This window comes from Peromyscus californicus, unplaced genomic scaffold (assembly GCF_007827085.1).
Source record: "Peromyscus californicus insignis strain IS unplaced genomic scaffold, ASM782708v3 Scaffold_23__1_contigs__length_62951481, whole genome shotgun sequence".
Lineage (NCBI taxonomy): Eukaryota > Metazoa > Chordata > Mammalia > Rodentia > Cricetidae > Peromyscus > Peromyscus californicus.
In genome coordinates this window covers 5,848,163-5,957,488 of record NW_026294534.1, presented here as the reverse complement: position 1 = coordinate 5,957,488, position 109,326 = coordinate 5,848,163, and the positions used below count along the sequence as shown (strand labels likewise).

Genomic DNA, 109,326 nt, shown 5'->3' with positions numbered 1-109,326 from the left:
ACCTTGCCTGCTGCCCAATTAATAGAGTCACTGGGTTTTTTTTTTTTCTAATTAAGGATTCTGATAAATAGAGGAATGCCTTAAAGTGTTTAATTTAAGAAAGATTACTACTTCACATACAAACAAAACCAAATTTCTGACAATTCTCATTTGATCCTCAGAAGACTCAATTTAAACATACCAGTGAACTTTCATACTTCCACGGGGGCCCTGAGGCACGCTGATCATAAAGAGATAGAGTCACCTTTTTTTTTCAAAGTTTGATCTAAAAACAGCTCAGGCCCTGTGGCCTTGGGGTTGTGGGAGGAGGACTCTGAACTGAGGCTCCCCCTCCTCCTCTGAGTCCCCTGGAGCTCACGGGGACGCTGTAGCTGGTGCTGATCTTCCCTCTGAGGACCTCTAAAGCCAAGAGCAGTCAGTCACTCATGTCTGGACAGAGGTTTCCAGGTGTGTGATGCTGAAACCTCACAGAGGATTACGGTGTTCAGTCTTCAGTCACATCAGGACCATTTCCCTAACATCAAAGTACGCAGACCTGCACACAGTAGGACGTCCCCATCAGTCTGCACCAAATGTCATATGTGTTGTATACATATACAGGTGCACACAGCTGCAGCATCAAGACCTCTGCTATATGAATGTGTGATGGAATAGCCACCCCCAAATTAAAAAAGTCTTAGCACCCAAGCGTAAGAAATGAAACTCACGCCTTCCGTGCAGTCTTAAGACACCATCATGTATTTGGTGCTGAGCCAATTATACACTCGACACCATACACATACATTTACAAGTTTAACTTCTTAAGGGATGGAGAGACGAACGACAGTCTGATAGGTCACTAACTTGTTCAAGGTCACAGAGTTAGGAAATGTGGGCACACGGCACTCTTGAGGATCGTTGCAATCCTTAAACCCCACAGGCACCGACCACAGGTCAGACCCTGCCGGAACTGCCTGTACTGGGCTTCCTCACTGCACTACAATGCCTGACGTTGAACAAAGCCCTCCTCACCAAGCACGCACATCATCAGATGCAAAGAACGCACCCCGCTTCATTTACCTCATGAGCACGTGTTTACTCAGTTACTTACAGAGCTTGCTTTGAATACGTGCAAGCAAACAACGTCCTGGGTAGGTGAGTGTGCTGGTTGATAATGACCTTCTGTTCTGATTTGATAGGACTTGCAGAATGTTCCTACAAGAAGATAAGAAGTACTGAGACAGTTGCTCAGTGGGTGAAATGCTCGAAGCGCAGGCCTGAGCACCTGAGTTCAGTCCCCAGCACCCACATAAGCAGCTGGGTGCAGTGGGCCGCACCTGTAATTCCAGGCCTGGAAGGTGGAGACAGGGAGATCGTGAGAGCTTATTTGCTAAATAGTCTAGCCGATCAGTGAGCTCTCGATTCAGTGGGAGATACTGTCTCAAAAATAAATAAAACATGAATAAGTGGGGGACAATCAGGGAAGACACTCAATGTTTAATCTCTGGAACATTCATCTATGTGCACACACGTGATCATACAGGCGTGTGCACGTTTGTGTGCGTGGCAGTTCATTTTTGGAGAAGTTGGCCTCAGGTAAGCAAAAAAAAAAAAAAAATGATGACTTTAAGTTGCTTTTGCTAGACACACTGTATGATTTGCCAAACTGTATGAACAGCTATCATATAGGAGCCTTCCAAGATGAACAATGATTGAGTCTGGCTGTGAGCACAAATATTCAACAAGGAATTTCCCATTGGATTCTAAGTCCCATCTACACTGTCCATCCATGTCCCTGGGAAAGCACTGTTAATATAATTTACCATCTCAATGTAAGTTTTAACATCTGTGACGGAAGAATCTTCTTGCCATGATAAACACTGCACAACCAGCCGTAAGGAGCTGTGCCTACGCGTTGAGCCAGTCTGCCGAGGGAGTCACAAATGCAGCCTGTCCCACACATTCAGGTCATCTATTTTTTATGCAGGTTTGTGCCAGGCAGCTGGCTGCACCTCAGGAAATCTGTTCCATCTGACCCCAGAGTTCAGGGTTGGGCTGGGCACCCAATAACGGACAGCGCAAGCCAGTCAAATACACACCTTTCTCATTGTAGTCTCAAGTGACATTTTGCCTATACGCGATGCATTTGCAAAGCTGTATCTACAAAAATGCAAGAATAGGACAGCACACTCCTGCACGTGTCAGGATCCTGGTAACTGAAAGTGACATCATCTCCAATGCAGCCCTTCAATGCATTCATATAAAACCTGTTATTAGCGTGTCTCCCACATAGAATGGGGCTGAAAGAAGGGACTAGTCCTAATATTTTAAACCACATCCTTTCTTCAGCCGAATCCATTTACTTCAAATAGTCTACAAGAGATAAAAATTTCCCTGCAGGAACCCACATATTCTGGCAACACTTTAGTGGGATGTGACTTTGCAAATGCTCAGTGCTATCTATTTTCCATGTTCTGCTTCCTGTTGGAATTTGTACCCATCGTATTTGCCTGAAATGTGTATAGTTACAGAGCTGCAGGGATATTCCGAACGGTGTTTTTGCTGAGCTTAAAAAATAACCAGTGCTCCAAGAGAGTCTGCTATGAAGCGTGGCTATCTGACTTGTCCCTAGTAAGTACTGCGACACACACACCACACTGATTTCAAAGCAAACAACAGCCTCTTAACAATAATTATTAATTAATTAATAGACAACAACCTTTGAAAGGGTGACAAGTAAACTTTTCATCAGCAATTTCCACATTAAAAAAAATCTATAAACCTTTTATTTTGACAAAAATAACATACTCCAGCTTGACCTCATGACATTTGTTTTAGTTTATTATTTTTTTAACTCGAGTGTTTTGTTGCTAAATCCCATGTATGGCTGAGTACCTCATTTTGAAGAAAAAATAGAGGTTCGTGTTCTTTTAAGGGGGCATATCCTCCAAAACAGTTGACAGATTCAGAAAATGTGTTAGGAAGGCATGGAAAAACAAGCATCAACCAACCACCACATGGCCACAGAGGCTTATGCTGTAAGTGTGTCTGTGAACGCGCCCTCATGGGCCGATGTTCACACTGTGGGAAAGACACTTTGAAGAGAAGACACTGCAGATGAATGTGTCACGCTGCAAACTCCAAGTGGCCGATGCTGTGAGCAATAAAAGAGCAGGAAAGGCAAAAGGGGGTGGACTAGGGTGACCTGTGAGCAAAGCCTGGAAGGGGACGGGAGGCAGGGGACACTTGGAGAAGTGTGCCTGGGTGGCGAGAGAGGCAGAGAGCTGGGAAAGAGGAACAAAGAGGTGACACCAGGAGCTATTGGTCCTTGGAGGCACTGGAAAGCCCCAGGCTTGTCCACAGGGGTCCAGGAGAAGGTATCCTGGGCAAAGGGAACAGAGAGCCACAGTCCTGCCTTTAGTGGGACAGACTGCTCCACACAAACATGTTCAAGTACTAGTCTACCATGACTGAGACGTGCTTTGCAGAAGTGACTGGGTCCAGATTAGGTCATTAGAAAGGGTCTTACTCACCTATGACTAATTCGCTACAAGGAGAAAGACATGCAGGTCCCACCATGGGGACTTGGAGACAGACTGGTTCTGTGCCCTACATGCTGACCTTGGAGCTGCTGTTTCAAAGACTTTTCTAGGTCTGTGAAGAGACACCATGACCAAGGCAACTTATAAAAGATGGAGTTAATTGGGGCTCATGGTTTCAGAGGGCTACAGTCTATGACCACCATGTCGTGGAGCGTGGAAACAAGCAGGCTGGCATGGTGCTGGAGCAGTAGCTGAGAGCTCACATTCTGATCCACAGACATGAGGCAGAGAGAGAGAGAGAGAGAGAGAGAGAGAGAGAGAGAGAGAGAGAGAGAGAGAGCGCTGATTGGGACTGGCATGGTTTTTTTGAAAACTTAAGCTTACCCCAAGTGACAGGCCTTCTTCAACAAGACCACACCTTCTCATCCTTCCCAAACAGTTCCACTAACTGGGGCCCAAGTATTCAAATACATGAAACTATGGGGCCATTCTCATTCAAACCATCACAGCCACTATAGGCTGAAGTGAGAATAGATGGTCCCTTAGAATCTTCCATGGCAGCACAGATCTGAAGATACCTCAGTTTCAGACTTATAGCTACCAGAATGATGGAGAATAATGTAGTGTGGCCCTTTTGGGGCAGGGGGAGTGAGACAAGTGTGAGGAACTGTATGCCTTAGGCTGATACTTGTTTCAAAGTGTTTATTTGTCCACAATGCAGGAGACATGATCTGACAATGCTAATGCATGCTGGGGTGCCGGCTCTTCCTAGTGCATGCCGGGGTGTAGGCTCTTCCCGGTGCATGCTGGGGTGCTGCTCCATCCTGGCCATCTCCTTGGTGCTTTTCATCTCCTTCCCTGGTCTCTTCTTCAGTCTCTTGTACTCACAATGTGTGTATGACTTCTGCCATGTGAGAAAACAAACATCCAGCTAGAAGGCTCTGCCACAAGGCAGGTGCCTTGTAAACCAGCTGCCCGGCAGTCCCTGCAGGAGGGACATCAAGGTGTGCAGGTGGTGCTCACAGCACAGCATCCTCCACTAGGGCCGCATACCTTCTCATCTACAACTGTGTCGTTTACATGTGATGCACACATGTGTGAGGTGTGGCTCTTTAAATGTACCCATCAGCAAATCTACCAACAAGGACTCGGGCCAGCTGCTTCATGGGACTCTTTTAAAGAAGAACATATTAGAAAAAAAATAACCATGCCATAATGTCTATATTCTCTTTAAATCGACTCTGCTTCATCACTCAAACGTGCCAAAAAAGAAACAAACCCTGTTTTTCACGTCTGAGTAATTTAGCTGAGGCAGAGTCTGTGGACACCTGCTAGAGGCTGAGTGTAAGGAAGGGTGAGTGTGGAGGGGAGGAGTTTGAGGGAAGGGTGTGAGGAGGAGTATGAGGGATGAGGGTGATGAGGAGTGTGAGGATGAGTGTGAGGGAGGAGTGTGAGAGATGAGTGTGAGGATGAATGTGAGGGAGGAGGGTGAGGAGTGTGAGGAGTATGAGGAGGAGTGTGAGGATGAATGTGAGGGAGGAGGGTGAGGAGTGTGAGGAGTATGAGGAGGAGTGTGAGGGAGGAGTGTGAGGATGAGTGTGAGGGAGGAGTGTGAGGGAGGAGTGTGAGGAGGTTTGTGAGGATGAATGTGAGGGGAAGGAGCATGAGGATGAGTGTGAGGAGAGTGAAGGATGAGTGTGAGGGATGAGTGTGAGAAGGAGTGTGAGGAATATGAGGAGGAGTGTGAGGGAGTAGTGTGAGGATGAGTGTGAGGGAGGAGGGTGAGGGAGGAGTGTGAGGATGAATGTGAGGGGAAGGAGCATGAGGATGAGTGTGAGGAGAGTGAAGGATGAGTGTGAGGGATGAGTGTGAGTGAATAAGAAGGCAGGTCTCTCGGTCTCTGGGATTTCAGCTGAGGTGAAGACCTTCCCTTGCTCAGCACAGACACCCTGGCTTCCTTCAAAATCAAATCTCCTGGTCTTGCTGGGATCTTCTAGTCAGGAAGCCCCTGAAATTTCCGCCCTTGCCTTCCTGATGTGGCTGGTCCCGCCACCCTGGGTCTCCAGAGACCGGGGTCCTCTCGCTACTCTCGTGAATACTTTGTACTTTTATCAAAGTGACCATGGAGCTCCCTGGTGGATGCCCCAGGCTTGTGCCTGCCTCCCTGCGTCTGCCCTGGGAAAAGGCAGTGGGCTACTCCAGCCCCTGAAGTGGCAGCCACCCTGCCTGTGGGAAACCAGACCTCCTGGTTCCCTGCCCAGCTCAGGAAGGACACGCCTCTCTCACAGACGTCCTGACTTCGTCACGGTGCTGGGCTCTCTACCTCTGTTTAGCTCTGTCCACCAGTTCTGGGGGGCCCTACCCCTTAGCAGCTCCAGGCTGCACACTGGTTCATGCAGGTCTTGTAGGACTTACAGCTCAGGAGGTCTACTCTCATAAAGACAGTTGCCCCTCTGTATCCGTGAGCTCTGCCTCTGTGGATTCAATTCAGTGAGTTCAATTCAAGTCAGACTGAAAACATTTGATTTTTCTCTTGTATTCCATACAGCAAATGGCTTTTGTTTTCTAAAAAGCCACAGATAGGACATGCTTATGATTTATGAACACACTGATATGATTTTGTAGTTAACGCAGAAATCTGTGGTGCCCTAATAAGAACCATCCCTGTGCAAGGAATGTCTGTGGCTTGGGCTGGTGTGTGAACGCACAGGCAATTGCAGCTGTGATATGTGTGATGTTATTGTCTGTGAGCACTGCAATCTCACCCGCAGATGAATCTTGGATTCTTACCGCTTGTCCTCTTAGGTTTTTTTCCTTATGATTTATTTTTAGTACATAATTAAATATCGTTTTATATATATATATACAGACATACTTAAAAAGAAATCTGCCTCTGTTCTGAGTACATGGTCACTTTCCCATGCCATAGCTTCCTAAAGACACAGGATGGCAATTGTGCTCAGTGCTTACATCATAATACGTGTGTCAGTAACTTACAGATAGTTGTTGGTATAATGTGCAGAGGTTACATACAAGTCTGTGCCATTTCATGTACCCACTTGAGTGCCCATGTGTTTAGACAGCTGCAGGGTCTGGAAGGGCCATGAACCTGGCCCCTGTGGATCCTGAGGGATGGCTTCTCAGTACCACTCATCAGCATCCACTAGATCTACACCAGACACTCTACCCAGGCTCCTGAATGCCCCTCTTCCAATACCTGCTGACAAATGACAGGTCAAGGATGTTGGATGCGGCTCTGGCCACATTCCTGTTTGCAGGGCAGGCAGCTCCGCCCCTTGGCTTTGAGGCCTTAGTGAAGCTCAAGGCAACATCGAGTAGCCACAGTTTGGACTTACCCACATGCTTTGCAAGTAAAGGAGTCCTAGCACACACACCTCCTGCTGCTCACTCAGTCCTGAGGGTCTGTTTTGTACGGAAGCTTGCTTTTCTCTTGGAAGGCCCTATAAAGGCCAGGTTTATTAATGGTACATCCCAATCCCCTGCCATCCATTTGGCATCCCCCAGGAATTCCCCTCTGCCCACACAGAGGCCTGAACATTCTCTTGGCCTGCTCCTAGCAACCGATGCCCATGAGTTTGTGGAAAAGCAAGTCGATACAGGAATGGATGTACTGTCTTCTCCAAAGGTGCTCAGGCTGGTGATTTTCCATGTGGAAGTTCATGATCGATTTTCACTCTGACCAGAAATGAAAGCATTCCCCACCTCCACAGAAAAGTGTGTGTCTGTCTCCATTGACACACAGCACGAGAGGTGAGCTCTCTTCTTTGGTGGGCCCAGAACAAGAACTTTGGAGAGAGAGGAAGTGAAATACCCTCCAGTTTGGAAACAGGAACACAGGAGTGTTTGTGGGTAGATGTGTTTGTGAGCACACTTGCCTGTAGAGGCCAGACAACCACCACAAGTGTCGTTTCTCAGGTGCGCTTTTATGAGACGGAGTCTCTCATTGGCCTGGAACTCACCAGGCAGGCTGGGCTGGGTGGCAATAGAGCCACAGGCACCTGCCAGTCTCTGTCTCCCCAGTGCTGGGGTTACTAACACTTGCTAGCATGCCCGACTTTTTTAAAATGTGGGTTCTGGAGATCGAACTCAGGACTTCATTCTTGCAAGGCAAGTGCCTTACCAACTGAGTCCTCAGCCCCCAGGAGCATGCTTCATGACGTAAGAAATCTGTAGTGGATTGATCCAAAGCCAATGCATTGGCTAAGTGGCCAATACTAAACCAGACTCCCAGAAGACCCTAGATGGTCTTCTATGCAGCCACAAGCCCCTCCTTTCCGGTTAAGCACCCCCTAACTTTGTGTCAGCCACTCCCATTCAGTCCTATGCACCTTCCCACTCCGTTCTTACTCCTATGGCCCATCTGTTTACAGCATGGCCATTCCCAAGAGCACATGAGGCTGAGTCATGATGGCACATGGCAGCAACCCCATCTTCTCTATACGGCTGGATGCAGAGGTCTGACTGGATTCAGGTCCAGTTCCCCCAGCAAGGTTACCCGTGCCACTGTGCACACACAAAGCGGTTTGTCGTCTTTTGTTATGGCAACTTTTATTAAATGTGCTCTTTGACAGCTTCACACATGCGTACAGGGTGTCCTAGCTGCCCTCACCTCACCCTCGCTTATCCATTTATTATTATTATCTATTATTAAATATCTTATCTATTTACCTCTCCTGTTTCTCACATTCATGTCTTTTTTTTTTTTTTTTTTTTTTTTTTTGCTTTGCTTTGTGATCCATTCAGTTTCATATTGGCCTGTGTGATCACCTGTGTGATTGACTGCAACTCTGGGCATGCAATTGAAGACATGATGATCCCCCTTCCCAGTATCCATCAGTAGCCAGTGTCTAACGCCTTCATCCGAAGGTTCCTCTGGAATTGGAAAGTTCTTTCTAACTAATTTACTAGCTAGGATCTTTGGAGAGTGACTCTTCTCCTCATCAAATATTCTGGCACTTGCCATGGCGTGTTGAGATTGAACAAAGAGAAAGTGTACGCTACTCCTTCCTCTTACTGCCTATCCAGAATGGTGGACTCATTTCTCACAGGTGCCCCCTCAAGCCACCAATGCTAAGGCTACGGTAAAGATCCTGCCAAATTGCCAAGGTCAATATATACATCAGCTGTCTGGAGGCAGGGTTACAAAGAACAGCTTCAGAAGCGGTGTCTGGGACGCTTTCTCTGTAAACACGAACTTCACATTTCCAGGGACCTGCCCAGCCAGCTGTGTGGAGTAGCATTACACTGGCCCAAGGCTGGCTGGGCCACTAAAGGAAGGTGGTCTTTCTGGGCCTGCTTATAGCAAGGAGACACTTCACAGGCCTCCCCCTGGGAGAGAGCAGCTCACCCAGGCCCAACCTAGCACATTCATGCCATCGCCCTCCATTTGTGCACCGGGGGATCTGGAGGTGGTTGGACTCTAGGCACCCCTCTAGGATGCAGCTGCTGCTGTGTTGGCAGCAATAGAAGCCACCCTCCAACATGAAGGACACCGTGAGGACCTTCAAGAAGCACAGGGCTGAGAATGTCCTCAGGTTCATGACTTCCTTCTGTGTCTCCGTGGGGTGGGGAGAAGGGAAGGGACGTTACTATAGCCCCAGTGACCCGTGTGTGGCTGTCACTATGGTGTCTGCTTCCCATCCAGCTTCCTAAGGCAGAAACTGAGGACCAACATTGCCTCCCCCATGCCCAACGTGTGGCTCTGTGCATGGCACACAGACGGTGGCACATGGCCCAGCTTCCATCTCTGGGTCAGCAAATTACAGCATGCAGAAAAGCAAGCCACTGGCAACTCTTCCCACCTGGCCGGTTTGGGGCTTCATGAGTTCCGTGCTTCCCCCATGCCGTGTGTGACATGGGGCTTCCAGAGGACACCCAGAATGGGACCCAAAGGGCCACTTGTATGGCAACAATCACCTCCACATGCTTTAGCTAATGACTCTGAGTGAAGAGGCCAGATCTTGGGTCTCTTAGTAGCCAAGATTCCTATGGGTAGTTCATGTTTAACAAATGCAGAGGGAAGAGAAGAGCTGTACTCCTCGATCCAGGGGTCGGCCTGCATCTTCCAGCACCTGCTGGATCCACAGTGTGGACACACTGACTTCCACAACTGCAGGCTGACATTTAGCTTGCTTGCCCCTCCTTTCTTCCAGTTGGGAGAAGGCGACATCTCCCTGTACATGAAACATCCTGGCCACCAGCCTTCTAGTAGAAGTGATGTACTCAGTACCAATGCAGCTCTAGTGGGCTCCTGTGCCACCTGCTGACTAGGGAACAAAGAGGCAGAGCTCCCACTAGTCTATTGGACAGGAGGTGGACTGGGGAGGTCAGACCCCTTTGATCTGGGTCCCCATTCTTGTTGTTAAAAGAATTTATGTATTGATACAACAGGTCAGCAAGTGAAGCATCCATCGAGAAGAGGAAATTTTGAGAAAACCAACACCTATCCGTTAGGGGACAATTTGGAGTGCTTCACCTGGAGGACCATACTGAGGCGCTTGGGATAATGATGTAGGGTGTTTAGTGAGCAGCCCACAGCAAAAGATGTTTTATAACTGTATCTCAATGCTGGAGCTGGAACTACATGTGACTCAGGGCTTAGATCAGAGTCAGTGTGGCACAGAACCAGGCTGACAGCCTCTGAGGGGAGCTGGGTGAGAGAGGAGGGCTCTTCACCGTCCAAAGGGAGGATGCATAGGAGAGGGGAGAGGACCGGGAGGGCCAGACACACAGCCTCTGGTCCGACACTCCTGTCTCACTCCAGCTGTGGTTTATGGAGTACTCATGGTTCTGTCTGACTCCATTAAGCACTTCCATTTCCCTAAAAGACAAATTAATCTATTTTACTAGGTTGATAATTGGAGAGTATTAAACCTAAACACCACTTTAAAAGTCACTGAGAGACTTCAGCTGCTTTTCTCAGGAAGTGCAGCTTACTGGCTATCCTGGAGTCCCAGAAGCCAGCCGAGGACACTGCACTGCCCAGGCTGGGGCTCATCAGCCTCGTCCCAATGGCCAACTCTAACTCTTTGTGGATGAGATAGAAAATAGAGCTTGTGGCCACAAGCAGAAAGGCCCAGCAGTGAACTTGATGCCCGAGGCACCTGACAAGGGTCTTGTCTCTCATGGTGTCTTCCTTGTGTCCTTGGCTCTACTGTTCCCTCTCCCATTTACCTCCAGAGGCTCTGGTTACTCTCTACCTGCAAAACATTGCACCGAGCCTAGGAGATGCCATTAATTCCCTTCCATATCTCCCTCAGGAGCCCCACCTTCCTGGGGAGTCCCCCCTCCCTCTCTGTCTCTGGCCAGGCCACAGATCATTTATCCATTACTCAGGTCTACAGAGTAGGGTGTTCAAACTGGCTGAGGTAACAAACCGTAGCTGGTGCTTATGTGGATCCTTCCTCTCTAGAACACTGCAGAGGCCATCCTGAGTCCTCGTCACCAAGTGTGACATCGAGTTGATTAGTTACTTCTCCTCTTTGGTGTAACAAAATGTCTGATTAAAGTAACTTAAAGAAAACGGTTAATCCTGGCATACAGTTTGAAGAGATACAGTCCATCATGGAGGGGATGGCCGGCAGAAGGAATCCGAGGCAGCTGGTTACATTGTGTCCACAGTTAGGAAGGAGAGATGGGGGAAAGTTGGTCCTCAGTCCATTTCCCACTGTTTTTCCTTATTTATTCCCTTCAAGGGATGTGCTCATGTCTGCTGGTGTACAATGATCCACTCTACAAAGTTTCCTAATTATCACCCATCTTGTTTGGAGACAGACTGAGCTCAATTCCAGTCTCTGCTACTATTAAAATACCTGTTAGCCCTGTGCACATGTGGACAGCACTATATGAACTCAGTGGGTATTTGTTTTTAAAGAGAAAACAGGAAGTTGGGAGGGGAAAGTGTGTGGTGGGGGGAGGGGGATAAGGTAAGAATGGGAAGGGAAGAGCTCTAAACACATTATATCCATGTGTGAATATTAAATAAAAGAGGTTTTTAAATAGCCACAAGCAACATTCCAGAACATAACAACTTCCTTCACTTTTTTCCTTTTATTGAAAATAGATTCTTTTCTTATACAATATATCCTGATTACAGTTTCTCCTTCCTCTATTCCTACCAGTTCCTCCCCAAATCCCCTCCAGATCCATTCCCTTTCTATCTCTCATTAGAAAAGAAAAGGCTTCTTTTTAAATTTTATTTGTTTTTATTTCATGTGCATTGGTGTTTTGCCTACTGCCATATGGGTGCTGGGAATTGAACCCTGGTCCTCCAAAAGAGCAGCCAATACTCTTAATCACTAAGCCATCCCTCCAGCCCCAAGAACAGGCTTCTAAGATATAACAATCAAACATGACATAATAAAATAAAATAAAATGAAGCAAAAACTATCATATTGAAGTTGGACATGGCAACCCAACAGGAGAGAGAGTCCCAAGAACAGGACCAAGAGTCAGAGACACACTTACTGAACATAACTTTTAAGTGAGTAAAATATAACCACCTGTGTGGGGCTGGAGAGATGGCTCAGTGGCTAAGAGCACTGACCGTTCTTCCAGAGGAACCAGGTTCAATTCCCAGCACTCACATGGCAGCTAACAACTGTCCATGATCTAACTCCAAGATCTAACACCCTCACTTAGAAATACATGCAGGCAAAACACCAATACAAATAAAATAAAAATAAATAAATTTATATATATAATATATATAAAATTATATATATTATATATATATATATGTTTTTCGAGACAGGGTTTCTCTGTGTAGCTTTGCGTCTTTCCTGGAACTCGCTTTGTAGACCAGGCTGGCCTTGAACTTACAGAGATTCACTTGCCTCTGCCTCCCGAGTGCTAGGATTAAAGGTGTTCACCACCACCACCCGGCAATAAATTATATTTAAAAGGCAAAGAAAAAAAGAAAGAAAGAAAGAAAGAAAGAAAGGAAGAAAGAAAGAAGACACCTGCTGATGCTGGTTACTTCCCCAGGTACACAGGAAAATGTCAATAACAACACCTTCATGTGAAAAGTTCATTGTTGCACTTGAAAGCAACAGAAATAATATGGCCAGTAGGGAAAAATATAGATTATTAAATATTAGGTGTGGTGATATTGTGTTCCCCAAAATATTGTTCACCCTAATAAAATTATATGGGGTCAGAGAACAGAACAGCCACTAGATATAGAGGCCAGAAAATGGTGGCACACCCCCCTTTAATCCTAGCATTCCAGAGGCAGAGATCCGTCTGGATCTCTGTGAGTTCAAAGCCACACTGGAAACAGCCAGGCGTGGTAACAAGAGCCTTTAATCCCAGGATGTGATGGTAGGAAGCAGAAGGTATTTAAGGCATGAGGACGAGGAACTTAACTAGGCCTGTTAAGCTTTTAGGCTTTGAGCAGCACAGTTCAGCTGAGATCCATTTGGATGAGGACACAGAGACTTCCAGTCTGAGGAAACAGGATCAGCTGAGGAATTGGCAAGGTGAGGTGGCTGTGGCTTGTTCTCTGATCTTCCAGAATACATCCCAATACCTGGCTCCAGGTTTGTTTTTATTAATAAGACCTTCTAACAATTCATGCTACAATTAGGTACTGACATTTAGTATTAGTATAATGAGAATAGACAGCTTAGATTTTTATATCAATTACCAAAATAAGAGAATTAAAGAATAAAAACAGTAAGTTATAGGAAAATATGTGATTCTGATGTCTGACTATATAAGAAATCTCAAAGTATGCAGGACCACTGAATAAATGTTAATGTAAAATAGAGAACAATTTTCACATTCACTAGGAAATTTTTACTTTCTTAGGTTAAGACATGAAAGGAACAAATTACAATTCACCTAAATTCAGAAAACACCTAGAGTAGATGCATCATGAAGTGATATGGTAATAAAGGTATGGTAATAAACATGTGTGAAAAGCTTGGGCAACCCAAGAAAAGTCTGTAAAACTGCAGGAATTGGACCGAAGGGATTTCCCAGTGGTTAAAGGCATAGGCTGTTCTTGCAGAGGACCCAAATTTGATGCTTGGTACCCACATTGAGACGCACAACTGTTTAACTCCAGTTCCAGTGCACTCAGCGCCCTCTTATGGCCTCCATGGGCACCTGCATACACACAATGCACATAAATTCACGCAGGCACACACATGTACACAAAAATAAACCTTTTTTTTTTTTAAAAAAAAAAAACCTAATGGGATAGGTAGAGAATAAAGGATATACAGGTGCTCCTCTGCTGAGAACACTTGACTTTGTCATCAACCAGAGAAAAGTATACGCTATGTCACAAGGTACGACTGTGACTATTCGAGCCTTGCAGTGAAGAGGAGTGAAGGGAGGGGCATTCTCACACACAATTGGGACGGATCTTTTTGGAAGCCATTCAGCAGTGTATGGGACACTCTCTGCTGTTCAGTACCTCATCACTCCTGTGGGTAGAAATCTGTGTGGGAATGATGTAAAATATAAGCAAAAAGTGTGTAGAACACATCCACTCAGATGCTGTATGTGACTTCAAAATAAATCCTAAAAGCAGTGATACCTAACTGCAGGAAAATGAAGACGCGCAAGTGTCCTGTGCACCTGCAGAACAGGGCACAGCCATTAGATGAGGTCCCTATGGTGGCTGGAAGCGCATCCCTCACAGGCAGATCCAGGATGGCAGGTGGCCAGCAGAACCCCAAATCTGCCTGCCTTGCTCAGGAAGCTCCCACAGTTAAGTGGGTGCAAGTGTGGGTACAGATATTCAATTCCTGGAGAGCGTCCGATCCTTGAACTATGATCCTTAAACTCCAAGACTGGAGAAGCGCTTCTGGGTTCAGGACCTTGGAGAACTCCGCTGTGGTGTCGAGAGGGCTGAGGGCCGCAGGCTCCAGCAGGAGGCCATCACCTCCCAGCGAGAGAGCTTGCTGTGGGGTCACTGTTGCTGAGTCAGGCAGGTGGTAGGTAGCTGGAGAAAACCATGACTGAAGCCTCTAGAGAGGGCAGGGCCATATCCATGGATGTACCTATACACAAGACCTGGGCCTTCTTCCCGAGCAGGTGGGAGAGGCTGAAGTGGGATGGAGCATTTACTGATCCTGTCTTGAACCTGGTGTGGTACAGAGTTCAGGCAACGTTACAGCTCCCTGAGAAGAGAAGGAAAGATGAAACGAAATGATGTCACCTCACTCAGGGGGTAGGCTAAAGGGGCAGCAGTGGGAAACCAGAGTGAGCATGCCACTTTGTGGCTGTCCTTGGCTTTGGGCAGTGTGTTTTGTTGACTCTGTCATGCAATCTAAGTTTATAAGGATTTGAGGGAGTTCTAAGAGTCAACAAAGCTGTAACAACCCCCAGACACTCAATGCCATGTCCTGTGCTGATGCCATTCCTGTGCTGATGCCATTCCTGTGCTGATGCCATTCCTGCGCTGACCCCATGCCCTGCACTGACCCCATGCCCGCGCTGACCCCATGCCTGCGCTGACCCCATGCCTGTGCTGACCTCATGCCTGTGCTGACCCCATGCCCTGCGCTGACCCCATGCCTGTGCTGACCCCATGCCCTGCGCTGACCTCATGCCCTGCGCTGACCCCATGCCCTGCGCTGACCTCATGCCCTGTGCTGACCCCATGCCTGTGCTGACCCCATGCCTGTGCTGACCTCATGCCTGTGCTGACCCCATTCACGCAGTAACTTCCTGCACGTCGTTCTGTTTGTCTGTCTTGTGAAACCTCATCTTGATTCCATGTAGTGAGTCACTGAGTGTGACTTCTGGGGTGATGGCAGCCTCACAGAGGGATCTGGGGTACGCATCCCAGTGCAACAACTGTTGGGGTACCTTGTGGTTGGTGTGGATTCCTGCGGCAGTCTTGACCACACAGAAGTGAGTAGCACAAGGAAGCCCTCAACATCAGGCTCTGCCATCTCCCTTCAGGAAGTCACATGACTTTCATCTGAATGTAAAGGAAGGATGATTTACATGGAATTTGTTTTGCAAAAAACCATCCATTCATATACAATGCGTTGAGAAAGTGATTTGCCCTTTTAGGATTCTTTCTTTCTTTTTTAAAAGTAACTTTGTTAAATACATTTTATTTAATGTTGCTACCTATTAGTGTGGCTTAGCACTATATCAAATTCTATTTGAAGGACATACATAAAGTATTATGTCCTTCCTAAGTAAAAGGGAATAGCTAATAAACACTTGCCTAGATTGAAAGACTGAATTCTAATACTTAAAGGGTAGGGTGATAATTTGGTTGGAGAAGTGATTGCCTTGCAACCATGAGGCCCTGAATCTTGCTGGGAAGCTAGTCTACTCTAATCAGTGAATCCTAAGCCAACTGGAGATATCTTAAAACAAAACAAAACAAACAAAAAAAAACTACAACATGAGGGCACCTGAGAACTGACCCGAGGCTGGCCTCTGGCCTCCATACATACCTGCACACACAAAGATTTGAAAGCCTCTGATTTTTTTTCTCTTCTGGAAAATGCCTCTGCTATGTTCTATGAAATACTGGCTATCACATGCCATAAGGTATAAAAGAAGGTGACAAGGTCATATTTTCAGTTTCATAATGACTGGAACTTTTATGTAGTCAGAAACTCTAGGAGCCAGGCTCAGAGAAAAGAGTACATTAGACCCATCTGCCTTTCTGAGAGTGAGAAAGGCTACTTGCAGATCAAGACATACAGACTTACAGCAGGCAGACAGATGCTGACCCCCTCCCCTAACCCCCTCCCTGCCTCTTCCTCCCCTGTCCACCCCACTCCACCACAGATACGGAGTAGATTCCAGAAATCCCAGATGAGGGGTCCTTACCTTGCCACGGTGTCTGACTTTTGAACTATGGACCCCAAAATTAAAGAAGGGCCAAATTAGATTTATTCTAAAATGTAAATTTCAGTGAATATTTTTAAAAAATCAGTTAATGTAATTCACTATAGTTTGTTTGATTTTTTTTGTTTGTTTGTTTTTTGTTTTTTGAGACAGGGTTTCTCTGTGTAGCTTTGCGTCTTTCCTGGAACTCACTCTGTAGCCCAGGCTGGCCTCGAATTACAGAGATCTGCCTAGCTCTGCCTCCCGAGTGCCAGAATTAAAGGCGTGCACCACCACCGCCTGGCCATAATTCACTATAGTTTTAAATTAAACCAGAAAGCCAAAGATTGTCTCACTAGTGTGAAAAAAATGTCGATATAAACTTTTATATCCTTTTATATCCTAGACAAATTAGTCTATTTGGATGGAAGAATTTTTATTTAAACCGAACCTAAAAGAAAATCTTAAAACAAATATTTTACCAAATCACAGAGTCTAAACATCTCCTTTACAAGGGAACAAAGGGGCAGTGGAATGGTGGCTGAGCCAGGATGTGCCACAGAAGATGAGGACTTGAAGTCAGGTTCCCAAAACCTGTGTAAAAGCCAGGAGCAGCAAAACGTTCCTGTCCTCCCAACACGGGAGAAGTGGACAGGAGGATCGCTCCAGGTCACCGGAGAGCCAGGCTGGCTGACTCTGGGAGCTCCAGGTTCAGTGGGGGACTCTGTCTCAGAGAGTAAGGTAGAAAGAGATTGATGATGACACCCAACATGGACCCCTTGCCTGTGTTCACACACACACACACACACACACACACACACACACACACACCCCTCATATACCTGTGTGCACACACATAGGAATATACATACAAGAGTAGATTAAAGGAAGACTGTACAATGTTAGTAGCTCTAGCCTGGGAGTAAGATGAGGTTTGCTGAAGAACATAAAGGAATTTGAAAAAGAAGACATAAGAATAATGGTATCCCCCACAGTATCTCCAAAGAAATCTCCTCATATGTTCAAAATATGAGGACTGGTAAGAGTGCTGAACAAAATCACTGAGTGTTTTATTTCTTTACCCAAGCAACAACAATTTAAGAAAAAATAAAGTTTTGTATACACATAGTATTGACAAAAGGAACAAAGGATGCAGAGTGCTCAGAAGAAATCTAACCAAATCTGCTCGAGACCTCTACAGGCAACATTACAAGATTTTGTATGAAGAAAGCTGAAACTCTCCTAAGCAGATGGGGAAACGTGCCATGTCTGTGGGCAGGGAACTCGGTGTCTTTGAAGATGTCCAACATTTCTAAACTCATGGCAATCCTCACAAGGTGGCTCATTAAACTTGTCAAACTAGTTCCAATTGTACCAGAAACAGAGTTACCTGGTTATCTAAGAGTCTCTTGTAGAATGAGCTGATGGGGTTTGCCAGTGAGGGTTCCTTTAAATGCCTAGTAGTTAAGACCTCGACGTATGGGCCTCTGGTAAACAAGGACATCATCATAGGGAAGGAAAGAGAACACAGAGGTTGACAGGGCAACCGTGCAGACCTGACATGCCAGGGAGGCTCAAAGTCACACAAGGCAAAGCCACATGTTCAAAACCACCTTCCAGAAGTGGGGAGAGAAAAGTGAATTTGTATCATCATGCTGCAGACACAAAGATTTGATACAGGTGCAGTAAGCCCCAAATAGAGAAAGGGTACGTGGGACTAACTACTTGAGAATTCAGGTAGGGAGAGGGAAACAAATGTTTAAACAAAACAAAAACCCAAAATCCAAAGGAAAGTTGAGAAATTTAAGTAAAATTAGGAACTGCCACTCCTTCAAAAGACAGCTTAAAGAAAATGGAGACACACATAGCCCACCGGGGAGCATGCATGTCACAAAGCGTCAGTTCTTGGCCTACATGAGCAACGCCCACAGGCTAGGGAGAGGACATTGAAGTCTGTGCTGCTGGAGGGGTTTGCAACTTGCTTGCTCACTTGAAATAATTTTCATTATGTGCAAAAAATTGAAGATGCAGAATTAATATCAGAAACCCAATTCCTCTATATAAAACAGTGTGTGAGAGAATATACGTGTACGTTCAAGTGACGTTGAGTAAGAACTTTGATTGTTAAAAAGTCTATGATGAAGATGTGGAGATTCATTGCAGGGCACCCTCTGGAACTCCTTCATGGTTTTTGGCAAAGCAAGTCCCCTGGATCCTGAGATGTCTACACTTTGCTGCCGTGTGGAGAGGCTCCTTCTGTAAGTGGCTTACAGTCAGAGGATGAGACAAAATGACAGCAGCGACCGACTGTGTGAATGTGGCCCCTTTCTTTTTTAAAAGATTCATTTTATTTGTTTGTTTTGTGTATGTGTGTAGTGTGTATGCACACGAGCATGCAGATGCCCAAAAGGTCAGAAGAGGGCGTCTGACTCCCTTGAGTTACAGGTGGTTGTGAGCTACAGAACATGGGTTCTGGGAGCCTAATTCTCACCTTCTGGAAAAGTAGCAAGTGTGTTCTTAGTTGCTGAGCTGTTTCTACAATCTCCCCTCCCCCGCAAAAAAAAAAAAAAACCCTACTTTTTAATTTAATAAAAGTGCAAAATTTAATCCGAAAACATAGAACAATTGTGCTAGAGTGCATGGGGCATCCTGGGAGGCCCTTTAAGAATGGGCTTCAAGAGCGGGGCACGAACAAAAGGTGCAGGCTGTTTTCCCGTAGGCAACTCTCCAGCTCCTGCTACCACTGTCGGGATCTTGGATGTTTTTGATGTCATTATTATTTTAAGACAATCGTAAGGAACTAAATACTCATGAAATCAGCACTTCGTCCTAGACAGCAGCGGCCGCCATTTCTTTCCCCTTTCAGTTTTCACTCTTTCCCTCATGGGATTCTATTTTACAAGATCAAATCATGGTATTTCTTTGTCTTTTCCCCCTAAGTTTCATGGTTGCATGTTTTAACACTTGGTTCACTCTGTTCATCTGTCACCTCAGTGAAGGAAGACTTTGGGGGGGGGCACCTTCAAAGCATCTTCAGTATGTCTTTAATGATGCTGACCACACCTGCGGAAGGTCCTGTGTTAATCCTCAACGCAGTGAAATGCCAGTTTTCCAACCCAGCACTTTGCCCTGTACGGCAGGGTTGATTTCAGACTTACACTTGTCTCTCGGTCCTGCAGGCGTGCTCTACGCCACCCTCCAGATTCTGCACTTCCTAGGGGCACTAGTGGCATCTGAAATGCCATCCCACTCTCTTTATAGGGAACTGAGTGGCCTGTTCCTGGGACTTCCATGATGTCAGGGAACACCTGCTTCTTGGACCAGAAAGCTCAGAGACAAAAAGCAGCTTGACCTGCCTGGGCTGCTGTTGCTCCAGGCAAGGTGAAGCAATATGCAGGGGCCGATGGTTGCTACCCATGCGGGGAGGTACCTCAGGCGATAGCCTGTGCTGGATGGGAAATGAGCAAGATGGGTCTTCACCTGAGAAGGACTTCATCTGGCAGTGTGGTTTGTTGTCCACACTACCCTTGGCAATGACTGAAGGAGGGGGTGTCAGTATCTAGTATGCCTCTGCTTTATCCAGGAGACAAGTAAGCACTAAGAGACCCAGGAGGACCAGGAGACCTGGGGGACCAAAAGGCCTGGAAGACCAAGAATCTTGGGTTGATCAACACACATCACGGAACCAAGAGACCTGGGAGGGGACTGAGACACCTGGGAGACCTAGAGAACCCGGAGAATGTAAATCCCTGGAATTTGGGGATAGTCCCCACAGTGCCTGTGGGACCACTGAGCACACCTGTGGCTGATGAGCCTGAAATGATTCATTGTGTCCTTCGGTCTGTACAACTTCACCGCCAGGCCTCATAACTCATAAGCATGTCAAGTGTGACCGTGAGTTACGCAGGCAGTTCCTGGTACTGTCGTCCAGGGGAATCAACCAGACACAAAGCACAACAGTGATCACTTTTGATTGAGTGACATTTACAGACTTTCCTGCAGTGTCCCACTCCTGTGAGATGGTCCGCTCCTAACCTGAGAAGCAGGCGTTGTCTTAAAGGACCTGGGTTTCATTTAAATAGCTGCACTCTCTGTGACATGGGCACTCTCAGCTCTCATATTAAATGTGTTAACTCTCACAATTATGTTTGAAACTGTAATCCACCAGGGCTTAAGAGAAAGGGGTTCCCTTCCTGTGGTAGTGACTCGGGACAGCAGACATCATTTTTGTCGGAAAGAGTAAACTTGTTTCAAACTTAAAGATGGAAATGACCACAGAGGCAGGTGGCCAGTGAATGAGTTACATTTGAGAAGCACCTGGACAGGAAGGGCAGGGAACGTCGTGCCATGTGTAACTGTAAGAGTTACACATGGAGCTGATCCTTACATTTTACCAGTCCCCTGCCGTTCGTTCACTCCTGGAAGGTTCCCACAACACGGGCTGATGGTTACAGGCACCTCTTTGAAGCTGCGGTGCCTGAGACAGATCCAGCCGGCTTCCAAACCAATTTAAACATGATGTGCTCAAAGTCAGACACTGATGCCGTAAAATAAAAGATGAGTGAGAACAAGATTTGTCTTAAAAGTTGCCACAATTCTCTTCCCGCTTGGCTACATTTATTCCTCTTCCTGTGCACACATAATTTTCTTCAAAAGGCAAATCTATTTAACTAGGAAAGAGGTTAACCTCCCTCCCTTCCTCCCTTCCTCCCTCTCTCTTCCCCTCCCTCTCTCTCCCCCTCCTTCCCCCTCTCTCACCCCTCCCTCCCTCTCCCCCTCCCTCTCTCTCCCCCTCCCTCCCTCTCTCTCCCCCTCCCTCCCTCTCTCTCCCTTCCTCCCTCTCTCTCCCCTCCCTCCCTCTCCCCCTCCCTCCCTCTCTCTCCCCCTCCCTCCCTCTCTCTCCCTTCCTCCCTCTCTCTTCCCCTCCCTCTCTCTCCCCCTCCTTCCCCCTCTCTCACCCCTCCCTCCCTCTCCCCCTCCCTCTCTCTCCCCCTCCCTCCCTCTCTCTCTCCCCTCCCTCCCTCTCCCTCTCCCTCCCTCTCTCTCCCCCCTTTTTCTCTTTCATTTTGTTTTGTGTCTTTGTGTTCTGAAACTGCATCACTCTGCGTAGCCCAGGATAGTCTCAAACTTTTGCAGATTCTCCCGCCTCTGCTGGCCGAGGGCTGGACCTCAAGCTTACTTACCCCATCACACCACAAACTTGTTTCCTTGTTCTAACTTTGTGTCATCGTTTCCTGGAATCTTCCCAGAGGTGGACCTTAATGTGACATTTGACAATGAAACTCCTAAGGTTCAAAGATTAAAACCATATCAAACCATTCTATTACCATGTTTTTAGTAGGTATACATAAAGTATGGTCTTAAGAGGAAAATGGAGGGGGGGGGATAGAAACCACTTTCCCTACAAGTTGATAAGGATGGGCTAAAACAGCAACACCAGGAATTAAAACTGCAGTTAAGAAAAATAACAGATGATGTCGTAATAACATGTGACAATTCTGTTTTCCAATTCTATGTCACAACCATAGATGCTTATGAAGACCAGAGTCCTAACCACATAAAGAAGTGAGCCCTTATGGAGGCAGAAGGGTACAGAAGCAGAGATCTGCACTCTGGATCATTGCACAGGATGAGGCTCCCAAAGTATCCACAGCACATTCAGTCACTTGGTGTTTGCTGGGTTTTATGATCTGAGCTGAAGATACACTAATGGCCGGTACACCGGTCCATTCTAACACACACAGTGCAGGGTGTGAATGTCACCCTGGACCCTCTACGGTGCTGTGAAGTCTTAAAATGCAGCTTGTATTCACCCAGATGAAGGTCAAATATTGGTACATCTCAGTTTTTGTTTTGTTTTGAATTACACCGCCTAACGGGGTTTTCAAACACTCAAACTCAGAACCTAGAAGGTGGGCACTATTCCACTCTATAGGGAGTAACATTTTAAAATAGGAATAACATGTCACTTTCTTTCAGCCTGGCAGCAGTGGTGTGGTCTCTGAAACACTGAGAAGCAGCAGCCAATGATGGAAGGCCTGCTGCTATCGATCTCCCAGTAGTAATTCTTAGGATGTGTTTGTCCATAGGGCAGTCTCCAGTCTTCAGTTCTTCCTTTTCAGGGTTTCAGGAGTTGTGGCTGCAAGGTTCTGCCTGCACGTCACAAGCTGATTGGGTCACTTTGCGTTTGGGAAATTGGGAATGCTCACACTTCTCAGTTACTTCACTATAATTATGTTGTTTGTGTTAGACGTGTGTGAAATAAGGCCAAAGTGTAAGACATGTGTGAAGAGGCAAAGGGCTCTGACTTCTGGTTGCAGCCTGGAATCTAACCCAGGGTTCCACTCATGCTGGGTCAGTGATCCATCACTGAGCTACATTCCCAGCCCTAATTCTTCCGTTTTAACCTTTTATGAATCTGCAGACTCATAGGACAGGTGGTGGAAATTCCCTGTTCAGGAATTAAAAAACTTCAGCTCAGCACCCCTGACTAAGAATCAATACTTAAGACACCTGCACTTGAGAGGGTGAAGTTTTAAATGTCCCCACATCCTGCTAAGACCGTCGTGTCATCGTGTGTGGACACAGCAATGAAACACTCTTACCAGTTCACTGTTGCTGAGACTTTTTTTTGAGATTTATTTTTATATGTATGTGTGAATATCTACACATATGTCTGTGTACCACATGCCTAAATGGTGCCCATGGAGACCAGAAGAAGGTGCTGGATCCCCAGGAACTAGTTACAGGTAGTTGTTGGCCTCCACGTAGGTGCAAGGAATTGAACTCAAGTCATTTGCAAGCATAGGAAGTGCTCTTAACCACTGAACAGTCTCTCCAGCCCTGGTAATTAATTTTTTTAATATTTATTTTATTTGTGTATATGTATGTCTGAGTGAATGTCACGTATATTTGGGTGCCCTCAGAGGTCAGAAAAAGGCACTGGATTCCCTAGGGCTTTGTAGACAGCTGTGAACCATCTGTCACGGTCTTTTGGAAGGCAGTAAGTACTCTTAACCACTGACCTATCTCTCCAGCCCCAATTGCTGTTATTGATACTGTATGCCAGCTTTTGTTTTACATGTAGAATCCCAAGGATGTGATTGGCAGTGCACACGGCAATCAAGGAGGAGCCTTTGGGTTCCTCCCCTCCAGGTAAAGAACCACTCTCTCTGAATGCACCACTAACTTTCCTACTGCCATCATCTAGCAGCACAAAGTAGAACACAGCATCACCTAAACTGAGACTAAGCAATTCAAAAAAGAAAAAGAAATGATTGCACATGAGAATGAACTAAGGAGTTGTTAGCACACAGTTCTAATTATTTTGCTCAGAAACATAGCCATGGTGAAGACATGTGGACTGACACTTGTCATTCAGAGTTTTGAGGGTAGGTTTTCTTTTCCCCTCATTATTTTTCAAAAATTTCATTTCGATATCTTTCTATGTGACTTCGGCTTATTCTAAAAAGAATCCAAGGTTGAATGACCAATGTAGGGGAAAATGTGTTTTGCTGTTAACTCAGGTGTGATCTAGTAAGCATAGAATAACCCTGAGCTACATTCTTGATTTATTGTGTTGCTTTGTTTTCTGAAACTTTAAATCGTCATTGATAAACATTTTCCATCTGACTGTGCTGAAACGTGCACGGATTAGTTCTAAAGTTACTGGTCTGTTTCCTAGAAGTCTGTTATATCTCAAATCACTTCTACTACCTTCCTCCAGGATTCCAGCAAAGTGAATATGTCAGGTGGTAAGCAATTTCACATAAAACCCTCCAGCCACCAGTGGAGGTATAGAGCTGTGCTCACTGGATGTCTTGGGGAGAGACATCGCCAGTGGGTGGCAGTATGGGTAAGAGGCAGCCACATTTCCTGTGTTATCCTTAGGCTGGTTTAAACACCTTAAATACAGACTCTAGAAGCAGCCTGCTAATGGCTGAAGGGACATGGCAGGTTTCAGAGGCGGGCATAGTTCCACCAAACATCAGGGTACCTGGCAGGAGGCGGCTGGCTGTGTCTGTTACTTTGGAAGCAACCTGCAAACCAAGGCCAACTGCTTGCTCCTGATCCACACACAGCACCCATCGAGGAGCACAGGTCGACTTTGCTCTCCTGAGGCGCCGGACTGACAGAAGGTCACTCCCAGCTGTCTCTACTCTGCATCCAGAAAATATAGCTATGTCATTTTGGAGACACTCTTAATGTCACCGGCATCCGCTCTGTGGACTCAGGAACACAGTTCTTACTTCAAAAGTTAAGGTGATTTTAGCATCCAATAAGCTTTTATTTTAGGAAACCCCTCACTGAATGAACACCTATGACTATCAGAACTGTTGAATCAATATTTTTAATGAGCAGAATGAATACTAAAGTGGAAAGACATTACACTGTCCAAGGAATTAATATAATCAATTTATACAAACTTCTTCCTTCCTTCCCTTTGTTTGTTTTTCTTCATGTTTGAGACAAGTTTCACTGAGCAGTCCTGACTGGGCTGGAGTTCACTATGAGTAGACCTAGGCTGGCCTTGAACTACATTCACCTGTTTCTGCCTGCCTGTCTTTACAAATCCTGATTGTTGAACTGTTTGCACTGCCAGGCACAGATACTAGGTGGAGTAAACAACAGTTAACATTCTTGCAGGGAAGTTATCCTGTTGCAAACACAGAGTTCACATGTTACAAAATTCTTGTGCAATTTCAGTTGAAACACACGAGCAAAGAGATGGGAGGGGGCATATAATGCCGGAAGTCCTCTTATTAATCCTAGATGGGCAAAAGTCTGTGCAAGGTTCATTCACCAGAAATGCAAATGCTTTGAATAAACTTGTGAACCAAGTAACCGAGCCCAGCAAAACGACGCCATCCTTTCTAAAGAGTAAACAGACCTGCCAACATAAACTGGTGTTAGGCTTCCTGGAACACGTTTTAAGGGAGGGCTGTCCACACTGGCCATGTAGCTTTCCACTTAGTCAGTTTTGAGAGTTGACCTAGACCGAAAAGCCTGTCAGAAGAACTGAAGAAAAACTATGTACTTCTATACTAGCCTCTCTACATGAAGAAAAAAAAAATCTATGATCCTTTTTGGTAATAGTATTTATATCATGGGTTTTTTTTTTTTTTTTTTTTTTGGTTTTTCGAGACAGGGTTTCTCTGTGTAGCTTTGCGCCTTTCCTGGAACTCACTTGGTAGCCCAGGCTGGCCTCGAACTCACAGAGATCCGCCGGCCTCTGCATCCCGAGTGCTGGGATTAAAGGCGTGCGCCACCACCGCCCGGCATATCATGGGTTTTTAACACATTTTACCCACTTATACAATTAATAACTTAATGAAAATACTTAAATTATTCCAGGAAGAATTTTTTATTTTAATAAAAGAAGCATAGTTGCATGAATCTATGTTAAGAAAATCCCAAATCTTCCTTGATAGCAAGCTATGGACTCTGGGTGTGGTGGCATGTGCCTTTAGTCCTAGCGCTCAGGAGACAGAGACTGGCAGATCTCTGATTTAGAGGCTAGCCTGGTCTACAGGGTGAGTTCCAGGACAGCCAGGGCTACACAGAGAAACCCTGTCTCTAAACACCAAAAAAAACCCAACCAAGCCAGACCTTATGGCTATTTGTCAGCTGTGAAAGGGAAAAGCGGAAAGATCCTAAACCAGGGAGAAAACCTGTAGGCAGACTGTTCACTGGCAACTGTCCAGGTAAGTGCCACCCAGTCCTGTGAGCCCAGCACGCTGACAGATGTGAGGAGAACAGTTGGAAAATCACAAGCTACACAACCAGCTTCCAGCAAATACACAGCTGATCTGGCAGCGGGAAGGAGAGGGCAAGGTGTGCTCAGGGGACCTCTCATTTTTGCACTTGGAGCTTCAGAATGACAAACACCGCGCTGTAAAGAGCCCTGCCGCCTCTGTGAGCAGAAACGTCCTAAGTCGTGGTGCCTCTCCCTGGCCCCTCCTGTGTGTCTGTCAGCCTGGCCACTGAGGCGGCACACAGAACGGGCCACTGGCCAGTGAGGAGCTTCTGACTTGTGGTACTTCACATTAACACAGCCCCAAGGTAAACAAAGTTGGTGCTAGCCACGCTCCAGTGGGCACAGCACGTCATCACTGAACGCATTCCTAAAAATCTAATTTTGTATGAAGAGTCAAAATAAAAAAGGAAACAACACGGTTACCAAAGATACTTTCTCAAAGGGAAGCACAGGACGCTGACAGAGCGGCCTCCTTGTCCTTTGCTACTGCAGGTTACAGAACGCACAGGCCCACTGATGTGTCTCATAAAGTGGGATGTAAATTATCACAATCAATAAAATCGAGCCACATTTTCTTCAAGTGCTAAGACAAAAAACCCTGTCATGTTGTCATGTTTCTTCTGGGTAGAGATAACACTTGGCGATAGAAGAGGAAGAGCCAGCACCCACAAGACAGGGTGCTGGGCACACACATGGGTGTGCAGTCACACGTGTTTGCACAACGCAGGAGCACACATTTGCAGCGGCCTTCGCTGCTCTTACTCTTAAAGGGTATAGTTTAAAATGGAAGACTGAATCCAACGCACCCTTGTAAAGGTAATTTTATGATGATATTTACTACATTGATGATTTTTCGCAAACTATTGCTGCTCATCAATAATCCTAATCATAACCATATTATACACGCTATAAACAGAAGAGGTCCAATATTAGCTTGGGTTATTTTGGCACATAAAACTCACTATCAGAGTGTTTAGGGCACATTTTATACAAAGGTTAAAGCAACCATGGTCTTCAAAAATCACAATACACAACTGTTTTTCTTAAACATGTCATTGTATTTGCAATGATTTTTGTTAATGACGCAGGGCATTCCAAGGCGAACCTCCAGGACTCAGCACAAAATAACCAAGGTTACTCTTGTCGCGATTTGTTTCATTTAGATACTTTCCCCCGGATGGGCAAGGGTTTGTTTTGTTTACCCACCTCGATCAGGATTCCTAGCCTGCCCTCTGTGAACTCGGATCCCTGCCCTTTCTAGCGGCCCTCACTGTCAGTTAGGAGACGTGACGGGCGGGTGCTTATTTGCCCTCGACTTTGAAAGTCACAAAGGCCACGTAGATAGAGAAATTCAAAGCAGTAGTTCAAGGGCATCTTTGGCTTGGCTCTGTGCCCGCGGCCGCGCTCTTAGGTACGGCCACGCCCGCCAGCAACCCGGGTGCGAGGTGAGCAGGGCATGGGGTGCGGGCCGGGAGCCGTAAGGGCGCGGGGCGCGAGGAGGACGCCCGCCAGCACCCGCTCCCAGCTCCCCGCTCCCGCCCAGGCCCGCCCTTTCCCGGCACTATGGAAACCGCATTTTCCTACGCCAACACGCCCTCCTCCTCTCTCCTATTACATCCAGAACAGGCGACTTCCACTTCCCGGGAACCTGACAAGTGAATGGCTCTGATGACGCCCCGGAAAGAGCCCACGGCCGGGGGCGGGGGCGGGCGCCCGCGGAGGGTGGGGCGGTTCCGGGGCGCCCCTCGAGCGGCGGCGAGCGGCCGGGGAAAAAGCACGGAGCTGCCATCGACCCAGGGCTCGGGGCAGCGATGCTCGTAAACAAGCCGGGCCGCGCGCCTGCCACCCACTGCGGGCACCGCCCTGCGCCGCGCGCCCACCCCGGCTGCTGGGGTCCGACCCGTCGCCCCGCACCGGCTCCGACCTCCCGCCCCCGGTCCCCCCCTCCGCGGCGGAAGCCTGGGACCAGTTAGTAGGGCTCGAGGCAGGAGCACAAACCCCGCACGCGCCTCCTCCGTGGCTAGCTTCCCGCCCTGGGTGGCATCGCCCCCGCCCGCATCCACAACGAGCCCCTGATTAATGAGCCCGGCCCGGCCCCCGCCGAGCCCCGGCCGAGCCTCGGCGGGAGGGGGAGGGGACGGCGGGAAACGCGGCCCCGGTGTCGGCCCGCCCCCCCCCGCGCCTCACGCCCATTGGTCGGGCTCGCCGTCCGTCGGGGGACGCGGCGCCAATGCGGGGCGGAGGGGCGGGGCGTCCGCGCGAGTGTGCCTGCGTAACGCAGAGTCACGTGTTGTTTTGCTCTTAGTTCAGTCACTCGGTGCGCGATGTGTTACTCACTGTGCGGCGGGGACCGCGACAAGCCCGGGTCGTCGTTGGCGGCGGCAGCAGCAGCAGCAGCAGCAGAAGCAGCAGCAGCGGCCCGAGTGGCGGCGGCGTGGGCCCCGAGTGTCCGGACGCAGCCCGGCGTCGCGCAGCGCGGAACGGCAGCAGCAGGCCGGCCGCGCGCGTCCTAAGCTCGGCCCCGCGGCTCGGGGACCCCGACTCTCGGCCCAGCCAGCCAGTCCCCGGGCGCCGCCCGAGAGCCCGGGAGGCAGCGGCCGCGGACAGTCGGAGCGGGGGGCGGCCACCGCCCGCGCCGAGCATCCTTCCGAGCGGCGGAGGGCCCTGCGCCAGCGAGCCGCGCGCGCCTCCTAGCCCACCGCTTGGGCCCGGGGGACGCGCGCGCGCGTGGCCGGGCGGCCGGGCGACGGGTGGCGGGGAGCCGCCCCCGCCCGCGCCCCTCGGCCCTCACCATCCCCTGCGCGCCCAGCCGGGCGGTGCGGCCTGAACTAGCGGCGATGGCTAGCGCGCCCCTGCCTGGGCCCCCCGCGCCAGCGGGCGGGGACGGCCCGAACCTCAACAACAACAACAACAACAACAACCACAGCGTGCGCAAGTGCGGCTACCTGCGCAAGCAGAAGCACGGCCACAAGCGCTTCTTCGTGCTGCGCGGCCCCGGCACGGGCGGCGACGAGGCAGCCGCGGCCGGGGGATCGCCACCGCAGCCGCCGCGGCTGGAGTACTACGAGAGCGAGAAGAAGTGGAGGAGCAAGGCGGGCGCGCCGAAGCGAGTGATCGCTCTCGACTGCTGCCTGAACATCAACAAGCGCGCGGACGCCAAGCACAAGTACCTGATCGCCCTCTACACCAAGGACGAGTACTTCGCCGTGGCGGCGGAAAACGAGCAGGAGCAGGAGGGCTGGTACCGCGCACTCACCGACTTGGTCAGCGAGGGTCGCTCTGGCGATGGGGGCTCGGGCATCGCGGCCACCGGCGGGTCCTGCAGCGCCTCTCTCCCAGGCGTCCTGGGCGGCTCGGCGGGCGCCGCTGGCTCCGATGACTACGGGCTCATAACGCCCGCCACGGCAGTCTACCGCGAGGTGTGGCAGGTGAACCTGAAGCCCAAGGGTCTGGGCCAGAGCAAAAACCTGACGGGTGTATACCGCCTATGCCTGTCTGCGCGCACCATCGGCTTCGTGAAGCTCAATTGCGAGCAGCCGTCGGTGACGCTGCAGCTTATGAACATCCGCCGCTGCGGCCACTCGGACAGCTTCTTCTTCATCGAGGTGGGCCGCTCGGCGGTCACCGGCCCCGGCGAGCTGTGGATGCAAGCCGACGACTCGGTGGTGGCGCAGAACATCCATGAGACCATCCTGGAGGCCATGAAGGCGCTCAAGGAGCTCTTTGAGTTCCGGCCTCGCAGCAAGAGCCAGTCGTCCGGGTCGTCGGCCACGCACCCCATCAGCGTGCCGGGCGCGCGCCGCCACCACCACCTGGTCAACCTGCCCCCTAGCCAGACCGGCCTGGTGCGCCGCTCGCGCACCGACAGCCTGGCGGCCACCCCGCCAGCAGCCAAGTGCACCTCGTGTCGGGTCCGTACGGCCAGTGAGGGCGACGGCGGAGGCGCGGCAGCCGGGGCCGGGACGGCGGGAGGTAGACCGATGTCGGTGGCCGGCAGCCCCCTGAGTCCCGGGCCGGTGCGCGCGCCCCTGAGCCGTTCGCACACCCTGAGCGCCGGCTGCGGAGGCCGGCCAAGCAAAGTCACGCTGGCGCCGGCAGGGGGCGCCCTGCAACACAGCCGCTCCATGTCCATGCCCGTGGCGCACTCGCCGCCTGCAGCCACCAGCCCCGGCAGCCTGTCCTCCAGCAGTGGGCACGGCTCGGGCTCCTACCCGCTCCCTCCCGGCCCCCACCCGCATCTGCCTCATCCGCTGCACCACCCCCAAGGCCAGCGTCCGTCCAGCGGCAGTGCCTCCGCGTCCGGCTCCCCCAGTGACCCGGGTTTCATGTCCCTTGACGAGTATGGCTCCAGCCCTGGCGACCTGAGAGCCTTCAGTAGCCACAGGAGCAACACGCCCGAATCAATCGCGGAGACCCCGCCAGCTAGGGATGGCAGTGGGGGCGAGTTCTATGGGTACATGAGCATGGATAGACCCCTGAGCCACTGTGGCCGCCCCTACCGTAGGGTCTCTGGGGATGGGGCCCAGGACCTGGACAGAGGGCTGAGGAAGAGGACTTACTCCCTGACCACGCCTGCCCGGCAGAGGCCAGTACCCCAGCCTTCCTCTGCCTCCCTGGATGAGTATACTCTCATGCGGGCCACCTTCTCTGGGAGTTCAGGTCGCCTCTGCCCATCTTTCCCGGCATCCTCTCCCAAACTGACCTACCACCCTTATCCAGAGGACTATGGGGACATTGAGATTGGCTCTCACAAGAGTTCCAGCAGTAACCTGGGGGCAGATGATGGCTACATGCCCATGACCCCTGGGGCGGCCCTCAGGAGTGGTGGCCCCAGTAGCCGAAAGACTGATGATTACATGCCCATGAGCCCCACCAGTGTATCTGCCCCCAAGCAGATCCTGCAGCCCAGGTCGGCGGCAGCAGCCTTGCCGCCCCCGGGAGCAGCAGTGCCAGCGCCCCCTTCAGGGCCAGGGAGGACCTTCCCAGTGAACGGGGGCAACAACTACAAAGCCAACTCCCCAGCGGAGAGCTCCCCAGAAGATAGCGGCTACATGCGAATGTGGTGTGGCTCCAAGCTGTCCATGGAGAACGCAGACCCAAAGCTGCTCCCCAACGGGGACTACCTCAATATGTCCCCCAGCGAGGCTGGCGCTGCGGGCACGCCACCTGACTTCTTCTCAGCGGCTTTGCGCGGAGGCGGCGAGGGCCTCAAAGGTGTCCCTGGCCACTGCTACAGCTCTTTGCCCCGCTCTTACAAGGCCCCCTATTCTTGCAGTGGGGACAGTGACCAGTATGTGCTCATGAGCTCCCCTGTCGGGCGAATCTTGGAAGAGGAGAGGCTGGAACCCCAGGCCACCCCAGGGACCTCCCAGTTGGCTGGCACCTTTGGGGCAGTGGGGGGTGGCCATACCCAGCCTCATCACTCAGCAGTGCCTTCCCCCATGAGGCCGAGTGGTAGCGGTGGCCGCCCTGAGGGCTTCCTGGGACAGCGCTGTCGGGCAGTAAGACCCACACGCTTATCGCTGGAGGGACTGCAGACCCTTCCTAGCATGCAAGAGTACCCTCTACCCACAGAGCCCAAGAGCCCCGGCGAGTACATTAACATTGACTTCGGGGAGGCGGGTACCCGTCTGTCCCCGCCTGCCCCCCCACTACTGGCATCGGCGGCGTCATCCTCTTCGCTGCTTTCAGCCAGCAGTCCTGCTTCGTCCCTGGGTTCGGGTACCCCGGGCACCAGCAGTGATAGCCGGCAGCGCTCCCCGCTCTCTGACTATATGAACTTGGACTTCAGTTCTCCCAAGTCCCCTAAGCCTGGTACCCATAGTGGGGATACAGTGGGCTCCATGGATGGCCTTCTCTCCCCCGAGGTCTCATCCCCATACCCACCGCTGCCCCCACGTCCTTCGGCCTCCCCTTCTTCCCTGCAGCAGCCTCTGCCACCTGCCCCAGGAGAGCTCTACCGCCTGCCTCCAGCACCCGCTGCCACTTCCCAGGGCCCCACTACTGCTGGCCCCTCAACGTCCTCGGAGCCTGGGGATAATGGTGACTATACCGAGATGGCCTTTGGTGTGGCTGCTACCCCGCCACAACCTATTGCGGCACCCCCAAAGCCCGAAGGTGCCCGAGTGGCAAGTCCCACATCGGGCTTGAAGCGCCTAAGTCTCATGGATCAGGTGTCTGGGGTAGAGGCCTTTCTTCAAGTCAGCCAGCCCCCTGATCCCCACCGGGGTGCCAAGGTCATCCGTGCAGACCCACAGGGGGGGCGACGTCGCCACAGTTCAGAGACCTTCTCCTCTACCACCACCGTCACCCCGGTGTCCCCGTCCTTCGCCCACAACTCCAAGCGCCACAATTCGGCCTCTGTGGAAAACGTCTCTCTCAGGAAAAGCAGTGAAGGCAGTGGCATCCTGGGAGGAAGTGATGAGCCACCCACATCCCCAGGACAGGCACAGCCCTCGCCGGCTGTGCCACCGGCGCAGCAGGCTAGGCCGTGGAACCCAGGTCAGCCCGGAGCTTTGATTGGCTGTCCCGGAGGCAGCAGTTCTCCCATGCGCAGAGAGACCTCCGTGGGTTTCCAGAACGGCCTCAACTATATCGCCATTGATGTGAGTGATGAGCAGGGGTCCTTGTCGCCGTCTCAGCCGCAGCATCCACAGCCAGGAGACAAGAGCTCCTGGGGCCGGACCCGTAGCCTTGGGGGGCTCCTCAGCTCCGTCGGAAGCTCTGGCGCCAGCGGGGTGTGTGGGGGCCCAGGCCCTGGAGCCTTGCCTTCTGCCAGCACCTACGCAAGCATCGACTTCTTGTCCCATCACTTGAAGGAAGCCACAGTCGTGAAAGGTGAGGTCCTTTGACCTTGAGGCTGGGAGGGAGGGTGGAGTATTGGGTGGCTTTGGATGTCACTCTACCCCAGTGGTTCCTTGGCTGCCATGTTATTGTTGTCTTTCTCCAAAGAGCTCGTCAGGAACATTGACTTGGGTTTTGAGTAGAGTTAATGCCTCCCTGTGGGCAGGAGAATTTGACCTTGTTTTCGGGCCAGCCATCTCTTGCCTGGGTCCGTGTGGTCCTGCCCTTCCCGTCTGCTGGCTGGGTGGGGTTTCTACAGAGTGGTCACTCCAGAGGAAAGTTGTTTAGATTTTCACAGGTGATGCTGAGAGGCACCAGCCACTGTCTCTGTGTGTGAGTGGCTGGGCCCCAGGTCACTGCTGCCCAGCCCTGAGGTTTATTAAAACATATCCAAGAGTCCCTCAGGAAGTGAGCATGAGTCTTGGTGGCTGCTCGTAGGAGCCACCTGTCATTTCAAGTTCACATGTAGACTGTGACAAGCTTGTCCATCAGAGGCACCATGGTTCTCATGAGGGAAATGGTAGTAGTGTGGCTTGGCTTACATAGCCTGATGGCAGCTGTTCTCACCTGAGCATAACTGGGAGTTTCCTGGAGGGTTTCCTGTCTGTGGGTACTAGGGAAGTAAACCTCCCAGGATTTCTGGTGCTGTAGGTCCGGGACTTGGCAAAATGGCATTGTTAATAAGCCCCCAGGTAATGCTGGAGCTGTTGATGTAAATCCCTGGGGAGGTTTGGGAACTCAGGAGCCACTGGAAGGCCCTCGTGGGCTGGGTGGAACAAGGAATAGGGTTGGCATAGGGACAGGATGGGCTGGGCTTCTCAGAGCACCCCAGGCGGTAACACTCAGCCATGTTTCAGGATCAGGGATTGAAGTGCAGGTCTTTTCCAGAAACAGTGGGACTGGAGGACGCCCAGCACAGTCTCCTCCCCAATTATCAAATATCCACCAGCATAGAGCTGGGCTTGCTGTACAGCTGACAACGCCTCCTGTGTGTCAGAACGGCTGGAGTGTAAGAGGAGTCGGGGGCTGCAGTGTTGATTTCTGCTCTTCTTCATCTTGCCTGGGTTTCTATATGGGGTTGCTGGCAGGACAGACTGGGGGCCACGGTGGAGCCGGTTGGTGTGATTTGGAAGCAAGGTGGTGGTCTGTTTCACAGAGAGCTGTACATTTTCGGTTCTTAGAGTAACCGGAGCAATCGAATGCGATCTATATTCAGACTGTGTTTTCTAGTATATTTGGGGCTGTTAATTCATAGGCTTCAGGCTTATAGCTTGGGGGAAATGCCATTATTCTAAGGTGATGGATGAAAAACTAATTCTTTTATTATTATAATTACAACTGGAGCAGAGGAAGAGGAGTCTCCAAGAATTACCATTAGTACAGTGCTTCAACATCTAATTAAATCAACTAGAAGTTGGCAAAGTGTCTCCTCCATGGTCACTCTCTCAGGTGAAGGTCATTTTGTCAAAGCTTTATTAAATAGTACAAAATTTCTAATGCTAGGGAGTTGAGAATCAACTAAGCCACAGGCCATCCAAACACGGCAGGGTGTGACTGAATGGGAAAGTCTGTCAGCCCCCACACACCCCTACACCCCCCTACACACACACACACACACACACACGCACACACTTATTTAGCAACTTCTGTGCCCCTGGCAGAGGGGGTGGGTAAACAGGCAGTTGGGGTTGGGTGGGTGGTCTCCACCTTTGGGAAAACCCAGACTGAAGTCTAAACTTTGAAGCCTGAAGACTGTGGTACAGTCACTCCATTCAAAAAAGGATTCACTGGCAGATTAGAAAGAATGCTGATGCGCAGGGGTTGAGTTTGTTTAGACACCTGGTTCATCTAGTCCTGCGTAGGGTTTCCACCAGGATAAAATTCCAGTCAGTCTGCAGGATTCACACATGTGAAATCCAAACAGTTCTTCCTACAGGAGACATCTTGGTTACTGTTATTCTGAATTCTGTGGATATTATGCTAAACTCCTTTCTAAAAAGGGGTATTTTACAGGAAGAACAGATAACTACAATTCATCTATTGTGCCAAAGCCACATGTTCAAAGGGAGGCATGTATGCCAAATTAGATTTCTAGCAAATTGACTTGAACAGAGAGCAGCATGGGGGGGGGGGGGCGGTGAACGAGCAATCTTCCCTCACAGAGCTGAGCCCTTGATGTCGGTTCAGCCACAGAGGACCACTGAAAAGGTAGAAATTGGTGGTGTGCACAGAGGAAAAGTTCTCTGTAGAGCAGTGTGCTTTGAGAGGGTGATTTGTAGAAGCCAGGCTAGAAGCAGGAGTGTGAAACTCAACTGCAGAATGTCCTTGCCACTTACCAAGCTGTGCCCAGGCTCTTAGCAGTGCCCTGTGCTTCTGCCCCAAGCTACTCACTCATACTCTCCTGGACAGACCCCATTAGTTACACAAACAGGGAATAATTTAGCTCAACCCGGGTAGTATGTAGTACATAAGTAATTCAGACATAAAGTCCTGGCAGTATTACATAGTCGATTGCAGTTGAATTGGGAATGGGGGTGGGTTTTAAACACTCCTTATTAAGAAGCTGGTAAACCCCAGGTATGTGTATATGTATGTAGTTTGATTAATCTGTCAGAATTATCTTGTTTGGGAACTGGAAATTAATTGGATTAACTGTGTTTTAAAATTCCTTATAAAAGTATGCACATTATTGACAATAGGATTATAGATTGGTGTGCTCCTTAAAATGTTAGTTTTCCTCCATAGAGGGATTTTCATTCTGTTAGTTTCTGATGGTGAAGAGGCTGATTGGATAGATAAGTACTGTGGAAGCATTTATATTTAGTTCTGTTTGCTCAAAAGACTATCCACACATCCTTCTCTAACAAGGTTGTCAGATAAATGAGGTGTTTCCAAAGGAGCTGGGGGTGGGGTGGGGTGTGTGTGTGTGTGTGTGTGTGTGTGTGTGTGTGTGTGTCTTGATTTAGTCTAGAAAGTTCTGCCTTTGGAAGTGTTTGATCCCTGAGTCGGCACAGTAGCTTTGCCAGCCTTGGTGGGTGCCCTTCTAGGCGTAGTTTCTGGGGGCTGAGGTAGTGCTATGCAGGGTGGCTCTCACCTCCTAAGGCCCAGGCAGCTGAAGTGCTAAGGAAAACACCCTGGCTTTGGTGAATGAAAATCACGTGGCCAGTTCTGCTTCCTTTATTGAGAGAAAAGCCTTTACAGAAGTGAGAAAGGAGGAGGGCGGAGCGAGGAAGCCGGGTTTCTGGTTGCTAATCTCCTCCAGAGAGCCACAGACCCGCGCTTCTGGCTGTGTTGTCTACAGAACAGTTGATTCCGGTCCTTCCCCTGCTGGGTCACAGAGACATGAAAAGAAGAGTGTCCTAAGCCCTTCCAGAGGGAGCGTGAGGAAAACAGCAGTTCTGTACGGTCAGGAATGTGGGCCGCCGCCGCGAAGGGACTTTTGGAAATGAGTGCTCTTGAATTAAAACTTAATAAAGACAACCCAAACTCAGTAGTCTGGGAGTGGAGACAAAGCCTTCTTTTTTTTTTTTTTTTTTTTTTTTTTTTTTTGGTTTTTCGAGACAGGGTTTCTCTGTGTAGCTTTGCGCCTTTCCTGGGACTCACTTGGTAGCCCAGGCTGGCCTCGAACTCACAGAGATCCGCCTGGCTCTGCCTCCCGAGTGCTGGGATTAAAGGCGTGCGCCACCACCGCCCGGCGACAAAGCCTTCTTAAATGCTTACCTTCCCTGACACGTCGTTGGTTGTGCTCGGGGCTCTGAGAAACCCACCTCCGCTCTTTAAGAATTCCGTAAAGCCAGGTGGTAGCCCAGCCTTAGAGCAGTGCGAGAGGAGAACAGCAAAACCAAACAAGATTTGTTCCAGAAAGGGGGAAAAAATGAAAGTAACAATGTAGAGGTTCCAATTACATAGTAGCAGAACAATTAAGAAAAACAGGCCTGCTGTCTGCCCTGGCTTCAAAGCGCGCTTTACATTCCTGTCTGTGATGTGCTCAGGTATTAAAAGCTGTTGACAAGATGAGGATGTGTAATTAGAATATACATTTTAAAAATGGACTCTTAATGCTGGAAGCTCTAACGAACAGCCAAGCCCTCAGACTTTAGAGTTTAATTAGCCGGAGTTCAGCAGGGATTCAGTTCTGTTTGTTGACTTAACTTGGGGGTCACTCCTGAAGTTTTGATTTCAGATCTGTGCCGTCTGTTTGTAGGATAGCAACATGCTGGATTCTTTGCTCTTCACCCCAAAAGAGCAATTTTCATAGCAGCAGCTGGGCATAAAGGCGTTCTGTTAGATTCCTGTTAACATCTTTCTCTGGAAGCATATTCTGAGAGCTAGGTAACTTCGCTATCAGATCTGGCAAGCCAGCCAGCTTTTTATTTAGTTTTGGGAGGGGGGCATTGGATAGTACAGAACTGAATGTTTTCCGCTCACCTTGAAAACTTAAGGGAAAATGTAACTTTATTCTTCTACCTACATTGTCAATTAGGGTGGGGGCCACTTTGACTCAGAGGGGAGCTCAGCTCCAGATTCAGCCTCTTTGCCTAGAGAACTGTGGTAGGGGTGGAGTCTCTTCAGTCTCCCTACACCAGCACAAAAAGTGTATGTTTTCATGCAAGATGTGCCAAGCATTTTAATGTTGCCATTTTAGTACTGACCTGCTACAAAGGTTGTGTTAGTTATCCGGCTATGGGTTTTGTGGCAGCAGTGCTTTCCTGATCTAAACAGAATGCTCTTTATTTTCATTGGTCTGAATTTATCAGTCAAGACTGCAGGGGGAAGGGGCGTAGTTGAAGGGTTTAGTTGAGGTGGGTGGCACCCGGAGGGTAGATGCCAGTGTGTTTCTGGAAGGAGCTGGTAGGGGATGCTGGGGTCAGTGGTGGCCACTGGTCTTTTGTGGGTAGTTTCCTGGGCTCATACGGAGGGTGCCCTGAAGTAACACATGCAGAAGAAAGTTGGAATAGACAGGGAAGCAAGCTGCACACCAGGAGCTGCTTGCTGGGTACAGAATGTGCCAGACACTCCTGGGCTTGGCAGTCTTAATTGAATTCATTGTGTTAGAATGCCGAAATAGAGTTGGGTTAAAATACACAGACTGTGTATGGATGATAAAGCAGTCCATTTAATAATTGCAATTTCTTTTTCTGCTAAACTAGAAAAAGTACTGAGTTTTACACAGTCATAGTTATTTGTCCAAAGACGTGCTAAAAAAGAGCAGACAAATGATTTAAACACTGTCCCACTTTCTTGTGTGGTATTTATGCAATGACATTTGCAAAATATTTCTTCTTGTACATTTACTGAAATTGGGTCAAACGTTTGGATCCACAATATATCTTAAAGATAAACCTTTACATGAACTTTAAGTACCAAGTCTTTTAATATTTATTTTAAAAAACATCAGGTTTTCCAGAAACACTTGTTTAGAGCTGGTATCTGTGTTCCCATACTGGTTTTTTTTTTCCCCAAAACCCATAGTTCTTTTTTTTCCTTTCTTCCTAATTGAGATTTGAATGCATCTGTATTTTCTGAGGACATTCAAATCTTTATACAGTCACCTCAAGAATATTGATCCTCTATTCTTTTACTCTATAGAGAGTTGGTATAATTCCTAGTGATTTATCATGGTATTTAAGTTTGGGGTTTTTTCAAAGCGTAAATGTAAGCTCTATAGTTCATCCTGGAATACCGTTTTCATTATCGCTTCAAAAGCCACATGTTGGCATTGGGGTGACTCTGCTTTTTCCACGTGGTCACAGTGTAGTGTTTTAATATTTATTACTACGACACGAGATTTCTCTACTCATTCTGTGGACTTAACTCAGGCCATCTTCAGGGATCAAAGTGTACTATTAACAGTCCAAAAACGTGGTAAACACAATATGATGCTGAAAGAATTCTACCTGTTGGGTGTGATGAAAAAGAAACGTATTCTGAGCAGTACTGAACGGTAGCTTCACAGGGCACAGTGGGCGAAATTCAAACCTTTTTTGCATATGGTGTTTTTATTTCTGTAAGTATAATGTCATGTGACATTCATGCATCTTATGATATATGCAGAATCAGCATCTATGTGTATGGGCGCATTGCCTGTATTTATGTCTGTTTATGTCTGTGCACCATATGTGTGTGTGCCTGCCGACCAAGGAGGCCAGAAGAGAGCATCCGATCCCATGGAACTGGAGTTACAGAGGGTTGTGAGCCACTGTGGGTGCTGGGAATCCAACCCAGGTCTTCTGAAGGAGTAGCCAATGCTCTTAAGAGCTGAGCCATCTCTCCAGGCCGACTCAGTTTAGCATCCACTTACATTAAGCCCCTTCAGCTCAGTGTGAGAACAGTAGGGGATGGGGGGCGGGGGCTCCAGAAGTGCATCTGAGGACACAGAGCCAGAGTGGGAGCCACTGCTCAACAATGATTCAAGATCAGATTTAGCTAGGGTAGAGTAGTTATGAAGTACCACCAGGAGAGCATTGAGAAGGTGGTCCAGAGGCTGGCATGCCTTGGGTGCACTTCTGAGCACTGTGCTTAAGTCCCTCCTGGGGTCAGCCCGCTCCTGTGGATAACAGAGCAGCTGAGCATGCACAGCAGATCCCACCAGCCCCTCTGCTGTTGCAGCCCGTTCAGGGAACAGCTTGGGTAGAGACAAGGATGTATTGGAGGGAGAAAAGCAAAGTGCCTAGTGAGAAGATGGCTCACACAACAGACAGGGGGAGGGGAGAATGTTGTTAAGAAGAAATGTTTCTAGGCTAGTTCAATGTGAAGGCTGAGGCTACCTGGCAACCCTGAAGCCTTTGCCCTTCAGGACAGAATCAGCCCTGCTGACCAGTGATGCAGGCTGGGTTAATAGTCTCAGTCTCTGTGTCCTATCCCTGGAATATCATATACCTCTCACAGCCCGTTAGCAGCTTCCAAAGAGATGAGTCATTAACTCAGTTAATGATGAGTAGATTTGGAAACACCAATTCAGAATTAGCCTCAGGACCAACCAGTTAGTGGCTAATCATCTGTTGCTGAGGTGGTTATCTTTTTTGGGACCAAGTATTCCATGGGGTCTTAATGTTCTTAAGGTCCTTTAAAAAAAGGTGTGGGGAAAATCATTTAGCTAGATTTTTACATGATGACAAATGGATTTCATTCAAATTGAATTGGACACAAGCTGCCCCCCTTCAGAGGTGGTGTGATTATAAAAGAATACTTAGGCAGAACACACCAAGAATTCATTAGATGCTCAGAGTTAAAACTGTAGGAGAGCGTTGGAAGGCCTAGTGCCCTAGGTGATTGTCTTGCTTATGCTGGCTCCATCATAGAAGAGGATTCCTTCTCACTAGCTGATGGCAGCCCTGGGCCAGGAGCCTGCCATCACCAGCAGTGTGTGCCCAGAGCAGGCTGATGGAAGGAGACTTCCACAGGACAAGCAAACCAGAACCAAGGCAGCTTCTCCAGGTTCAAGGGAGCGTCGGGTTCAAAGCTGACCATCTCAGCCATCATGGGTCTGTGGAGCACTCTCTAGACACAGAAATTTTAGGACAGAAGATGGACTCTGGCTGCCCTAACAGACCAGTCCCAGCCACTGTCTCTGTAAGTCAGTTAAAGAGGCAAAGAGAGACGTACTCCGTCAATAGAGGAGGAATGGTTCCGGGCATCTTGTGACCACGGGTCCATCTTGGGGCACCGACTTGTGTGTTGGGTTTAAATAGAGGAAGAATTGGGGCTAAGGCCAGGGGTCTTGTGTAATTAAGCAGCCCCTGCCGAGCTGTGTCATCCTTATCTCAGTTCTGATTCTCCCGGACGGTCCAGAGAAGTACTTCTTGCCTGAGGGGACAGCTGGCACCTGCGGGGTGGGCTGCCCGCATGTTCATAGGTGATTACCCTCCTCATGGGGGTGGGGGTGCTGCCTGGGGAGTCTCTGCTGTTCCTGGAATCACAAGTGGCTGAAAGTCTACAACAGCAGCTTATCTCTGTTCCTTCAGCGTTGGGGGATGGGATAGATTAGGCAGAACGAGGCTGGACTCTGAGCCAACCTGAGACACACACACACACACACACACACACACACACGCACGCGCGCGCGCACACATGCACTCACTCACGCGCGCGTGCACACACAGCTAATATGTCAGGCTTTACCCTGTTTTTACTTACTTTGTGGGCTTATATGAGAAGGAAACACTTTTTTGCTAAAGTAGCTTCTAGCTGTATTTAATTATGAAGTTGGTCGTAAAAACTGGGGACTCCATTTTCCATCTTCTGGCATGCTGTGAAGAGCTCTTGCTATCACAAACATAGAAGACTTTTCCAAGTATGGTACGTGTGGATTCCCTGAGCACGGCCCTGTGCCTCTCTGTAATTGAGCGCATGCCGGGGAAACCAGCTGTCACTGCAGTGACCCTGGTGTCCTCTGCCTTCTTAGTTGTCAGAGAAGCAGGAGGATCCTCTCTTCTCTTCTCCCCTGGGTTAGGCCCCCCTGGGCCACTGCCCTACCCTCACCCCTGCTCAGGATCTTGGCTGCCCAGCCCTGGCAGATGGAGAAATAGTGATGTGGGGTGAGAAATCTTAGAAGTAGATTGAGATGACTCTGCTGGATTTTAAACGTGTACAAATAAAGCAGGAGCATCAAGCGGGGTTCACCACAGTGGTGGATTAAAGAGTACCACTGAGAAGCTGGTTTTGTGTGACGAGGTCAGAAGTGGAGCTGCTGAGGACTGTGGTGCACAGTGGGTATGGGAGGCTCTGGAGGTCACGTCGGATGCTATTCTGGATGTGGAGACCTGGCTTGCCTTGCCGTGAGTATGGAGCGGAGGATGGCCAGTGTGAGCTTGGAGTTCTTCCGGCCTGTTGGTGTGCGGAACATGCATAATGGATGTGTCCGGCCAGCAACACGCGTGGTTTTAAACACTTGCTGGTGTTTGGGAGTGGTTCAGCCTCACGCTGCTGAATTCCACTTTAACGAGTTATTGTAGAGGCAATGCCTCAGGGCACTGTCCGCCCTGGCAAGCTAGGTGTGAGGCTCATCCCTCTGTTTACCTCCGTGGTTTGCCATCCTCCTGGAGGCCAAGGCATAACTTGCTGCTTTCCAAGGGAAATCGAGGGGGAAAATTCTCTACCATGGTTCATGTAAACTGAATTTCCCAAGTGTATACACATAGGAAATTCTTCATAGGCAGATCCATGTATAAGCTGGCGTTCCCGAGGGCACTCTCCTGAAAGAGGCCTTCTCACTCTGCGGCACCTCTTCGTCCCCATCCCTCCAGCATCCTTTCATAGTTCATCCCATCTGACAGTGAGATGGGGACCGTCTCCCTGCAGACCTTCATTCTGAGGGGCGGTGCCTGGGTGCTGCTGGGTTTCCTTCTTTTGAGTGGCCCCTTCCAGCTGGCGCAGAGGGCTTGGCAGGAGACGGGAGTTCATAGGATGTCTGCCCCTGGGCTCCAATAGACCATTGTTTGGGGTCTATCTAGCTATCCAGGAGGGTTGGCTTTGTCTGTACCCGCAGCCCAGCTTTTCATCCTCTGTCACCAGGAGCCTTGGCCCTGTCTCTCTGACCCTGGGCCTTAGTGCCCTAATGTGGGTGGCTAGAAGAGGCTCTGCCTGGGCTGAAGTTGTCTTTCTGAAAGTGTGGTCCATACGGACTTGAGGGCTTGGGTCACCTAGAGCACGTGTGCTGCCAGAGTCCCGGTGGATCATGTGGCATTGGCTGACCCATGTGCCAGCGGGGGGCTAGAGGGAGGCAGGGAAGGGCAGCTGCTGTGTTAGCTGGGTGCTGTGCCACATGGTGGTATACAGTACGTTTTGACTTGGTTCTGTCTGTCAGGGTTTGAGGAGAGCAGGGAGGCAGAGACGCCCTGGCCTTCCGAGGCTCTTAGCTTTCGGGGGGCCTGGAGTTACCTCCAGCAGGAGTTCCCCTTCCCCACTACATTCATGCTGTCAACTGAGCTGGTTCTCCTTTTGCTAGGCCCTGCCTGCCCGCGCATAGTTCCAAGTGCTTCCCAGTGGTCCATCGGCTGCCAGAAACCGGCCTTGTTTGTATTGTTCCTGGAAGCATCTTAGGGGGATGGGGCTGTGACAGCAGGTCCCCTTTGCCCTACTCCTGTGACTCTCCAAACAGCCAGAAGAGCCAGCCTTCCTCAGCAAGCTCAGGGCCCCAGGGTCTGAAGAAGTCTTTGTAGTTTAAAACATGGCATGTGGCTGCATGCCTTCATGACTAATGTGAAGGAGTCTGGCCACAGAGTGTGAGTCACGCCAGAAGCATGGGCTCCTTGATGTAGAAAATCAATATTCATGTATGTTTTGTTTGTAGTCATTATGGTTTCTATATAAAATCTCCTTTGATAGTTTCACTGTGATACAGGGGTTGGCGGGGAGCTGAGGTAGGGAGAGAATATCCCTATCTTCAGGAGTGGGTGTGGCTGACCTAGCTGAGAAATCACCTGGTTGATGGTGGCCATGGTCCTCAGTCCACCTTGAGTCTAACTCTGGCTATTGTAACCTGACGCCTCCCAAGCATGCATCCTGTTGAACCAGGGAAAGCTGTGCAGGCTTCTGGGTGGGTGGGGCTTCCCAGCTCTGTTAACCCAATCTAGAAATTTCTTCTCAGACATGCCCCAGAGGTTATAGATCCTATCAACTCGACAATCAGTATGAGCCCTCATATCTCCCAAGCGGATTGGCTATCAGTTGAAGGAAAGTACATGAATCTGCTCTGAATATTTATTCTACTTCTCCATAATTTGACAGGGAAAAAATAGGTTTTCTAACTCCAATTGTAAGCATTTTTATAGTGTACATAAAGCATAGTTTTTACATCTGTGTAAGCATCATACAGAAATGTGCCTACATCTGAAAAAGGGTATCCTTAGAAGATACCTGCCATTTTTTTTTTTTTTTTTTTTTCATTTTTTCAAGACAGGGTTTCTCTGTGTAGCTTTGCGCCTTTCCTGGAACTCACTTGGTAGTCCAGGCTGGCCTCGAACTCACAGAGATCCGCCTGGCTCTGCCTCCCGAGTGCTGGGATTAAAGGCGTGCGCCACCACCGCCCGGCGATACCTGCCATTTTAATGCTAGTTCATGTACCAGCTATGGAAGTGTAGCCCTTGGAATCACATGTTCAAGCGACCTAACAGAGATTTGGATTGATTATGAATTGCAGGTGAGGTAGGTGTCAGTTTCTCTTTGTGAAGCTGAGTATCCACAAAACTTGCGTTTGGAGGTGACCAGATGGATTGTGTGCCGGGCTGTGCTGTAAGAAGCCAGAGAGCCTGGGTCTAAAGAGTGCTGGCTTCACACTCAGTCTTATGACTCGCAGGGTCCGTAAGAGGATAGCTTGGCCTTTAGCAGACAGTATTGCATTTCTGAAGAGCGTAAGCTTGCAGATAATTTCCAGAGGTATCGGTTAGTCTCAGGTGTAACACACAGGTGGAAAATGTGTGGAGCTATTTTGACAAACCTGCCTGTGTCTTCTCGTGTTAAATGTTGGTGGGTTCATGTGCCTTTGAAGGGTTGGCGGGCTGGTTCTGTGAGGGATTGGACAGTGCTTGGTTGTCATAGCTACTCAGCTGTGCTAGGTGAGTGACAGTGGCTGTGATCCAGTAAGACTTTATTTACAGAAATACGGCCGGCCCCTGCTGTGCACCATCCTCCTTTGTGAGATGGAGAGTGTTCCCCTCTGTAGGTATCTGAGACACCACCTTCAGGTTTCCTTTTGGAGGTTGTATTTATCTTTTCTGCTCCGAGAAGTGGTGTAAGCTGTAAGGGTGTCTGTTGTTGTTGTTGTTGTTAGTTGAACTTAGCTTGACTAAGGAACATTGTCCTGAGTGGAGAAGACGTGAAGGCCAGAAGGACATGGTCACATGCAGTCTAGCAAGCAAGCTGGTTTCTCAAGGCATGTGTATATCACCTAGTCTTACTCATTACATAGGATCAGACACTAGTATGGTATTTAATGTCCTTTGAAGAGAGTTCAATAAAAAGCCCATGAAAAAATTTGCATGATCTCATACGTAGACTCTTAAAAAACAAAGCATCCAGGTTAAATGTACAAAGAGCAGAGAGCTCCATGAACCTGGTTGTCATGGGGTGGGTTAAGTGTGGAGAGGGAAGAGGGGCAGACACAAAGAAGCCAGTACATAGGGCAGATGGCTCTTTGGAACCTTCAACGTATGACAGTTTTATTAGGGAGTATTGTTTTTGTTTTAAAACGAGTAACCTTTAGCTGCTCTTGCTACCAAATGTAACTACAGGAGGAGACAGCAGGGAGCTGGTTGATCCACTTCTGGTAACCTTTCTACTCTGTAAGTGTGCCCCATAGCATCCTACCGTAAGCCTCCTCTCTTACAAAACAAAACCGAACAAATGGTTCAGAGCAGAAGAGGAGACAGGGCTTGGGTGGACTCTCCTTATTCCCTCACTCCCGCTGGGCCCCAAACATCTGTCCCGGGGGCCAGAGGGGCCTCCCATTTGACAACACTGGGGAGAAGTTGCCTCCGGCTCGCTCAGGAGGCCTCATCACTCTGACTTCTCCCTCTGGTTTTAACCTGGGATTAGAGTGTCCTAGTTTGAGAGAAAGGGTCCCCTAGGATGCAGACGACTGGACTCCCAGGGCCCTGGGCTGGAACATGAAAACAGCTTGGCCCTGTGGCGTTGGATCTGCACCTGCCGGCAGCTGAGGGTTCCTGTCAGGGAGAAGGTTGCTCGATGCCCACATTAGGAAACAGCCATTGAAACCTTGGCTTGTAAAAGCCGCCAAGGCTGAGCTGGCAGGTTCCCATGGGCGAAGCTTTGGGTGTGTAGAGAAAGTTTAAAGTGGGGTACTTCACAGGCTGGGAGGCCTCTGAGCACACTGTGGCTGGGCCATTAAGAGGCTGTCTTCCTTGAAGGATTAAGCTGCGTAAAGGGCAGATGGCTCCAGCCTTGAGAAAGCTACGCGGCTTCATCTCCCGTCTGGGATTGATTGTGTCATTAGCAAGTGTCGACTCGAAGGTAGGGCGTTTGTTTAATAACAAGCATTCAAAATGAAAGGATTTTAATTGTCGGTGGAAGTGAGAGCTCACGGGAAAGAAAGTCGGACTCTCAAGCAGGTCGTCACAGGGAGCTTAACCATCCATGTTTTCCTTGTAAATGATTTTTTCCAATTTAGATGAAAGGTTAAGTAACCGTTTGCTTTTCTTAGAATCTCTGGCGGCTTTGTTATCACACCCAACCTGACTTTTTTTTTTTTTTTAAATGCTCTTAGCAAAGTAAGAAGATACTAAATTATCAGGCATATTTTTCTAGGAATTTCTCTTCCAACTGAAAAGCCTGTTTTCCCAACTAGTTCTGTCTTTAAATAAAAAGCCTAAACTGGGCATTGAGATGGGCTTGAAGGTTATGGGACCTCACCAAAGGGCTCATTTCTTCCTTAATTTGGTTTGCTACTAGAAAACAAAGTGCGTGGCCTCCGGTTTTCTTTTGTCATGCAAATCAATATTCATCTAAATAGCACTAGTGATTCAGAGCCCTGAATGCGGTAGGGAGTCCACACCTGCTCTTCTCTGCTGTTCACAGAACCTCCCTGGGGCTCCAAGTGAGGGTCTGTGTGTGGCTCTTCATGGGAGAGAAGGGCTTGCAGAGGTCTGGAGACAGAGCCTGAGCTCCCCAGGGCAGAGCTGTCCTGACCCGGGTATATGCCTGGGATCTTGAACATGGACGTGTGAAAGGCCTTGATGTCAAACATGCGAAACCCAGCGTCTCAGGAGACATCCCAGCGGAAGTCCATCTGACTCAGGTGCCCCTATGTCTGTCTTATTTCTTGCTAACAGACTCTGGGGTTGGTGCTCAACTGGGTAGTGGAATGGGACTTCCTTGTTTTGCTACTTGTCCCACGAAGTGTGAAGACCTTCTCCCTGGACTTTCAGCAGTGTGTCTGTCTCTGTCTCGACCTCGGTCCCCTGTCCTCTCTCTTCCCTCCGTCTGCTCTTCTCCTGAGATCTGAGCAGAGTCTTTGGAGGTGGAGCCACTGGGACTCCCTGAATTCTTTTTGCCCTGGGAAAAGGTGACCTGAAGGTTCGTCCTCAGGGACTGTGTCCCACGTGGTGCGTATCAGTGACATAAGTCACCGGTGATGGCTGAGGTAAAGCATTAGCTGGGCTCTGTGGCACAGCAAACGGACGGAAGTTGCTTTGTTAATGGCTTTCATTGTTGCTACCTGTCTGCTTTTCGTGGCTCCAGGCACTTGCTACTTTGCAGGGTTCGTCTATGATCTTATGGATTTGGGTGTAGAATTGCAAGGAGATTTCAAATCCTGTGACTCCGGTCTCAGTATGAGCTACCGCCAAGCGCAGGACAGGGGTTTGTGGGTCTGTCCTGTGTGCAGTGCAGGATCTTCCTGGGTTTCTGTTTTACCACTGGGACTGGGCAGCGCCAAGTTTCTCCCTTCTGAAGGCACATGCAGAGCAGAGTGGCCATAAATTAATCATCCTTGGGTTGCCTCTAGTGGATTTGACATAGGTAATGAATAAATAAATGTATACTGGCATCTTGTCCTTAGGAACTATAAATATTTAAGGTTGGGGGATGTCAGATTAGCAGGGTTAGAAAATACTTTCCTTCCTTGTATTCTACATGAACCAGCCCAGTCAAAGTAAACAGAAAGGCATGGGGCACACGCATCCTGGTTCACACGCAGAGGGCACACATCCTCCTTTCCACCCGGGTCAGTTCCCAGCTCTGGTTCCTCTCCTGATGGACTGGAAAGGGTTGGTGAGGGCAGAGGCCTGATCTTAGGTGTCTAAACCCCAGGCCTGGGCCAGCCTCCTGAATGTGGCCCTCCTCAGGCATGGTAGGTCAGGGCTGTGGCCAGCATGTGCAACATAGATTTTGCTGCCTGCTCACACTGGAGAAAGGTGTTTTGGACGTTGATGTAAAGATATCCAGCTTCAGTCTTAGGCCTTCTTTTCATAAGGATAGACAAGTGGAAGTTCCTTTCTCTACTTCCTTCTTCAGTGGTACTTCCCAGTTTTAGGGCTCCATGGAGTGGGTGCAGCAGACTTTGTGGCCACCAACCAGCTCCCAAATCAAGACATGGAGACTTACTAGTTATGAACACTTGGCCTTATCTTAGCTTCTATTTCTTGCTATCTCTTATAACTTAAATTATCCTATTTCTCTTCATCTACATTTTAACCTCAGGGCTTTTTACCTTTCTTTCCTTCTGTACATCCTATTTTCATTACTGCCTGGCAGCTGCCTGGCTTTGAGGCGTGTGCTTCTCTTTCTCCCTCATTCTCTCCTCATTTTCTCTGCCTGCTGGTTCAGCCTAATCCTCTCCTGCCCAGCTATTGGCTGTTCAGCTTTTTCTTAGACCAGTCAGGTACCTTAGGCAGGCAAGGTGAAACAGCAACACATCTTTACATAGTTAAACACATCTTTACATAGTTAAACACATCCTTATATCATTAAACAAATCACATCCTTATATCATTAAACAAATGTGGCACACCTTTACACAGTTAAATAGTCCACAGCAGAAACAAATGTAGCAGATCTTTACATAGTTAAATTTCTACAACATGTAGGTCCAGTGAGGCTCCCAGAGTCCCCTTGGTTCCCTGTTTCTGCAGCTCCCCCCACCCCCAGGATCGCTTCTGATGGCTCATCCTGTTTATATTTTAGAGGTTCCCCGGGTCTCTCACACTGTCTCTGTCAGCACTGTGGCCACCTCAAGACTTGTCTTAAGGAACTATTGGTAACGGTGGTTCTGTCAGTGTGTAGACACACTAAAGTTGAAGTCCCATGATCCTCAAGGAGTCCTGAGGTCCCCATACTAGTATTATGATCATCTGTAGACTGTAGGAGTGTTCGGCCTCACAGCAGACAAATTCCATCACCTTGTACTGCCCTGGTGTGTGTGTGTGTGAGAGAGAGAAAATGTGGGATGCGCCCATCCTGAGCACACCGGTCTCAGCTGGCTGTGGTGCTGTCTCATCTCCCTGTCCTGTTGCGCATGTGCTGGGCACTCGTTCATGTTCCTGTAAGAATACTGTTTTTGGATGAAGAGACCTTACTCGAGGATAGAATTCAAAAAGAATCATATTGAAAGGACCATGCATGGTGAATGAGAGTCTTCCTTCTTCTCAACTTAATCTTTGTCCTTAAATACAGTTTCACTCGATATGTGCTCCCAAAGACCTGATGCTTGGGGTTGGATGCCTCGGCCACATGGCATCCCTAAGAAAGTGCAGCCCTCACTGGCCCTTGAACACACCCGTGTTGAAGTGGGGACATGGAGGGACTCCCAGAGCTCCTTCTAAGATCGTGGGTTCGGCTTCCTCTCCCTCAGTGTTATGTAGAAATAAGTGACCTTGATTGGTGTTCTCCTGTAGGAGTTTCACTGGTTTAGGGTCACCTGAGTGACAAGATGCTGTCATTTTGTTGTGAAACTTGGGCCCTGCTTGTTAAGGTGTGCCAGAAGCCAGGTGCCACTGTACCCTGGAGTCTCTTGGGATGAAAAAAATCACAGTGATCAATGGTCAAGGCAGGACCTAGATGGCCGACCTTTTCCTTAGGAGGAAATACTGAATTCAGTGTCTGTCGACTTCATTTGCATAATGTGTATCTCCTAGTTGTTGAAAGAACGTAAAGCTTACAAAACAAGCAGCCGTGAGGTTGCACAGCCTCCAAGTGTCACGTTCTCGGGGGAGGCAGAAGAGTTGGGGTGTTTGCTCCGTTTGCACAGATCTGTGCTTTGCTGGAGAGTAGCCACACGTCTTGTTTGTGCTGGGTGTTCCTTAGGGGCTTCTTTTCAGCTTCAGGGCACACTGCAAACATCCCTCCTGTTGAGTCAACCCTGTGAACTCAAGACCACACGCACACGCACACCCCCTCTCTCAGTAGAGAATGAGATTCAAGAGTCAAAGGTTAGAATTCCCTTCGATGTTAGAGGTGTGTCTGGCTGTATGATGATATTAGAGCTAAGAGAGAAAAGGTCTGACCAGTTGAAGACCCAGTGCAGCCTTGTTGCTATCATCATGAGTGATGTAAAGTTAGTGTGTCAGTTTATTTTAAAAGCCAAGGAACTTGGAAGATAAAAAGGCAGGGTCATCATGATGTAACATCAGTTTTCCAAGTTATGCAGTCCATTGACGAAAGAACATAAGTGTATACGTACACACACACACACACACACACACACACACACACAGAGGTAAACAGGGACTTTACACACTAAGAGTGGAGACTGGTGGTAGAGGTGTGCTGACCCTGCATGGGAGGGGAAAACAGGTGCAGCTGGGTCACATGACCACATGATAGTCTTCCTGCCACTCAGCTCAGCAGGGGAGTTGGTAGCTTTGGTGCTTCAGGAGATGTGTACAGGCTAAGAGGTGTGCTGAGAGCCATGTGACAGCGGGCCTGTGGCTGTGAGAACTTTCAAGTTTAGGGCGTGGTTTTTCCAGACAGGGTTTCTCTGTGTAGCTTTGCGCCTGTCCTGGATCTCGCGCTGTAGACCAGGCTGGCCTCGAACTCACAGAGATCCTCCTCCCTCTGCCTCCCGAGGGCTGGGATGAAAGGTGTGCGGTCCCTGTATTAGTTTTAAAATCATCTGTGGACTCTCGGAGTGTTTGACCTCACAGCAGACACGTTCCATACATTGTATCACCCTGCCCAAGTCTGGGTCTTGTTAAGAAGAGGGGAGGTGACAGGCAGTTTCCTGGGGCCGAAGAGTGGACTCCAGGCCGCCCTTCTTCCCTGGAGCAGTCAGAGGTTGACAGTGGTGGCACAGCCCCGCAGCAGATCAGTGAGGTGTGCGGGGGCTGTCATTCATCCCCAGTGCCTGGGGAGGCAGGCCGGTCCCTCCAGCACAGATGCTTGTCATGAAGGCCAGAACCCTGCCCATCCCCTGTGACTTCTTTGCTGGACTGCTTGGCAGAGTGTGTGGGGGAAGACGTTTCTCACCTATGTACAGGGGGATCTGAGTGCACCCTGCTGCCCCATCTCCAGGACAGCCATCTTGAATTTACATCTCCCTAGTGCCTCATTTCTAGGGAGAGGCCCAAATCCCAAATTCAGGTCCATGGGTTTGGGGGAGCTCTCGGGTTGCTGTGGTCCCAGGAGCATGGCTCACCAGTTATCTGATCTTTTTTTTTTTTTTTTCAGAGTGAAATGCTGCCGGCTCCATCACCATCACACGGAACTCCGAATCCATTTGAAGGAGATGCTTAGCATGTTTCCAACCAACGCTGCTCACTTTCCTTTCAACGGGAGCAACTCTACATTTTGAGACTTCTGTGAATTGTATTAGATAAGGAACCAAGAGGCAAGGCCCCCTCTCTCGCCTGTTCCCACACGGGGCACTCGTTGCCACCACACTGTTTGTGTTGCGTTTTGTTTTGTTTGTGAACAAATGAGTTGATGGAGTACACTCCAGGAGATTGGACGTTCCCATTGGCCTTCGTTGATCCTGGCCATCCTTGTCAGTTCTCTGTTACTTTCATTTTGGCAAAGTGGATTAATCCCTCAGCATGCAAGGAGATGCTACAATACCCATGAAAGTGGTCAAATCTGGTATTTACTGGCTTATGGTCAAAACTACCACAGTCCTACCTCAGTTCAAGGTGAAGCCGAATTGTTTGGCAGGGTTCAGGGCAGCTCTGCCCCAGTGTGTCACATGCTGACCTCCGTCTCTCTGATAAGTGGGTGTGGATTCCAGTCCAGGTACCTGCAAATGTTTACTTATGCACAGAGCCCGGTGTGGGACTGACAATTCATTCTCCATGGGATTGGACTCGAAGACGGATTAATCCTAGTAATTCCTGAATGTGACTGGAGCAGCCTCCTTTTGGAAATCGTCAGCCGTCTTTGGGGGTAGGGGTAGGGAAGGGTAGATCTCTGTACCTTTAACGGGTTTCTTGACTCTTCTCTGTAGATGTTCATGCAAGTACTTCAGATGGTAAAAGCCTTTTCTCCTGCCCACAAGCCTCCTGTCTGAACCTTAGCTCGAGTTCCTTGAACCAAAAACTCAGTGTAGGCATGCTCAAAGCTCAAGGCTGGTTTGGGTTTGGCAAATTTTGTTGTTTTTTTTTTTTTTTAAAGATATTATCTCTGACATAGTGTTGCTTTGTTGGCCAACAAGCCTGCCCTGAACAGGAGGGGAGGCATTCCAGCCGTTGTCCTGTTAATGGCAGAAGAGGAAAACCCGCCTCTCTCCCTACACGCCTGTCAACAGTTCTTGACAGAGACTACCCTGGTTCTGTTTTCAGTGTTCTGAAGATGTCAGTGTTGTGGAATTGTTTCGTGTGTCACCTAGAAGGGCTGAGCTTGCCAGCAGAATATCTGTCACCTTGCTGCTCCATCACAGGGCTGGAGACCCTGCCTCCCCCGCCCCCCCCCCCCCCCACCCTCCCACCCCCCAGTGCCTGTCTCCTTCATAGTCCTGTAGAGGCTACACTAATGCTTGGAAATGTGAGTTGCTGGTTTAATTTTTTATTGTCATTTTGTTTTTGTTTGGGAGAATATATATATATATATATATATATATAAGTATATAGATATATATCACTATAGAATAATACATTGGTAGGAAGAGGCTTTTTAGAGGATGACCAAAAAATTCCATGTCTTAAAAATATATTTAACAGCAGTGCAGCTGTCTTCCCGCTTCTGTGCTGAGCTTGTAGAAGAGGGCTGGATTGCAAGACAAAGTTGAATGTAAATTGGCCCGCACCCCTCGCGAATTCCCAAGGTTTACCTTCCTGTAGTTACACATCACAGCAGTGCACGGGGCACACAGCACTCGAGTGAAGGTCCATTTGGGTGTGTGCTGTACTTTATCGAGATGCTCAAGAGTCCCCAGAAACGTTTAACGCGTGTTGGGTCTAGGAACCTGCATCGTGTTTGCTTCGTAACTCAACCCCCAGGGACAGGAGGGCCATCAGCCGACAATGACGACAGCACACTTAAGCAGATGTGACGCGCCCTCTGTGTTCCGGCGCGGTCACCAAAGGACACAGATGGCACACGTCCCTGCTGTGGCCAGAATGAGCTAAACGAGAGTACACTAAATTCCCCTCATCCTGTACATTTCAAGAAGAGCAGGCATATGCAATATTTACATCCTCAATTTAGTTTACAGAATGGAACCAAAATGTGTGAGTGTTACGCTGGCCACACTTCGTGCTGTGTATTGGGTCTTTGTACATTTTGCCTGACTTAATCTTAAATTTAAACTATTTTTTGCTATATAAACTTTTAACAGTTATTAAACAGTGTTTTCTTTGGGTACATGTTGTTTCAGGATTACCAAGATGTTAAATATATTTCTCGCTATTGTGTTTCAACAAGAGACCTGCCCGCCCTGTCGTCTTCCGCTGTACATGCTGTATATAGGGGTCACGTGATGCCGCTGAAGACGAGGATAAACTGGAGTAGATTAGTGTGCTGTATTTAGTCTGTATTGACCATGGATGCCCTCCTTAATAGCCATATGCAATAAAATAAAATACATTATTTATGAAATGAATACAGATTGGAGGATGTTTTTCTGCATACATAACCAGTTTAGCTTGAATCCAGTCTCCTCCTGCATGTCTGGCATTAATAAGCAGTGTGTGTGTGTGTGTGTGTGTTTTGGGCTTTTGTGTGGTTGTTCGTTTTTGAGACGGCGTTTCTCTCTACCTAGCCCTGGCAATCCTGGAACTTACTCTGTAGACCATGCCGGCCTCATAGAGATCCGCTTGACTTTGCCTCTCAGTTGCTGAGATTAAAGGCGTATGACACCACCCCTGCGCCCCACTTGGATGCCTTTTGATTTTAAAACTTTTGTTCTAAACTGAAAATGCCCCCTCAGTCATAAACTGACAAAATCTACTTAATGGAGGAAGTGTTTATTTTCTTTCACAGTCTGAGGGTCCAGTCCGCTGTGGCAGGAAGGTCAGAGCAGGAGCTTGAAGCTGCTGGTCACATCTCAGCTGCAGCTTAGCTCCCCTTTGTTCTGTGTTAAATTGTGTGTGTGTGTGTGTGTGTGCGTGCGCCATAGACAACTTTCAGGAGTAGGTTCTCTCCTTCCACCCTGTAGGGCCCAGGGATAGAACTCAGTTTGCCAGACTTGCCCGTGGGTGCCTTCACCCACTGAACCGTCTTGCAAGCCCCACTTTCTCCTGTTGATACAATCCAGGATACCAGCCAGGGGACGGTGCCACCCATAGTGGACAGCTCTTCCCACCTCCATTAACCTAATCAAGATAACCCCCCACAGACATTCTCAGAGGCCCAACTCCTGGATGCTTCTAGATTCTGTCAAGCTGACAAACCCACTATTTTAAAGAGAGAAAATACTGAGTCCTTGTGGGCTGGATGCTGTTCTAAGTGTGGACTTCTGAGTGTGTTAATTCCTTTCTGGCTCGCCACAGCCTCACAATGCTGTGTTTTTCTCTTTTATGGATTGGTGGGGGGAGTGTGTGCGTGCGTGCGTGTGAGAGAGAGAGAGAGAGAAATAATTAGCATAAAGCAGGCCAATCGGGGCGGGAACCATTCTCAACAGCACTGTGGAGTCTGCCCCTCAGGCCACTGTGCTCCCTTCAGACACGAAGACACAATCAACTGTCACACCTGAGGTGCGGCTTAGGAGCAGATGACACTGAAGTGATAGTGATAACTCATTGATTTTTTTTATCCAGGGCAGCTTTGCCTCTGCTGGAAGTGACTTCTCTGCATATATCCATCCACTTGGCTCTACTTAGCACTTGCAGTTAGTTACTAAAACCTAAACGATCCTTACCTCAGAAAACCTCTCTGTAGGCTTTGTTCACTCAGACTAGAGAATAGGCATGAATCAGACTCCGTGGGACGTGTGCTCTGGCCTCAAGAACTTTCCAGACATTACTCCATTGCTTTCCCCTCACTGAACACTGCTAACCCAAGGGAGGGGGATCTCAACCCAGAGGTTGAGAACTACTAGTTTAAATGCTTGAAAAATTCTGCCTTTGCTTTTTTGTTTTGTCTGGAGATTGGGTTCTCCTGCCTCAGTCTACCCAGTGCTGGGGTTGCTGGGTGTGTGCATCACACAGCTTTCTGCCTTTGCTCTTGAGGTTCACCCAGCATGAGTCTCAACACTGAGCACGTCGCTGTATTGAATTGGGAAGACTTGGAACCCTGTGTGCTCTGGATTTTCCTAGTTCGAAGGAACATTGTTTTTATCTTTGAGTTGGGACCGTTTCCCGCCGTGGGGACCGTTTCCCCGCAGGCCTTACCCTGACCTGTTCATCCGTCCATGTCTCTGTGTGTTCACTGGATCCCCTAAGCTTGCCCCTGTCTGATCAGTGCCTGTGTCGGCCGGACCTGCCATGTCTTCCTGTGGCTAGTGTATTTATGAGTACTGTACAATGTTGGTGCCCATCTCAGCTTTAACTGTCCGCTTGACACAGAGTCACCTGAGAAAAGAGTCTCAATTGAGAGATTGTCCAGGTCACACAGCCTGTGAGCATATCTGTGGGGGGTGGGATTGCTTTTTTAGCTGATGTAGGAGGGCCTAGCCTACTGTGGGTGCCGAGCTTCCCTGGGGAGGTGGTCTGGATAAGAAAGCAAGCTAAGCTGGGGTCTGCAAGCCTCCATGGTTTCTGCTTCAATTCCTTCAGAGATGGACTGTGACCTGGAAGTGTGAGTCACGTGTACCCTTATCTCTCCTAAGGTGCTTTAGTCACAGCAACAGGAAATTAGGACAGTGGGGTTTCCTTCCTTTTACTAAACTATGTTTTAACTATTTCAACTCAAGTGTCTTTTATTTTGATAGCACTGGAGTTCCAATCCAAGACCTTGCACGTGCTGAATGAGGTTTCTACCGTGAACCACATCTCCACCCTGATTTTATATTGATGGAAGTGATCGGGTTAAACTGATACAGTACAACCTCTCCCTTTCCCGTCTCTTCAGACTCAACCTTTGCCTCTCACCCCAGGACCCAGTGGTAGTAAAGTGGCTCTTTATTTTAATGTCACCAAATTTGAATCTCTTTACAGCTCTGTGCTTTGCATAAAAGTCATTTTACAACTGTGCGCTGTCCTAGTGTATCGAAAGCTTTTTCTAGAGAACTAGGCACTCAGGCGTATGAGTCAGGATGGGCAGGCAAGGCTGCCGCCACGTGCAACCCCCTGATCCCAGAAGCTTAACTCAAAACAGCCCACCCAGTGGTTGCTGGCCATGGCAAAGCGTTCTGCTTTACAGCGTTCTAGACTCCTAGGTGGGAGGAAGACACCGTCATTAGCTCCATGATCCCTGCCATGAGTGGGAATCGTAAGTTGACTACCACACCCTATGATTTACACTCAAGGGACTTCTGTCACACCTGCTGTTTTCATTGGCCAGTGTTGGAGCCCTTGGAGACAGCTTCAAAAGCAGTAGGAAGCAGCCTTACTGTGCACACAACCCCTGGTCTTCAGTGCAGACCTGGTAACTCACCAGCTGGTTCCAGAGTGCCACCTCCATCTTTGGGTTTGCGGTGTGAGTGCCCTCAAGGGAGAAGGAACCAACCTGAGACATAGCAGCTGGCAACACCGTATCCCTGTCACATTGCCACTGTGCAGAGACACCACCCTCCTCTCCCGTCTCAAACTTGAAAACTCCTGATAATAAACCTGGGTGAAGAGGGTCTTGACCTGTCCCGTGTTCTGCTAGTGGTGGGTTCAGGACTGAAAGCAGTCACAGCTCTTCCTCACTGTCGTCCGAGACGGAGTGCAGTCTGTGACACACCATGAGTTTTCACTCAGCTACATTGTATCCTGCTGCAGTGCTCACACTCGGCCCCTCCCTCCCCCGCTTGCTCTGAGACCGGGTCTCCTGTAGCCCAGACTGGCTTCAGACTCACGCCAGGTTTATGTGGTGCTGATGGTGGAACCTGAGCTTTCTTCATACCTGCTACAAGCACTCTACCAACCGAGCTCCATCTCCATACATCCTTGCATAAGCATTTATCTCATCTGTTGGCTTTGGGGAAGGATGACCTCACTCAGGGAATAAAGCCCTGAGTCATCCTAAATAAACACCACTGAGTCCTAGTGACCCATTAGTGTCTTACATGCGTGGGAATCGCGCTTGACATGTTACAGAAGAGGCCAAATAATAACCATCCTGGCACAGTTAACTGCTGGCGAGGAGGCTCATGAGGTTTGTCTTGTTAGAACTGCATAGTCCTAGCCTATGGGACGTCTCTCCTTTTTTTTCGTTGAGAGGGCACAGATATGGTACAGTCACCTTGGTTCTGGCAGGCAACTCCTAGCTTGGTGCCCTACGCAGGTGCCTTGGGTCAATGGAGCGATTTGTTAATGAAAATTCACGAGACTCTGGAGGCCTTTCAGGCTCTCCCACTGAGGAGACACGAGGAAAAGAAGTGTGCCATGGGCTCCCGGCTATGAATGGTGGCTGCCTTTGGATGCAGACAGGTGAGGCAGGGTACTTGGTGTGCATCAGAGAGGCCCCTCCTTACCCTCTTCCTCCTTCTTGTGCAGCCTCCCTGGCCCTGGAGAGGGGGTGGCAGAGCTGGGGTCTTGTATCCTGGGCCACAAGTCAGAGAATTCAGACCGGGCTTGAGTGGAGGACAGGGAGAGGGCATGGCATGCTTGCTTGGTCTGTTGTGTGCATGAGAGGATGGGAAAGGTTCATTGAGTGGTCCAGGAAGTGCCAAGGCCCTGAGGCAGGGACATGCTCAACAAATCAAAGAGGCAGGAAGGAGATCAAGGATCAAGTTCTGCTCTGCCACACCACTCTTCGCAGCTGTCTGGCCAGAGCCTCTGTGTTCCGGTGAGAAGCAATTACAGACGCAATTGATCACAGTTGGCCCTCTGTGTGGCTGGCCCTCCCTCTCCTCTACTTTGTAACTCGGTGTGGGGTGCTAGAGGTGAAAGGTCAGCCTTCGGCAGAAAGCAGAAGCCCCTTCTTCTGAGGGTTCTCTTTGGAGGTGGGTCTGTTTCATGGCTGAGGGCAGGCCACAGATGGACTGACCTTTGAGTAGACAGTATGTTCCACAGCAGGTTGAGGGCCAGGCATCAGTGAAATCCTGGGGACCAGTTTTCTCTGCTCCTGGGTAAAGGGTTTGGTTACCTTGGTGACCCAGCACTGCTGCAGAGACCGGGAGGCAGGACCCCGGTGCCTCTCATCTTTGCATGCCCAAGACAGTGTGCAGGAAGGCTGGCCTTGCTGGTCCCCTAGGGATGACCTGCTGCACTTCAGCCCTGGTGCCTGTGTACTGTGCACGGCCAGTCTGGCCTCTGTTGCAGGACGCCGTGTGTGTACCTGTCACTGGGAGCGAAGGAGCTGGACCCATGCTAATGGAACAGGATGCTAATGGGACCATGGCCCCATGCTTTCAATGGTCCAAGTACCAGGCTGCATTTTTTGTTATCTACTGATGTACATGTTAGCCATTCTCTCATCTGTCACATTTCTGGAAAGATCCATAATGCTCAGAGAAGGAGAAGCCAGTGACGGCTCCCTGGTTGCGGTATTGAATGCTGAATACATGATTAGCTGAGTCAGGAGGAGGTGGCCTGCTCCTGTGACAATAACCAAAGCAAAGTTTCAAGTTAGAACCCAGCTTATCTTTACCACCCACTGCCATGCTTGCTTGGTGCTACATGGCTGAGACCTGCCCCGGAAGCTGTGGCACTGGCGGTGGGTGAGCAGCTTCCCTGGAACGCACAGAGACTAGGTGGTGGCTGATGCCACTGCCCCGTCTTCGTGAACTTCTTGTGTGTGTAAGAATGAACCTGGTTCAGCCCTTTTGCTCCTGAGACAGAAGGAGAAAAGTCTTCAGGAGTCTGTGGCCATGACTTCTGTGGGGTCACAGCCACCCCATGGGTAAGCAGGGCCTGTAGGCTTGCCATGACTCCCGGGTGAAGAGTCCTTGGCTTTTTTTTCTTTTCTCCTCCACCACTGGTCCTTGGGTTAGTTTGCCCCAAGCCATCCATTACTAGCTGGCTGTCCCCTGCCCTGCCCTCTCAGCCAGGCCTGGGCAGAGTCTGGCCCTACTGCTGGACTTGCTGGGGTCTCACAGACAGAAGCAGGCTCATGCCACTGCTTCTCGAGACCCAGAGGGAGGCGGCATGGATGCTCTTGGGCTTTCTAGGATCCGCTCAGAGTCGTCCGGTCCATGTCTGCGGCAGATCCCTGGCCAGCGGCCAGGCTTTTGTTTACTGCTCTCAGAGCAGACATTCTTCTTCCTCCTGCCTGGGCCATTTTCTGAAGACATTAAGCTCTTGGCTCACTGTCCTCGCCTCCTGCTTCCGGCTGCTCTGCCTGGCACAACCACGTCCGGTCAAGTGGCCGAGCCAGCTCTGAGTTCCTCTGTCCTCCGAGCACAGCGGGCCACAGCAAGGCCAGCGTTGGGTCCTCTGGCCAGGGCTCCTCCCTTGGTGATGCTTCCCTCCTGTGAGTTATTAAGGTGGGTGCACTCCCCAAGGCTCTGAAGGCAGGGTGGGCACATGAAGCTCCCCCCGCCCCCCCCCCCCCCCCCCGGGCAGTGTCAAGCTTGAATAACGCCTTTGGTGTGAGTCAAGTGTGTGCCTCCCAACTTGTTGGAGTGACAACAGCTGCCTGGGTTTGCCCTCCACGATATAAATCCCAGCCTTCCTCTGGAATTGAACTTGCCCCCTGGCATCCCTGGCAGGCCGATGAAAGCCAGTAGGCACCTGGCAGAAGCTCCCAGTCACTAGTTGCTGTCCTTCCCTCCGAATGGTGTTGACCAGAGTTGTCCCCCATCCATCCCTAAGGCACCAGTTACATCAGAAACGGCAAACACCACCTCTTTGCGTGGCACTCTCCAAAGAAAGGGTGCAAAGCCACCAGGCTCAGGATGGTGGCCCATCCCTCCTGTCCACCCCACCCTGCACCCACAGCCCACTGCTCCCTCGAAAGTTCCCTGGAGGCACCCAGGCGCGGCTGACGGCCTGCGCACGCCTGAGTCAACAGCCACACCTGAGGCCTCGTGTCCTCTGGAAGGCAGCTTTCAGGCAGCTTCCCTCACAGCTCCTCCACTCACAGCTGTTCCTCGGGTGACTCAGTCAGGATGCGGGGCCAGATGGTTAGCTTCTTGACTGTTTCAGGAAAGCTCCCACCCACAAGGGGCCTCACACGGCCCCTTCCATTCTGGAGCTCCAGCCTTTTGTTAAGGGCCCTTACCAGCTATCTTGGAGAAGGGGAAAAAACATTGTTTCCTTTGAAGTCAAGAAGAGGTGGGTAAGTGAGACTTTCAGTTGCAGTGTGGAACATACTACAAGTTAGTCTCTGCCTCCTGCCTCTGTCCTGTCTCTGTCTTTGTGTGTGTATCCTTTCTCCCGCTCTCTCTCTCTCTTCCTCTGTGTGTGTCAATTGCTAACCCTCTTTTTTTTTTTTTTTCTTTTGAGACAGGATTTTTTAATGAACTTGGGACTCACAATTCAGCTAGGCTGGTTGGCCAGCCTGCCAGCCCCAAGGATCTATCTGTCTTTGCTTCCCTAGTGCTGGGGACATTGATGATACAGGGACTGAGGGAGAGACACCCAGGAAGAAAGTTGCTTACGAAGTTCTCAGGCTGTGATCAACAGGCAGAGGAGTGAGGTCCCTCAGTCTGTCAGTGTGTCAAGGTGAAGCCCTCAAAAATCAGGCTGCAGCGCCTCGTAATCTGCCTCTGTGCTCTCTTCCCCCCACCCCCAACGGTGCTAGGGTTTAGCTCAGGACCTCACAAAAGCTAGACAAGCACTCCACCACTGAGCCATCTGTCCAGCCCTCTTTTGACTTTTTATTTCCAGATGGAGCCTCGCTGTGTCTCCCAGAATGATCTTGAACTCATGATCCTCCTGCCTCAGCCTCCAGAGTAGCTGGGGGTTTCTTTTCTTTTTATCACTCCCAAAAGCCTAATTGATAAAGACCGAAATAAGGTAAGCAGAGGTTGAAGAAGGTTCTTTTGTGTGGCAACAGGCACAGTAGGACCTCTCTTCTACATGAACGATCTCCCCAGGAACGAAACTCGGTCTCTGACAGACGTCCTCCTTGATCACCCGTCTACATTAGGTAGAGGTCTTCCGTAGAAGTCATTGACTTTATGATAAGTGACAAGCTTTCAAATAATCCTGTAAAGGAACCCTGAAGGCCCTTCACAAATTCACTAAATGACATGCTCCGTGACAGGTGACAGAATCAAACAGCAGCTGGGAGCATGTGGGAGGCTTCGCAGGAGCTGGAAGTGAAGAATCCCTAAATCCCGAGCCTAGGGGTCCCCCCATCCCATCACTGCATTTGGATCCCCAGCCCTCCCTCAGCTGCGAGCAGACGAATTGCTGAGAACAGCTCTGCTTCCTGTTCTCCTGGTCCCGCCACAGATCCCCCCACGGCAATGCTGCTGCCCCTCTGAGAAGCTGTAGCTCGCACGCACGCACGCACGCACACACGCACTCACGCCCCTTCCAGCAGCCTTGCAGCTTGCTGGGGCCAACAGGATATGGAGGAGAACATGCGATGAACTAACAGCAGCTTCGGTGTACCCATGAATCCAACAATCCCTTCTTCCATGTGCTCCACGCTGGGACCCTGCTCCCCTCTTCACTGCTTTCAGCAGCGGGGCCAACAGGACAGATGTGATAGTTGACCAGGTCCTGCGGACTATCCTAATTCATCCCTGCTCGTACCCTGATCATGCCTCTGGCCAGCACTGCTGTCTCCATGACTACCTGTAGCCACCTGTCATGCTCTCCATCCTTGGTCTCTCTACTTCCACCAGGGTCATTGTTGCTCCTGTCCTAGGGATGAGCTTCCTCCTTCAGGGCTGTGCTCTGTGGCCTTCTGTCATGGGCCAGCATGCTATAGAGCTGGGCTTACTTTCTCCATCCCCTCCTAGCCCCCTTGAGACTCCTCAGCAAGGTGCAGATTCCACTGCTGCTGGACTAACTCCCTCATGCGCACACCCTCCCTCCATAGAAGTCTCCTTCTGGCCTCACCTTCCCAGTTGCTTAATGGAATCACCTCCCACGTGACTAACTAGGATGATTGCGGGTAACACGGAGACGGCTCTTTCGGAATAAAACCTCATAACTCGGGCTGGAGAGATGGCTCAGCCGTTAAAGGCTAGGCTCACAACCAAAAATATAAAACCTCATAACTCATTAACAGTGGAACCTCCAGCCACCGCCTCTGTTTCACAGACTCCTTTCCTGTTGGACATCTGTCACTTGCTAATGTCCTGGATGTTTGCCTGGCTATCGGTCGTGTCTCTTTCCTATCAGAATTTGACTTGAGCGGTTGGGCAAACTTGGATCCCTTCTGTTGCTTCACACAGTGGGCGCTCATTGAAGACTTTGCTAGCTTCATGTTACAAACAACTTGGACAATTCTTTTTCATCGGGGGTCATAGTGAATAGCCTTGGGGTTGGGGAGTCCCATGCCCTCTAGAGTACAGAATCCTGGGAAGGCACACGGGACACATGACCGGCTTTTCCTCCTAGCCTTTAGCTATTCTGTAGGTGGGGGCCTGCTCTTCCATAGAACCAACCCCTCTGTTAGAGGATTCAGTTAACTCAGTTCATAACGTTTTTTTCTGTGATGACTTAATCCTGCTCAGTCCTTAGACTTCGCATCCAAGCAGGCAGGCAGGCAGGCAGCTCGCTTGCTGAGGAGGGAGGTGCTGCCCTGGACATCCTGTTGTTCTTTTGGGCCTCAGTGATGGGGAGGGGTATGCTGGGGCCCAGGGAAGGGTTTCACCGCCTGACTGGGAGGTCTTCTGTATTCGGGCTGTTGTGCATTCCTCACAGCTCGATTTCTGCCAGCAGTCAGTTTGGCTGGGGGTGTGGGGTGGGGGAAATGATTCGTGTGTGAGTGTGTGCACGTGCGTGTGCATGCCTGTGTGTGTGTGTGTGTGTGTGTGTGTGTGTGTGTGTATGTGTGTGTGTGTGTGTGTATGTCACAGGAAGGGCATGTCTGAGGATGAAGCCCAGGCTGTGTGTAGACACATGGGATCTCTCAACTCCTCCATCCACTGCAGGCTACACTCTGGGCTTCCATATGAAGCCCATCACGTGTCCTCACTAATCTCCTTTTCAGAGGAGTCTGAAAAGGCCAAAGGAAGGCATACAGGACGTGGACATGTGACAGACAAATTCCTCAGGGCAGGCTGGTATGTGGTAAGCAGGAGGCCTCCTTTCCCCACACTCCTCTCATGGGGAGTTTAGGTTATAATTAACCCTTTCGTGGAAATACAGGTAAATACAGGAAGAAAACAGCCCTTTGGTTTTACTTCCAGCAAAGCTAGAATTTGATTCTGTTGAACAGAGGCCACTCCTCATACCATAGATGTTTGCCTGGCTAGCTTTGTTGTCTCTTGCCTATCAGAATTTGACCTGACTGGTTGGGGAAGCTATGTTCACTCTTGTTTCATGCACACAGTAGACACCCACTGAATACTCTGCTAGCCTCATGCAGTGACAAGGTGGAGCATTACTTCTGTGTGGCCGTCTACAGTCTTCAGTCTTCGGGCTGGAGGCTTCAGTTCAGTTTGAGTTCCATGCCCTCTGCTACACAGACAACTGTCTCCACGTGCTGGGACTGACTCTGTTGTTTACATTTTAGACTCATCTACTCTTAGGCATATGAAGTCAGCCTGACTTTGCTGCAGATTACTGTATTACTGCATTTTATCGTTTGAACTTGGGTTTTGTTGTTCATTCTGTGTTGCTGTTTTAAACCAGCTTCTATTCTGTATCTCAGGCTAGCTTGGAACTTACTATATAGCTTCACCTTCTGGTGATCCTCCTGTCTCAGCCTTACAAGAGCTGGGGTTTCCGGTACAAACTGTTACTGGCTTTCCCTTGGTTTTACAGAGAACGGGATCCCTTAGTTCTAAATAAATGGTTACTTAAGATAACCCAAGGGGATCATGACATGGTCCAAATCATGACCCCAACACCTGAGGACATCACTGTGACTTGATACTACTTCCTTAGGTCACAGAAGCATTTCCTGTGTAGACCTCAGAGGAAGGCTAATTGTGGGAGATGGTTTGCATCCTCACCACCACAGCAAATCTTCCATTACCGAACTATAAGCTGAGTTTCAACCCGGGACATAGTCTGATGGTTGCTCGGGTGACCGAGTGACTGCACACATCCCTTGGCTGGATCTTTCGTGCCCTTCAAGTGTGAAGCCACCAGGACTCCCTCAAAAATCAGGAAATAAAACAAGCCCACCCAAGTATTCCTGCAGAGTCCTGCACACACCTTTCCCAAGCACTGTGGGGGTGGGGGCTGGGGGATGGGGAATGAGAAAAACAAAAAACTAGAAAGAACTAGGCCTAACAATGAGGAAAGTGGGGCTGGAGCAGTGCAACCCCCCCATCCCCCTGCCTCCGACCCCCACCACACCTCAACTCTCTGTATCATGCATCCCTAGGGGAGAGGCCACAGTTAAGCCTAAGACAGTTCATAGAGGTAAGGTGTCTGAGGGGATGGGGATTTCAAAGTGAGCTACACACACACATGCTTGAGAGCCACAGAAAGCGAGTGTCTGTGCAGAATCCAGGCAGCCTGCAGGCAGTCCCGAAGAAAACACTTTAATTAATATGTAAAACAGCAGTGGGAAGAAAAGCCAGGTTAATTTCCAAACCACATCAGTAAGGGCACATTCGGGTTAGGAAACCTTGGAGACTTAGAGGCAGGCCGTCTTGTTTGAAGCCACAGAGGTGCTTTTGTGTGAGAGCGGCCTCCCAAAGGCCCTTTGATCTGCCCCCCACAGTGCATTCCTTTCTCTGTGCTTAAAGACATCCCGTTGACCGGCAGGCTGTTGTCTTTCATTCGCAGTGTGCCCTCTGTTTTGTTGGGGACGTAGGAGCTGGGGCAGTTTCTCTTCTCATTTCTTGCTGCTTACCCCATCTCTAGGCCAGTCATCTTTGGCCTGGGTGATCAGGGGCTCCTTTTGGCTCCCTGCAAAACTCTTCTGCGCACGTCTACGCTAAGGCTTCAGCTTACCTATTGGGCTAAGGTCCAGCAATGATGTGAGCTGAGGGCATGAGATGCATACAGTGCCCAGGGCCAGCATCTGCCTGAGATCCTGGAGTGTTCAAGTTCAGATGGAGGACCCCGAGGGACAACGCTTTCTTCCCTTGGCCAGATCACCTCTGCGCTGTACTGGCAGTGAGCACCATGAAAACACACCTACAGCTTCCTGTGTGAGCTTCCTGGCTCCTCCGTGCAGCGTGTGTGTCTGAGATCCTGAAATTCAAAATAGCCTGTGCCCACCTCACCCTCTTAATTGCCAGGAAAGCCCCAACCTATCCACTCACCACCCTTAAGGCCCTAAGATGGACAGGAATCTACCCTGGGTCACACACTCCTTGGAGAATCAAACTTCCTAGGAAATTTCTGTGGTGGAGCATTAGCCTAGCATGTTCAAGGCCTTGTGTTTGATCCCCAGCACAACAAACCATTTGACAAATATGCAAGCTTCTTCATACTTCTTCAGAGGTTTCTACCCAGGAACTGTCTGTACCTTAGTTCCATTTTCTTTGGCTCCTTGTCTGCCACTGGTTCTGGTCTGGGGAGTCACTGTGAGTTCCCAGTCACTAGCTGTTGTCTTCTCCATCCTGTCGGCCAGAGTTGTCCCCCATCTATCCCTAAGGCACCAGTTACATCAGACACTGCAAACACTGACGTGGAGATCAGATCACGCTGAGCTCTGCATCTCTTGCTGCCTCCAGTGCGCCTGCCAAACCCTCTCCATCCATTTCCGTGAGCTCAGGGGCTCTGCATGGGAAAATGAAGCACACATTCCAGGACCATCCATCAAAGCAGCTCCTCCCATCAGATACTTGCATCCTTGTGGCTGGAGACGTGCGGGCGGCCTGGGTGCCAGCATTCCTGCTGAGGAGGTACATTAGGGCTGGCTTTCACCATCTGCCCTGGTCGATGGTCTCTGTCCAAGCTTCGCATTCGCCCCAATCTCCAGGATGATGGGAGAGTAAAACTCACTTCCTCTGGTTGCATTTATCTTATAGTACAGATGGCATAAAGGCAGAAAGGAAGCTGCCTGGGAGAACAAAGGAGACTAACCAGAGGGGAAGGGGAGGGGAAAATATGGGGGGGAATGCTCAAAGAACATCATATACTCACACACAAAAAGGGGTTACGTAATTCCAGTCCAATAAAATATAAAAGTTGACAAACAAAACAGAACATTTCTTGTCTCTTAGCTGATCATTGCAGCTCCAGGGTTCTCCCTTCCAGGACCCCTCTGAACTCCATTCGTGAGCATTCCTGCTGAAGCTTATCCAGGGGCCTTAGGGTGAGTGTGTCTGTCGAGGGAGTCCTCTGCCCTCAGCATCCTTTGTTGCAGGAGCTTGTGAGCACAGCAACCTGGAGGGTGCTGACCACCACAGCTTTGCTTCACTGTGCATGTATTCCGTGCTGAGGGAGATTGTTTAAATTTTTTTTTTTTTTTTTTTTTTTTTTTTTTTTATGGAAAGCTCCATAAAGCCGGTGAAGTCAATGCTGAGTTTTACAGTTCAGGAAACCAAAGCTCCCACAGGATAAAGGTTTCCTCAGGGGGCTACATGGTGGATACAAGATGTTGCCTAGGAATGGGGGTGTCCAGCTTGCCTGCATCTCCACATATCACTCATTGTTTACTCAGACCTGGTCTGGATTTCTCCACCAAGAACCACTGTGAACACGAGGTTGTGGATGTTTTTCTAAAGTGGATTACTTACAAGTTCTCTCCCTCCAACACGCAGTGAGGTTTTGGCAGCTAGAGAAGACTCATTCCCTAGCTGTTACCATGGGTGATTTTCCCAAACTACTGCTCTGAGCCTGGGGCCATCATCCAGTTCACAGCCTCTGTTAGCACAGAGGAAGCCTCAGGTAACCCTGCCTGATGCAACTCTGATTTTGGCACTAAATTCCTGCTGGAATTTGAGTAAGGGAGACGGACTGTCCTTCTCTTTTTCCTTGGGAGCAGTGGGCAATCAGCTGAGCTTCAGAAGCAGGCCCCTTGGTTCCCATCTGCCCTGTCCTGCTTTCTGAATCTGAGACGGGCCACTGGAGAGTCCTGCTGCATTGGCAAGCAGGTGGCTTAGCCTGAAGATCGAAACCGTGCTTCAAGTCTCGGGGTGTGAGTCCCTGTGGTCTGAGGGGAAACCTGTCCATACCGCTTCCTGTCTTAGCACAGATACTCAGGATGTGATTTACACGTCAAGGGTATACAAATTCAGCACCTTCGTGGTTTTACTGGCCTTGTGTGAGCTCCCTGCCTTAACAACTTGCCACCTGCCTCTTGCTTAGGACCAAGTGAGTCAGCCTGACGAACCAAGGAACCACTGCTCTGACTTGAGCCCTTCAGTCAACCCAGACTTGAGAATGAGAACCATGACAAACTCAGATCTCCTTTCTGTTTGGGAACAGCTAGATCTTCAACCCTGGGGGCCAAGTTTGGGTGTGTGAACAATGCCAGCCGCATCTGGACGAAGGAGGCACAGCCTGCCCTGTCCAGCCCAGTTCTGACTTACTGCCCTTTCCTCTCTCGATGATTAGGTGAGCCTTACCTGGGAGGAGCCCAGAGGAATACCTGGGTGAGGACTAAAGGAACATTTGGGGACAGAGAACACCCCATGGATTGTGCCTGTTAATGGGCATTGTGCAAGGTGAGACCCACATACTCTCTCCTTAGAGTGAAAATCTACTTGCAGTGATGGTCGTGGAGTGCATGAGGGTCTGTGCTTACTGGGAGTGACCATAGATCACCAGCACATGACTGCTTTTCAAGGTCAGGCTCATGTGATTCCTGTTTTGCCTGCATGTATGTCTGTGTGAAGGTGTCAGATCCCTTGAGACTGGAGTTACAGTTGTGGGCTGCCATGTGGGTGCAGGGAATTGAGCCTAGGTCCTCTGGAAGAGCAGCCAGTGCTCTTTACCACTGAGCCATCTCTCCAGCCCTGCTCCCTCTCTCTTGAGACAGGGACTCTTCTGGAATTCACTATGTAAACCAAGTTGACTTCAAACTCACAGAGATCCACCTGCCTCTGCCTCCCCAGTGCTGGGATTAAAGGCGTGCACCACCACACACACCTTCTTCTTCTTCTTTTTTTTTTTTTGGTAATAAGGTAAATTAAATTTTTTTCTGATAAACATGTGACTTCACTTTTTGTACCACCCGCAAAATGACTTGGGTGCATTCAGACCTGGTGGGAGGAATGAGGATTGCCATCCAGCGTTCTGTTGTTTAGAACCACAGAGCAGGGAGTGTGGCTCTGTTGGTAAAGAGCCTGACATACAAGAATCAAACAGCGTCTGTGACCTACTCCGACAGGAATTCGGGATGTGCAAAGGGGTGATTTTTCTTTTCCACTATCTTATCAGCCAGACGACTCGTCCATGCGGCATCTGCTCGGTTTTGCAGGCTTCAGCTATTCTCGGATCCGGAAAAAAAAAAACTTTCTGCTGTGGAAAAATCAATGCACTTGTCTCTAACATAGATCTACCATGTTGCAGGACCAGATGCCCAAGTGATACCTGGAGTGATCACCCTGATCCTATCTCTGTTTGATGAAGAGACTTGAAGTTAAATAAAATTATCCAGCTTAGGAAGGCCATTGTTTTCATAACGAACTTGATGATTTCAGAAGCAGAAGGAAAGCCACTGGAATGGCTTAGAATGATTTCCTGGTGTTTTTGAATCCAAGGTTCTGTTTGTAGTTTCAACAGTAAAACCTTTGAATTTGGCTCTGTTTGGAGCTCTGCAAATTAGTGTGAGTTGGTGGTTTTGTTTTTGTTTTTTTTTTCTTTTCTCCTGGTTTTATCTGAGATTCTGTTTGGTCTGGGTCCTGGTGCCCATGTGTGTTTGTGAACAAGATCTGCTTCTATCGGAGCCTGTCAAAAACAGGAAAAGCTGGGCTGGCCGGCTGCCCTGTACCCCTTCCATCTGCATTGCCCTGGAGGGGACGAGCTGCTGCAGGCTCCAGCCTTGGGGGCCAGAAAGAGCTCTTAGGACAGTCAGCCAAGGGGTGGCCAGTCATGGCACACACCAAGGAGTCTGACTTCCGTGTCCTGCCCTCACACACCGGCTGAAGGGACCAGAGGGAGCAGCCTATTTTGCATGCTTGTGTCTCTGTTGGGACAGGGAAGGATGGCCCCTGAGTCTCTGCGGCAGCGAGAACTTTGCCCCACTTTTACTCTTGAGGAAGGACTGGGATTTGGGAATCTTGTCCTGTGAGAGTTGAAGGCGAGCTGAAGGCTTTCTGGTTCCCCAACTGTAACCTCTAAACATCCAGGTAGTCGAGACATGGGAACTGTAAACTTCAGCGTTTTAATAGTATAAACGTCAGCGTGAACGTAGTTGTATAATTATAAAAACCCCACGTAAGTATAAATATTTTAATACGGCAGCAGACAGCAGCTCCCTTCATCTGAATGCAGGCTTATTACAGGGTCAGCCGCTCCCGCCTCCTCACACACAGTCATTACACAGAGAGAGCCAGTCATTTTCGTAAGCCGTCTCTCTTACCCTCCATACCGCTGGCTTTTCCTGGACTGCAACGCGCTGTGGAGCCGCCCTCGTGTTTTTCTCTTCACCAGAAGTGAGCTGATGTGGGGATGGGGGAGGTAGCCCTCGGGACTGTTTCATGGGCCCCCTCCTTCCAGGTGTAGATAAGCCAGGCTGGGAGGAGTATTCCTTGGTTTTCTGTTACTGGGCTAGAATTCAGAGACAGAAGCAAATTGAGAGGGAAAAGGGCTGATTGCAGCTCACAGTTCAAGGCACAGTCTATCATGGCGAGGAGGTCAAGACAGGGATGCTTGAGGCAGCTGATTGCACTGTATCCACAACCAGGAACCAGAGAGATGAGCTCCAGCTGCCTGCCACTCAGCTCCCATAGGCCCCGGGAATGGTCCTGCCCAAGGTTAAGCTGGGTCTTCTCACGTCAGTGGACACAACAAAGGGAATCTTTCACAGGTGTGCTCAGAGACCCATCCACAAATGATTGTAGATTTTGCCAAGCGAGGGGACACTCACCCTCATACACTGCCACCCAGCCAGCAAGCTAAATCTTGAAGGTCGGTTTGGAGCCCATCCATCACAGTGTACGACCCACACAGGCCATGAAGTTGGCGTGACTCTCTGCTTGCCTCGGCCTCGCCCTCAGTGATCTGAGCAGGCAGCTGAAGCACACCATCAGAGGGAAGACATGGATTGAACGAACCTAGTGACAGTAGCTGCCTGATTCATTTTCAGTGAGGCTCCCTCAGTGTGGTTCTTATGTGAATTTTTTTTTTTTGGAGGGAGGGGAGGCTTTTTAAAAATGGAGTTTGAGTAGGAACTCAATGCCTTGCACATTCAAGGTAAGCATTCTGCCAGTATGCCACACACCCTAGTTTCTTCTTACTTGATTTTCAACAATAATTGGAACTCAACAACAAAAATGTTCTTCCTTCCTTCTTTCTTTCTCTCCCTTTCTTTCTTATATCTTTCCTTTTCTTTTTTCTCTTCCCTCTCTCCCTCCCTTCCTCCCTCCTTTCCTTCCTCTTTACCTCCTTCCCACCCTTTCTTCATTATTGGTATTTTGTGTATATACTCCTAAGCTTATCCACAGCATTTCACCTTCCTTAACTGTGTCTTAATATGTCACCACAGTGACTCTTACAGCGAACAGAACAATCCCTTTGAACCCTGAGACAGGTGAATGACCTTTTGAAATACACACACACACTGTGGTGCAATGCAGCCAGGTACACCAAATGATTGACAGCTGAATAAAAAGTAGTTTTCTCAATTGAGGTCCAGCTGCCAGCTGGCAGCTGGGAAATTCTTGCACATTCTCCTAAGTGTCTGTCATCGATAATATCGAGGCTGTGCGTATGGGTAAGTAGTCACTGCTGTGATATTTAAAGAGCCTTGTTCTTTTATTTTTTTTTTTCCTTCCTGGAATAGAGAACCAAGAGAACAGAGTTTTACAGACTGAAAACGAGAAGCAAACAGAACAGTGCCTCATTCTTCAGAGTAAACAGAGCAAAGGCCAGTGGTGGCAGATGCAGCCAAGAGCTGGCTCTGTGCAGACAAAGAGGAGATTATGAAAACAAAACTCTCTATCCACTGAAATCATTGTCTTTAATTACCGACCCAGGAGCCTCGTTTAATTCTTCCCGTTTGCGCAAATGTTTGGAGCAAATGATGCTGAGAGGCACAGGTCGGAAAACAAGATTGTTCCGTGGACCGGGTGGGGAAGAGCTGGGGGCGACACAGATCTGTCCTTCCCTTCTTTTAGCAGGCTTGGACTGCTTCTTCTTCAGAGTCCCGCAGAGACCCCTCCTCACTGCCCCACTCCCACACCAATTCTCGTTCACCTCTTCCGTGGTTCTGAAAATCTACACAGTAGTCTATCGCCACTGCAGCACAGGGCACCAACTTCAGCGCCTTCTCTCACAGTGACACTGGGGACAGGAAGTGGGCTCTGTCCAGGACTCAAGTTTGGGAGATCAAATAGCAAAAGGGAACATGGCTCTGCTGTGCTCTGATCTCTGTAGTTCCGGACACACCATGGCGCAGGAAGCTCCCCCTGGGGCAGGGTGCTCTGTCTGCCTCCTTTCCTCTAACAGCCTGAGCATGGTGTGTGAATGACTAAATTGTGAATGATTGATGAACAGATGTGGAAATGGGCCCAAGTGGTTGCACTTTGGTTTTAAAAGAGATAGCAAAACTCTGTGCTCTAGCCAGAGTGGAAAGAGAACAAGGTGGGCTGTGAGATGACCCCAAAGAGACACCTGCAGCCCTGTGCACACGTTGGTAGCCTTCCCCTGGGCTCACCAATGCCCGACAACCCTCGTGAGGTTACTCTGTGCCTAATAAGCTATGAGCACCCTAACAGGAGGCCCTAAAGATGGAGTAGGGTCAGCAAGGCAGCTGTTTGTTTTCCATGAACTCACTGGTCTTTCAGAACCCTGGGGCAAGTCTCTTTTCACGGGTTTTTAAACAGAACCCACTGCAGATTGTAAGGATGCCCAGTTAACATAGATGGCACCAAGTTCCTTTAACACTAACGATGAATTCTTGCTTTGGACTCCATTAGAAGTTCCTGCAAATGTAATACAACGGACTGAGTAGCTTCTAAGAAAGGGTACTATCCCTCTCATTGGGTAAACATTCATTGAGAACTGTTCAGCATCCATCGGACGCTGTGTTTGAAAGACTAGCTAATGTTTCCATGACTTGAGTGTCATCTTTGGCTGCGGCAGTTGACACGGTGATCTGTTCCCACTTCAGTGGTCATGGCCTGAGGTTGGGATCATGGGCATCAGAAACACATTTGGTATAGAAAATGATTATTAACATGTGTGGCACATGTATGTGACATGGTTTGCAGTACTTTGTGAGTGTGCATATACACCCATGCATACCCATTGATATATCATTTCTTTAAACACTTCTTTCCTTTCATCTCAATAAAATATTTGTCTAACAAAAATATATTTGACGTGTTTAGGCTGTTGATTCCAGAGATTTCTCCCTGGGAAAACAGATAAACAATTAAGATCTTTTCAGGCCCATAGAACTGTTGGAGGCCTTCTACACTCTAAAGCCCAACTCCTTAAACTGGGGATCATGAACCTGCATGGGGCATGAATGTAAACATTGGGATTGCAAAATTTTGAAAAAGCAAAAACCTTTGGACACGCAACACCCAAAAGTTAATTCAGAATCAACCATACAGCGCATCTGAGGTGATTCTCACGATACCTACTCCTGTATCAACTTCACTACAGCCTTGGCTCTAAGCACACTGCAAGTGTACCTTCTGTGGTGCAAGCCCTCACACCCCACAGTGCCAAAGAATGCTCCCAAAATGCCTCGGTTCAGACTCACATCTCTTCCATGCTATGAATTTTTGTGCTTTGACTGCATTTTCTGTCCTTAGAGAAACATGCACTTTAATTATGGGAAACAAAGGGTTTTTCTATTTTCCTACCATCACGTAAGCATCAGGTTACTATACCTTTGGACTATATTGTATTAGAATGTTAGATCTTAAAACTTGCTGCTAGCGATGTTGACTTGAATTTCATGAAAAAATTGTTCAGTGCATTGAAATTAGGACAGAATTTCTAATAACTTCTAAGTGGTCCCGACATACCCCTCCCTGTCTGCACTACCCATTTATATGAAGTGGTGCCCTCAGCACTGTCATTTATAAAAGCAAAATATCCATCAACTCATAGTGGTGACCACTTAAACCCAGCACTCCGGAGACAGAGGCAGGGAGCTCTATGAGTTTGAGGCCAGCTTGGTCTACATAGCAAATTCTAGGCCAGTCAGGGTTACACAATGAGGTCTTGTCAAATATTTAGCCAAGTTTTAATTCTCTATGTAAAAATGAACACGCATATCCATCTTATTAACATGCAAATGTGCTTTTCACTTTTAACAAATGGTAAAAATAAATGTACCAAAGACTTGTCTTAAAATTATGATTTATTATCCACAAGTATCTGATGTGTATACCTGTCTTATACAGCTGTATACCTGAGGTCACATTGAAATTTATCAGGCAGAAAGTGGTCAGCAGTGGAATGTCATAAATCTTGCTTCAGATGGCAATGCTTCCTATCTGTGCATATAGTGTGTGTAGCTGTGTGTGTAGGTCATGAAACCATAAACGAGAGCATGAGAAGGGAAAAGGCGGCTGTACACAGGGAGAATGCAGGAAGGATGATCAGCAAAATAGAGTGTGTAAGAAAATGCCACAGGGGCAACTGTACCGCGTGTGCTGATTGAAAAAGCCCCATTTCTAAAACAGAGCAAGAACCGTGTCTAAAAAAATGGTATCGTTGTCCTTTCTGTAACCCAGGCCACATGCAGCAACAGGACAAGGAGCCTGCTCTGCTCCATCCGCACAGAGAGTTTTATGGCTGTCCCCTCCCACTAAGCTGCCTTCACACTCTCTCTGCTGGCCCGGAGCCCTTTTCCATTAATCAGCCCTGCTCTTCATCTGTTCCCTGGACCTGCAGTGGCCCAGAGGAATTCCATGAATTCCTTTAAAGAAAGAACAGGAGATTTCCTGGTAGGACTCACAAGTGGCCCAGAGGCCCTGCCTGCAACAATCAGCCAGGAGCTGTGGCTAGATTTAGGAGCTGTGTGCCCACTGACCTCACAGGACATTCTCCCGTCTTACCTGGGAGTTATAACTCAGTCTTTGCTTTTCAGAGGGTGTGTGTTCACTGGCATTATGACTTCCTAGGAAAAGGTTTGGTCTTCAAAGTAAAGTTAATTTTCTCTGGCAGTAAACATACACAAAACAGACGGAACATCAAAGTCTCCAAGTATTAGCCGATATCCACCCTGCCTCCATTTCCTCTCAGGAGTCAGTTTCTTCTGCTGTCCAGTTATTTAGGTTTCAGGACAATCTGACCGCAGGGTGGTTTTCTGGATCCATCCCCCAGGTGGCCTCACTCAGGAGGTCCCCCGGAAAAGAGGTGGTGGCCTGGGTTCCTACTTGGCCAGCTTTGGTGTCTGCATGCCTACAAACACATTCATGGGGAGAGAAGCCTCTCTAGGACTCTGCCCCCACCCTGGCTGGCTGCAGGCAATTGGAAGAGTCCAGAAGCTTAGACTTCCCTAGAGGGCAAAGGTACCTCTGACATTTGTGTGTGCCTGGAATGTGTGGGCTGTGAGCTGTGTGCCTCACCTCCCTCTGCCTTCTGTCCTGAGTGTCTGCTCTGGTAGGCCTTGCTGCAGAGGTGAGGCAATTTGCTGTGGCCCAGGTGGCAGGTGGGTGGTGGATGTGGACCTGCCCTGTGGCACTGTCCCCTGGCCTCAGTTCTGCTATCGCGGCTTGCTTTGTCCCACTCCTGCAACCATCACGGCATTCTGGATTCCTTCTGGGTCCCTCACTCCCGTCTGTTGCTCCCCTTAGATGTTTGGAGGTCTGTCAGTGATGTATACCATGGATTGTTGGGTTGAGATCTCTATTAAGACTCATGTATGCTCCCCATCCATTCACTCATTTCCTTTATTTGCGTGACTTCTCCCTTCAGGACATTCAAGGCAGCAAAGCAGAACTTCTCACTTCCAAAGATCCCGGGCGAATGTCCTCTGCTCTAGAAAGTACAACCACCACTGCCTGTGTTTCTGTTCACAGAAGCTGTGCTACGAATGGAACTGTGTCTCCTCCGTGTTCACGTGCTAAACTGAAGGACCCCCAGTGCCGTATTTGGGAGCTAGGGTTTTGCCGGTCTAATTCAATGTGATGGGGACCCTTACTGAAAGAGGGACATTTACACGTGTAGAGGTGCAGAGGGAAAACAGAAGGCAGGGAGGAAGTGGTGACTGAGAAGACAGAACACCAGACTCCCCAGCTTACACCTCAACGTCCCGTGAGCTATAAGAGAATTGACCCGATCCGTAGTACTTCTGGTGGCTTCTGAGGTGGCCCCAAAAGCGCAATAAACCTAGCAACAAATAGCCTAGTACCCATGCGCTATCTGCCTTTAACAGCAAAATGCTTTGAACATGGCATCTGAGTTAACCCTCCCCCACTTTAATGGGACCTGTAGATCTGGGGCTGGGGCCTGAACCTGCCCCGGGATGGGCACAGCAGCACTGAGACACCAGGGCCTCCAGGTTTTGCTGTCATGATGTGTTACTTTCTCCCTGCCTGTCCCCACTGTGATTGTTCTTGTGTCTCAAATGTCAGCAGCAGCAGCAGCAGCAGCAGCGGCAGCAGCACACCACAACTGAAAGTTCTCCAAGTCAGGGGCCTTGATGTTGAGGCCTGTGGCTCTCAAGATCTCAGTCTCCCGAAGCCCAGGCTGTGCCGAATGGAGAAGGTGATCTCCCAGGCAAGCCACGGCCTCAGATCGGAAGCACGTACGCTGTTGTTACTTCTGGCAGCGGATGAGTGTGATCTGAACAAAGCCAGCCCGGTGCTGTGTGCAGGCCGTTTATGAACAGATCACTGTTCACAGTGCACGGCTGAGCGTGGCTTCAGCGCCAGCCTGGCTCCTTGTCATGTGGGTCATGGGTGGTGGCAGCAAACTGGTGGAGGGTGGGTCTGAGGGTTTCTATGAGAATGGGACATTTCAGCTCCTTCCTGTCCTCATCCCTCAGTAGGTAACTACGGGTCTTCCCATTGGGCAGGCCTTGCTGGGGGCTTTGAGAAGTCGATTCTGTAGCTGTTTTACTATAGTGATGGATTCACATTCTAATCTTTGGTCTTTGCGAGTGAGTTTCCCTGAGCGACTAATTCTTCTATTTGATGTGCGTTGCTTTTTCCAGAGACTGGCCTTTTCCTTTCCTTTCCTTTCCTCCTTCCTTCCTTCCTTCCTTCCTTCCTTCCTTCCTTCCTTCCTTCCTTCCTTCCTTCTTCCTTCCTTCCTTCCTTCCTTCCTTCCTTTCTTTCTTTCTTTCTTTCCTTCTTTCTTTTTTTTGTGGTAGGCTTTCTCTGTGTATCCCTGGCTGTCCTGGATCTCGCTCTGTAGCCCAGGCTGGCCTCGAACTCACAGAGATCCTCCTGCCTCTGCCTCCCGAGTGCTAGGATTAAAGGGGTGCGCCATCACCGCCTGGCAAGGCTGACCTTATGTACAGATTACCATACTAAATTATTAGAGATACCATGGTAGGTGTTTAGTGTTTCTAAATGAGCAAACAGAACTTTCCCCAAACATCATCTGAAGTAAAAAGTCTTCCCAAGTCTGGTGCCTCAGGTCTGCCATGCCAGGCACTCTCGATGCTGGAGTATAGAAGAGCCAAAAGTTTAAGACCCGGGGCTGTAGAGATGGCTCAGTGGTTAAGAGCATTTGACTTCTCCTCCAAAAGACTCAGGTTCAATTCTCGGCACCCACATGGAGACTGGGCCGCCCATAACTCCAGTCTCAGGAGATCTGACATCCTCTTCTGGCCTCTGGAGGAACCGGGTGCATATGTGGTGCACATACAGATAGGCAGGCAAAAAATTCATACACATAAAATGAAACTAAATAAATCTTTTAAAAAAATGAAGTGTAAGGCCTGCCTGGGCTATAGAGTGAGTTGAGGGCCAGCCTGGGTAACTTAGTGAGACCCTGCCTCAAAAGAAAAGAGGGCTGGAATGTAGTACCTGGGTGGAGCCCTCGCCAAGCATGCACAAACAAGGTCAAAGTTCTCCCCTTAATGCAAATCTTCAAGCCAGGGATTGCTCTAATTACCCTTCCTGAACCACTGCTCTTGCGTTTCTGTGAGGTTCTTGCTGCAAAGGGTGACTAAACAGTGGATCTGGAGGCTGTGTGTCACATTGCTCCCGTAGGACTTCCTTTCTGGAAGAGTCACAACATAAGAACTTGAAGCCTCCACGTCCACCCCACTTTGAAAACACGTCTGACTTTACCATGCACACCCTTCACTTACACAATTGTGCTTTTTCAATAGTCCAGGTGAGAAACAGGCCACAGGCCACCCCATACCTCAGTGGGCAGTGGGAGGCCAAGGCAGAGAGAGAGAGAGAGAGAGAGAGAGAGAGAGAGAGAGAGAGAGAGAGAGAGAGAGAGAGAGAGAGTTGTGTGGACTGGGTCTCCTCGATGGAGGGTTTTAAATGCTGCAAGAGACATTACCCATCACCTAGGCGGCAACCCTTTACCTACTAATACTCTTTTCCACCCTTCTCAACTAGGACCTACACAATTTAAGAACAGAAAGGATTTATATCCTTGTGGACAACTGACAGTTTTTTTGTTTTTTTGTTTTTTTTTGTTTTTTTTTTTTTTGGTTTTTTCGAGACAGGGTTTCTCTGTGTAGCTTTGCGCCTTTCCTGGATCTCGCACTGTAGACCAGGCTGGCCTCGAACTCACAGAGATCCACCTGCCTCTGCCTCCCGAGTGCTGGGATTAAAGGCGTGCGCCACCACTGCCCGGCACAACTGACAGTTTTTACAGGAGACAGACTTCCAGTTGAGGGACATGTGGACTTGTCCAAGGTCACACACAAGCAAACAGCCACACGGAAGCTGTGGACTTGGCCGTTGCTTGTCAATTAGAATAGTGTTGCTGTGTGGTGGACGGCTGTTGCCGTTTTTTTTTACCCCTTGACCCCTGAGGGCCTAGGATAGAGCCTGGAGCCCAGAGCTCAACTGTGTGTCCTTTAAAGCACCACAGGACAAAAGCCTCTTTGTCCCCATGGTCACTTTAAAGTGAGTCTAATATTCACTCAAGTATACAGACGCTCTCAGCCCTTGAATTACACCGTTGCAGTCGGAATGAAATTTACTTTTCTTTTGCTACCTGTAGCTAATGATTGTAAACCCTTATGGGAACAGAAAATGACAACCTCCAGGAAAACGGGGGAATTCATGGCAGAATCCCCATGAACCTTCTGTGTAGGCTCCAAGAGTTTGCATCATCACAAAAGGAGCCACAGTGAGATGATCTGAACAAAGGGCGTGTTAATGAAATCCTTACTCAATAGCTCTTGGTGATATTTAAGGCCACTGGGTCCCCCAGCACAGTCGTAGATCCATAGAGGTCAATTAAAGTTTTCAGGGATTGTTGAGCTATGCCGCCTCCAGGTACGGAGGTTCCAACCACCATGGTAGGTGCTGCCATCTGCATACTCACTCAGCTCCTGTGGATCCAGACAACTGTGGGCTGAAGACAGTTAGAAACACTAGATAATTAAAAATAACTGCACAATAAAAACCAAATCGAAAACACACAGTATAGCTACACTTGCACAGTCTGGGCGCAGCATTAGCCTTTCAACCCAGAGATGATCTGAGGGGGCAGATACTGTGTGTGTGAACTCAGTGCAGTGTAACAGCCACCGCCTCCCCCTCCCCGCCCCAGCACCAGGTTTCCTAGAGCAATACCCTGCAAGGAGCAGGCATTTGCAGGTAATGTCGTCAGGCCATGTGGGCACGGTTCATTGTGTTCAGAGTAGCAAGAATGATTGTAAACATTCCTGCAACAGAAGTCCCACATCCCTGTTCTTTTAGCCTCTTCCTTGCACTGTTCAGGAATCTGAGGAATCTTTTGTGTGGAGATCGTGAGCTGCTGTCTGCCCCCTCTGCCTTGTGCGTTTATTTAAAAAAAAAAAAAAAAAAAGATGCATTTATGGCTTTAAAATTCAGATCTTCAACACAAACACTGTTCTGTGACAGTCTGAATGTGTTCTAAGCACAAAGCCACTACTTTCCAACTATACATAGGCGAGCCCTTGTTTTATTTGTTTTTCCGAGCTGACGGAAATTGTTTCCCAGATGACGTGGGAGCTGCAGACTGATGAATGAAGCAGACCTCGGGGAGTCATGCCCTGCCTGGCTCACAGGATGTGGAGGTTTGCGTTGCCACTACAGACCCCAAAGCTGTAGAATGGGTGAAACTCATCCACCCATCAAGGTATCATCAAGCTATGTAGACTGGCTGTCCTGTCTACCCAGCAGTAGCCTCGGCTACACCGCAAACATTCCGTCTCAATACCATCTCATTCTCTGCCCTGGCCTGCTAATCTCTCTCCAAGTGCTAGCTGATAATTTAAAGTGTGGTCACTCCCAGGAGGATTACATTTCACAAGGGGCCTCCAAGATAGAAAATACCTCCATGAGAGGAGCTGGAGGAGGGGAGGGGGCTGTTATATTTTAACCTGATCACACACTGAGTTTCAGATCATTTCATTCCCATCCAGCTAGAGCCCAGGGAAGCCTGCCCCCATGGACATGACAGCGCCCTCCATCCCCGAGAGCTCTCAGTACTATTTCTTCCCTGGAACATAGTTCACCGTGGTAATTTCAGCCTAAAATCTGGTTTATCTACCTGTGTCTTGGCTGTGTCGATTTCGTCTAGAGCATAAATCTTGGAGACTGCCACTGCTTGCTGCCTTGGCAGCGTGAGTGTGGGAACTACATCTGTGGGCTCCCTGTTCCCACATGCAGGTGGACCATGCTGCTGAAAAAAGAAGGTTGTGTCTTATGCTTTGAGCTTAAAATACTCTTGCAGCATCTGTTACCTGTTTGCTCAGGTATTTGTCATGCTTTGGGGAGGAGCCACCGGCCTACCAGGCTTGACTCACAGTGGTTTTATGTTGCCAATAGTACTTATAACGTATCACTAAAGATGTGCATGTATGCCATGTCAGTCTTTTTGATCCGGTATGAATGTCAGGAGGATTATAATAACATTGATTTATGAGTTCAAAATCAAATGTTTCCGGGATTGTTTCTCCAGTTATCTGACACTACACCTGGGAATGTAGCTACAGATGCTCCAGTCAGAGGGGTTTTTCTTCTCTGTCTCCCATTTCAGTCTTCTTGACACCCCAGTCAGGGGCGTTAGCATACACTCACCATGTGGGAAACAGGCTTTGTACAGGCTCCTTTTGCTTCCAAGGTGATGATGTCTGGTTTGGACTTGGTTTGGCCGACACCACAGCTAACATAATGATAGTATTCTTTTGAAAGAGGCTTTGCCCTGTGTTTTAGTTAATGTGGGAGCCCACAGAGGTTTCCTAGTGAGAACTGAGCTTTCCCTACCCAGCAGAACTGCATAAGAGGATGACTGGACCGTGGACCTGGGTACCAGGTGTTTGCAAGGGGCTACACTTGGTTGTATCTAGCAAGGGGGAGGTCTTTTGCCTCGCCCCATGGCATTGTTATAAAAAGCCCTTTTGAATAAAGTTCTGGGCCAGTGGATAAGGATCCAGGCCCTCCCGAGCTATCCTGTGTTTCTGTTTCTCTCCCTTGTATATTTCTATCTAAATCTCTTATCCCTCACTCCTCAGAAGTACCCAGGTAAAGGTGAGGCTGGTCCCCCAACAGTTAAAGAAGATAGACCTCGAAGTCCCATGGGTGGGACTGCACACTGCCCCAGGGGAGGGACATATAGCAGTTAATGCCCCTGCTAATTCTTGGCAGCCATCTTCATCCCAGGGTATGGGGTCTACTTTGATAGGAAGCAGAAATAGTGTCAGTCCTCTTGAACTTGTAAAACTTTGGTGAATGACTGATGGTTGCTAGGTTTTCTTTCAATTTCACCTTCACCATCATCATCATCATCATCACCATCACCACTGTTATCATCATCATCTTTGCCACAATTATCGATATGATCATCACTATAATTATCCTCCTCATCACCACCACCATTACGACCATCACCTCTATCACCACCACCATCATCACCATCACCACCATCATCACCACCATCACCATCATCACCACCACCATTGTTATCACCACATCATCACCACCACCACCATCATCACCACCCCACCACCACCATTATAACCATCACCCTATCACCACCACCACCATCGTCACCATCATCACCACCACCATCACATCACCACCACCATCACCACCATCACCACCACCATTGTTATCACCACATCATCACCATCACCACCCCACCACCACCATTATAACCATCACCCTATCACCACCACCACCACCATCACCATCATCACCACCACCATTGTTATCACCACATCATCACCACCACCACCATCATCACCATCACCACCATCACCACCACCACCATTATAACCATCACCCTATCACCACCACCACCACCATCACATCACCACCACCATCACCACCATCACCACCACCATCACATCACCACCACCACCCTATCATCATCTTAGTCAATTTGTAGTGCTAGGGATAGAACTGGCCTGATATTTTCTTCTATTTATTTTTGATTGACTGATTTTGAGTCAGGGTCTTGTTGTAGAGCTCGGACTGACCCCTAACTCTTGACCTTCTGCTTCTGTCTCCCTAGTGTTGGATTATAGGCACACACCACCAATTCCACTGTCATTTAATCCTTACCTTTCATCTGAATAATACATTGTTCCGTGGGTTAAGAAACTTACTTCTCCCAGAAGCAATAAGGAGGTTCCCCTTTGGTGCCATGTTTTACAGTCGGTGGAAGGAAGGCAGAGGCCCCTATTCTGGTTTAGGAGGTGACCCCCCCAAGCTGCCTGTACATTTAGCCACTTTCCTACCCAGTTTTGCACGCCTTGTAGGAAACTCTTCTAAGAAAACTCACCTATTTTTGGGCAACTGTCTTCTAAACAACTTTGAGGGGCATGTTCATTTCCCAGTGGATATTAGCCTTTAATTTAAAAACATTTTTAATGGGTAGTAACACACAAAAGCAAATAGCACAGTATAAAGAGACACACCATCACCTACCACTGGCAATAACAAGCTCTCTGTCAGTTCCATTTCATACATTATCTCCCACCCAGGGTTAGAGAGGGTAAGTGAAGTGTCTGAGAGAACAAGGCCAATCTTGTTGGTGTGTGTGTGTGTGTGTGTGTGTGTGTGTGTGTGTGTGTGTGTGTGAGAGAGAGAGAGAGAGAGAGAGAGAGAGAGAGAGAGAGAGAGAGCTCTGTAGGAGAGCTTGCTTTTCTAACATGTAGGACTGCATGTAGCTCCTTGAAATAGTAACATCTGTGTATGTCCTGAACATGCCATCCTTCATCTTGCTTTTAAACTGAATGACTTCATGTGTGTATTGGCAAGGTATCAGATGTCCATATGTAAACAGAAAATTATAGTTGGTTCTCTGGAAGTCACTATCTCCAGATGGCTGTCACTGTGGGATGAATAGTATACATTCAAGACTGGCTGATGGTGACAGCTTCACAGTGAACCTGGGTCTGGTCACTCCTGGTCACCTGAGGCGAGCCACCGAGTCCATTCTTTTAGGCTATACTTTCCCCTTCTTTCCCCCTTCTCTCTTTTGTTTTGAGACTACATTTCTTTATGTATCTCCAGATGGCCTTGAACTTAAGATCCCCTGCCTCTGTATCCCGTGTGCTGGTTACAGGCTGGTTCCTGAAGACCAGCTCGTTCACTGATTTATTAAGTACATATTGAGCAGCATCTCTATCAGGCGTTGTGGAGGACACAAGGCCAGTGCATCCCATTCTCCCAGTCTGCGGAGAATGGCACAGGACTTTGTGATGGTTGGTTTTAAATGTTGACATGCCATAATTTATAATTACCTGAGCAGGGAGCCTCCACTCAGGAATTGTCTTGATTGCTTTAATTGGTGTGGGAAGGCCATGTCTTAGTTACTTTTCTATTGCTATGATAAAGCACCATGACTAAGGCAATTTATAGAAAGAAGGGTTTATTTAAGCTTATGGTTCTAGAGGGATAGGAGTCCATCACCATCAAGGTAGGGAAACCCGGCAGCAGGAACATCTGGGAGCTGAGAGCTCACATCTGGAACCACAGACAAGAAACAAAGAGTGAACTGGGAATGGTGTGTGGCTTTTGAAACCTCAAAGTCTACCCCCAGAGACAGGCTTCTAGTAAGGCCACAACTCCTAAGCTTAGGATCATCTGTATCATCTTGAAGAGCAGCTAGTGTTCTTTACCATTGAGCATCTCTCCAGCCCCTTTAAAAAACATCTTTAAGACCTCAAATGGCAGGATTCTTGTGTTTCAAGGCCCTGACAGGCATCTGAGGGTTCGATCCCCCTCCTCAATCAGATACATTGAGGTAGGACGTTTCCAATCTCAGCTATTCTGTTACTGAGGGATGAGGAGATGGAGTTTATCACCCATCCTTGCAAAGCTGCACTGAGAGCAGTGGAGAAATCACGGCCTTTGGGGAAGCTCTTGGCCAGATCACTGAAAACTGACCGATCCTGCAGAATTCAGCCAGGATGAGGTGCAGAGCAACTGAGGCAGCCGAGAAAACACCAGGTTTCTAATGAGGCTGTGCTGACAGCAGACTCCCAGAAGAGGCGTGGAGGGCAGTTCCCTCAGTTTGCTGGGAGCCAGACTCCCGCTAGGTCCCAGGCACACAGCCAACCTCTTCCGGCTATGTTTCCTCATCTGTGAAATGGGGTGTGCGGCCTGCCGCGCTTCCCGGTGAGCAAGGCTCTGGCATGAATGCCTGGCACGCCGCCAGCCAGCAGTGTGCATTTGCTGTTATTTTTATACAAGTGAATTTGATAACAAGCTAATTACTGAGAGTCAGCTTCCTGTGAAATCTTACTTGTCAAGTTCTGCCCCTGATTCCGTTTATTCATTTACTCAGGATAAAATACACATTCTAACTAGCTGTTTCTCCTTCAGGTGTTCATGAATATTCATCGAGAGTCTGCGACCTAAGGACAGGGGCTGGTGCTGAGTGGTTTGTGTGACACCTGCAGAGCAGCCGCCCTGCCTTGGCTCTGTGGGAGTGTGTGGTGTGTGTGTGTGTGTGTGTGTGTGTGTGTGTGTGTGTGTGTGTGCATGTGTGTGTGGTGTGTGTGTGCATGTGTGTGTGTGTACATGTGTGTGTGGTGTGTGTGTGTGTGTGCATGTGTGTGGTGTGTGTGTGTGCATGTGTGTGTGGTGTGTGTGGTGTGTGTATGTGCATGTGTGTGTGTGTACATGTGTGTGTGGTGTATGTGTGTGCATGTGTGTGTGGTGTGTATGTGCGTGCATGTGTGTGTGTGTGCATGTGTGTGGTGTGTGTGTACATGTGTGTGTGCATGTGTGTGTGGTGTATGGTGTGTGTGTGTGCATGTGTGTGTGGTGTATGGTGTGTGTGGGGGTGGTGGTGTATGGTGTGTGTGTATGTGCATGTGTGTGTGTGGTATATGGTGTGTGTGTGGTGTATGGTATGTATGTGTAGTGCATGGTGTGTGTGTGTGGTGTATGGTGTAGTGTGTGTATGTTCATGTGTGTGATGTATGTTATGTGTGTATGCATGTATGTGTATAGTGTATGGTCTGTTTGTGTGTGTGTGTGTGTGTGTGGTGTATGGTGTGTGGTTTGTGTGTGGTTTATTGTGTGGTCTTGAACATCATTCTCACCAGCCAAGGAGGGAATAATAGCTAGGTACCAGTGAGGGTCACCACACTGGAGCAGGGGACACAGGGCTGACTTCCTGTGCCTCTATTGGCTGTACTGGGTTCAGCAGTGATGCTCACAGACTGGCCTCTCTCCCTGAGAAGCAGGGAAGGGAAAGGCTTGTCTCCTGTCCATGGCTTCCACATGGGAAGGATGCTACAGTCCACTAGCATCGCTCCGTGGCTTCCACTGATGCCCACACGGAGCTCTCTTCCTGTGGCCCTCGGGACGTTCTGACGTGAGTGCTATCTTTACACTGAATTCCCTGTTTTCTGTCAATGCTGCAGCCTGATTTTCTTAAAACTGTGCTGTTTCCATGGGCCTCCCAGGAGGACCACTGGCTCCGCTCCAGGCTCCTATGAGTGTTTCTGTGGCAGCTGCCGGACACCCCCACCCCATTTCTCCTGTGACAAGAAGTGCGTGTCTTTGCATCAGGTTGCATCAGATGATGTCAAAAGGCTGGAAGAAAACAAAGTGCTTCTCCAGGGGAGTGGATCCTTCGGGACCAAAGCAGAGATCCTGGGAGGCCCTGCTCGGGTTTCCAGCGGGGACTGTCTTCCTCGGCTTTAGTTTCCTGCTCTGGGCCTTCCTCTCGGTGGTGGCTGTTTGTTTCCTGGTCTAGCAAGGCCATGGATGTGGCTAAGTAAGCAGAGGCCTTGCCTAGAATGCACAAATCCCTGTGCTCCATCCCCAGCACTGGGAACACTGGGCACTGGAATCTACTCTAATCTCAGCACGAGGGAGGTGGAGGCAGGAGGGTCAGAGGTTCAAGGCCAGCCTCTTCTACATAGCAAGTTCAAGACCAGCCTGAGCATCATGAAAATTTGTCTCAAAACAAACAACAAACAAACAGCAAAAACAGGCAAGTGAGCAGAAAACCCCAAACCCTGAACCAGACGTGAGAGAGATGGGCAGAGCTGGCTGTGACCCTGCTCGGAGGTGCAGCTTGGCAAGTCCAGCCCAAGCTGGGTCCAGTCCCCAGGACCTTGTGTGAAGTTCAGGATGACACCTGTAGGTGCGAATCACACCACGGTCTGATGCGTAGTCACAGTCGTAGCGTGAGGGCAAACAGGATGAAACCAGTCACATTCCTCTCCCATCTATAATTCTCCACTGCAGGGAGAACAGGGTGTTGTGAGCTCTGAGGGGTGGGCCGTCCACTGGGTCTCCCAGGCCCGTCTACCTTGTGCCATTCTCTGGGGCTGATTAATAGAAAGGACTGGTCAGGGGCTCTGTCCAAAGCTGTGTTTTCTCAACATACCCTGACACTTTCTACCACACGTTCCCAACGACAGACCACGAGGGAGCTGGAAGGCCAAAGAAAGCACTCGTGTGTGGTCAGGGCCTCACCTTACCTGTCCTAGCTCTGAGTATGTCTGGTCTGGTTCCCCTCATTCCCCTGTGGGGCTTGGAGAAGGTGGTGATGGAGCTGGGGCGGGGGGGGGGGGGGGGGACGACCCATGCTTGGCACCAGGGACTTTTCTCGGAGTCTTTCAGTCCATGCATGGTTAGTGAGTAGATGCCAGGCATCACACAGGGTCTGTGGGGTGGCACAGAGGGTAAAGGCCCCTGTAGCACAAGCCTGGCAACTTAGGGATGAATGAAATCCACAAGTTGACCTTTGACCTGCATCTGTGTCATGGCATGAGCACCCCACCTCTCTCTCTCTCTCTCTCTCTCTCTCTCTCTCTCTCTCTCTCTCTCTCTCTCTCTCTCTCTCTCTGTCTCTCTCTCTCTCTGTCTCTCTGACACACACACACACCCTCCAAAGTTGTCACGCAAACCCAGAAAGACATCCAGTGGTATCATTAGAGTGAGCCCCCATAGCCCCTCCCACCCCGCCTTCTCAGTTCACTCCACCTCAGTGCAGAGAGGGATCATTTCTCCAAGGGGACGGGCCTGTCCTGCTCTGCCTACAGCTCCCAGCTGCCCACCGCTGGCCCCTGCTCCCTTTTGCCTCTACCCGCCGTTCACAGTTCCTGCTTTCTCTCTGTATTTTGCAGCCCCGGAGTTTGTCCCGTTCCTCCCTCTCTGGCTGTTTGTGGGTGTTTTTCCTCCTTACTTAAAACCACTGCCCCCTCCTTTGACCAGGCCCCTGGGGCCCTTCAGAGCTAACTACCTCAGGGAACCTTTCTGTCTCTCAGATGAGGCACAGGATCTGGTGCTATCACTGGGCCACTGTGTGGGTGTTTCTTCCTCAACTGTGAAGGAACAGGCCAAATACTCTGGAAATGTGCTGAGGTAATGTCATGCTTTTCAGTTCCTGGAACAGGGTTACCTCCTCTCAGCCACAGCAGCCACCTGCTAGGGTGAAGGGTAACCCACGAGATACAGAAAAATACAATTTATTCCTCCAGCAAACACCAGGCCCTTGACATGCTGACTAGAACATGTTAACTGGGACTTCAGAAGCACAGAGGCACCCAGGCCCAAAAAGTAGGCTTTGTAGACAAAGAATAAGGCCTTCCAAGCTGGGAGTCTCTCCTTGAGACAGACCCACAGCCAGGCAAGATGGATTTGATCATGGAGGTCTGTGTTAGCAAGGTGCTGACGGCAAAGGAGGTAGATTGTGAGGGCCCACTGAACTGGAACCAGAGCTCAAGGCAGTGAGGCAAAAGCATGTTGTCAACCCCAGAGAGGCTCCTTGTGTCTGTGTGGACTGGGGGGAATGTGGGTGAGCAGAGAGTCCTTGCAGAAGTCCCTGGGTGGAGAGGCTCTGTCCCCTCATGCATTCTATGAGAGACTTTGAACACATGTGAACGTGAAGGTTGCCTCTGCTCCCACCCCAAGTGGCCCCAGCACACACAGGCAGACAGCGCCCAGCGCAGTGCGTCATGATATTCCCACAGGGGCGTGGGGGCATGGAGAATACTGAAAACAACCCAGGGACATCTTAGAGACAAAGATTGCCTGGACCTGGAACTTAGTGGAAGTCAGGAATGATTTTAGGGAACCCATGGGCCAAGGAGCAGGGGTATTGGATGGTGATTCCTGAGGAAGACAAAGGCAGAGTCAAAGGAAACAGCCATTCACTAGCTACCAGCTTCAGAGCAAAAAGGGTATCACACTGAGTAGGCATATGGTGGCTGTGACTCTCCAGGGGGAGGATCGCAATAGGCTGGAGCCCGACAGAGACTTGGCATGTTTGTGGTTATTGCTAGCCATGGTCTCACCTGTGTTACATTCGGGTCTGTGTTTGACTCTTGTACCCATAACGAAGAAGAGAGCATTATTCAAGTTCTGTGGTCTCGGTAGCTCGCCATATCAACTCAGTTTACTGTTGTAAAAGTTCAGTGACACCAGACAAGTAGAGCTGTGAGGATGGGGCCCCCTGGACAGTGGCTCCATTGTTGAGGCCCAAGGTGAGGCTGGGCACCTCATAGCAGACAAAAGAGGGGGCGGACTAACTAGATTTTTCTTTCCAGACAAACCCTCCGTAACCCACTTCTGCTAGCTAGGGCCCGCCTCTCCCTTTCCAATAAAACCATTGTATTATGAATCCATCATGGAGTCCTTGAGTCCAATCACCTCTCAGTGAGTCAACCTATGAGCTGGGGACAGACTCCAACACATGGGCCTCTTTAGGGGTCATGCCACATTTAAACCACAACAGTGACAATCCCCTGGCCAACTCCACCTCAGTGGCTGCTACGGCACCTGCATACAATTGAAGGCAAACAGTATTCCTGGTGTCAGTACCTAAACCTTTAAACTGGAACAGGAAGCTTTTTTTTTTAAGGGGTGTGTACTTGTGTTAATAATAGTGAATGGTGCCTAGAAGGAAAAAATACATAATAGAATAACTAAGATTGCTCACTGCAGCATACAATAAATATAGTGGGATTAAATTTTCTTTCTTGACAACATGCAGAATCTCATACTGACTTTGATACACAAACACATGCATTGGAAAGCAAATGACACTGAAAAATGTAGAAGGGAACTGATAAGGAACTGGAAGACAAATCGAAAAGAAAAATTAGTGTTAATATCAGTTGGAGTAGACTGTAAGGAGAAAATAAGGATTAAACTGGGTTACTCTACATTGAATTTAAAAGGGACAGTTTGACATAATATGATACCAAGGAGACATGTTTGGAAGAAGACGACAAAGTCTCAGAATATCTCACAGAAAACCACTAGGCAGAGACTAAGAACTTGGCAAAGTGTAATTTGAATAGGATACTTTAATAATATTCCTAGTCTTTTTAAATGTTTATTTAAATTTTTGTACATGTATATGGGCATGAGCATACAATGGCACTTGTGTGGAGGTCTCAGGACACTTCTAGAAGTCACTTTCTCTTTCTACCATCCGAGTTTGGGGGACTGAACTCGGATTGTCTGGGTTAGCAGCACTTTGACCCCCTGAGCCATCCCACTGGTCTGTCTCTGTGTTTGGTACACATTAAACAGATGTATTTTTTAAAGGGAATTGAAGAGTGTGATCATCATGTTTTGTTTACTCAGAATTTGCTAAAAACAAAACCAAGCAACGAACCAAACAAAAATCCCCGCTCTGTTCAAATGCCTGTGGTCTAGTTACAGTGTTGTAGTCTCAGGAATAGCACACCAAGATAAAGACCAAGGCTGTGCTTCCTGTGAGGAACAGCAGCCGTACCTAGAGAATGTAGCAACCCCTGGAAATTAAAAACACTCAGTGGAGAAATTGAAAGTGATTAAAGAGATTATTAGAGGATAAGGATATCAGAACTCATGGATGTAACAGGGTGGGTGCCAGGGGAACCTTCATGAGTTTCAAATGAGAAGTTGCGCGTCAACTCTCCGTCCACCGGGAAGCAGAGACCCTCCAGGACAACAGCCTAAAGGGAGGCAGCTGGGTGGGTAAGTGCCTGCTCTGCCGGGAGCCTGAGTTCAGATCCCAAGCACCCACATAAAAGCTGGGGTACTGGTGCATGCCTGGAACGCCAGAGCCTGAGAGGGAGACAGATGGGTCTTGGGGGCCCACGGACCAGTCAGTCAGTCTAGCTCCAAGGTGCTCCAGACTGAGCAAGAGATCTGTCTGAAAAGGTGAACAGGAATGGGGAAGACATTGGCAATGACCTTTACCCTCCACATGCATGAGCAAGGAGGAGGGTCCTTGTACACACATGTGCACAAACACAGGGACACCACACACAAAAGGAGACGGGGTGGGGGTGGGGTGGGGAGAGGGCAGCTGGTTAAAACCCCTGCTTTCTGTGCTGCCGCTGGCTGCCCTGGTCCCAGGGTGCTGAGCTGTGAGTGTCTCCCTGTTGTGCTGGTTTGAGACGGTCCAGGGACCACACGGGTAGGAGGGACAGCTTTCACTTCTCAGTCCTGGCTGGACTTCAGCCTGGCCTTAGCCATCTCTGGTTCTCGACTCTGATTCTCTCTAACGCCCCCATCCTCCACGTTTTTTGATCTGTTGTGTAACTGACTGACCCTCTGGATACACCTGGCTGGACTTTTTTTATTTTTATGTTTTTCTTCTCCTTCTGGTCGCCCCAGAGGAGGAGGCTGCTCTTCTTAGCAGCCGGCCGGTGCCCACCCCCCAAGCTTTGTTTTGCCAGCGCCTCTTGGCTTTTTGGCTGTTTTCGCTTCTCCTTCCCCTCCTCCCGCTCCTGACTGTAGCTGCTTCTCTTTATGGGTGCAATTTCCTCGGCTATCTCGCTGGCTCAATTGGGTGTTTGATTATTATTTGTTTCCTCCTGGGCCAGCCCTTTCGCTTGTTCTTCGGCTGCCACTATCAGCTTGGCGTGTTCCTCTGCCCGGGATGGCCCTCGGTTCGGTTTTTATGAATGGAGGGCCGGGCCGCTTTGCGCAGGGCTGGTGCGGGTTCCCTCTGCCGTGTACACATCTGTTTCCTGTGCAGCCTCTTCCTTGAATGGCCACTGCTGCTGCTTGGCCGTGGGCGAGGCAGCAGGAAGGCCTGGGCCACCTCCCCACGCTTGCCTGGGCCGGCTGCCAAGCTAAGGGAGGGTTTTCCCAGGAGCTGATAACTGCATTACGGAGACTTCCTGGCTTTCTTGGTTCAGGGCGGCCTGGTTGCCTCAGGAAAGGTTCACAGCAGCCCAGGCCAAGAGAGCTTCCGGCGGAGGCAATCGGTGCAGCCCCCCACCCCCACCCCCACCCGGCAGTCACCGTGTGATGGGTGGTTTAGCTGCTGTCTGCAGAACCCATTCATGGAAACTGAAAGGAAAACAGTATTTTTTTTTTTCAATCTCTAAATCTCTAAAACACTGCTGCTTACTGAAGGGCTGTTTGTGTGCTGGCTCTCCCAAGCTTTGTGTATGGTTTGGGACTGAAATGTCTCTCAGACTCAGCTGCCAGCCATCGGTTCTTTGTGGAGGTGACTGGATTTTCGGGTCTGTGGCCTCTCTGGTGGCCTCATAGCTTGATGGCATTATTGGGAGGTCATGGAAAGGAGGTGGGTCCCCAGAGACCTGTGTCTTTCTTGTCTCCGGGCCCTCTCTATGTCTTTACTGGCCACCATGGGGGGGACAGCTCTACTCTGCCCCACGCACTGGTCATGATGCTCAGTCCAGAACTGATGGAGCCCAGGGGCCACAGACTTGCAGCAGGCCACCACGCCTATCTGTCAGTCTCTGGGAAGATGAGTTCTGTCTTCATTCTTATGGCACACATACTTTAGTCCCTAAGCCATCCCTGCAGGCCCAAATCTTTCCCTCCTTTGTGTGGTTTATGCCAGGTATTCTGTCACCCTGGGACTGGACTGGACACTGCTGTCATCTTCTATCCACACTGGTTTCCTTGCGATGGATATTTTTTATTATGGCACCTGATAGGAATTTGCTCTTCTAAGACAGAGCCTCATGAGGCAGAAGGCAAGGCAACCCGATACCAATACTGGGAGTGTCCAGGGCATGAACTCCAAGCAAGTCCAGCTGTCCAAGAAGGATGTGTTTCCCTGGAAACACGTGGCTGCCCTGGGTGCAGAGTGGCAGTACCCTGTGAGTTTGTGGGAGTCGCCGCGAGCTTGCATCCTGGACCACAGCCTTTGTGTCTGAGCCTCCTTCCTCTCCAGCTAAAGCGAAGGGCTAATCTACTTACATCAGGCTTGCAAACCCCACTGGGAAGTGCATATCATTCAAGAAAGTATCTGGGCCTCATCTTGGGAAGACGTTCTCAATGCTTCTCCTCTTCTGCCATGCCACCCCCCCCCCCTTCTAGCCCTGTCATGATTTCATTTATGTGTTTATCTTCAAGAAATAATACAACTTGGAAAATAAGTAAAATGAAGCCCTCTGCTCAGAATCCCTATTGATTTCTGGGCTCTTAAACCGTTAGGGGAGGGGGGCAGCACATCAGGCCAATTCCTAACATTTGTTTGCCGGATAACAGTGCGTTTGAGATCACATTGACTTCCATAGTATGTTATTCTCTTGCTTGCTGTTTTGATTGACTTGAATCCTAAACCAGGCGCACACCCCGATAGTCAGACTGTCGAGGCTTTTGCCTGTTGACTTTAAGACCCTGAAGCTTGAAATGGGCCGATTGTGCGCCATGCTCCGGAGCCAGCGAGTCAGCGGGCAGGAAAGTGGCTCCTCTGCAGCACTGATGACTGGACCCTAGAACAGTTCCCTAAAACTGGAAGAGGACAGGTCAGAATCATCCGCTATCAGGGGCCAATACCTATGCTTGTGAAAAGTTTGTTGTCCAGGCTCAGCAGGACTAGATGGTCTCGAAGAAGAAAAACCTAGCACACCTGCTGGAAAAAGTGAGCGACACTGAAGAGAAGTCTCTTAAAATATTGCCGTAGGACCCAAGAAGAAAGAGGCCATTTGGACAGGGCTCTGCCTCAGCCTCTGAGGACAAACCGCAGATGGTTCCATTGCTTCTCACATACATGCCTTTCTGAGAACTGGAATCTTACCACGGGATGGCACAGCTTCCCTCATCCCGATCTGTACAGAAGTAGCTCACCCACAGTCTCCCTTTCGGGGGTATGAAGCTTTGGGACTTAAAGGTGGAGGCTGCACACAAAGCTCCAAGCTTGACGACCCATCGTCCTTCAGAGTTCCAGAACCCACCTATGTGGAGATGTCTCATAGCTGACAGGGGTGTGTGTCTAAATTTCCAGATGCCTCTTGGCATGTTTGGAGAAACATCCCCGTTCCTGGCAGAAAGGCTGTAGAGGTGCCTGGCTGTGGTTATAGCCCATCAGCACCACCTGGGATTCCGCAGCTCATAGACTTCCTGGGGTGGGCTCCCATCATACCATTAGGACCCCAGCCTGCTGTCTCCTCCAGAAGTAAATGTCTCTGCTTCCTCCAAGATGGGCTCACGGACTCTGACTCCATGACTCCTCTTCTTTCCCGTGTTGCTTCTGTGCAGGCTTCATTGTTTGTGGCAAGCCCCTTTCCTTCTCCCAAACCAGGCTCCATTCTCCACGTAATGTTTCAAGCTCCCCTTCTTGACTGCTTATCCTTTTAGCTACGTTTCCCTCTGAGTTCTCTTAGTGTATCTCTGGGCCACGGAGCAAGGCTGGAGTGCTTGTAGTACCCAGTTTCTCACTCTGCAGATTTAGTCAGAAAAGAAGCTGTGAACTTAGAACTCAGACACGCGGCATCTACTTTTTTTGGGAAAAAAAAAAGACATGTAATTGGACTGATTATAAGCTTTTGCAATGTTCGTGGGAAGCCTGCATGAGTTTCCCTGTTTGTGAGAAATCCTGTGTATAATGTATAACCCGTATCCCAGTGAGCAAATGGCCAATGTTTGGAGAAAGAAAATGGGAAGGTCAAGGGTAGGGCAAGAAGTCAATCTGGGAACCAAACTCAGGGGCTTAGAGCTAGTTCAAGGACAACGCTTGAATTCTACTGGTTGTGGAGAGAGACTTAAGGAACTAAGCAGTTGGACTAGAAGCCACTGTAAATGGATAGAAGAGTGGAATGAATCCATCCTTTTCTGACTCTCTTTGGTTGGGACTGAGGGTGATTTTTCCCAGCAAGCAGATGTAAGTAAGGGCAGTGGGTGAATAGCATAATCTTATAAGAAGGTTAATATGAGTTTTAATGTGGATTCAACAAAGGGGTATGGGGGGTGCATTCCCAGCTACGGTTTGGCAGTGCTCTGGGGGGTCTCTCAGCCTGGTTCCTCAGCAGAGAAGTGAAAATCTAGTCGTGGTGACTATGCAGGTTTCTTGTGGTGGACAAAATCTTGCCTATGGGATCCCTTATAAGCTCAGTGACTCATTGGATGCTACTAGCTGAAGACACTCTGGAGTTTTCATGATGGTGGTAGACCCTGTAGGCTCTCTCCTGCTCTCCACAAGTTTTGGGAACATGCCAGCTACCCGTCTTGCCCTGTTCTCTGGCTGTGCATCTCTATTCTCTTTTCTCTTTATTTATTTTCATTGCCCTCAGTTCAAACCCAATGTGATATCCCCCTCACTGGCCTTCCGTACAGTTCATCAAACATCAACTATCAAGTTATTATTACTAGCTCAGATGTCTTTCTGGAGAGCCATATAGCCAACCCCACAGGCATCATTCCCCAACATCCTACCTCTCACTCCAAGTGTACAGAGCGGAATTTGTGACCTTTCTTTATAACTGATCCCTTGTGATAGAATACTGTTTTCCTTCCCTCCAAAGTTACCTCCTCCATTCCTTCTGCCCTGTGTAACAGAGTGATCCCACTAAAACCCAAATCTAATCATGTTTTTCAACTGATTACAACTCTCTGGTTTCCTTGTTGCATCCAGAGTTATTCGGAAGCTCTTTACATCCCTTCAAAGCCCTCCTTCTAGGCTCTTCAAGTATTTGTTCTCTGGCACATGAGCCCTTTAGCCACACAGGAAGGTGGGCTGTTTTCTTTTGGCATGCACGTCTGTTGGTCTGGACACATGTACAGATGGGTGTACTCTACCACAATCAGAATTATAAACAGTTCCATCATCCCGAACCCACCTCAGGTCATCACTCCAATTGTGCACCGTCTGCCCACTCCTGTTCTTGACAACCCTTCATCTAGAGAGTATCACGGCGGGTTTGTCTTCTCAATGGTGTCCCTGTCAGGTACGGGACTTTAAAGACCGGCTCACTTTGTTCTGCTCGCCGGAGAGCCTTTCAGATTCATCTGTGCCGCGGCTGTGAGCTCATCCCCTTTCATGGCTGAGTTGTAGCCAATGGCCACAAGGCCCATAGCTCGTTCATTCACTCACCTGTGGAGAGACACTTTGGTTGTTCAAGCGTGGGGCAATTATGACTAGAGTTGCCACACACACATTCCAGAGTGGGTTCTCCTCTGAAGACCTAGTTCCGTTTCTCTGGGGCAAACACCCAGGTGTGGTGCGATGAGGTCTCACAAAATATTGTGTCTTATGACTTATTCTGAGGTTCTTTTTTATTATTTTACTTATTTACTCATTTATTGTTTTCTCTAGACTAGGACTCAGGCCTAGGAACGTTCACCTAGCATGTTAGGTGAACCCTGAACCTCTGAGTTAGACCCCTTGGCCCTGCTTTGATTTTTAAGGACAAACAAAAGCTTTAAGACCAGAGCACTGATGTTTCCTATTCTCGAGGCTCTGGGACAGACCATGAACTTTACCCTGTGGCAATAAGTTCAAAGCATTTCCAAATACATTTAGCTACAGCATTAAGCAATATGACAACCACAAACAGCTTTAAGAAATTTTAAATTTTATTTATTGATTGAGTGCGTGTATGTCGGGGGGGGGGTTGTAATGGAACATCCATGGAGGCCAGAGGACAGCTTGCATGAGTCAGTTCTCTTCTTCCGTCACGTAGGTCTCAGCGTTTGAACTCAGGCCTCGAGACTTTGTGACAAGTGCCTTTACCCACTGCCTGTCTCCCCAGCCTCCTCATGTACATCCTGAGGGTTTACTATGTTGGGATAAAAGATGACCACTGTTACAGGGCTGTGAAGTTCCCTTTCTCCCTCTGTTACATCAACAAACTGATATAGCGAAAGGGTCCCCAGACACGGATAAGACAAGGAGAACTTCTAAGTATGGCCTCATCCTACCCCTCTGTGATACATGATGGACAGTGGAAAAGATGTCCCCTCTGGCTATCTTGAGCGAAAGTATGCATGTCATACCTCTTCTGTAAACACGAGGGTGTGCTTTAAGATTCCTAAAGAAGTATGTAGGTAGGCCAGGGCAGGGGCAGCCAGTTTTTATGTAGGAGCCAATTAATGTCGGCCCTCAGCCACACTGCTCTGATCTGCCTTGGGAAGCAGGCAGGCAAGAGTGCATTTTAGGGGGAGAGGTGCTGCCACAGGTTTCTATCCAGAAAAGGCTGCAGGTTGTTGGCCCTGATTTGGAGGCGCATGTGTCCCAAGGAGAGCAGCACTAAGTACCAAGGGCAGTGAGGCACCAAGGCTGAATTTCCTTGTGTTTTCATTCTCCATTGATGGACAATACTAGATTTTTGTGTTTTCCCAAAACCCAGAAAACAGATTAGAAGTCATAATTTACCTGCCTGCTTTCTGTCTTCCTCAGGCTCCAGGCTCTTGCTGCTCAACCACCCTCTGAGGCGGTGGGACATAACCTGGAGCTTGACTCTGAGATGTGCAGTGGGGTGCCTGAGGCTGGCTGCCTACTCTATGCCTTCCCCCACAGGGGATGCATTAGCTGGGGTCGCTGACCTGAAGGTCACTAAATCAGGTCATTGGGTCATGCCCCAGCACTGAAGAAAACAGACCTCACTGGCCAAGTTAGGCAAGAACGGCAAACAGCAAGGCCATCTGCTGGAGTACACAGTGTTTCTTGAGTTCTCAGTGTGCACGTGAACATCTGGGTGCCCAGGGATGCCACACTTGGTAATAAACAACCACTAGTGGGGAAGGAAGCTGCTCCTGAAAAGACGAGACTTTTGAGTCAATGCAGTGGGGTCGCTATGATTTAAAGTGATGTGTGTACGGGACAACTGGGGAAAAAGCAAGGAGGAAGAGAATGCAGGGAGATTCCACTTCTAGATCAATTCCCAGAAATCCCAGTAGGACCAAGAAACAGGCAACAAAAGTGTTGTTATCAATGTGAAAAGGAAAGAAAAGACGGTGGTCTCCAGCCAGTAGGCTCACCTGTTAGCAACGTCCCTTCCCGAGGGACATGGAACACAAGTATGCGGCATTTAGACATCAGTCTCCAGCGATCCCTAAGGAGCATGAGATGACCCACGCTGGCCGGTTTTATGCCAGCTTTACTGAAGCTACAGTGGTTTAGGAAGAGGGACCCCTCAACTGAGAAAAAGCTCCTACTGGATTGGCTTGTGAGCAAGCCTACTGTGTGTTTTCTTTATAGATAATTGATGTAGGAGGACCCATCCCGCTGTGGGTGGTGCCATCCCTGGGCTGGTGGTCCTGAGTTCTATAGGAAAGCAGGCTGAGCAAGCCATGGGAAGCAAGCCAGTAATCAGCGTTCCTCCATGGCCTTTGCTTCAACTCTTGCCTCCAAGTTCCTGCCCTGACTTACCTGGGTGATGGACTACAAGCTGCAAGATGGAATAAACCTTTTCCTTCCCAAGTTGCTTTTGGTCATGGTGTTTTATCACAGCAATAGAAACCCTAGCTAAGACATAGATTCTGTGACCCCTGCTTACACCCATATACACGTTTGATGGTCTATGTTTCTTCCTTCATTCCTCCTTGACATCTGCTGAGTTCCTCTCATAAGGATGGTGGGTGCTTCCCCCTTATCTGTGAACTGGGAAAAGGCGAGGATGACTGTGGCACAGATAAAGAGTCTGTTTTCCAGTTCTCTTTGTCCCATTGGCTGATTTGGATCCTACATCTTTCTACCATACCTCTTGCACCTTGTCAAGAGACAAACTGTGCTGTGTCTTAAGGGAAGAAAGCATGTACCCCATCCCCAGGCTTAGACTGGATGGTACTGATGGGGTCAGGCAGGAAGGCTTGGCTTGTAGCATTTTCCTTCCCAGAAGGGTCCTGGGGAAGCCACACTGGGGCAGGTTTTAGCTCCAGCCTGATGGTAGGTAGGCTCTGCTTTCCAGGGGTGTCTTTTCAGAGAGCTCATGGAGGACATCCCCATGATGCATGTACAGGTTGGGATGCCATGAGTTAGCGGGAGAACTTTACTGCACTAATGAGACCAGGAAAGTCCTACACAGGGTAAAAATACACTATGAGTCATCGGTGTTTAGAACTAAAGGCAGAAAAACACCTACTCATGCCACCATCTGAAATAGCTGGACATAGGATGCCCTTGCTCTGTGCCACATGCCACATGCACAGAAGTGTGCCCACAATATCCTGCTGTGGTTCAGCCTGAAGCTGTTTCTTTAATAGGGTGGCTCTGGCACAATGCTAATAAGAAGGAGAAGATAGGGTGGCCTTCGGTTACGGGTCAATGTCCATCACCTCCTGGTACCCAAGTCCTGGCACAGGCTGTCTGCCAGCAGGTAGAGGAAGCACTCAGGCCTGTGTGTGAGACTGCAGGGTACTCCTAGGGACCAAAGGGCCACAGCCTCAGCTGATGATATGGGTCAAGTCACATGTCACTTCTATGGAGTCTTAGCAGGGTGGAAAACATGTCTTGACATAGCTTCAGGGATGGCATGCCAGAGTTTCTAATTGCATTTTCTTATAAGCTTGTCAATTAACACGCAATAGATTCTGTAATGTGAAGCAATCATGTCGCCAGCCTTTGGGGGACAAGGGAGGGGTGCGAACATTGATTGGCCATGCCACACATGCAGACATGCAGATACATCTGGGACAGAGGAGTTAGTTCTCTCTTTTCAGCACGAGTTCCGGGACTCAAAACTCAAGGCACTGATTGGGCTTGTAGGCAAATGTCTCTACCCGCTGAAGGATCTCTCTGCTTCTTCCTTCTCAAACATTTAAAATGATCATTCTTACTGGTGAAATGATGGAGCTGAGCACCTGAACACACTCTTGCCTGCTGGGTTTGCCTCCTATAGAAAAGCCGAAGAGAGGCTCTCCTTGCCTATACCAGCAGCAGTGCCCTGGGGTTGGGGGGCTGATCTGACCCTTCCTGCATCAGCCTCAGAGTTTGTTTTGTGATTGGCGAGATCCACATGTGACTGCCGACACGACACGTTCTCTGCCCTGGCAGCAGGTTTCACACAGGGTTTGCCGGAAGGCATGATGGTGAACTGAGACTCGCCGCCGTGTGCAGGCAGTTGCGGGGGACACTTAGGCAGATGTCTGTCCTCTAAGCTGGAAGGTTGGGGCCACCATCACTGTGCTCACGTTCTGCCTCTGTTTCTTCAGCTTCCTGTGAAAATAGGACTCTGGTAATAACCACGGAACGAAGTGTGGCCACATGGAGTGTCAAGTCGTCCCCACGTGTTTCACCCATGCGTTCCAGTTTGTGAGCACCCACCCTCATTCTCACTGTAAGAAAAGGAAAATGGAGGCTGAGACTTGGGGCGTGCTGGGAGTCTTCCCATTGCTATTTAAGTGGGAGAAGAGAGGCTCAAGGCATCATGGGAAGTGTTACTCTGAATAGCCAATGGTATGGCACAAGGCTTCTTTGGAAACAGCTGCTAAGGACTTTGAGTTTCACTTTGAGATGCTTATGAGCCCAATCTTCCACAGCCTCAAGGCCAGGCAAGCCCATGCATATCCAGGCCTTCTATGGAGAAGACCCAGCCTGAGCTCAGGGCAGCTGCTCTGTATGCCTAGGCAGGTGAGGCCGGGAGGCCTGGCTGTTGATTTCATAAAGAATTGGGTCCCAGAAGGAGCATGTTGACTGTTGTTCAGAAAAGCAGAGCAATAGGCATGAGCAAGGCTGGGGACTTTGTCAGGGTCGTGATGTGTTCACACTGATGGTGGGTTACCTATCATAGAGTTGGGGGAAAGGAAACCAGAGACCCAGCTGCGAGAAACTGTAAAAAAATGCGTCGTCCAAGGCCATGCTCACAGGAGCGCCCGCTGGACACAGTGTCAGGATTCCTCGGAGACAAAGACACTCAGCCTAGAGGTCTGAGACTTTGTACCTGTTTCATGAGAGAAAGCAGTGGAGGCAGTTTAAACATCAAAGTTGCAGAGGCCCAGTGGACAGGTGTGTGTGTGTGTGTGTGTGTGTGTGTGTGTGTGTGTGTGTGTATGTGTGTGAGAGAGAGACAGAGAGAGACACAGAGAGAGAGAGGCAGAGAGAGAGAGACAGAGAGAGAGAGGCAGAGAGAGAGAGAGAGAGACCGAGAGACACAGAGACAGAGACAGACAGACAAAGAGGTCCTGTCCACAGCATGGATGGACACCTGTCTTTCCCTGACTCCATGTGTGCAGAGGGCCACACACATTCCCTGCATTCTTCTCTGTCCCCTATTTAATCTGCAGGGTGTCTCTAAGTAAAGACAACACACACCTTCTCTCTTCTTGGCACCACTGGGTTCCCACCAGTCGGGCACCTGCCTCAGTTTCCCTTTGGGGGTATCAGCCCCCCATCGTGTGCCAGCTATTTCAGCTGGTGTGGAGCAACCCAACCGGGAGTGGTGTGGTCAGCGTAGGGCAGGCTCTCATGGATTAATTATTTACCTAACAAATAAGTGATTGAGTAAAATGACTACTCAGAAACTCGAAAATTCTATATTCCTGGACTTGGTCTCAGGAGGGCTGGTGTTTGTTTTGATTTCTGCTGCATTCAAGTAACTTATTTATGCCTCTTCCAAAAAGAACATAGGGGATCTTACAGAATGTCCACGCAATAAGATAAAAATAGACACTGAAACCACAGGAAGAAGAAGAAAAACAAGGTGGCTACCTTCTTATAGATAGGAAACGTGTGTTTAAAAAAGTACCTCTCTGGTATAGTCCAAGGTAGAATACAAGAAATGCAAGGCACCCCAGGACGATGATTCTCCAAACATCAACGTGTATTCTCCTGGCTAGACCAAGGATTTTATCCTTAAAGCTATGACCCTTCCCAAGGGCACTTTCAAGGTTAGGACTATGGAAAGACCTTTCTCAGTACAGAAAAAAACAAAAACAAAAACTCTGCAGTGGGTTACCTTTTTCTTAAGTCTTTGGCTCATTCCACAGCTTATCTGCCAGAAAACACTTGAACTGATAAGAAAAAGAGCAAGTCCCAGCCTTTTCCAAGCAGCTGCTGAGACATTTCTGTGGGCAGCTGGGCTCCTGGGAGGAGGTTTGCAAAATGACTGGAGTTTTTTTTTTTTTATTTTTCAGCAAGAAGAGAAAACAGTCCAGTTTGGCAAGGGGAGGCTTTACTGTGTTCTAATTTTCTGATTCCCTAGATAACCAACAGTCCCCGCGCAGCCACAGTGACCCCCCCTGGACTGTCTTAAGCATAAGTAGAGGAATCTTCTTTAGGCAATGTACCCACAGAAGCTGTGCGCCCCTGTGTGCCGAGTACCAGCCCTTTCCACGGATCGAACTGCATCAGGTGGCTTGCGAGGCTGCATGTGTTCGGAGGACTCTGGTTCCCCGATCCCCGGCACCATCACAGGGTACTTGAATGCCAAAGTCCAGATTTGTTCCTGTTTCCGTGGTCCGGCACATGTACATTTGGGCTTGAAACCAGTATGTGCCTCCTCAACAGTTGCGGTGAAGCGATCCGCGGAAACCCAGTGGAAACAACCCAGCAAATGGCAGATTCGGGGAACACAAGTGACCCCTCAACAGCTGCAGGCCGTGGAACCTCACGGAGGCGCTTCCTTCTCTCTCCTCTGTCCCCTACCAAGGTCATTGAGAGCGGACTTCTACTTAGCACGCGGAGCCCACATCTAGGCCAGCCCACCCGTATTTGGGCTTCTCTGACCTCAGGCCCCGACACCTGTCCCTTTCCTCCTTATTTGCCTGCTTTCTGGCCTGCCGAGCCAGGCTCAGCGCCGGCGGATTTTCATTACCGCGTCGCCTCCCCTCACCCTTACCCCCTACGGTTGCCTAACGTTTCCTTTAGCCCAGACCTAAAGGAGCCAGAGCCAGGGGCCTCTGCGCCTCGACACCGGGCTGCTGCTGGGTCAGCTGTTGGGATGCAGTGAATCCCTGCAGCCTGGGGTAAACATCACCTTTTCCCTAGTTGACCTGCTCTTGTTGAAAACACACCCACCCTTGCTGCTCGGATTACAAGTTTAGACTTGACCTTGAGCCAAGTTGCTTGTTTTCTGCTTCTCACTGGGTTTTGCACGGGAGCCACTGGGCAGGCTGCTTGGACGCTACACAGGCCCTCTGTTCTCCGAGCTGCACACAGCGGGGCACATTGATCTTGATTAAGTGATACTTAATGTGGCAGAAGCATCTGGAAGGCCGTGTCTCACCTGTCTCACGTTTTAAAAGATGTGTTGGTTGCTTCTCCGACCTTATTTTCTTTTCATGTAGGATGAGATCTGACGTCAATTTGCTTAATCCCTTGTTTGATCCTGGGGTGCCAGATGCCCTGTGGAGGTTCAACATTTGAGGCAATCGCAGGATGTCCTGGAGTACAGGTGGGTAGTCTTGGACCTTGGAATTGTAACTTGGAGATTAGTGACATCACCACCAGGTTGGGAAATATTGACACGCAACAAAAATCCTCAAAACTGAAACAGTACTGGGTGGGGCGTACTCCTGCTACAGCCAGGCTCCGATTAGCTCCGTGTTTGCCCGGCTCTATGAACTTTAAACTAATGAATCTTCCCTTTGTGAAGCAGAGCTATCAAACTGCACCATTAGATGTACTCGGGCCGTTCTGTGAGTCCATGAGCCCTCTGGGGATTCGTCTGCTGCTCTGACCTCTGATCCTGCTAGATGTGTTGAGCTCGCCCTGGACAGGGTACCTTATTTCATGCACTGCATCTCAGGGGTAGAGGCTTTCCCTGGAAAGGTGTGACAACTGTGTGTAGGGTTGTCATTGCAGACGATGTATCCAGAGAACTGGGCATTGAAGCCACTGGGGTCTGCATGTGTGGGATGCTCCGTCCCTTTGCTAGGGTGAGTTCCAATATACTCACACACCTTTCTTCCAGTTCCCTTCCCATCCCTGAACTGAGCACCTAGCCATCTGCCTGCCTCCACGTGCCTGGGCAAAGCCCTGAGCTTGGAAACACTGCCCACTTATCTCATCTGTTCATGGGGACGCTCCCCTCTTCCCTATCAGGGTGCATAGCCCATTGCCTCCTAAGAGCTGATCTCTGTCTCTTTGGTTTTAGCTATTCTTGTGAGGGACAGGCCAAGAATACCTTCCTGACACCTTCCCAGTGTTGAGGTCTCTCTGGGTTTCCTCTCCTCCCTTTCCCTCTCTGCATTTCCTCTCCACAGCTTGCGTGTGCTCCCGGCATTCAAGCCCCTGCCCCTCCTCGCCATCACAGGATGTCCTGTGGCTTGTCCTCACTTAGTAGGTTTATTGAGTTTGTTATTTGTGTTAGAAACTGGGCTGGACCTCATAGAAGAGAAAGAGAAAAAGCGGGTCAGCCAGATGGCTAGTTTAATAAAAGCGCTTGCTGTGCAAGCTTGAAGAGTTCAATGCTCGAAACTCACATGGAAAGAGGTGGCAGTGTGCATCTGTAATCCCAGTCCCCTACAGAGAGGTGGGGGGTGGAGAAAGGAGAAGTGCAGAGCAGTGCACAGGCTGGTTAGTCTGGAATACACAGCATGGCAGAAACAAGAGAGGTCCTGTTTCAAAAACAAGAGGTGGGAAGAGAATGCTCCCCAAAGCTATCTTCTGACCTGCACAAGTATGCTCTGGCATATGCTCACAAGCAGTGCATGTCCACACACACACACACACACACACACACACACACACACACACTTAAACATGAGTGTGCTTGTACACACACAACAAATTGCAAAGAAACAAAACATTTAAAAAAGAAAGACAAGGAAAAACCCATTATTCAGAAAATTGCTCTTCCTTGCTTTCTCTGAGATCCAGTCTCCACATATCATATGTCCCTGAATGTTCTAGAACTCAGTATGTAGCTGATGATGACCTTGAACTCCTGATCCTCCTGTGAGCTGAGATTACAGCCAGGAACCACCAGACCTGGTTTCTTCAGTACTGGGGATAGAGCCCAGGGCATCTTCATGTTCCGCACATACTCTGTCAGTTAAGTCTATTTGTAACCTCACAGTTCCATTCTTTGCTCAATGGTGTCAGATTTAGTTGACTTGTTACACTGGAGAGGATGAGGCTGGGAGGGGGTATCAGAAGCTCACTGTGAGGTCAACAAGGACCTCAGGGACTTAGCAACATAGAAGTATGGAAGACAGAGGCACTGGGAATGGCCCTTAAGGAAGGGCCTTGGAGTTGGAGATGGTAGGAGCAGAGGATGAGATGCTAAAACTGGCAGCTATAAAAAGCTCAGGGCTGGGCAGGTGGCATGGATCTGGATCATGGAGCAAGACCGCTCTGGAATCTCCCCCTCTCTCCACTGCTGGCGTTTGAATCTACCCCCTACTACAGCACACTGAACAAGCGCTGCTCTACCACAGCACTATCTCCGGCTTCCAGCCCTGGGAGCCAGGATGGCTGCAGTAAGCGGATCAGGATGGTGATGTTCACACAAGGCTAACAGCGATGGGGATGTGAAGACACAAGTTACAGTCACACTGAGACATATGACAGTCCCCAGCAGGTGACATTGAGATGATCCAGACTTCTGTTTACTGACTCTGGATTCCGTCTTGTTCATCCCTCTGGTTTCTTCAAAAGCAGGCAGTGGCTGTGTGAGAGGCAGGTGATGGGTCCCCAGGATACACACAGTTTCACAGAGCTGGCACAGGTGGTGAGGGCTTCTCTGAGCCCTGCTCATTGCTACAGGTCTTGGTAGCTTCGAGGTGGCTTCACGGCAGATTCTTTCTCATTCTGTCTTGATGGTTCTTGATGCAACTCCCTGGTCCAGGGTTGATTGACAGGGTCCTGCACTTTTCTGTCTTCATCTTTTCCTGTGCCTTCACAGGGATTCCACGGGAAGTGGCTACTTCTTAGTGCCACAGTGTGCCACAGAGGCGGCTAGCCCTCAGGAACCTGGGGTCTTGTTTTCCGCAGCACTGGGAGGGGCCAGGGCACATTGTTCTTCAGCAGGCCTCATGCTGCGCACCAGGTGGTGTTCTGCAAGGAGCCCAAGGCTTAGAGTCCGAGACTTCCCAGTTATGTAACCTGGGCTGTTCCTGGATATGGAACATGAGACTTACCAGCCACCAGCACTGGATGTCTGTAACTTGATGAAATAATTCTGACTTAGTGAGCTAAGTTTGGTGGAGGATGTAATGATGTCATGTGGGATCCCGAAAGACCCTGTACTGGTTGGTTTTGTGTGTCAACTTGACACAAGCTAGAGTCATTAGAGGAAGGAGCCTCAGTTAAGGAAATGCCTCCATGAGATCCAGCTGTAAGGTATTCTCTCATTTAGTGATGCATGGGGGAGGGCCCAGTCCATGGTGGGTGGTGCCAGCCCTGGGCTGTTGATCCTGGGTTCTGTAAGAAAGTAGGCTGAACAAGCCATGGGAAGCAAGCCAGTAAGCAACTCCTCTCCATGGTCTCTGCATCAGCTCCTGCCTCCAGGTTCCTGCTCTGCTTGAGTTCCTGTCCTGACTTCCTTCAATGATGAACAGCAATGCTGAAATGCAAGACAAATAAACACTTTTCTCCCCAACTTTTTTTTTTTTTTTTTGGTCATGGCATTTCATAGAAGTAATAGGAGCCATAATTAAGACAGACCTCTTTCCTAATACTATCCCAGAGACACTACCACCGATGTTGTCCAAATTAAAGCTGTTTCTCCAGTTTTTCTATTATTTTTATTAAGATTATGATTTAATTACATTTATCCCTTCCCTTTCTCCCTCCAACCACCCCTCATATGCTCCTCCCTGTTCTCCATCAAATTCATGACATCTTTTTTCAGTAACTGTCATTGCATGCATATATGCATGTGCATATGCATATATATTCCAAATATAACCTGCTCAGTCCATAAAATGTTACTTATATGTACAATCTCAGGGCTGACCATTTGGCACTGGATAACCAATGGATGGGCACTTCCCTGGGGAAGGCCACATCTCCCGCTCCCAGCTTGCCTCAGTTGCCTGTAGTTCTTTGTGTAGGGTTGAGACCTCATGGACTTTCCCCTGGCCACTTGGGCATATCCATTGATGTCACCGTTGTTCAGCTCACAGTTGGATAGCCATGTTGGTGAGACTTTAACTTCTGATGTTACTAAGAGATACAATCTCACAGCAAACTCATCAATCCTCTTCCAGTCTTTCTGTCCACAATGTCCCCCGAGCCTTAGGTGCCAGAATGTTTCATAGTTGTTTTTCAGATTTTCAAACTGCACAAGCCTCGAGTATGTGTACTGTGACTAGCATTAAGAATTTGCAAAGAGTGGTGTAAATGTTGGAGCGGAGCTTCAAGATAACGGGCAAAGTAGATGACAGCGAGCCGGAGCCGTATCCTGCAATACAATAGAGTATGTCTTATTTGTTGCATGTCACATTTTAAACCAAAAAGTCTTGCTTGCATTTGTATGTGGCAGACAAGGAGAGGATAGTGGCCACATGACCCAGTGAATGGATGAGCCTCCTCCAAAGTTCCTTCTCCAAGAGAGACTGTTCCTTCTTCCATCTCTTCATGCCACCGCACAGGGATGCCCTCTACTGTAGGGCCAGATGTGGTGTTTTGTAGCATTACATACCATCAGTGGCCATTTCCTAGCTAGTGGGGTCCTTGTGTGTGGATGGACTTTTACACTCCTGGGCTGTCAACGCCAGTGGCAAGGCCATGTGTGGGTCTTGCTTCATCCCAGCATCCTTTCTACACTTCCTTTTCTGGTGTGTGAATATAAAAGCCTGGTAGCCCGGGGACTCAGGTCCCACTCTGCTGCCTCAGTTCCAGTGCATTTGAGGTTACGGTGTCTATGCAACAACAATAACAAAAACTGGAAGCCAGACACTGGGTTTTCATCCCTACCCAAGATGTTTGAAGTAGAGGAGGCTGCAGAATAGGAAAAGCCATTGACTTGATGAACAGATACTTGTTAAATCCCTGTTGTGTTCCAGGTATCTTGTGGCAACATGCTTTCTTGTGCTCCCCCGGGCCTTATCCTCAAGAAGCATGTAACCTGGAAAAGGAAGGTAGGTCAGAGGCTGCTTGCCGCATAATGAACAATGAGAAGATGAGGTCTGGTAAGGGGTGGTGTCGTGCTGGGCCTGGGACCTGAAAGTTTAGATGGAGCTGTCAGGGAAGGCTCATGGGAACAGCCTGGTAGACCAGGATAGTTCAGATTTTACGTTATGAGTGCTCAGGCACACGGTGGAAAAGGATATATTTGAGATGTAGTTTACCAATGACATTTGTGTGAGTTTTAAATGTAATTTAACTATTTTTTTCTTTAGCCCACACCCCACATTATAATACTTCTAGAGATAATGGCAAAATTAACTGAATAATGTGACAGAGTATTTATTATAAAGTGGAGATTTATAAGTCCACAGTAGATAGCTTTGAATCTATTTTAATTTTCACCCAAGAATCAGAGTCCCCAGTACTGATTTAATAAATATGTCTCAGTTTATTCTCTTCACTTAGCCCCTATCTAACCCATCACAATGATGTTTGGCTCTTGACTTTAATCAGTCTCTTTGATGGCTCCTTTTAACTTTGCTCTGTATCTTGAATGTGACTAACTGATGCCTTAAGACACAGCATTTGTAACTTGTATTCCTCACCACCACAGCGATGTAGGTTAAAGGCATAACATAATTATTTTCAAAACAAGTAGATTTAAAAACACATAAGGCTATTACATAGTTAGATTCATGTGCAGTTGTAGGAATAATAAAAACAGATTCTGTGCCAAGTTTCTCCCAAGGGGGAGATTTTGGAAAACTACAGTACATGCATAGTACATGGGCTGTACAAACGGGCCACACTGTGAGCGCCTGTAGTCTGTACTCAGTTCTTTTTCCTGTGCGGGTCCACATATCTGCCAACCCTGAGTGACGCCACATCCTCTTCCCTCCCTCCATATTTCCTCCATCCTTAACCCCTGGAAAGCATACTATGTCTTATACTTCTGAAATTGTGCCATTTAAAAAATACTAAGCAAGATAGGTCTTGAGAGATGTCTCAGTGGTTAAGCACTTGCTGTTCTTAACAGAAGACCTGGGTTCAGTTTCCAGAACCCGTATCAGGTGGTTCCCAGCTCCTTCTAACTCCAGTTCCAGGGGATCTAAAGCCCTCTTTTGGAGTGAGTGCACAGGTCAGATAGGACCCAACACATAAAGGCTTTTGCAGATACAAATGGTCCAAAGAGAGCTGGGGCTTTCTGGCAGGGTGCCTGCTGTCCTGGGAAGTGGTTTTGTCGTGCTTGGAGGGCAGCATGGATGCCTCAAGAACAGCTGTGGTGGTATTGTGTTCCCCAAAACATTGTGCACCCTAATAAACTTATGGGGGGTCAGAGACAGAACAGCCACTAGATAGACATAGAGGTCAGAAAATGGTGGCACACACACCTTTAATCCTAGCATTTCAGAGGTAGAAATCCATCTGGATCTCTGTGAGTTCACAGCCACATTGGAAACAGCCAGGCATGGTGACACACGCCTTTAATCCCAGAAAGCCAGCCTTTAATCCCAGGGAATGAGGCAGAAAGATATATAAGGCATGAGGACCAGAAACTAGAACAATTTGTCTGGCTAAGCTTTCAGGCTTTGGAGCAACACAGTTCAGCTGAGATTCATTCTGGATGAGGACTCAGAGGCTTCCAGTCTGAGGAAACAGGACCAGCTGAGGAATTGGCAAGGTGAGACAGCTGTGACTTGTTCTGTCTCTCTGATCTACCAGCATTGACCCCAATAACTGGCCTCAGGTTTGATTTTATTAATAAGAACTGTTAAGATTCCTGCTACAAACAGCCCAGGGAACTGCCTGAGCTTTGGGGAGAACCAAGCCTTCATTTTCTACTTCCATACTTATTTTCTTCCTTCATGCCCCAGGGTCTGTGCTTACCAGGCTATCAGGCCATTTACCTTTAGGTCTGTCCTAGGTTTCCAAGCAACGAGGGGATGCAGCTTACTTTCCCATCATGGAGGTGGACATTTGGGACCGAAGCCCAGGGCTCTGCCGTCATCAGGGCTTGGACAGACGTGTGCACCCTGGAACACAAAGCCGGCTTACTCCGGTTGAGAAATCAGCTTGTCCGCAGGGCCAGCTCCTACTGGCAGTTCTCCGTCTCCTATAGACAGCAAATGGCAAAACCCCTGAGAGGAGCTGAGTGAAAACACATTTCATTGAGTCCGGGTTTTGTTACAAAATAGATAAACTTGCACTGTTTCCAGGCCAACGGGATTCAAACCGCTGAGCTGCTGACCAAGTTGGCAGGGCCTTCTGGAAGTCTCTCAGCTCCACTGGAATGAGCTGTTTCTCTGGGAGAAGCCCTCAAAGGGGAGCGTGTGATCGAGCCAGGAAGTGGAGTAAACCAGGTCCCCCAGAACATTTGATTGTAACACTCGGCACCCGTCCAAATCCCAGGGGCCTTCGTCCCAGAAGAGATCATCGAGTAGTGGTGATGATGGGTAGAGGTCATGTGTGCAGCGTGGTGGAGAAGCCAGGGTACTCTGGCTTTTGTGTCTCCCATTAGTTTCATTGTATTTTTGTGAAGGTGTAATCACGTGGCGTGATGTGATGGTGTCCCATATGG

General features: G+C 49.1%; 1 protein-coding gene and 2 long non-coding RNA genes across 4 annotated transcripts; 2 read left to right on the top strand and 1 right to left on the bottom strand.

Annotated features, from left to right (window-relative positions):
• Positions 1–13,070: 13,070 nt before the first annotated feature.
• LOC128118868 (uncharacterized) lies at positions 13,071–21,030 on the bottom strand. 2 transcript variants are annotated; one of them, XR_008221364.1, is made up of 3 exons: positions 20,737–21,030; positions 15,366–15,480; positions 13,071–14,674 (listed from the first exon to the last, which is right to left on the bottom strand). It is a non-coding gene; the product is annotated as an uncharacterized LOC128118868 (long non-coding RNA). The 2 variants fall into 2 exon arrangements; XR_008221363.1 differs by having other exon boundaries at positions 15,366–21,030.
• A 7,804-nt stretch (positions 21,031–28,834) lies between these two features.
• Irs2 (insulin receptor substrate 2) lies at positions 28,835–53,431 on the top strand. Its single transcript, XM_052751635.1, has 2 exons — positions 28,835–32,943; positions 51,070–53,431. Exons 1-2 carry the CDS (start codon positions 28,944–28,946, stop codon positions 51,072–51,074), a joined length of 4,005 nt encoding a protein of 1,334 aa, XP_052607595.1. The 5' UTR covers positions 28,835–28,943; the 3' UTR covers positions 51,075–53,431.
• A 5,797-nt stretch (positions 53,432–59,228) lies between these two features.
• Positions 59,229–68,607, top strand: LOC128118866 (uncharacterized). Its single transcript, XR_008221362.1, has 3 exons — positions 59,229–59,341; positions 67,446–67,555; positions 68,403–68,607. It is a non-coding gene; the product is annotated as an uncharacterized LOC128118866 (long non-coding RNA).
• Positions 68,608–109,326: the final 40,719 nt, after the last annotated feature.

What these genes read in the sequence shown, in the direction of transcription:
- Irs2 (XM_052751635.1), top strand. Translation starts at nt 28,944, where the DNA reads ATGGCTAGCGCGCCCCTGCCTGGGCCCCCCGCGCCAGCGGGCGGGGAC.